This window comes from Athene noctua, chromosome 1 (assembly GCF_965140245.1).
Source record: "Athene noctua chromosome 1, bAthNoc1.hap1.1, whole genome shotgun sequence".
NCBI classification, from domain to species: domain Eukaryota; kingdom Metazoa; phylum Chordata; class Aves; order Strigiformes; family Strigidae; genus Athene; species Athene noctua.
Genome location: NC_134037.1, coordinates 109,483,880 through 109,626,947, shown reverse-complemented (window position 1 = coordinate 109,626,947; position 143,068 = coordinate 109,483,880). Strand labels below are relative to the sequence as shown.

Below are 143,068 nucleotides of genomic sequence, written 5' to 3'. Positions count from 1 at the left end.
TCTTCCAGGAATGATCAAGTCTGCTTAAGTTGAGCATCTATTTCTCTGGTTAAGACTGGGAGGAACTAATAGGAAAGATTAGGTATCTTCATCCTTTTCTGCTGCTCCCGTTTTGGAGGACAAACATTTAATGGTTCAGTATATTTCACACAAAGTAGAACCAAGTATCTGTGTGTTCAATTTCCTGGGTAAGTATATTCTGCTAGAGACTATTATTTAAAATCTGAGTGCTGTTCCCCCCATGTAAGATTAAATTAGTCATGCTCTGATCATGGCTTCTCGGAGGGACCTGGGCAGAGTTCAGAAGACTAAAATAAACTACAGCAGAACTGCAGGTGGGAGAGAGATACCAGTTTCCATAGAGGAGCACTAATGAGCAGCACAAGCAACTAAAATTATGTAATAAGGAAATACTGTGTCTGTGTAGTGAAACACCTCTAAATTTAGGTGCCTGAAAGATTAAGCAGTCCTGAAAAGTAAGCAGGAATGGATTACTATTACTGTGCAGATTTTAGTGGGTTTAGGATATCTGGGTTACAAGCAATGTTTGGACAGACCAAATTCCCTTCTTTGTGCACTTGGACTGACCCCCTTAAGGTCATTGTTCTTGGACATGTTTTCTAGTATGAGTGTGAGATGAGACAGGACCCTTTTGTGTACAGATTGTTTCTTTCAGACTATGTCTGAGGGAGTCGAATTATGATCTGTGACTTGAGAACAAAATCAGTCTATCAGGTAAACTACTGCAAAGCCATCATGCTCTGCCTTAAATGAAATTACTCCTTAGATCAATTTTTTTGCCACTTATGTAATACTTTTTATTTCTCAATAAAAGCTGGTTCAGACAAGATTAAATGTTATGTATTGTAAGACAGCCTTTTCAGAAAGCTGTGAAATAGAACAACATATGCTGCTCCCCTTTCTTGAGATTTGCTTGAATCGTGACGCTGACAGAGGCTGATTTGCCAGCATACATAAATTTTGATCCTGGAGAAAGGTACCCATCTATTTGACAGCTGTGAGGAATGAACTCCTCTATTTACCAACACAAGAACAGTGGAAAAGCATGCTTTTCTCATACTGTTCTACCCCTGACCTGGAGGGACCAATTTTAGAAATTAGTTAAAAGTCCAGAAGTATGAGCTCTTCAGTCCTTGTTTCTCTGCTACTGTTGTTATATATCTTTGTAGGTCTCGGCTGGATGGAAATCAGCAGCTACTGTGACATAGGTCACATCTGAACAGGTGTAAGCTGTAAGCACTGCGGGTTAGCTCAGGGATTTCCAATGGGATCGGGAGTTTCATGCGTGGAATATAAAAAGTATTATATTCGCTTAAACATGGCTGCCTGGGCTCTGGTCCATGTTGAAGGGTTTTGTCCAGCACTTTGCGGGACAGCAGTAGGTCTCCGGTCCGCTCCAAGGCATAGATATCCTCACAGGAGTTTAATAGTTTCAACCAGACCTGCTGAAGATAGATGAAGGATTTCGCGTGAGGAACCCTTTCAAGAGGGAGGGGTTTTATCTATGCCGTCAAGTACTTATTGCAACATGAATGTTCTCTGATGCTGCCAAGTCTTTCTCTCTCTTATGAGCAAGTAGGGAACTTAAATTTTCTGAGACTGTACTCGTTCATTTTGTGAATACTACATTGACATGCAACAGAGTGCTACAAACTGTAACGATGTTCCATAGCCATTAGGAATTAAAATAGGAGAAAAATGGTATTTTTAAGCTTGTTCAGCAAAAGAAGAAATTGCAAAGCTTTGCTTGAAGCATAATGCACCCAACTAATGTTGGCAAGAGTTGGGAATGTAAAAATGAAGATTGTCATAATCAGGAAGGCAACAATGACAGAAGCTTCTTCTCAGGCAATGGAAGCTGATACTAGCAGCATGCAGAGGGACTGAACGTCCTGTTGTAAGTGATCTCAAGGAAGGACTGAGGGAGGGAGGCTGGTTCCTCATTTGCTTTAGCAATTCATCTAACTGTAAAAGAGTTTGTGTGTTATCAGTGCGCTATCAGTTTAAACCACTGCTTGCTAAGATATATTTGATTTCTTCCTGAGATCCATCTACTTCTTTTCTATCTCTCCTCCTGGAGCTGAAAGATTATTTTTTTCTTGGCATAGAGAAATACCTGCTTAAATTCCTTTTAATCTGGAATGGGATTAATATTGCATTTGCTGATCTCCTTGTGAGTTATTCTTGCCCACAGGAAGGGCATACCTGGTACATTAATTTAGAGAGATGAGTCAAGTGCAATGGGGGCTAGGCAGGAAGTATTCTCTGAGCTCTGAAAGGGGTGTTTACAGCAGAGATTATCACATTTCTGAATTTCCCAGGCAAAGAAAGGTAGCAGGTAGATAGATTCTGGGTAGAGGACTATGGTGAGCTCAGGGAGAGAAAACAGCGTAGCTGCTTTTGGTTTTCAAGGTCTGAGGGAAAGGGCAGCCTGCAGTTTTCCACCCTTGAATAAAACTGCCTAATTTAATCTGAACTCTTTTTTTTTTTTTTCCGAGAGATTATAGTTGTCAGTGGTTCTCTCCATCCCAAAGTGATTTTCTGTGCTAAAGGAGGCCTAAGAGAAGGAAACATGCACAGGGCTCTGTGTCATGAATAACTGGCAAAAATCTCACTCCAGCATATGATTCTCCAGGGCTCTATAGGAATGCTGGCTGAGCCAGATGGAATACTTACAAATGACGTGGCTGTAGGGAACTGCCCAGTCATGTCACCAGAGACTGGGAGATTCAATCCCATGACCTCACCCTAAGCATCCTAGTACTTCATCTGCAAGACCAGTACACATCCAAAGTTTGTATTCTCTCTTATGAAACCCTTACTCTAGTTACTTGAGAACTTTTGTCCCTGTGTGCTTACTTGTTGAACAGACTTCTATATTAGATTTTGCTGCATTTAAAAGAGCATTTCTAATGTCCAATTAAACTGGAAAATCCATGCTCAACAGATTTGTTAAGTATGATTCTCCATTTAGTCATTATCTTTAATGAAGTCATAACTTCCTGAGTGGTTCTCGTGTGTCCTTAATTAGCACCTCCATTCTGTATCCACCCCCTCACTGTGGAAATCAAGCTGTAGGTTTCTTCCTGATTCTTGGATCCCTCATAAACCTCAATATGCACTAGCACCTCTCCAGTCCACCAGATCCTTTCCTCCTGCGGTCTCTCTGGCTGTTTTTTAATGCTTTTGTCCCAGAGACAGTGTCCATATCCCTCTAATTTGACTACCAACAGAAAGTGCTGTGGACAGCAGTGTTCCCCAAAGGTACAGGTTGCCTTCTGAGATGGCCCCCTTGCACACAAAGGATTGTGTGAAGCTCTTCTCCGTGAAAAGCTGGGTCCTCCCGAGTTCTACCTTCCTGTGGCACGTTCAGCATGGCCTTTTACTGAGGCCAGGCAGAGCTTATTTCACTCAGCTGCTCATGTGAAACTGGCAGGGTGAAGCATGATGGACCTCACTCCTTTGATTCATGCACTGCTGTATTTATTTTTTTTTTTAGTTAATTGCTTGATTTTTCTGAGACAGATCCCATCTGGCCCTGATGTTTTGTCAGCCTTGTGACATTCTAAAAAATTTTTTAACTATTTTTGGCATGATCTCAACTTCTGACAGTATTTCTGCTTTCTTCCCTAGAAAATGTATGGCTGTTCTTGGCCTCTTCTTCATATTCCCATTCCTTATAAACATTGCGCAGAAACATTGTTTCATCAGTGTCTGCTTCTTCTGTACATAATTTACCCTTATGAGGAGCTGGCCCCTCAAACATGCCATGTTCTCCAGCTATCTATAATTCTTGTTCATCAGAGGAAGCATTTGTGCAATAGCTCTGTCAGTCTCCACTTGATGCTTTGTCATCAGCTTCCCATGCACTTCTGATTTCTTTGTCTCTCATTATAGGTTTCTACTTGCCTGAGGTAGTCTGCCTGGGATTTTAATCCCAAATTGCCTTCTAGCCCATGATAGGGGAATACTTGTGATTGTAAGATTTGTACTAGGCTGTAGATGCCAGGTAATATTCCAGCTGAAACACAATGGAGTTAGTCCTTTGTCTTTCCAAGACAGATGGATCTAATCCGAAAAGCCCTTAAAATCACTTTCAAATGATCTAAGAGTAGAAAACAGGCCTTCATGGGAAGGTCAACAGAAGATTTGATCACTTTCTATAGACAGTTATGCAAAGAGATGTAATCAGAGTGTGGGTAAGGCTTTACAGCCTTGTTGACAAAGGCACAACTAGATGGCTGGTGTGCCACCTAGTTGTGCCTTTCTTAGGGTGATCCATTTGATGACTTGCTCATGAACGGAATGTTAAACTTGCCAAGACTGAACAGAAATTCCAGTTTCTGACTGGCAGGTCCCAAATCTCTTTGCTCCCTTTTGTTAATTAACAAAATTCTCAAGGGTACTTCTGAAGTCATTTGCTGCTGTACCCCAGGCTCCACTCACTCTACAAAATGAATTCACAGTCCTGGTTTTCTCAGCTGGCCAGTTCCTAATCTTTATTCTTTTTTGAGATACTGAGATCATCTTCTCTCTGTCTCCATAATCTATTGTCCATGTGCCTTCTCTTCAGCAGGAAAGTTTTCCAACCTAGCTATTTCTGTGCACATACAAAGGTATCATGACATTACCCACTCACATATTGCGTGGTTCTGGTTGAAGTCTCTCCACGCATATTCATCACTGACCGTAATTTAATGATGAACTAAAAAATGTAGCAAGTTGCAGGCTGTGTGCCTGAAAGATACAGGCAGCAAACTGGCTTCACAATTGTGAGCTATTATGATTCTGCAAAAGTCTGTCACTACTGTCAGGGACAGAAGTGATTTGATAACTCTGTCAGCCTAGCAACATGACAATACTTCAGGAGAGTTTTTAAAACTTCCCCATATTTTCCCATGTCAATAGATTTGTTATCATTTGGAGGTTGCTAGCCTTTCTATAGGCATGAGAAAGACTTCTGCCAGAAATATTGTCAGAGTGAACTTGCTTGCTTTATGAACAGAAAGGGTAAGCAATCTGAACACTGAAATAAAATCATAATTATTAAGATTTGGAGGGACTTCCTGCAGCAGAGCAGGAATCCATCCGGTCCAGCACTCTGCCAGTTTCTGGGACCTCTAATGGCCCACTTTTAGCTTGGCTTTCCAAGGACATTGGAACCTCACTCTTGGTCTCCATGTGCCTTCTAGTCTGTGGCAAGATCTCCTACCTGTTCTGGCCTTAGTGGTCCCTCACAAAAGAGTAGTTTGCATCTGCTATCAATGCTAGTTCCCTAATAACATATTCTCTACTGTAGTGCTTCTTGTATTTCAGAACTTTCTTGGTAGTGCTGGTCAGGGGGAGAAAACATCCTATAAAACCCCTATGGATTTGTTGATACCAAGGTTGCATCAATGGTATCTCAGTAGGAATGGAGAGTAGCAACAGGAGGAATATTGGGATCCGTAGGGGAAATTGTGTGGGCAGGGTCTCCCTCCCTCTCTTCACTTAGTCTCTTAGCAACAGCAGGCCCAATGGGTATGGCACTGCTTGCTGGGTGTGTGCAGTCCCCTTTGTCAGATGAAGATGAGCAGAAAAGATTTAGCACAGAGAAGATGGGGAAATGAGGGGAGGAAGAGTCAATAAGGGCATGAACCATATCACACGGGGAGAGAAATTATGAAAGATGGCTTACTTGATACAGAGCCATCAACAAATAGGTTATATTTTTAGTAGCAATGGGATACCAGCGAGGAAAAGGTGTTTCAGGCTTTCAGAAGGAATCGCATGTGTGCAGCCTTGGGCACCATTTGTATCCCTTCCTGTTGATGATCCCCACCGGCGCTTTTGATGCGCGTAGATATTCTTTAATACTGTCTCTTGGGAGAGAGAGTGTTATGTAGGTACAGCATATCTGCAACTATCACTAATTCTAAATGTAACTGAGAGTACACTGAATTGTGAAGATGCCTGATTATTGGCACCTCTAATTTAGACTGTCCCTAGCAAGTGAACTGTTTACTTCATGGTGTGTTCCTACATATGTTGGCCTGCATAATAGCTACAGGTGGTAAGTCTTCTATAGTTCTCCTTACAGTGAAAGCCACTGTAATATGTGTTCCAATATTAGATTTCAATTGTCCTGTGTTCAGTTGCTGCCATATCCGACTGTGCTGAGAATCAGACAGTGAGAGCGAGCAAACAGAGCTGGTCCCCCTAGCCCACCAGGCAGTAAAAGGAGAAATAAGGGAAAATGAATGTACTGAAAAGAAGAGAAAGGATATACATGCATGAACCTTCAGAAGAAAAGCTTTGGGGGATATCTCTTAATGTCAGTTAGCAACAGTGACCTGTGGTGAGAAGCTGAGGTGTCAAAGGAGGTACTGGAAAAAACTGTTAAAGGTGAAGGAAGTAAAAATCAAACTATATTTGTCAAAAAATTCAGAAAGCATGTAGTCAGTTGGCAGACCTATTAGGGCTATATACACTCCTCTATTAAAATCAGTAACTACTTTTTAAAAGCAGTCAGTTTGATGCCTATACTGACAGGTGCTAGGTGTAATCCTGAGGGCCTTACACCAGGCTGGCTTTCCCTCCAGCAAACAGGAAAATTGGTTTAAATGCTAAATAAAAATAAATCTGTAGGAAGTCTAAAAGAAAATAAGATAGAGAAAAATCAGCAGATCTCTTAAAAAGAGATTTGTCCTGTAATTTTTTATAAATTGATGCTACTTCAAACTGCATTAGCAAAAAATTTGGCTCCATAGTCCTGACATTTGTCTTTTAAGCTTGAAAAATTGAGGGCTTAATCTGAAAAACATTGAGTAGAAGGAGTATTGAGAGCTCACCATGACTTCTGAAGCATGACTGTGCCGTAATGCTCACTTTGAAATCACTGAGTCTGTATTACAGCAGAGAATCTGACCCACAGACTCATCCCTTTCCTGAGAAACATGTTCTGTCTCTCACATCACCCAAGCAAGAAAAAATCTACAAATAGCGCTGAGCTGACAGTTCTACCGGTAGTGCCAGAGACAGGACAGAATCCAGCTCATTCCTCTGTGCTTGCTGTTTCATTAGCAAAGATAAGATTTACAAAAACACGTAGAACAGATAAACTGAGTAAGAATCCCTTCTATAAACTCAGATTTCTGACTTGCTTTTTAAGGTGTTCCCAGCAAACTCTGTTTCCAGGGTCAGAGGAGATGCTGTCAAAACATCCCATGTTTATTGAATTGCTCAGGCGGTGTTGAGAAGGTGAGGCCAGTGTTTTCCACAGCATTGTCATGAGCAAAGAGGAATTACAGCATCATAACTGAGTCTGAGTCAACCGAGCTTGATCTAAGAGAGTATGAAAACTGACCTGCAGCTGATATTTGTATCAAGATGGAAAATCACCTTTCATTTATATTGAACATGTATGAGGTCCAGTTCTGGAATCCATCCTCAGGCAGAAATACCTGGACAGTGAAAAGGACTTTCACTGTAAGGAACACAAAGGTCTCCTGTTGCAGGCTTCTGTACATTGACCCACTCCTGAGTCTGAGCAAAGCTGCATCATTGCCAGGGGGTTGGTTTTCTCATTTGAATGCTCTGAAACAGTTGAAGGCTTTTGCCCAGTGCCATGCTAAATTAGGTCAGAGATTGAATCAGAACTCTGGATCATGACTGTGTACCTAAAAGCTGAATCCAAATATGAACTTTCCATCCAGGGACCACTTCTAGGACAGTTTAATTAATCTAATGTCACAAATGGAACTTCACAGTGTAACAGTTCAGGGGTGTATTTCTTCAATAGCACAGCAAATGCTCTTCACCTTGGCCTTACATCCAGCTAGAAATATCTCAGGAGCCAAGAGGTCTCATCTAGCATGACTCTGAAATGCGAGCAGTTCTTTGCACGTCAGGTATCATCTCTTTGTATACATCAGTGCACAAGCTACACTGTCACTGCCACATTCTGGAGTTTTATTTGCTGCTGTAGTCTTCTCTAAAAGGAGATTTTAAAAGTTTTGCCTTTCAAAATGACCAACACAAGCACTTGAATTTCATTCTCTTTCAAATTCAGCACCACCACTTGACCCTTTCAAGTACAGACACTGAAGCAGTGTTTAATCTAAATGCCATTTCTAAGCAAACACCCACAGAGTTATTAGGCATTTGCTCAACACAGTACATCCAATTTACGTTAAAAGGACCAAGCTGAGACCCATCTGCTTTTTAAACATTATTTGGCACAGTCCCCAAAACCAAGAACAATAATAATTTTTTTTTTAAATAGCGGGTTTTGATTGTCTGTTAAGAGGTTTTGCAAGATAATGTTCATTTATCTCTCTAGCAGTACCTGGCATGACCCAAAACTGTTCCTAATGTGAATGCCTCACTAGGAGAATGCATTTTTACAAGTGCTTTAAAGTACGGTTAGTAATAATGCAGAGGGGATTATGTTGGCTTCTGCAGAATCAGGTTTGCCCTCCTAATGGAAGGGAAAGCTCTGCTCAAAACTTCATCTGGATAGACTTCAGAAATGATGTAGCTTTCTGCTAGCGGGGGGGGGGGGGGGGGGGGTGCGGGGGGGGCAGGGATCTTACACACAAGCTGAATAAATCTTTAAAAATGGTTAGTGTTTTTAAAGCAAAGAAGAACTTGAATAGCTTCAAAATTAAAACGGCCTTGTGACATTTTCCCATCATCCAAAACAATTTTGAAAATATTTGTGTAACAATGGTCTGTTTTTAACATTATTATTAGCTGGGTTTTCATTTTAAAAATGGCCACTTTTAGCTTTAATTTTGGAATAGAAACACCTTTTATCAAAAGTATCCTTACAAAAGCCCCACAAAACCCCAACCCTGTTTAAAGCTTTAGGGTTTGGTTTTCCCCTAGAAAGCAATGAAGTCTACTGAAGAGTCCTGAGGAAAACGCTTGAGGAGTATCTGTGTTTAGGTGAAAACTGTAGAGCTGAATTCAAGTAGTTCAGGATCCATTTCTTTGTTAAAGAAAACAGAACTGCACAACCACAAAACAGTTCATTTTTTACTTGTATACTGAAATGCTATTCCCTTTGGAGCTAATGATGATTTTGCTTTTACTGCAGTGAATCCAGTATTTCAGCTATATTCTTTATTAGAGGTGACAGCCCTATGACAGGCATCTGCAACAGCTTTACAGAAGCAAAAGTCTGTTAATTTTAACTAAACATATTTTTCTTTAATATCTTTCCATTTTGAATGAACCTTCAAAACTAATTCAAACTCAGCCAACACAGGGAGGATCGGACCATGTCACTGAAATGTGTCCAAGTTGTAAGATGTCAAAAGTAAGGAGACATCTTAATTGCAGGCTTTGCAACCCATCCTACCTAAAGGATCTGTATACACAAACACATGCAATTTGTCATTTATCCTTCGGAGAAGGTATTCTCTGAGCAATCCCAGCACACCGCTCCAATAGCTTACTCAGTAAGCTCAAGTGTGGATTTCTCAGCCAGATGATCTAAGGCCAGGGGACCAGCAGCTATTGAATTATTTACTGCAAGAAATGTGATTCAGCTGAAAGGACTGAGAAATTGGTGCATTGGATGGAGTTGAGCCCCAATCCCAAGATTTTGACGCTCAATTGCTGCTGTGATTTTTCAAATCAAACTTCCTTCCCTCCATGTCCTCAGTGTAAACACAGGACAATCCATTTGTTCTCACTGAAACACAGTCACCAGCGTGGGTTCAGTGACTCACAGCCTTTGCATTCACTTATGTCAAGTGTGTTTGTACTTAAGTGTTAGTACTTAATTTATAACAACGTTGTCCCACCTGCTTATGAAATTAATGAACCCAGAGGTAGGAGGGAGGGTGGGCATATTTTAACTATTCCTTAAGGTGGACAGTCTGCTCTTTTCCTTGTATTGTTCTGTGCTATGAACTGTTACATTCCCAATCAGGTAATTTTCAGTCTTTTCTGGATGTGGGTAGTTGTTCTTGTCAGGTACCTGCCATTAGTTATTTTCTTTCAAAGGAATAATGAGGATGTAGTTTGGGGTGGTTTTCCCCAGAAAAGTAACTTAAAAATCCACAAAACTCTTTCAACAGATGCTATAAAGATTAAAACTAATAATCTCCAGCTGGCAGCTTTTAATTATACAGAACTGTCCTAGAAAAAAATCTGTACCATTAAGGTTCAACAAATTATATACCGAGGGCTTCAGCAATCCTAGACCATGAAAATCAACCTTCATTTCCTTAGTAATGACAACAAATCTTGTTGACATCAATGAGTAGGCTAAATTCATCACTCAATCAAAATCACACTATTGGCTTTTGTGCCCCGTCACATCATTTCTCTGCTTGGCCTGCTTCTTGAGACAATTTACTCTTAGTTGTCTTTTCAAATCAGTATTCCCACTTGACACTGCTGTCAGACAGGTTAACATAGCAAACACATTTCCATTTGGGTGCTACAAGACTTTTCACTCAAAGATTAAAATGTGCTCTAGGAATATTAACTAATTAAATCTGAATGCACCCAGATGAAGTCAGTGAGCAGCGCACAGAGATCACTTCACTCCAGACATCTGTTTAATTGATTACGGCAATACTATGAATGCTTTAGGGTAGATAGTAAGGAAACGGTGAGCTCACTCGAAGCCATGTGGGAATTGCATTACAAACATCATGTTTAGTAAAGGAACACCAGTCTTGACAGATGCACTAGACAACAGCCAGTGAGGCTATTTTCCTGTCAGGTACTGTGTGCAACCACAATGGTGAACACACATGTCTGTGGTTTGACACCCTCATGGAGTGCTCAGAGGAAGACAAGCTATCTGTGTTCCCTGTAAGCCTTTATAATCCAAGGAAAGCAGCAGTTCCAGGCTGCTCTCCAAACTCTTTACAGAGCGCTTGGTCGGTGAGCTTTTCTGGTGACTCCTCATTGCAATACCAGTTATACATATTCTTATGGGTTTAATCTGAAAAACTAGAAGAAAATTTGAAAATTTAGAAGCAATAGTAGATCAAGGAGCTAGCAAATAACATACTTCTGAGTATTTTTGCTTTTAATGAGTATTGTTTTTGTTACAAAAAAAGAAGTACATATCGGGAATTTTAAGGATTGAGATAATTGATATTAAACTGACATTTTTGTCAGCAGTAAATTAAAATGTTCTACTGCTTTTTGTAACTGCCAGTTTGTCATACTTTACACAGAAACATCAGAAAGGACATACTTGCTCAGAGTAAAGGTCCATCTGGCTCAGCATCCTGTCCCTGGGCAGTGGCCAAGAAAGGATGCCTAGGGGTGAGTATAAGAACAAGGAAAATCAATAGTGATTCTTCCTCAGAATACATCTCCAGCCTTCAGTTACCAATGACTCAGAAACCTCCAGTCTTACTGTCTCAGTGCATTTTCTAAGACTAACAATCCTATTTGGTATTCAAGGGGAAGAAAGGGGTATTTGACATGGGTGGCTTTGTAGATCCTGAGATGTGTCTGTTGTTAGTGATGCCCATGGAGCATGCAAAGAAGAAAGCTGTTTGGGTTCCTCAGCTAGTCTGTGCAACTCAAGGACAGCAACGGTTCCCATTCATTCTCCATCTTGTCACTTCTCAGTTTATGAGTATTTCTTCATGGTCAAATATGAGCTGCCCCTCTGTTCAGTTACAGGATACATTGCCAACATTCTCTCATTTTTCCCTCACTACCCCTTAGCTCTGCTCTGTTTCTTATTCTCTCATCAGGCAAAGATGGATCATTTATCCTTTGCTGCACACACCTCCAGGCCGGCTGTAATGTGCGATGAGGGAGCACAAGACCAGCTGCCCTCACAGTATTTCCAGCAAGAACAGGAGCAGGTCCCCCAGGAGCTTCTGCACAGGACTGCTGTTCTCCCCAAGGCTGAAAAACCAAAGCCAGGAATTTCAACTGCCTGTGAAATTAGTCCAGGGAAAAGTAGCTGTGTGTTTATGAGTAGACCTCCCAGTACAGAGTTTTCCTGTAAAGCCCTTGACGGCATAAGGTCTATGCAGGAGGTCTGTCTGCTTGATCCACGTCACTACATCCAACAAGATTAGAGGCAACCAAAACCTTGTAGTGCAGGTGAGAAAAGCAAATGCCCAATCAAATATGAAGTAACTCATCTGGAAGGCATATCCCATTGTGTATTTTAAAATTAACAGCCATTTTTCTGTTCCCATAGAAACACTGAGGCGACTTAACAACAATGTGCTGTACAGTTGGCAGACTGGTGAAGCTCTGAATGCAGGCCCCTAAATGAACTAAGACTTGCAGGTGCAATGTTGTTTGACTTTTGAAAGTGAAATTTCAAAGTTAGTACAGCTTACAGATAGAGCGAAGGAACATGGAACTGGAGCGGGAGAATGCATCTAGAAGAAAAATTCTCAGCTGTGGTGTTAATAGGCTGTTAGAATGGAAATAATTTATTACAGAGCTTTCCCTGTTAGTGCCTTGTCATGGCCATAATTAAAGGGGTGTAATGCATATCAGTGGGAGCCCTAGAACAATCTGCTATGTGGCTCATGTTTGATCCAAATTACTGCAATGCTCTTCATTGTGTCAGCAGGACACGGGCAGTTTGAAAATGTGGTTGCTGCTCCAAGGAGGGACATACAGATATATGTGTGCAGAAGCAATGTGTAGGCAGTCCCTGTGCTGAATCTTGCCTTCTCTATACCGCTGGCTGCACACAAGTCAGTACACCCGTAATGGATAGGGACACTATGGATAGACATCTGCTAAGAACTGGACTGAGATCCTCCAGCCTCTTCATATCAGTTGCTGAACAGATGGTGAGCCATCATCGTTGCTATTTCATATTCCAGATTCATGGAGAGGGGCTGTGAGCTGGCAAGTTCTTTTTCTCAGCTTGGGATCAACAGATCTTTAAAAGTCACAACATTAATAATAATAATTTTTTAATTGTTATTATATTAATCTCTAGGGACCCACTAAGATTGGGCCTCTTTGTACTAAGAACATACACAGGAAAGAGGCTAGTAAGAATTCCTAGTCCCAAACAGTTTAAGACCTAACTTTGGCATAATCCTCTGAGCTATACCTAAGAGATCCTGACTTTCTTTGTGCCAGTCCCAACACCCTGTTTTGCTGAAAGGGGCATCATTTGGGTGTGATCAGGTGGATGGAACGTTAATATCCCTGCTCCCAGCTTCTTCTAGCAGTAACTGTTCATCATACACTCCTAATTTCTGTAGTGACCTGATGAAAGTGATTTACTCCTGTTCATTTTACAGCATGTCAAAATAGTATGTGTATACATACAGCTGATTACTGTGTTTGTTGCAGTACAATGGGGATCTCTGATTTAGGCATGATAACTTTTTTAAGCTGCTTTAGTGTGATACCAGACATTCATCTGAAGATAGCATTCATGTCAGATGAGTACAAAAGGCAGTAAAAAAATCTTGGTGAACAAATTATAGTGCCAAAGCTGAGCTAAGAAGCTAAAACCACAAGCATTGTCTCTGTTAGACAGCAAGGTAACAGAAGCTGCAATAAACCATTCTTACATAACGAAGCAATTATGTTTTCTCAGTCTCACAAGTTTTTGAAAACACAGACTTCTCAGGCTTTCCACTGATAACACTTTGAGGCTCTTCAGGGAAAGTATGATAAATAAGCAGTCACTACTTGCAAACATGTGTTTGATCACTGATTTTTTTCCCTGAAGAGATATCTTACATTTTATATCTCTGCTGATACACTCTCCCACCTGAAATGGGTCAAGTAGCTGTCACTGAGGGTATTAGCAAGTCACTGAGGGAAGATCCCTGATGATAGTCAAAAACAACAAAAAAAGTGCCATTGTATGTATGGAGGGAGAAAGAAGCCTGGGTTAATTTTCACAGATAGAAAGAGAACTAAGTAATGAAGCTGTCATAGAGTTTCTCCAAACCATTTTTTATCCTAATCTTCCTGAAATATTAAATTACAAGAGCTGCAGTAGCAGGCTGCCCAGACAAAACTGTGCCATACATACAAATTAAAAATAAATTAAAAATGGCTCTGTACAGGAAAAAAGTAATTCTTCCCATCAAAGCATTGAATGGACTAAGGAGACCATGTCTCTTATGGCTTACACTTAAGAAGAGAAGGCTACCATTTGTCTTGCTAAAGTAATAACAAGTAATATTTGTGGCTGAATTATGCATTACTCTTTGCAAAGAAAGCCAACTAGGACTTTTTAAACCAGTAACATGGAAAAACAAAGATGATCCTTAAATCCAGATTCTAGGTTGAAATGCTGGGGCTTCAATCCCAAGCCCCAAATTAAGGTTGACATATGGGTGGTTCCCACAGCCCTTCACAAAGGGGGGGTGAGTTCACCTTTAGGCTTCCCTCCAGGGTGCGGTGGCCTTGCAGGGAGAGCCATGAGGTAAATGAGCCCCAGGGGTCTGCATTAAGTAAACAAGGGTCAGGTGTCCCACTTATAGATAAAAGCTGGGACCCCTTGCAGGAAGGGGCAGTGTCTGTCTGTGAGGTGGATGCACTTTGCAGAGTTCCCTGTTGGGGAAGGACCTCCTGCATCCCTGGAACTGGGCTCTAGTCAGGTCTGGCTTTTGTAAATGTGGGCTGTGTAGAGATTCAGCATGTGGCTTCCTTAGTCTTATGTGTTTGGCTTGTTGATTCGGTTGTCTCCTGTCCCTTCTATGGGAGACTGTATTTCCCCATTTATTCCACCCATTGTTGGTCATGTGGTGTTGTTAGGGTCAGTGGGATTGATGTTGATTATGTATAATCTGACTGACTTGTTTGTACCCCCAGCGCTCGCCCATGTACTGACCCTTTTGTATCAAATACAATTTGGTTATTGGTTCATCTTTATGCTGGCTGTGTCCTTTATGCTAGGCCTGATAATTGGCAAAACACAGGTACAAATGGGTATGATGTGGAAGGTGTGGGGATCCAGAAATGAAACTACATATGTTAAAATTTGGTAGCTCAAACCCACCTCTGTGATAATAGCAGGGGGCCTGCAGACTCCTCCCACTCAGAATACACCAGGCCTTCACATCCAGGAAACGCCAGGAACATGTGCAGAGTGCCCAAGCACTGCATGCACCATCACCATTTGGGCACATAAGTGTGTGTTTCTGAGAGCATGTTCTCCTGATCTGAATGTGCTCAGGGGGAGCAGAAGGTGCTCACAGTGTTATGTGAGTAGTACTCAGTGGTGTACAAAACTCAAAATCCTTTGGGGCCAAATTCAGAGGTATGTCAAGCACCTGTAGCTCCCTCCACATTCTCTAGAAACTGCAGGAGTCTGCTGGATGGTCAGATTTGGTTCTCTTGTAACAACAATTATTCACAGGTGTCTGGGAGAAATAAAACCTGTAGCAGTTTGTCATTGTTCCAAACAGACAAAAGGACAAAAATACTGAATCCAAATGAAATTGCTGGCAGGATTTCCGAAGATAAATTGCAAAATACCACATACCTAGTTCTTGTGGGGTAAGAATTCTCAGTTCTTTAATGATCACAGATTGCAAGGACCCCCTATGGGCATATTTTGAATGGTAATACCTGTAGTAACTATAGTAACTATAACAACTATCAACAAAGTACCCTGAACACCTAGCTCAACTCCTGCTGTAGAAATGATTCAGGGGTAAGAGGGATGATTCAGAAGGTGAAATATTACTTCATGTAGCACGTGGGTGTTCTAAGGCTTCCATCTAAGGATCGACCTTGTTTAGTTTATGAGCTCTGACAAGATCACAGTCCTTGCTAGTAGACTGTAATACAAAGCACTGCACTAATTCACAGATGTCAGATCTGCCTCCTCAGATAAAATACACTGGTAATATTCAAATTTCTTACCAAAGCCTCAGCCTCCTCAGTGGGTACAATTTAAATAGGCAAAGGGAGAATAAATTCAGGTTACATATTGAAAATGCTGCTGAAAATAGTCCAGGAAAAATAATGTTAGTAAACAGCAATATTAGTACTATGTGAAAGTCTATTAAAATAATCAGACTTACACATATATCACACCTAGTCTCAAAGCACCTCATAAACATTAGTTAAGTTAAATAACCAGCATTTCTGTGATATAGAAGTGTTGCCTCTATTTCTCTGTTTTAAAGAGCTACATCAAACTTCCAAGGAAGAGATCATACATTTAGAAAGCAGCAGAAGACAGGTTGTGACCCTAGTGTCTTGGTGACCTTTGTGCATCTGGAAAAGGTTAGGTCTCCTTTCTGACTCCTATTCTCAAGTGAGGCAAACAGAAAAGTCTCTAGCAGAGCAGCTTCACAGGAAGGCTCAGGCTGGACACAAGCAGTTGAAGTGTGGCTCTTACGCACCCCCAGCCACATTACATGAGCACCACAGAGACTGTGCAGACACAGACATTGATGGGAAATTCCCTTTCCCCCAGGAGAGAAGAAGCCAGGCAGCTCTGGGATCCTGTTTGCAGATGGTGGCAGATTCCAGCTACGTGCCCATTACAGTGTCATCTTGCAGTGTAACCCCCGGTAGGCTACAGTTGTTCCCTGCCAGTGAATGTGTCCCTGAAATAAATGACTTATCTCTAGTGGCTGGATGAGAAGCCTGGCAGGTAGCTGGGGTGGGTTGGCTGCTCCTGCCAAAGAGCTTGCTGTGGAGCCACTGCATTATTTTTTTCAGACACTAGAATCTGGTTATCATCATATTAGGGAGTATCCATGCAAAAGTAGCGTCTTAATCTTACCAAAAAAAAAAAGTTGTCATCAGGTACAAGAAGATAATTTCATGACTGGGGAGATGGACTTGAGAGTGTTGTTAGACATATGTGCAAGCAGCTGGGTTTTTCAGCTGGAAAGGTGCTTGGTGAAGTCAGCCGAGCCCAATTCCTGGCTGAGAGGGAAGGATGGGAACATGTGAATAGCACCTCAGGGTGTTTTCACATCACATGTTGGTTTGAGAGCTGCCAGCTAGGAAAGGGGGTCTTCTTACCCCAACCCATACGTTGTCCTGTGGCTTTCCTTACACCAGCTGTGGAATTTAAACAGCTATAGAGAAATTAAATTCAGGTGGCAAAGCTGTCAGAGAACCCCGATCCACAGAAGAGGAGAAAAAGATTTTCACTGGCTTAGCTTTGGAATCTGATTTACAGTGACAACAGGAAAGTGGTACAGCAGAGCTGGGGAAGGGCTGAGAAAGGACTGGACCAGGTCCAGCTCTGAGCTGTGGCTGGTTCTGAGATAGGCTGTGATTTCAGGTCCCGGATGTGCTAAGTCCCCTTGAGACTCTTTTGTTGTTATTAATACATTTTGCATTTGGAATCTTTTTCTTAATTTCTTTCTCTAATCAAAAATACTTCATTTGACTCAGACTTGCTAATGCTTTGCTGTAACAGAAATGACTGTCAGGTCCTGTGAATAACTACCGCCTTACCTGCAAAGGTCTTTTACTTCCCCTAACAGCCCTCTGGTTAAAGAGAGATGTGCTGGAAATATGCTCTGGAAATTCTTTTTTATGGAGATTGAAGTCTTGGAAACCTGCAGCTCTTAAATGAATGTCCTTTTGTTATGCTGAGATTGCCTACAGAAATGCTAGCAGAAAGTCTTCAACTACCACTGTGTTTGTAGGGTAGGAACAATTTAATTGCAATAATAACAAGGTGATTCTCAAAGAATAAATCATCCCTGCAGCAAGCTATGCCTTAAGTGTAGCTCATTGTTGCAGCAACATCTCCAAATGATTATTTGCCACGGGAGAAGTCAGTTAGCGTGGGCTATGGAGCTCAGTGACCCAGCAGCTGGAACATGCTGGGAATAGTTTTCTTGTTATATTTCCTACCCTGACCTTTTCCTGGGGGTGGGGGAGAAACAGTGCTGTGGAAACTGAGATTTTGTGGTTACTACAACCGAAAGGGCCTTTTCGGAATGAGCTGGGTAATTATTGGGGAAAGGGGAGAGCTTAATTAAATAACTATCATGTATGACTGAGAATGGGACTTGAATTACCTTGCTGATAGACCACCAGCTTGAAGCAGAAGTCACTGCAGCTTTTTGTCTTCCAAGACCTATGGGGTGGCTTTAGCAAAGTCAATGTGAGACTCTTGAATCAGCATAATGACAAACTGGGAAAAGAAAAAGGAGCCCTCACAGCATATAAGTATGGAAATGTTCACCCACCTCATAGATGCTCTGTAGGCAAGTGAAATGAGGCATTCATGTACTTTCATTTTTCTTTTTTTTTTTTTTTTTTTCAGGTGGATATGTAACTAAAATGAAAAATACAAACTGCACTTGAATGCAATTGTAACATACATTTACAGAAAGAGTTATTAACTTCTGGAAAGTATAAGTGAAACCTGTACAAATCAGGACAGATTTCAGTATATAGTTTGGTGTAGTTATACAGTTGGTTTCTTATTAAGGCAAATCTTGCCTGCTACATAAGCCTACCATTTTCTTCCTGTCTACTGTGGAAAACAGTTCTGATATGAATTATGTCATTAATAAGATGACTGCTTAGTTTAAAATGACTAGTTTAAGTGGCAATTCTTGCTTTCTTTTCCACAAATTGAATAAGTAGTCCTCTTGAAGAAAATGGGAGTGAAGAGTGATTTCCTTTTGTGTGTGTGTGTGTGTGACTGTTCTCCTAGTATGATGTTTCCAGGTTGTTTGTCAGCTCTCTGAACTTTGGAGAAGGAGGAGTTGATGCGACTTGGTGATCCAAGGGTAACTGTTCCATTTTGGTTGATCATGGAATTTAGGTGTTTATCGTGAGTCTGGATTCACTTGGATGAGTAAATTTAAAATGTATTGTGCCTGTGCAAAAGTATACTAAGAATTTAATTTTCTAGAACACCAATAAGAGAATGGAGAATGAATGAAACCAAACTAATTCACATTTTCATTCAAGCAAATACCCAGATAATATATTTGATCAAATGACTTAACACTAAACTAAGCATATATCTAAGGACTAATAATCACAGATTCTCCTCTTAGTCTGCCAAGTGCATATAGCACTATATATACTCTGAATAACCAACAGGGACATGTATTACATGTACTAAAATAAAATTGAGTTGCAATCATGCTGCTTCCATCAGCTGCTGCAGCTGCAGCACATTTTACATAAAGGAAGGAAATGTTTTGAAGCTGTTTCCTTTCCTACCGGCACCAAGAGGACCAACTCTTTCTAAAGCACTGAAATAGATCAGCCAGTTCAAATGAACTGAAGCAGGCCTGAAATTAGGTGTTTGGATTCACATCTGACCCTGACCTTGGGCCTGCCTTGATTAAGCAAGCCAATGTAAATTCATTGTTTTATGCTGACTTGCAGAGGAACAGAGTGGAACACTGAGCTTTTAGAGAAGAATGAAGAATGAATCTTAGTGTTTACTTCTTTATAGGAATGAGCAGATATTTTTTTGTAGTTGTGAGTCCTACTTCACTGTGCCTTTAACCTGGTGGGAACCAGATAGCAAAATGCAAAGAAAGGGCTAAGCAGGCACTCGGAAGCGTGCTTGCCTTGCCTTTGGGAGAACAGTGTTCAGGTCCCTGCTCTGCCACTGCTTCAGTGTGTCACCCTGCTCCTGCGTAGGCCTATAGCCACAAAAGTACTTAGGCTGCTGACTCAAGAATGATGGGCTGAGCCTGCTAGGTCAGTGAGGTGCTGATGGGCGCTGGGGTGGGAGAGACCAGCTCTGGCCACAGCAACTGGAGCTTCTTAAGGCAACGTGTTGTAAAACTGCCTCTCCAGCCCCACCTCTGCAACTGCCAGCCTCAGTGGCAGGGCTGGCAGTAGGAACCACGGGTACTTTCCGCCCTCACCAGCTTTTGGACACATTGCAGCAGGGCACCGGTGCCATGAGGGTGTACCAGGGCTGCCAGGCCAAACACAGTTGCTGGCGCTGACCCCGTCAGTGGATGGGCAGGATCTCCTAGGAGAGGCACACAGCTCAGCTGCTGCAGCACAGAGCCCCTTCGCTCCCTGTGCCCATGGTTCCTTAGGGATCCTTGGAATGTGGATAACAAGACCGTCTGCCCTCGCAGAGAAGTTCTGAGGATAAGGGAATTGAAGGTCACAAGAGTACAGAAATTAAGTTAATTGGTGACAGACAATTGCCCAAGATAGCAAAATACAGCTTCCCTTTCTCTCATATCCCCTAATTACACAAAGCATTTGAAAGACCTTTATTATTCTCTGTATTACACTGGAACATAATCTATGATTATTTGTCAGTAGGATGTGACAGAAGAGCCACCATAGCAATGGCCTGATGAAAGAAAGATTGGGGTTTTGGGGGGTTTTATTTTTATTTTGTTAGGGTTTCCATTATTTTGAAAGAAATGAAAAGGCTTTCTCATATTTATTCCTGCTGGATTCCTTCTATGTGGAATTCAGTGCTTCTCCACTCAGACATTAGTTTGATAGATATACTTCAGCTAAACAGAAGGCCAGAAAGAGCTTGGGTTCATTTACTGCCCTAGAGATATTCATCCTCATGAACCATGGTGCTGATACACATGATGAAGCAAAGGTGGAGTCTGCGTCTACGCAGCAGGGACTTCTGCCTCCCCGGTCTTTTGGAAGATGAGACATCTAAAACTCCAACTCAAATGTTAAGAAAATCAGAAAGTGAAAAATTACATCTTAATAAAAAGATTAACTACAGACCCTATAAATAAAGATGTGCAGTCATGCAGCTGCTTCACACATGCACAGTACAACTGTAGGACCATAACTAAGTGTCTGCTTGGGGGTTAGCTGAAAAAAGACTTCAGCATAATAGCTACCATTATTTTTAAACATTTATTTTGTGATAGTGCTCCAAAGTCAAGCAGGTCAAGCCCCGTTGTCTGAGGCACTGTACAAACATGTTGCAGAGAGCTGATAGTCTGAGACGTGAACACAGCAATATAACAGCAGCAGCAGTTCATGTCATGGCTGTATTCTAAGTGATCATCTCTGCTCTTTCACCCCGTAAGAAATGCTGGAGCTGTATGAAGTCTCATGTGGCTGGCCTCTTCTTCCTTAGGCTCCTCTTTGTGTGGCTGGTTATTTTCTACACATCTCATTTAGGGGAGTTTATGCCCACAACATAATACAATGGCTTTATTCAGATACCTTCTTACTTCATTGTCTGAATGATAAGTTAACCCAGAGGTAGGCATTTGACATGAAAATCTTAAATCTGCTCCATGGAAAATTTTTCCAAGTTGGAGGCCACTGAACATATGGCCTTACAAAGCAGAAACAGTCAGGACACATCATTATAAGCAGTGCTCGTTTCCTCAGCAATAAGACACAGTGTGCACAGTGCCTTCTAGTCTCATCATGATTCTTCTGCATGTGTTATTGATTGTCTCTGGCAGTGCATGTGGAAATGAAACAATTTTTCTGTTCCACTTTAAAGAGAAAAAAAAAAGCAAAGCTTTATGCTTTCTTTTTCTCATACTTTGTAAAGACCCTATTTCTAATAAAACAAGACATTCTGCGCTGACAAGTCTTCCATTTACAGCATTTGGCTAAGCTCTGTTACTGTTAGCTGGGGTACTTGTTCTCTTGCCATTTGACTTGGCCAGCTGATAGGATTGCCTCTCGATCACACTGTTTTAATCTTCAGTCTCATTTAATTTTTTTCTTGCTGCTCTGTGCTCTTCAAAATAATTCAAAAGGAAGGATTTCCATCAAGTGTCCAAAGTGTGACCAAATGCTGATTTAGTGATTTTTATTGTCATGGGGTTTTTTGTAGTTCAGATTTCGTTCTGCTTCTCTTCTGCATGATCATAGGTCAAGATATGCAATGGCCCTGATTCATTCCTGTTTACTGCACTAGGAGCGTGTCTGCTAAGTGAATGTGGGCCTTTCTTTACCTATTGCATTTCTTCCTACCTTTTTTTTTTCTCCCATGCACACACTTCCATCCTCTCAATTTCTCTGTATCTCTATTAATTTCTGATTCATTTCTCTGTTTTATGGCCACTCCTGGCATAGGCCCTGGACCCAACAGCAGTTACAGGATTTGGGACCAAAGAAGCCTAGATGAAACCACTTCACCCGAAGCAGCTGTATTTTGTCACACCTGCACTGGTGGCGTGAGAGGGCATTAAAAATATTAAACTGCATCCAGACTGAGAGACCTGGCAGTTTTGTGATTCTCGAAGCTCAGCTGCCTGGGAAGATTTTAGTAGTTGCTCTCAAGCTCTGAGAAAGACTCGAGTCAGCTGAGTATCTAAAAATCAGCACAGAAACTATTTGTACAGCCCTTAATCCATGTGCCAGCCTCAAGGAGGGACGTGTCAGCCCTTTGCAGACCGTGAGGCCTCTTCAGTCCTTCAGAATGTCACAAAGTGGCACCTGGACCCTTTCATAGAGACAAGAGGGTTGGAAAATGTGCTCTCAGATTTAATCTGGGCCAGCAGCTTTAATGGAAATCAATGTTAATTAAAGAAAACTCATTTCTGTTTAGGATGAAACAAATGCTGGTTAAGTTGCAGGATTAATCACTCCAGGGGCAGACTGGCATTTCCCATTCTCTCTTGCTCATGGGTAGAAACCACCCACATGTTTATAACTTCCAGCTCCCTCCTGCTGTGTGATGGCACGAAAGGTGCAGAATTGTCAGTCTCTGGGGACCAACCACATGAAACTGTTTTCTTTGCTCAGTCATTTGCAGAGGGTGTTGGGAGCAGAGGTGTGTGGCTGACTTGCGCCTGGGAAAGCCAGCTGGTATTGTGATGGCTGCTTTAACAATTAGGTAAGAGTGCTATTACCGCTGTCTCTTGGGGAGTAATCCATCAGAGACAGCAAATATCTTTTCACTCGGTGCAAATGATCGTCTCCACGTGCACGGAGCCAGGAATACTTTCCTAGATTGCTGCAGAGGAAGGCAGGGCCTGTGGGAGAAGCTACAACAAACCACAAATATTGATTCTCTTGGGGAGCATAAGGGTGGAGGGGAGAGAAATCAAAGCATCGGAAAGGACTTTTCCTTTCACTCCTGACAGATTAGGGTATGCTCACCTTGATTACAGCATCAGTGTAAAATCTCTGTGTCCAGAAACCCTTCAAGAAGCAATTTTCAAATTTTACCAGAGATGCCACCTTTGAGCCCATCACTCCAGCAAAGCTGATTCCAGCCCTGTTTTCCTCTTGCTCACCTTTTCCCCTTGGGCTCAGATTAAATGTTATTCTCTTCATGCCACAGCCAAAGTGAGCGGGTCTCAGTAGGGGTGAGAGGCAGGAAAGAGGTGAGGGCAGGAGATGGACTTTCCTGAGGCTACTCCAGCCGTGATGGGAATCAATCAACCCTCTCCCACCTATGAGCAGGAATGCCTGAGTGAACAGTGTGGTTATCCACCCAAGAAAAGGACCAGCTGGCAGCTGTGAGGGGTGGAGAGGAGCCCTTTGGGGAAGGAAGATTTGTCAGTATCTGCTGACAAGTGGTGGAAAACAATTTACTAGTGCAGGCCTTTTCAGGTAAAATGAAGTTTGGGGCATTTTGTCAGCTAATGAAAGGAAATGGCCACACTGACAAAGCTTCCACCTGAGGCTGCCCTGTAAGGGACCCTAAAAAAAAAAAAAAAAAAGAAAAACATGAAAAAAAACAAAAGGAGAAAGGAAAGGAGTTTGAGTGTTTTGTTTTTTGGTTTGCACTTTTTAAATTTTGGTTTGATTTTCTTTTTTTTTTTTTTTTTAATTACAAAATCTCTGTTAAGAGTTCAGATGAATAAATGGGTGGATCTGAGGAAGTGGACAGGCATCTGGATCAGAGCAAGTGACTGTGACAGCTTTGAGGAGGTAGCCACAGCTGCTAGGTAGCAAGCATTGGAGGTGCTGCTGGGCCTGAGGGATGAGGCTGTGTCTAGGATGGCTGGGGCTAAGCAGTCAGCCCTAGGCAGAGGTGTCCAATTTTAAGAAATACACACTAAGTTTCTTCTCTGGTGGGAGTAAATGAAGGTATCCCTGGGGTAGAACAACAGTCAGGACTGGAGGAAAAAGTGAGTGAGGCAGTTAATACAAAAACAGGTCTCATAAGAGCACCTTCACTGCAGGACTAGGATTAAAAGGGTTGTTTGCTGTCTTCTGCCCTTCTTTTCCACTGCCTCCTCCAGTACAGCCACCTGCTTTAGACCCTCAGTCTCAGCTCCCCAGTCTGGGAGGGCTCATGATCTGGGCCGCAAGCCAATGTGATGCTGCTCTTCTGTAGAGGGCAAAGAGTAACACTGTTCAAATTTTCCCTTGGAGCGCTTGAACCCTGCCCCCATTAGAGCCTGCTAGAAAAGCTTCAGATGCAAATTCAGGTGTATTCACCAAACAGACTTTTCCCCATCCTGCTGAGATTGTAGTTTAATCAATATACCATAAAACCTGGTCCATCCTATGGCTGCTTTCCGTGGGGCTGGTTTTTGCCAGGAGCAGAACAGCTCTGTATGATAAACTCTGTGGTCCCAGAAGCTTGTTTGTGCCTAGGCTCCCTCTAGGCTGGGAGGGGAAAGAAAATAAAAGCCAGGTGCAGACAAGGCAGACAAGCAAGGACTGCTGATAGAACTGAGCACAGAGGGAAAGCAATGCAATTGAAAGTACTCTAGGGCTTACTTCTGATCCAAAGGATAGTTTGGAACAGAAGAGGTAACACCCCATGGCCTGTCCCTGGCTTCTTATCAAGAAGAGATTGATAACTGTAGGAGTGGTGGTGAGTCATGGGCATCTGAGACCCCCCCCACTTTAGGCTTCATGTCAACTTTCAGGCCGTTCTAATCAGAATCTGATTACAGGTACAAGATTTTTTTTTAGGCTATTCCAGGTATCTCTCAAGTTTTGTTCATCCTTTAAGTGTCCTATTCCAAGTTACACATTTCTTTGGATATTTTTCTACCAGCCCAAACACAAAAGGTTTCTCAACCTGGACAGAAGTGTCAAGATATTTTCTGGATGTCTCACTTGCAGCCTCCTCTGTCTTATAGTGAAGGCAACTTTCCCCTTCATGATACCTACAACGGATGGATAAATTAGACTTGCTTTTGCCCATTTGCTTGCAGCTGTAGAGAGGCTGCAAGATCTCACGCATTTGATATTAACTGAATTATCAAACCAGCTTTTCTGTGCAGTGTAAACTGATATGCTAAGGAAGGGTGTGCCTAGTAGTCAAGCATTTTCTAGATTACCCTTCCATTTACTAAAAGCAAGCGATTGCTCAAAAAAAGCTAGATTTTGTCTTGCTGTGCAAGATGTGCATTCCAACAGCTGCAGGTTTCTCAGAAGTCTTTTCAGAGTTATTCAGGAAAAGGGCATGCAAAATCTGGGCCGGGAGATTTTCTTGGCGGATTTTCAATGTCCATTAATAACAGGTCATCCACTTGCGGGATGGGGGACCAGACAAGATGGAGGGATAAAGGCAGAAGCGCTGAGCTGCTGGAAGGAATGCTGAGCTTTATTGCACTGTGGTGGCTGAGAGGGAGAGGAGTCGAGTTTCCAGACTGACAAGACCACAGCACCAGTAGTGGCACAAAGCACTGAGCAGCTGTTGGAGAGGGACAGCATTTCATCGTATGCATTTCTCTGCCAGTGGCAGCCTGTGGGTGCCTCAACCATAGGATCAGGGCCTGTGACCAGTATCCAACTCCAGGGATGACAGCAGGGAGCTGCCACGGGAGTAACTGTCTTACCCAGGATTGCTGTCTTCTCCCTGGCTTGGCTTCTTGCTCCAGCTTGGCATGGGCTGAGAGGCTTGTCTGAATCATTTTTATGTTCACTTCTCTGCTCCTGAGAGAAATGGGGCACTTGGACCTTTGATTCTCTCACCACCTCCAGCATACGCCCAGCTAGGGGGCATCACTGGTTACCCGTGCCAGGAGCCAGCAGCACATTGCTGCTCCGGAGAGCTGCTGAGTGGTCCTTGGGAGAGGTTTCCTGGCCCATTAACAACACAGAGATACGTCTGGGAATGGCATGGAGAGAAGCTTCCCTCTATCTCCATGTCTCTTTGCACAACAGGAGTGTACTGGGGCCAGCCTGCTGGCTTGTAGCACCCACTCCCTTCAGCTGGGCCCAGTGCTAGCCAGCTGCTGTCATGCCAGAGTCCTGAAGTCTGTGCTTCACTCTTGCACTGGTGTTTGTGTTGGCAGAGGAACCCGGGAAGACTTTTTGATGCCAGAGTGCATGCATGCACTCTGGATGCCACTCCAGACACTCCTCAGGTGACTCCTTTTCTTTTCTGGGTAAGGAGGGCTAGCAGGGCTGCAGCCTGTGTGCCTGCATTCCACCCCTCGCTATCCCCCTTTGCTATGTGCTGTTGACAGGGGCTGGGAGGATGTTTTCCTAATTTTGCAGCATTGAAGTACTAGGAGCAGATGGGCTAAACCTGTAGCTGAGTTTGCTTCCTCCCTTCGCAGCATATTTGGCACAGGGGATGGGGTGCTGGCGGCTCAGTCTCTTGCTGGGCTTCTGTTGGGGCCAGCTCCCAGCAAAGGGTTGGCGCTTGCTGCAGATTTGCAGCTGAGTTTGCAGGGTGGACTCAGCCCCACGGCTCACACCAAGCTGCAGCGTGAGAGTGGGCAGGGTTACACAAATCTGGTTCTGGCTCCTGGGGACATGGGCAGGGACATAGGCAGGGCCTGGGGTACATTGTGTGCTGCCCATGTGCTTGGATTGATGGTCAGCAGTAATGAAGACTTTGCACATCCCTCGAGAGCTGAGGCTGCTGTGCCCAAATGGAAGGAGAGAGGTGAGAAGCTGTGCGAGAGCAGCTATACCACAGGATGCCAGGATGTCCCACTCAGTGTCACTAGAGAAATGGTGCTAAATACATGTTTATCCAATGCTTTTCTGTCTTTCACATGCCACCTGTGAAAGGGCTTCCCTTGCTGTTGTGTTTGCTTCCTTACAGCTGCACAGTGCTGTCACAGTGTAGAAGTATGGCAGAAAATTGTTTTTGACAAGAATAAGCACTGCCCCTGGAAAAAACCCCAGACCTTATATTTATATATTTATTTATTTATATTTTATAAAATAACAGAAATAGGTACTCAAGATTAGTTTCTACGAGACAAACTTTCTGCCTTGCTTAACTCACACTACATAAAGCAGGAGTAAGTCAGTAAGATTTAACAGTGTAGCTATCTAAGCCCTCTCTGGCTACTTCTTTCTTAACCAGGAAAGGCCGGAGGAAACACTAGCAGAAAAATCAGTTTGTTAGAGTGAGATCCCTCCTTTCTCACCCACACCACTGCTCACAGAGAATATAGGCATAAGTAAACCAGCCATGCTACAGCAGCTCAGGTGAGCAACCAGAATTGTGAGGCACCCTGGACAAAATTTCTCACAAGGATAGGCCGAGCCTTTCTACTGACGAGGAGCCTAGTTTTCACAATAACTATCTCAGTTGAATGTCTTAGATGGGAATGAATCCACACAGAGCACCTTACACCAAGCATGTGTCCTCCAAAGTACCTTTCCCCAGCAGTCTTTTCCATGGTGGGTCCTGCACTACCCTGCAAGTGCTTGGCTCACCCTGCCCACAGCCATCCCTGCTCACAACACTTCTCTAGCCCTGTAGCACTGACTCCAGATGCCATTTAGGAAGTGTGTCCTCCAGCTTGTACAAGCCCTCCCTGGACACCATACTGACATTCTTGGTAGGCCAGCCTGGGGGCAGGGGCTACAATGAACACAGAGCTGTTATTCACCAAATTGTACAGTACTAGAGTTAAGGTACACTTGATGAAGCTTGTTGGGGATGGGTTTCATAAAGAAATACTGTGTACCTCTGTAGGCAGCAAGGAGTGAACTTCTCCAGATTTATAACCTGTAGCATCCCTAAGTAACAGCTGTGCATCCTGATGGACTAAGCAGGGAGTCAGCTACAAAAAGTGGCCAGGCTCAGGTGATCTGAGGCAGGGTGGAAGGTCTAGATGCCCATTAAGGTATTTATTTTATTCTTACGGTTGTTCAATGAACAAAAGAAGTAAAACACATTTTTGTTGTTCAACAGCTAGTCTAGATGATATTACATTTCATGACTGTCAGATTCAAGCAGTTTGTTAAAATTAGAGATGACAGATACATGGCCCAGAAGGGATTACTACGGCATGAAGCAGACCAGACTTCCCTCTCTCATTTTGGCATTTGTTTCCCCTCTTTTACACTATTGGTGTTCTCCCCTCTAGGGATAAGGCCGTCAGGCACAACCCTAATGTAAGCAGAGATGAGCAGTAGCCCAAAGCTACCACTTTGTGCCAGACTTGGCCATAGCCACCATGATGACAGTAGTTCCAGGGTGCTGTTCCCTTCCTCCTCTGATGCTTCTGGGCCAGAGAGCTGCCTCAGCACCTTCCCTTCTCTCCATGTCTGTGGGCCAGGACAGAAAAACAAATATTTGAAGGTTGAATTGAAGAGGAAATTGAGGACAAACATCTTCACTGTTCTGTTGAGGAAGATCTGGCTCACAACTTTGACTTCTAGCACCAAGGATTTTTCTAGAGTGCCGAACCAGGATCAGAGCACCATTCTACTAGCCCACTTCTAACACACTTTCTTCCTTCTTGAAGAGAATTTGGTTTTCCTCACTTCCCCTGGCAAGATGTGTATCTCGATATATCATCTCCCATTGCCACAGCCCTTTCCCAGGCTTCTTATCTCTCCTTTGCACTCAAATTGCTGTCACGTACTAATTGCAGTCCCAGTACTTGACACAGTTATTGTCCAGTGGGGTGAAATGAGGCATCAGGCATACCTACAGTCTCTTCCGTGGTGTCTGAAGTGCACATGCTGTCACCTACCTGTAGCTCCTTTGCAGGTTACACAGACCCTAATTGCTGTGTGTCTTTTTTTTTTTTTTTGAAGCAATGTTTCTACCATAATTCTATGGGGTAAGAAACTGATTAAAATGTACCAAACTATATCATCTTTAGTGCTTTGAAATATCCCTGCAGTCGGTGGGTGGCTGTGGGGGAGGGAGTGATTGATGCAAAATGTCCCCTCTCCCCAGGAGATCTTTCTCCCCCACACCCATAATCCTACTACTTCGTACTTATATAATGTTGTCATCTCATATAGCGCATATGCAATTGATTTGTCACCAGAAGGAAGTTCAGCCAGAAGTTGGAGCAAGGGACTGAGAGTCGAGGGGTCCTGACTTCTGCTGCTGGCATGCAGTGGGCTATTGGCTTCAGTTTTCCTCTCTGCAAAAGAGATCCTACTGGTTTTTGCCTTGTCCACTCAGGTGATGTGAAATAAAGTTTATGTTGATAGAAATGTTTTGAGATACCTTGATAGAACATATCAATTTATTAATGGAATCTTCTCTAATCATCAAATTTATTTCAATCAACTGATTAAACTCCCTAGCGAGGGTGCAGTGTGCTGTTGAGCAAGCAAAATAAAACCCCTGACTCTCAGGCAGCTCTGCTAGGTGTGCACAGAGAGGCAGTGCTGGAGTCATAAAGGGTGGCAGGACCAGAGTTCTGCTGGTGCTCTGGGGCCTGGTAGCCTGCAGTATGTGGGATGGGCTTGTAAAGGGTGGGTAACTTCAGGGAGGAGGGATTAGGCAATATGGACAAAACAGGTCCCAGCTGAGGGGAAACACTTGAATGATGCTTAACATGTGTATGTGCATGATGCATGTCTGTTATTTTAGGTGGTGGAGAAAGCTGATCCATCTGTCCCCTGAAACACATGACAGTGCTGGGATACTGCTCTTGGGATCTGTCAGTTGCCTTGTGAAGCATGGGGGAACCACAGCCCCAAACTGAACTGGGGAGACTTTTATTCAGCCACCCCAAACCATAGATGTTCCTGTAATTTTGGCTCAAGGGGGCTAAGGGAGCTGGTCAGCACAACCACGTCTATAAAAAGCTTTGCATCAATGTAGCAGCAAGGGGAGTGTTAAATTAGTGGCACAGTGCCACACGGCTGGGATATGACCAGATAAGGAGAGGCTGTTATCCTGTCAGAGAATGGAAGGGGCTGTAGGGGAGGGAGAGAGAGTGTGTGCAGAGTTGCTGTGAAACAAGTCAGGACTGGAAAGGCAGAGTTAATTTTTGCCTGCTCTACAGTTTAACACCACTGAATTAATCTCTTGAGTTTAAATATTTGGCTCTTTGTATTTCTGTATGAAGAAGCTGTTCTTGAGGCAGCAGCAGGGTTTGTTTGTGGTGCTGCAGTGCCCTGGTTGGGTAGCTGTGGTATTCAGCTAGCAGCAACAAGTATCATTAGGTTTCACTGGTGGTCAATATGTCATTTCAACTAATGTGAGAGGGTTTGCCAGATAAGAGTACATTGGATTTGTTGGGACCAGCACAAGGAATGGAAATATTTCAAGAACTTTTAAAATGAGTAGTCACTGCTGCTAGGCCAGGCTTATCTTCATGGTGTGGAAGAGGGATGTGCCTATGACACCTGAGCTAAGCCTTAGTGCAGGGGTAGATGGGAGTTGTTGGTCCTTGGCTCCCAAACACCTTCTGCTACTGCTCAGCAAACTCAGTTGATATCTTTCTAACTTCCTTCTTGAAATTGATAGGGTTTCTTACTTTGAAATACATGCTATTCATCTGTCCTGTTAAGGTTAACCCATCACTGTTACAAACACAATGTCTCTACAAATTTAGCCTGGTTTTCAGCAGAAATTCCTCTCCAGCAAGGCTCTCTGCTTCATCAGAACCATTCCTCCTCCCAGTCCTACACGCAACGCATGCACTGCCTGTGGTCCTCACGGCAGAAACTCTGGGAGGGCAGCAGAAGCAGCTACACACCAGCCGGCTGCAGTCATGGCACCGTGAGCACATCCTTTTCCCAAAAGCTCCAACACACTTCAAACTGGTTTTTTTGCTCCCATAAAATACAAGTGTTCAGCTGAAACTTGCACTGGATAGAACATGAGAAATTTCTTTCTTGGTTAATGTAGCATGCATGTTTTGTAAATTCTTTCTTTCTTTTCCCCTAAAACTTTACTCTGTAGTTAGATGTTGGATTGTGATGATATCAAATTTACAGATACACCTGGCAGATGCACTGAAGGCAAGAAAACAACAGATTAGGGCATAAAAGAAAAAAGGTAGAATGAAAAAAAAGAAAGAAAGATGGATAGTTCAGTTGTGAAGACCACACTGTTCCTTTGGGCCACTGAGTTATATTGGTCTGACTTTTGCTCTTTGCTATGTCCCACTAAGCAGTTTCCATGTACCTTTGGGAACTGGCACAAACTGGAGGAAACAACTTCCCGCCCTTGCTTCACAGGGAGAATCCAGAGGGTTACACCTTGCTGCCTTGTTGGCCACTATCCTGTACTTCTGAAGGGCAGCAGAACAAAATTAGATCTAATTAAACAGGACAGAGTATAGCCTCTGGGTCTGGTGTGTTTTGATTAGCATGCCTCTTTGGCTGGCACATCCGAACAGCCAAGGTAAACAGACATGCTTCCGCTGACAGCTCCTTGGGTCGGGCTGGCAGGACCCTCTCTCCAGGGACAGTGCTGGCACCTGGGTCACTTATGGTGCTGGGCCCAGTTTGATGCTCTTCAGAGCACAGGAAAATCTTGTATTTCCATGCCAGCTTTTGCTGATTCAAAGAAAAATTTTAAAATATGGAGATACAGTTGTAGGTTAGCAAAAGGCTATTTGACCGTCACACACAAAGTGCTTGTAATGTTTTTCCTTTAAGACTATCAGTGTATCTACACTCTTGTGCAGTGGGTGTATTGTGTGGACACATTCACACCTCTTATGTCCTATTCCAGCTGAACTGTTTTAAATATTCTATGAGCTATGCATTCTTCCTCCGCTTTCCAGATCCATAAATTCAAAGTACAGCTGGGCTAACATGAAATGTTTGACTTAAGAGTAACTGAAACACAGCTACATCATGGATTTGGATTTAAAAACCACTGCACTTGCACTTTTTGCATGAGTTCCGTCATCCTGAGTAGCAGAAACCAGATGTTTTCAAAAGCTTCCTGCTAATGTTGAGTGAAAATCCCGTCCTCCTGCCATTTCAGACATTTCTGCCCAAAAATACAGCAATCTTTTGATTTTAGTTTAGAACTGGAGACATTGTTTAGAAAATTGGATTCATAGCAGGCTACCCTCTAAAATCCAAAGACCTTCCACATATTTATTAAACTGTATTATAACTAAAATGTCCCAAGCCATCAAGCACTAAAACAGCAGTCATTGATATGTCACAGTTGTTTTCCCTTACCAGTGGAGAACACCCAGCCCAGAGAGACCACTGGCTGTCTGGACTTCTCCAGCATATGTGACTTGCTGCTCTTCTTCATTAGCAGTTATCAACAGCAATCAGCAGGTAATTTTTGTGGCTTCAGACCACGAGGCTTGCACACCACAGGAACCAGAAGGTTCCTACCTAATAAGACGTTAACATTTTGTTCATTTCAACCTAGTAGTCAGAGATATGTCCTTAAATTGGACTCAAAATATGCAGAGCTGCAAAGAAGAAACCAGACGTATAAGGTACTTGGTTGATACTGCAGCCACATTTTTAGACCTTGTAGCTTACCTGTTTCTGAGCTGTGGGACCCACAAGTCGTGTCACATGTTGGAGGAAATCCCGTCCAGGACAAGGCAGTCCCACTCACTCTCGCAGCACGCACAGGTGGCAGCTCTCTGCTGAAGTCATACTAAAGCAGTATTTTTACCATGACTTGAAAGAACTGCCAGCTCTTCTGCTGCTGAAAATGGGACTATTTTTAGCAATTAGCTGTATTCAAATGTTCCTTTCATGATTTGCACAGGCAGCAAATGGTTTAGTAGATTACCAGAAAGGATCATATATTCCCTCGGATTTTACTATTTTTAACACAGTTGGAAATCTTCACACTTCACAGTACAAACTGACCCGGAGGCAGGGTTGGGAAGGGGTACAACCTTGGGACATCCTGTTAACATTTGTTTGCCCCCATTCTGAGAACTTGACTATTCATCTGTCTTGCCTAGTTCATTATAGCACTTTGCATTACTATAGCTTCTTTCAGCTCATAATCTCAAAGCCTCCCTTGAAACATCATGGAGGTGGACAAGATACTCAGTAGGTGAGTGTGATCTGTTCCCATCTGGCAAATTTACTGTTGAATGCAATCCTTGATAAAATCCATTTGAGCTTCCTAGCATGTGGCAGGCTGTTTTCCATAAACTATATTTTGTTGTTAATAATAACCAATTAATATCCCCAGGATTCACAAAATTACATCTGAGGGGAGTTCCAGGGAGGCAGGGGCTGCAGTACTGGTTCTAGCCTCAGATTAACACAGCAAACTTTGATATAAGGCTTGGTGCTGCAATATGAGGACTGCAGTGGCAGCCAGAGCCAACTTTCTACTTGCAGTAGTCAAAGCTTTCTCCTGTTCCTATAGGCAAAGACAAAGGAAGGGGCTGATGATAAGTATCTAGCATTTTGCAGGTCAGGCTATTATTTCATTGTCCTTCTCAGAAGACACAAGTGTCTGTCTGTCTGTCTGTCTGTCTGAAGCAGCAGCAGAGCCTACCATAGCCTGTGCTGTGGGTTGGTCAGTGTGTGCTTTGGGGTCTGGGAGAGCGTCTACTGCTGTGACAGTGGTGGTAGAGAGCAGGGTCAGGGTGGCTGGCAGGTGTTTTCCGAACACATGGTCATCCCTTAGAGCTCAGTGTGTCATATTATACGTGGCACTTCGCTAAAATTAACACTGGTTTCTTAAATGGGTCTGGCATCAGCCATCAGGCTGCCCTGGAGTGGCGGGAGATGGCTGTGATCTAGCTGTTACATAGACTGTCATGTAATACGAACAGTGCCTCAGATGGCCCTGATTCTGCAAATATTTGAATCGCTATTGCGCAAAGCATATGCTTACGCTTTGTCTGCAGTCAAGGAGTTTAAGCAGAGACACAAAATTAAACAAGTGTTCAACAGATTTGTTGTAATTGTAAGTCCTCTGTTTGCTTCAGAGGGCCTGGCATGCAGTATTGCAAAGCAATTTTAATGCTTCTTGCTTGATCTGTAAAGCTGGGGAATTATTCAGCTGGGGAAAAATGCAAAACATTGATTGCATGCAATTGGCAGGTTTCCCTGACTTCTGGACAGGAGCAAGCCACAGGCCTGCCAGATTCAGTGTTTCTTTGAATGGAGTGTGCGGGTGCTGGAGGTAGTGGGTGCTGGAGGCACCTTCCCCATCACTCAGAGCCCTTCAGGAAGGACTGGATGGAAAAAGCTCCTTTCAGACATAATATCACCTATGCAATTGGATAGCAGAGCTACACCAAGACAAATCCTTTCTTACATATGGGCAGGGAGGGGAGACAAGGTCTGCCTCTTGACAAGCATCTCTGTGAGTCGAGATTTCCTCTGCAAGCCAATATGGAAACTTTATTGCCTGACATTAAATATTCCTTTTTAAAGCTAGTACAGCTTTAAAGCTGGAAAAAGAAGTCAATTAGAGCTTCTTGCAAAGGAAAGAAAAAAGTATATTAGCTAAAGCAGTGACATTTCCTTTTGATAGAAAGCTGGTGTTTCCAAGAGTCTGAGATAAAGGCTAATAGGCAGTAATCAAAGAACACAGGAACCAGTCCTTACGCAATGTCTCTCCCGTCTGTTCAGCACAAAACCATGTGATCTTTACCATTAAGCAATGGAATTTAGCTTCATCCCACAAAAAAAAATATCTCTTGGAGTACATGAGAATTGTGTCCCGGCCAAAAGCTTTCTCACTGGGCTCACAGGCACATTGCCCCTCAGTCAAGCTATATTCAGATGTAGGGTTTGGTTTAGCCTGCTGTAAAACCAGCCACCACCCATAACTGTAGATGCTAGAGCCTGAGAAGGTAATAGAGCCTGAGCCCCAAACTCAAATTCGTTTCTAAGATGTGGGGAAAGTGCCACTCTGCAGCCCAGCTCCCTATCTTAGTTTGTCCTTCATCTTTCTCTGTCTCTTTCCTCTGTGTTCCTATTATGTTCCTTTTTGTCCTTCTCCTAGTTCCCCACTTACTTATCTGCTGGTATTTTTTTCTGTAGCATCTTATTATTTCACAATTTCATAGAACCACAGAATGGTTTGGGTTGGCAGGGACCTTAAAGATCATCTAGTCCAACCCCCTGCCACGGGCAGGGACACCTTCCACTAGACCAGGTTGCTCAAAGCCCCGTCCAACCTGGCCTTGAACACTGCCAGGGAGGGGGCAGCCACCACTGCTCTGGGCAACCTGTGCCAGTGCCTCACCACCCTCGCAGTGAAGAATTTCTTCCTCATACTGAATTGAAATTTACCTTCTTTCAATTTAAAACTGTTACACCTCATCTTATCACTACATGCCCTTTTAAAAGGTCCTTCCCCATGTTTTCTGCAGGCATTTACGTACTGGAAAGCTGCTATAAGCTGGAGCCTTCTCTCTGGAGCCTTCTCTTCCCCAGGCTGAACAACCCCAACCCTCTCAGCCGGTCCCCATAAGGGAGGTGCTCCAGCCCCCTGATCATCTTCGTGGCCTCCTCTGGATCCGCTCCAACAGGTCCATGTCCTTCTTATGCTGGGGAACCCAGAGCTGGACACAGCACTGCAGGTGGGGTCTCACCAGAGTGGAGCAGATGGGGAGAATCCCCTCCCTCGACCTGCTGGCCACACTTCTCTTGATGCAGCTCAGGATACAAGTGGCTTTCTGGGCTGTGAGTGCATGCTCCTGGCTCACAGTCAGTTTTCCATCCACTAATACCCCCAAGTCCTTCTCTGCAGGGCTGCTCTTAATCCACTCCTTGCCCAGCCTGTACCTGTGCTTGGGATTGTCTCAAGCCATATGCAGGACCTTGCACTTGGCCTTGTTGAATTTCATATTGCCAGTACTAAAACACCTATTTCTAAAAGTCAGAGGTGACAGTTTCTTACTCCGAAAAGCACTGCATCTAATGTAGGAGGAATGCTGTATTAGAACTGAGTTTTCTGGACAAAATTCACTAGATGAAGTAGAATCTCTTGTTTTGGTGTCAGCACTGACCTTTTGATTATGCTTGTAATGTGCAAATAGAAAAAGTGCAGAGCACAGTATCCACAGGTATGGCATCACAGGTGGGGGTCAGGTTCACAAAGGGAAGCTGCTTCTTGTGCTAACTGGCCTCCATACTCCACTTGGATATAAAGAAATGTTTGCAGTGTGACCCAGTGCCCTGTTGCTGGGGGAAGAGCTCAGGCACCAGCTACCTCCTGTCTCACAGACAGTAAGCAGAGACCTGGCAGTGGAAAGCTAATCACCAGCATCCTTAACCCCTTCAGGCCTGACAGACATCTCTTTTTCAGTTACGGGTATTGTATTGGCACTTGTCTTTTCCAGTCAGATCTCTGCTGCTGCCCAGCAAATCAGGACTTGAAAAATTGTTTGGCTGGTTTAGTGCAGCAGTGTGTGCAAAAGAGCCACTTCTCCAGGGCTGTGACTGGATCTTATGATCACACTTATGAAACGTGTGTGTAGATCTTCTTCACTTTGCATATGTAAAGAGGAAGCAGACTTAGAGTCATGTTGTGCTGAAATGCAGAGAGCATAAGGACTTGTAACTGTGCACCAGCCACTTTGACTTGAAGTGGGACTACTGGTGAAGCCAAACCTTTGGTGGGAAAGGATCCACACCCAGCAAGACTCGTCAGATGTGAGAAACCAGAGAGAAATGCCCTGCCAGAGTCTTTCCTTGGCAGTCCATCTGCTGCACTTGTGCAGTGCCTGGGGGATGGCCGGCTATGGAGCCTCACAGCATATCTTCTGCTCCAAGATCTCTGCCCACACTCTGAATGCTGGGGAGGGGGAGGCCGATATGTGTGTGCGGATAGCTACTTTGAACAAGCAAACACCAAGAGGTTTATTCCTTTGGCTGCTTCGCTCATCCTAATGAGCCTCAGTATCCTGTGCTGTAAAACTGTGTATTACAAAATATTTTCAGTGCAGAGTCTACCTCATAAAATTGAGCCAGCCAGCAGGATGCACTGGCTTTCTGTGAGGGTACTAGGGTTTTTCTCCTTGTGGAGCAGGTGCAGAAATCTGAGCCCAGAAAAGGCAGGAGCCAGGCAAGGGCTCAGGACTACTTCTCTGTGCTGCCAACTGTGAGCAGAGTGGGGTGACCCCATGGTTTTTGAGGTTGCCTGTTAAGGGACAGCCCCCATCTCATGAATTTGTAGAGCAGGACTGTGTCCCATTCAGTAAGCATGTGAATAGCCAGAGCACTGTCCTGCCTGGGGTTAAGGTCTGGGGCAATAGAGCCCACAAAAAAGGGTAGGACTTCAGCCCCCACTGCCTTCTGACTCAAAGCCTCTTGGAGCCATCATGAGGCTGCAGTCCTGGAGCCTCCCCTGCTCAGAAAGGTCGGGTTAAATTCCTGGCTACAGCCACAGCTGCAGGCTACAGTAGGAATTCTTAAGCCTCATATGGTTGGTCTTCCTACTATGAAGGTCCAAGGAGCTCAAGAGGGCAGAAACATACTTTCTCCAAGGGTGGGGATTATTTGTAGCTTCTTAAAAACAGAGGCTTCTTCTGTTTGTAAAGCAAGATAAAGAAACTGCATTCAATGGGCTTTCTTCCTCACCCATGCATGAGATGTCCAAACAAACATTTGGAAACCTCTGGAGTTGGATCAGGCAGTCCAGATCCTTCAGGCAACACTGCTTTGGTTGTGAGTTCAGGCAATTTCTGGTTTGAATACCCAATGGATTTTTTTTCTAATCTTCTTTATAGGAAACACTAATTAGCCTCAATCAAGAATAAAGAATCTGATGCTTCATCCAATGGCACTGCATGTTCCTTGATTGAAAAGAGACAAGCTGGTGTTTGTGTCTTTCCTCCATGACAAAGAAAATCTTGAGTGGGATTCAAAAACCGGTGTGAAAACACTTTGCTGAGAAAGTCACTGGAAGTCAGAAAGCCATCCAGAACAGCTGAGGCCACCAGGGAGGGAACTGAAATGGTGAATTCAGCCTCCCTTCAGAAAGCAGCCACAATATCACCATTGTGTGTGTGTTTTCTGGTTTTAACTATAAAACAGGATGGGGTGAAGCACTTTGCACAAATCTTCATCAGACTCCACTACAATGCATATTCTGAGCTTGAAAACAGAGACATCCGTGCTTGCATTCACTGAATGTGCTGGACGTTTTGCTATGTACTTTAGTGTAAAGATCTCATACTCATTCCCTTTCTTAAAAACTGATCTTACAAAATGATGAACAGCCTCAAATTCCATTAAGCTCAATGCATGTGCTCAGCTACTGGCAGGATTTAGTCCCTGTGCTTGTACATAGTTCATGACTCTTTCTCCTTGGTGACATGTCAAAGACAAATTACCCCATTGGTTCTCCACCAGGAATACAAGAATTACTGCTCCTTTAAAGAAGATGTGGAAATTATTACTTTTTTCCATGTACTGCTAACAGGCTTCATAACAGGGTCAGAGATTGGGTAAGTGGAAAGGGACTACTGCTGGCCCCTGTTCAAATCAAGTCCAGCAAGAGTGGGTTGCTCAGAGCCTCATCCAGCTGAGTTTTTAATCTCTCCAAGAATGGAGATCCCACAGCTTCTCTGGACACTGTTCCAGTGCTTCATCACACTCATGATAATCCTTTTTTCCTGCTATCAAAATCATAATCTCTTGTGTTTCAAATTGTCTGTATTGCCTTTCATCCTTCTGCTGTACACCTCTCCGAAGGGTCTGGGTCCATTTTCTCTAAACATTCCCAATTAACAGAATTTGAGCCACATAAGAAAAAAAGATGGCTAGAGTTGCAGAATGCATATCCAGACTGAGACTTCATATACTACAACTCCAGGGGAATTAGTCTGAGCTACTGGTTCGGATGACCTTTAAGTGAGCAACAAAAATGTACAAAAGTCATGTTTGATCTGAGAGTCAAACGTCGCTCAGAGTTTTGCACAGATCAAGGAATTCAGACGAGATGTGTCACTAAGAAGAGCCAATGGGAAACTCCTCTCCAAACAAGTTTCCAAATAAATTGTCCAATTTTCTTTTGAAAAAGCCTGTGAGTGACCCAACTGTGGTGGTCATATCTGAGATGGCCTTTTGTCCTTCCAGGTGGATTTGATATGTGATGTTAAGTGCTGCTCCCCTTAGGAACGCAGATCCCCTTAAAAACTGGTTGGTGTAATGAGTCAAAACCAAAGACAGTAAAAGGCTGCAATTCTGTCAATGTGTTCAGGCTTCAAGGTCAGGTCTGAATTTGCCTCACTGCATTGATCACCTGACAGCAACGGCAGCAATGTGGGATCATAAGAGCAACATCTGTGAAAGAGGAAGCCTTAAAGAACTGTGAGTAAGAGGTCTATTGGAAACTGTACTCTCAAGTATCTGAAGAGCTGTAGTAAGTCTCTTCTGTTGAAGCTCATGCTTTTTGGTACCAATGTCACCTCAATAGATAACTGTGTAATACAAAATTATGAAGAAAATATATGTTGGGTGTCAGACTTAAGAGCCCAACAGATACATCAGGTGTATGTTTAACTCTAGACAGGCATATAAGACCCGTGCACAGGAGTGAGTTCAGAAACATTGCTGAATCAGAACTAGGGAGGGCAGAAAGCTTGGCGAGCTCATCTTTCTTATAAATCAGTGGCGTTTGAAAACTAGAGGATACATCAGTCTAAAGGTCTTCATTTTCCTTACAGGAACTAAAAAACCACATGCCACTCACCACACTGGCACTGGAGAAAAATTCAGTGCCTGTTTCAGCAGCAGGGCTACAGTTCCTCAACATGTTTCAGTGATGATACCATGGCAGCCTCAGTGTGGCCAGGAGAACTGCTGATATACAGAAATGGCATTGGCTGCTTCACCATGGCACTGCCATCATCTGCCCTCGCATGACTTCTCTGCTCCTGTGTGCCAGATGCTGCAGACTGGCTGTGACCAGCACAACTCACACCAAACTTCCTCAGAGCAGCTCCAGGCTCAGTTTGTGTATCCAAGTTGTGCAGGTAGGAGCAACCTTGCAGGGCTGCTTCGCAGCAGGATCCTCCCTGGCCAGGATGCTCTGACAACTGAGGTGTCAGGCTGCCAAAATAGAGATGCAGCATGAAAGCTGGTGTAAACCAAAGTGCTGCTATACTTTTTTTTTTTTTTCTTTTTTTCCTGAGAAGCATACTTTGTCATGTACTGGCCTATTTTGATTCCTGGGGATGTGAATAGAAATATGACGCATTATAACTAATTAAGACTAGTTGCAGAACGATTAAACTAAACAGTGTTTTCCTTTGGGAGAACCATGAGTGTTTCATGCCCTAGATAATTGATTTCCATATGCTTTCCCTTGGCTAGGAAATGCAAGTTTCTTGCTACACGTTCCCTGCTGGTTTTGGTCACTGAATTCTTGATGTCAGAGAAGGAGATAATGAAAGTTATCATATCCCATTCACTCCTACAGAGTCTTGGTTCAGTGGGGGGTCTGAGCATTACTTCCCATCAGCATTAATGATAATGGGTCTCACTTAATGAGCAGCCACTGAGATAAGCATGCACCTGACAACAAATTAGCAACTACAGATGCAACCCTGGGAAGAGGAAGACCATAGGACTCCAGGATCTCTCCCAGAGGTCATTGATTTGTTGGTCCTTTAATGAAACAGAGGATTATTGGCACTGGTCCCTGCAAGTAGCTGATTCTGTTAAAGAGACATTGTAAAGGAGGGAGGACCATGTTTTCCAAAAGCAGTTCGTGAAATGTAACTGTAGACCATGGGATCAGGCTGACACAGCAGAGGGGACATGACCTGAGGAGGCTGAGAATAGCAATGAGTCCTCTGCCAAAGCTGCCTCTGGGGCAGGCGGGAATAACTCCCTTATTCAGACAGAGCAAAAGCAGGAATAAGGCAAAGTACATGTAAACAAGATCTGGTGAGCAAACTTGGAGCTTTCCACTTTGAGAAATGCCAAAGCCAGTTTCTCTGCAGCAGCAGTCACTACCAGTGCCTCAGGGCAGGCAAGAGTTGCTCGTCCTCTGCATCACCCTCCACAGCACTGGACCATAGCCAGTGAGTGGTGTTGCAGGAAGTCAGGGCCATGTAAGCTCCCCATAGGTAATCGGAAGTTGTTTGTATCCAAAATTAGCTGGCAGCGGCTGAACATGTGCTAAGCCTTATAAAGTGGGCACCTGGTCTCAGCTCACCTGCAGAAGCGACATGTCCACTTCTCAGCACCAATGGCACATCCAGCTCTGGCTGCCCACGGCCTCAGCAAAGAGGTGGACTGGTTCCCCTCCTACCCCTACCAACAGGTCAGGGTGCCCAGGAATAAGATGCATTGGTGGTAAAACTGGCCTTGTACTGCCCTCATGCAGTTTTTCTCTGGGTGAAGAGAGGACTTCAGTTTCCAGGGCTGCTGATCCTCTGTAAAGCTCCCTTAGTAGCTGAAGAGATTGCTGCATCTTTACTGAAAATTAACATCTTCCTCAGAAATAAATGTGTTGCCTTTGGCTGGACTGATGTATTTATCAAGCAGTCACTTTCATCATTGTTTTCTTTGATTTATGCCATATATTATTACTGTCCTGTATGCTTTAGCTCTCTGGTGTGCTTTATGTATACTTTGTCTACAAACACAGTGCAAACAAAGTTAATCTGATTGTACCTGGTTTGCTCTAATTAGAGCAACACTGAAGTGTGGATACTCAGTATTGACATTGTTCTCTGAGATCAGGAGAGCAGACATCAGAACTCCTGGGTTCTTCTTCCAGCCTTCCCTCTCTATGCAATCACTACAGAGTAAACTGTGTAAATGGATTCTCTAGAATTAGAACCCTGAATAAATGCAAGACACATAAATTAGTGGAGGAATATTTTGCAGATCTGTGAATAGAGCAGATGCCCTTAAAAAAGTTCATTTTTATTAGGACAAAGAAACCAATTATCCTTTAAGGAATCCCCTAACAGTTATTAGTCAAAAAGGAAGACTAAGATTCCCTATCAGGAATATACAATTTAAAAGAAGACTGTCAAGATAAAATCCATACCTGGATGACACGATCATACCAGTGGCATGAACTTGTGTGATTGTAAAAGTCAGAGCTGAGAAATGCTTCAGAAAGCATACTTGGTCAGATAGATGGTCAATGCTCCTCATTGTGGCATTTTATACAAGCAGTTCACAGTTTTCTGAAACCAGATTATTACAGAGGAGCTAGACTGGCTTTTTACCAAGTTATTACCCAGGCAGAAGTATTTAGCTCTTGTAAAGAAGTGTAAGCAGTGCTGAGCTCTTAGTTAAACCTGGGGTCCTATAGACAGGAAGCATCTTGCAGCTTTTTGGAAACCAAGATAAAAGAGCATACAAAGTTTCTGGGACCGGACACCGTTGTGTCTGAAGGCAACTGAAAATGAGAGGGAGTCTGTAAGGAAAGTGATGAGGACAGGTGTCCCCGGTGTAATAGGAAACCTCTTCATCAAGAGGCAAGGGAGATGAATTATGGTGTAGTGTAGCCTCCACTGTCACCACTCATTTGTTGCACTTAATGAATTGCTGGAATTAGTCGTATAATGGGTACGCAAAGACCTGAAAAAGCATCCTGCTGCTCACTTGGGAAGAACTGCAGAGCATCTGAGCAAATGCATGTCTGGCCTTTGCCAGTGTGGGTACAAGCAAAGCTGTCTGTCTTCAGCTGGGCTGGGAAAGCAAGGTCTCAACTGTTTGTGTGCCTCAAAATCAGATGGGATTTAGATTTTGGATAAATTATAGGGAGACTAGCTGGGTCAGTAGCCTGACATGTTTCAACTCCACGTGCAGCTTCACTGCTTTTTAACAGAATGCAGGATGCTATCAGAAATCACCATTTCAGAGATGGATTTGTTTTGGAGGTGGGTGATATCTGTGGAAGGGGCCTATAGATCTACGCAGCCCGAATCTACCACAAAGAATGCACAAGACAGTGGATATGTCATTTTCTTCCGTAACCCATCAGCGCAGTGCTACTCAGAGCGTCATTGGCTACTCTGTCCCTTTAGCCCTCTGGCTCTTCTTTTTGGTTTTCTTTAGTTGCTTTCAAGAACCCAAACTGGGAGCCATATTTAAACTCTCTAGTTGATAATTTGTGCTGCCCTGTTGTGGTTTAGGCCCAGCCATCAACAAAGCATCATGCAGCCCTTCACTCACGCCTTCCCCCCCAGTGCTGGGAAGGAGAAAAGGAAGCAAAAGGCTCAGCAATTGACACGAGGACAGGGAGGGGTGTCTCACCCATTATGGTCATGGGCAAAAACCAGACTCATTAGGGGAAGAAAAAGAACATCACTTTAATTCAAAACACTAATGACAACAACATTTAACATACAGAATAGGACAGTGAGAAGTGTTACCATATCTTAGAAACACCTCCTCCCACCCATCCCTTCTTCCCAGGCTCAGTTTTGTTCTCAATATCTCTACCTCCTCCCTCCAGCAGTGCAGGGGCAGGGGATGGGGGTTGCAATCAGCTCTGCTGCTTCTTCCTGCAAGGGGGAGGGTGCATTCTGCATTTTTCATTATTATGCATCTTCTGCATTCTTCCCCCTGCTCCACATGGCATCCCACTCATGGGAGACAGTCCTTCACAAACTTTCTCCCTCATGAGTCCTCACCACGGGATGCATTCTTCTTGAGATGCTCCAGCGTGGGTCACCCCCTCATGCTGCAGTTCTCCCAGTGCTGAACTACAACAGCGATGGCTTCCTCTTCCTGCAGAGTCCTGTGGGTCCTCCACAGGCCACAGGTGAATCTCTGCTCCACCGGTAACCTCCACTGGTGACTGCAGCAGGGCGGGCAGCCCTGTTGTCTCACAGAGCGATACAGGGGGACTCTCTGCTCAGGTGCACCCCCCCTTCCTTCCTCCTCTGTCCTTCCACTGACCTTGGTGTTTGCATAGGTGTCCTTCTCCTAACTCCTCCTCGTAAGTCCCAACCCCCTCTCAGATTCCCCTTCTTAAATACATTATCACAGAGGTGCAGCCACCATCACTTGGCCTTGGACAGAGCTGGGTCTGATTTGGAGCCAGGGGAACTTCTGAGAATCTTTTCACAGGGGCCACTGCTGTAGCCCCCTCCCCTGCTACCAAAAACCCCACCACATAAACCCAGCACAGGTCCAATATGTATTTTGGCAGCTGTGCTGGGCCAGAGGATACCCAGACTGCTGGCACAGGTAGAGCAGGTATCTGCCACCCCAGGGGGGCAGTTCTCTACCATGGCACTGGAGTAGCGTGGTGGTCTAGTCAGGAGTCACAGCTTGGTTTACAGCCTATGTGGAGACAAGATGGTTTTGATATTAGATCTTCAGATGGGGAAACTGCCAGCCTTAACGAAACTCCTTCTTCATAATGCTGTAGCTTGGGACTGGCACATACAGATCTCAGATCATGAATTTTCCAACTGTCTCTCACAGTTCCTGCTCTTGAACATTTCCAGTGTTGCAGCTGGTGCTTCATTCCTTTGGCAGCAAAGGTTTTTAATGAGTGGAATCCATGCAGGTAGGATGCTTAACAGCCACACTGCACCACATGGGGAAAGATGGTGCTTGGGAACTCAGGTGGGGGAACAAGCTTCTGGGCAGCATCCACATAAAAAAGTAGCAAGGTAGCCCAAGAAGGAGTTTGCCATGATTTTTCATTAACTCTGCCCGAGGCTGACCATATGGCTGTGGGATTACCCCAGGATTTGGGAGACCTGCGATCTGCTTTTTGCTTGGATGTGATTTCTTATTCTCGTTGCAGGTAACAGAAACCAAGAATGGACCACAGCTGCCCATTTGGCGAGTGCTCATCCATCTCCAACTCACTGGACTGAGAGTTTCAAAGGAAGGCCCCACAGTGAGACTGAGGATCATCTCTTCCCTGTGTAATGTCTCCTCATGACTATCATTAATTAGGTTTTATGCTTAATCTCCAAAACTCAGTGTTTTATGTCCCTTTTAACATTTGCAGTTAGGAGAACTCTAAATAATTTCTTTCAGCATTACTTTGCTACAACATCTGCCTTTGGCTATATACTCTGTGGTTTAATTAACCTGCCATGAGAACAAATTTCCTTTTACCCTTTTTTAATTTCCCACTCCCTAATTTCATCAAATAGTCATTTGTGTCTCAGTTGCCACATGGGGACTGTAAAACAGGGATAATGGCACAGTCCTTCCTATACGGGGAGAATGTCAGAGTGAATAACCTCAGAGCCTGGCAAGCACCCAGATACTAACTATGGCAAGTACTGTGGCTGCACTCAGCTCTCTGCCACTGACTTCAGACTATGATCTTCTCTAGACTCAGGACGTGTAAGTCACAGCATTGTTACATTACCACTGAATTTACTGACAGAAGGCTGCTCAGTTAAGCTCCCAATCAGTCTGAAATGCTGCTTCTCCTCTATCACCCCTCCTTCCTTTCGTCTTCCCACATCTATTTTCCCAGGCATCTGGAAAGCTGAAAAACCAGGTTTATTTAAAGAAGCTTTCTAAAGAATAGAGGAACCATCAAAACTGCTTCCCAGAGAGCTCTGTGCTGGTCTATAACGCAAAATTGCTCAGGAGGTCTGAGAAAGAAGTCAGCTCTGGGTGCCAAAACTTCACCTCTGCCCTATGGGAACACTCTAAATTCAGTTTAAGAGATTGCATATGTTAATTATCATGCAGGAAAGAGGAGCCATGGGAGATTATTAAGATATTCAGAACATTTTTTAGAACCCCCAGACAGGAAGATAAGCCTTCTGATTTATTCAGTGGAAAGAAAAGACAGTATGATGCTCAGTTAGATGTGGGGTGCATGATCTTGCATCCCTTTCCCAGTGGTGTAGTGTTGCTGATGTCAGTGGGGTGATCACTAGCATAAGTAAGGAGGGTACAGCTGAGCCATGGCAGTCATTGCCCATAGCCTACTGCCTAAATGCAAACAGGGCCATACCAGCCATACTGATTGTGTGCAGTGGCATGAAAGAAGTGGATCATCAATATAGACAGGATAACCTAGCACTGAACGGGGTTTTGTTACAAAACTCTCAAGCTGTCCAATATCAAAAGGCAGATAATATAAAGTCTCCCCCAGCAACAAATCCAGACTTGAGCAAAACCGGTTCTGACTCCCCTACAGGCTATAAGCACTAATGTTCCCTATATATGTCCAACATTTTCTCACTCTTTATGAGATGCTCAGTAGGGTGGAAATGTTGTAGGAAGGCATTTCAAGCACGTGTCAGAAATGGAGCCCAAAGCAACAAAGTCTGGAAGATTTAGTGCTCAGGGTACTGTCAGCACAATGTGAGGGGAAGCATTTGGTCCTGTGACACTGAAGAGATATCTTATGGCTTCCTAGTACTGGGAGTTTGACCTGCTTCCCCCTGGCTCTCAGAGGAATCTAATGCAAGGTGGCCCAGAAAGGAAAAGGCAATTCTCTGTGGTGCCCTGAAGTCACAAGACAGGCACCACCTGAATGCTTGGCATTGAGTTTCACATCATGAGTTAATCAAAACTGTCAGAGCTGGGGTTTCTTGGGTTGTTCTTTTTTTTCTCTGCTGTTTTTTTGGGTTTTGCCTCTAAAGGTCAGGAATTGCTGGGGGCATCATAAAGGTGAGATTCCTATGTAATCACATGACTCCAGAAACAGAGGCTTTAAGAAGAATACCAAATATCCTGACATTTATGATGCACCCTGCAAATCAGACCCTCTGATAAGGTCCCCTTCCTCACCTATGCTCCTGTCCACAGTGTGGCCAGCTATGGGGACCCATGTGTGATATGGGTTTTTCCTGGTAAGCACCAGCAGCCAGTCTGGCATCTCAGCGTCAGTATTTGGAGATAAACAAAACCTATCTCTAAGGATATTTTGTGCTGTAACCCGGGATTTCTGCTCTGGTGACAGAGAGCTAAAACAAACCATTGGTCTCACATGTCTGTGCAGCACTTGTCATCCAACAGGATCCCAAAAGTCAGGAGTCCACTGAGATGGCAATATTATTAGAAAGGGATGTAGACAAGCCTGCATGGGATCATAAAAATCTTTCATTTTTTAACTGCCCCTGTTCCTGCTGCAGCCTCTAGTAAAACCCAGCAGTCAAATACTGGGGCTTTTGAAACATCGGATTTACTCAAAGGGATGGTCCCCCAGGAAACTGGCCTTGAAGATTACATTTTTCACAGCTGCCACCAGAACATTCTCTGATTTGTAACAAAATCTAGCATCATTGGCACGGTTTGTATTCCTGAGGGCCCTGTGTGAGCACCAACTCACTGGTCCCCCACTGCTCTGGGAGAGGGGATGTGTTGTGATCCACATGTCACACTTGGGAAACAGACACAGAGCAAGGCAGGTCCGATGAGATCAATAGATTTATGAAAGGGATTAACATGATTTGGCAACTCCAGCGCCACAAATCAGGCTGACAGTTTGTCTACAGAGGAAACTACATTGCAATAAAAAGAATCATAACAATGTAATTCCGTTTGTGTAGATATCCCTGTTTCAAAGCAAGACTTACAGTGGTTATAACCATACAAACTCCTGTACATATTCTCAAAGTAAGACTGAAAAGGTAAAGCACCCAGAGCTTTGAACTTAATCCTTCTATGCAGTGTTTGAGCCCATTTGTACAGAAGAACCACCTACCCCTTTTAAAAAAGAAAATCCACTAAACCCCATTTATTTAGTGGTTTGCATTCACAACCAAAAAAAAAAAAAATGTGGCTAAACTTCGAACATCCATTTGTTACTGCCATTCTTTGCTTCTTTTCATGTTTGCATGCCTGTGAATGTCTGTGTATGGTTCTGTAGACTACTTCATGATATCTTACAGATCCCCTGCTGGTCTCTAGGCTGCAGGCTGTGGAGCAGAGCTTTGGTATTTAGACAGGGCTGCTTTTCCTTAGAAGTGGAAATGGCCCCAGCCGGAGGAAACACTAACAAGAAGCCATTTCTCTTTTGCTCGAGCCCTATAAATAAATACCATATAAACAAAAGAGTATTTTCAGAGAAACTGGACAAATTCTTGGAAGAAAAATTCCCCCCAGGCTGATAGCATGCAAGAAATCCCTGAGCCACAAATCTCAGGAGGCTGGGAAATATCTGGGAGAGCAAGTACTGCTTGCTTGGCCTTTCTTATGTCAGCTCCTGTCAGACCGTCACAGGGAGAGGCAGGATCCAAGTTAAACAAGCCACTGACTTGACTCTTGCGAGTCAACCCTTATTTGTAATTTGCTTTTCTCTTGGAAAACCTTGGACAGAGCCGGGTGGCAGTAGGTTTGCTGAAATGGGTGAATACAACTCCACACTTCACTGCTAGTCACCTTCAAACTGGGCAAAGCCCCTAGCAGATGTGCCCGGCAGTGGCAGTGTGGGGAGCAATCGCCTCTGGCCGCTGGTCAGGCCCTCTAGATGAGCTCTCCTGGGACTTTCAATTGTCTCCAGTGTGGGAGTAAAAGCGCTGATCTGCCTCTGAACCACTAGCGTCTGGTTCAAGAACTCCTGTAAGACGTAATTAGAAAAGCGAAGACGCTGCTGTATTGAGCATCTGCATCTGACTGTGTGTATGCAGCACCATCTAGTGCTGTAGAGAATTTATAATTTTTTTCCCCTGCTTCTCCAGACCTGTAGTGCCGTATTCAGGGTACACCCTTTCACCGCTGCTGGACTGTTGGAGAGTGAACGCTGTGTACGCTCATAGCAAACGTGTGACAGCCAGGGAGAGCGGGAGCGCAAGATGAAAGGCGCGTTAACACCTCAGGCCTTACAGGTTTGCCGTGCGCAACTTTGACTGATACCCGCGAGGTCTCTGAGGCCCACCCGGGACGGAACATCCCACTTTAGTTGAACCCTAATTCCAGACTCACTGTAAAACTAATGACAAGGACTCAGCAAAAGGTTGGAATGACTTCAGTGATCTTCCTTTCTCCAGTGAAGGTACAGAGCCAATGCCCTCTGCTGATACTAGAGGACATGACCTCCTGTAAGCGAGAAAAAGCCAAAATTTAACTTATCGAGTAACTCTTTTTGCTTTCTTCAGCACCCATACCGTTACCCCCAGGGACTCCCCCACGGGGAGTGAAACCTCCCGGCCAGGCCCTGGCCAAGGGACGGCTGCTAAGCCCAGGCTCTCCCGAGGCCCGGGCAGCCCGCTTGCCGCAGGGAGCTCTACCCGGGCGGGGCGGTCACTTCAGGCAGCGGCACCAGCCTGTCCCTGTCCAGACACAAGCCCCCCGCTTCCCTCCCCCTGCGGGGCTCCTCCCTGCAGGCTGCCCAGAGACTGGGGGTGCCGGGCAGAACGCTGGGCGCCGCCCGTCCTCAAAGGGGCGACTTGCGCCCCCCGCGCAGCCCCCGCCGCACTCCGCACGCCAGGGAGGGCGGCCGGACACGCCGCCTCCGCGCTGGGGGGCCGGGCCGGGCGGGCGGCGGCTTTGCCCGGTGTTCGCTACAGGCCCCCTCCTCAGCCTTGGGAGCTGGCGGCTCCCTGCAGCTGTGCCGGATAAACTGCCGGGCCCGGGGCGCCCGGAGTGGCGGGGCGGCGCCGGGAGAAGCCGGTCACCGTGGTGCGCCCCGGTGCTTTTAACCGGGCTGGCTTCTCGCGGGGGCTGCCTTGGGGAAGGGGACACCCAGGGAACCGGCCGCCCCGCCCCGCGCGGGCGCCTCGGCCCAGCCAGGCCGCTCCCGGCGGCGGGAGGCGGAGGGGCCGCGGGGGCCGAGCGGCCCCGCCGCCACGTGACCGCCGCCGCCTCCCACCCCCCATTGATACACTGTGGCAAACCGGAACGTTCCAGGCGCCGCCAGGCATGCCAAATCGCTGCCCGAGCGGCAGATCGGGCCGGGCCGCTGAGGCGGCGGTGGGCGCTCGGCGCTCGGCTAGCGCTCCCGCCGGCGGGCGCGGTGGGGGTGGAGCGCGGGACGGCGGGTGCGCGGCGCGGGGCGGCTCCGTGGCGGCGGGAGCGGCAGCGGCGATGGCGGAGCCGGCGGAGAAGCTGTACCGGGCGGAGTACGCCAAGAGCGGCCGCGCCTCCTGCAAGAAGTGCGGCGAGAGCATCGCCAAGGACTCGCTGCGCCTGGCCCTCATGGTGCAGGTACCGCGTGGCGGGGCCTGGGCCGGCAGCGGGGCGGGCTGGTCGCTCGGCTCCGCTCCGCGCCTGCCGCGGCGGACCGGAGCCCTTCGGTCGAGCTTCTCTCCGCTGCCACGGTGGCGAGCGCAGTCTATTTTTAGTGTGGGCGCCTTCGCCCGCCGCTCCCTGCGGTCCCCGCAGCCCTGCCCGCCGCCCCCGGGCTGGGGGCTGCGCCCCGCGGGGGCCGGCGCTGTCGGCAGCCTGGGCTGCGAAGGCGCCTGGAGGTGAAGCGGCGCAAAGTTCAGCGTTAAGTGCCTTAGCGGGGGATTGCAGAGGCGGAGGGGTCGGCTCGGGGGCGCTCACAGAGGCTCTTTGTTGTCACCCGGCAAGCGCGGAGGGGGGGAGCGGGAGGTGGGCGGAGGAGGGAGGCGAGCTCAGCCGCTCGACTTCCCCGTGCCCCGGGAAGAGTCTGTCACCCGCGGTGTTTTGCGTGGGGTCGGGGAAATCTCCGCTTGGTGCGCGCTTTGCATACGGAAGGGAAAATCTGGGACCCGGAACGTGGTGGAGGGCGTGGGTGTCCTCCCCTCCTTTCCCCTTCCAGCCCGGATTGCTGCAGGGCTGGCGGTCAGGCTTGTGCTGCCAGCAGCAGGGAGGGGTTCTAGAGCTGGCTGGCACCTTGCGGACGTGAAACGGCGAGCTGGAGCGCAGTTAGCGAACTGAACGCGGAGGCATGTTTTGCTGCCGGCTGTTCTCAAATTATTTGCCTTTTGGGGAAGAGACTTGCTCGGCTTCTTTTCTAAAGGAAGGGAAGGGCCCCGGCTGGTGTTGGAGGGCCAGGAATTTGTGGGGGCTCGCTCGGGCAGAGCGAGGAGCTGCCTTCCCAGGCTTGAGCCTCGGCCTGTCTCTGGCGAGGGAGAGGAGCAGGCGCCCGCAGCCTTCGGGGGGTGCAGGTGGGCAGCGGGCCGAGTTCGGGGCGGGGAGGTGCTGCTGCGTCTTGTGAAAGATGAGCAGATGCGCAGAGGTGTAGTTACGGAAGGCGGGCGAGGGCGCCGGGGATGAGCTCTGGAGCCTCTGTTGTGTGTCCCGGCGGGTTCCGCCCCCGGCCCGCCGCCGGGAGCCGCTTCTGCCCCTGCGAGAGGCGGCGCCTGGAGACCGGGCGAGGAAGGGCCCCGTCGCCGTTCGCCTGGGCTGCCGAGGGGGGGGTTGTGCTGCCGAGGCAGGGCAGGCAGCTCCCCCCGGGTTGGAGGTAGGAGCTGGTTCCCCAGAGGGGAAATATCTGCCTCTGGTTTTGTTCCCCAGAGCTTCCGTCGCCTGGGAGGGATGTTTCAGCGTGCGGTGCCGAGCTGCAGCGTTCGCTCGCACGTGTTCCTGCTGCCTTTTTCTTTTGTTTCTCCTGCTGCCCTCCGTCGCCCACCCGAGGTGTCTGCTCTGCTCCGCTCCCCCTCCCCTGCTCCGGCTGCTTCTCCTCCGGTTCCCTCACGTTGGTTATTCCTCCCTTTAAGCTGATTGCGAGGCGGGTTGGCCTCCCTCAGCACGGGGGCCTGTGGGACCGCAGCGTCCCTTGGTTCAGGGAGTGTGTTTGGTTTTTAGGGTTGGGTTTATTGAACTGTCTCCTGGAGACAGCTGGGACCATGGCATCCCTCACCGAGCTGCTGCCTTTTAGCCAGCCATCTGCCCAAAACTGCTGGTCTTGCACCAATCACTTGGATTGATTTTTTTTTTTTGCCCCCCCCCAACCTCTTGAATTTGCTTGATTTTTCCTGCAAAAAGTTCCTTCTCCCCACTGCCAGTTTTTGTGCCAGCAAATCACTTTTCACACCCTGCTGCTGAGCATTCTCCCCCAAAAAGGACCTGAATTTCACCAGAGCACCTGTCTCACTTGTTTCCTCTTGGGGAAATCCCCTGCAGAGCCTCGGTGCACTGAGATCTTCTGCAAATTATGCAGAAGAAATTAGAGGGAGGCCCAGACCAAGTCGTTAGCTGGATGCCATTTCTGCTATAACCGTCCTTTTGTTTTGGTTCTTTAAGTGAAGAGTTCCGAATGATGGTGTCATGTTTCGTGTTTGACACAGGGTGGACACCCAGGCCATGCAGGACCAGCATGGCTTTGGCTTTTGTTTCTGGGTGGAACTGAGTGGTTTCTGTTATCTGCATGTGCTATGTGAAAGCAAATCCGTCTCTCCTTTTTCCACGGTTTGTTTAGGAAACTGTGGTCTAGAGATAGGTGAGCTGAGAGAAGTTGTGTAAACAAGGTCTAGCTCGCCTGGAGGTTTCATTTCTCTCCCACACAGAGAAGTCCTGCTCAAGATGCACAACACCACGTAGTGAAGATCCACTCACTGCTTTCATGGTTGTCTTAAAGATTGAGCCAGCTCTGCCCTCTTCCACACACCTCAGTGCTTTGTGCCCACAGATCCTTTGTGTTAGGGACAGAGCCATGAGGAGTCCTCCAGGAATACTCCACAAACACAAGCCCAGAGCTCAGGGGTGACCAACTTTCAGTGCCAGAGCTGCCTGTGACTTTCAGACACATTGAGAACAAGGCTGGGGTGGCTGCTATGTGGCTGTGGTGCTGTGAGAGTAACTGAATCTGCATCGCAGCCTGTGGGAAGAGTCCAGCTGGAAGTATAAATGTCCTCTTAAAGTTTTGGTTGATGGTTGTAATTGGGGCTCCCAGCTCACCTAGTCCCACGCTGTGGTCTTCGAAGCCTTTTCCTCCTCCTTCCTGATCATGCATGAAACTCTCTGCTGTTTTCAGTTTGGAGATCTCCATCCTGTTGGTGAGTGATACGTAGAACGCTTTCCTAGGTTGTTAATTCTGTATCATCAGTAATAATAATTATACAACACTGAATATTATTAGTACAGCAGTTGTCCGTGTGGGGTACTTGGAGCCAAACCACTATACGGTTATTTTGTCTGATGGGTAACCGAAATGATGCCAGGTTAGTACTTAATGTGTCTGAGTCATAAGCAAGCAAAGCACTTCCATGATGAGGCTGGTGTGAGGCAGGGCATTCTGGAGCTGCGCTTCAGAGAGGACTTGGGTGATGCTTCTGTTCTGATTTGGGCTCTGGTGTTTCCCTTAAATTTTGCCTCTGCCTCTTGCAGCCCCCTCAGGAATTTCTTCAGACCACAGTCCTTAGAGTTGCCCCTCCTGGGCGTGGACAGTTTGTGTGAGAAGTGCCTCTCAAAGGGATTGTGTGTTGCACTCGGAGGTCTGGCAGATTGAGGCCTGCAGCCTCTTCTGCTACAACCTCCTTTGAGACTGCTACAGCACATGAGCTGCATGCTGTAACACGTCTTACCTTTTTGGCAACCTCTGTTTTGCTTTACTCGTGCCTACAGATGATCTGTTTCTCATAGAGCAGAAACCTCTCCTTGTCTGCCCAGGGTTGGTATAGCCATGCAGAGGCTATGACCTTTCTCTTTCGAGTAAAACAGATGGGCTAAGCAACAGGGTGATGAACTGGTTAAGCTAGGTAAATGGTCCTTGCACATCTATCCCCTTTGGGACCTCTCTCCAGCAGCTTGTCTGTCCGGCTTGTCTGTCGTACTAGATTTTCTTCTTAGACTTTGGCCTAAATAGTATTCATGTTTAATTTAAAAAAAAGTCGAAAAAAATCACTTCTGTTTACCCAGATGCTCCTTTTATCTTGTTTATTTTCCGTTGATTCTGTCTGAGTTGCTTCATCTTGGCCTAATGTGCTTTCTTCCAAGTCGCCCATGTTCGATGGCAAAGTCCCTCACTGGCACCACTATAGCTGTTTCTGGAAGCGGGCTCGAATCGTGTCCCATGCGGACATTGACGGCTTCCCTGAGCTCCGGTGGGAAGATCAGGAGAAAATCAAGAAAGCCATTGAAACTGGAGGCCCTGGAGGAGGTAAGCAGAGGTCTCCTGGTGTTTGGAGGTTCAGCTGGAACCACGCTCCCTCTTCTCAAGCTGTTATTGTGGTTATTTGATTGCTGTGTCCTTTCAGCAAGTGGTGTCGGAAGAACTGTTGTGGCATCTCTGCACTCTAGGGCTAGGACACTGGCAGTGTGATACAGCATGTTAAATCAACAAGGGAGAAAGCCAAGTCAGTTAGCAGATGTATTGCCAAGTATTTCTTGTAAACGAGATTGGTGTATTTTGCTTTCAGTTCTTTAATATTAAAATAAATGCTGTTGTAGTACGTTGTTTTAATGATACCTTCACTGGTTATGGTGGTGTATGGCCATGGTGGCTCTTTGAAATTGTTACACCATGAACAGTCAAGGGAGCAAGTGAGAAGGGTCTAAGTACAGACCAGTCTAAACTCATTGCATTTCTGTGTAAATCAAGGATGCTGGGCAGTTTTAGATTGATGTCTGCCCATTGAAATGTAGTATACAAAAAATAAAAGCAAACTAGCAGTTGGGAAGAGGAGTTCTGCTTTAAGGCAGAGCTATTTGTGACTCCTGTTACAGTCAGTTCTTCAGTAAGATCTCACTTTATGAAAGAAGTAAAAAGGGTCTGCTCTGTGCACCTTTTGAAAATGTTTTAAAATCATTAACTAAGCAATCCTGTACATTTGCTATTTGGCTGTTTTAAAGAAGTCTTTCTATTTTGAAAGTGCTTTTGAGCATGGACTTCTTAGCTTGCTCTGTAGTCAAATTCTTGACAGGTGAGTTGCTGGAACACAGAGGTTTATTAATCCAGACGTCTAACAATCTGGGACAAAGAATAAGAAAATAAAGGAATGCCTTTTAAAGCCCAACTTTGTTTTTGCTTTGTTCTCCAGGAAAAGGAGGGGAACAGGAAGGAGGTGGCAAGGCTGAGAAGAGCCTAAATGACTTTGCGGCAGAATATGCCAAGTCTAACAGAAGTACTTGCAAAGGCTGTGAACAGAAAATAGAAAAGGTAAAAAGCTTTTCTTAGTTCTCCATCTCTTGTCTTTTCTCCCACCAGTACCAATTTGAACAGTGACTTTTGTAATTGCTTCCTGTCTGTCCTGCATACGAAAAGCACTTGCAGAGCTGCATTTCTGTCTGAGGAGCAGCTGTGTCCTGGGCAGCTGACAGTAAAGGCATTCCTCGGGCATTGTAGCCTGGGCTTCAAATCTTCTGACTCTTCCTTTCACTTAGGTCTTGGAGCAGGTTGGAACACTGCTTGCTGGCTGTGGCAAGAGAGCCACTGCTAACTATAGCCTTTCCTGCCTGTTGCGGCAGTGCAGAGGTGTTGGCCTCTTCTCCCTCCTCAGCCAGACCAGCTCTGTTTGTGTGAAGTGTATCCTTATTAACTCCACGAAAGCAGACAAAACCAGCGATGCAGCTAATGCAGCCCTGTAGATGAACATGCCTTGGTGCACTGCTTTTAAAGACAGATGACAAAATGAATCTGTGAGCCTCTAATCGATATGAATAGACCTGCCAGTTGGGTAAGGTTGACAAGGGCCAAACACCAGTGCTGGTGTGCTTGTATCTGAAAAATAATTTGCAGAAGATGAGGTGAGATCATATTAGCACTGATGCTTGAGTGGTAGGGACATAAATTAATTTATTAACTCTAATATTAACATTATAATTAATATTAATACATTAATTTATAGAGTTGCCTGCATGAGGTTTAGTCATATGGGTTTTGCTTGTTCAAGCTTATTAGGAGTGGGAGTAAAGGCTACAGGATTACCCATTTTGAGTGGCTTTTGAACAGAAAGCCACCTTAAAAAGATGGGGGGGGGGTTCAACCTAGAAAAAGTACTGAAGAAAGCAGAGGAGCTGTAGTGAAAGGGCTTGAACAAAAGTTGCAGGCTTTGATAGAGGAGCCGTTGCTATTTTAGAGGCTTTTTAGGAAGCACCGTGTTGGTAACATTAACATCCTGCTTCTTCCAGAATGGCCTAACTATTGCGCTTGTGTTGCTTTAATCTACCTCAGGGCCAGATCCGGATTTCCAAGAAGATGGTGCATCCTGAAAAGCCACAGCTGGGAATGATAGATAACTGGTACCACCCGGACTGCTTTGTGAGCCGCCGAGCAGAGCTGGGCTTCCTCCCCGCCTATGGGGCCACCCAGCTCCTGGGCTTCAGCATCTTGAAAGCTGAAGATAAAGAAACTCTGAAGAAGCAGCTCCCGGCTACCAAGACTGAAGGGTATGTAAGAAATTGCATTGTCTAGAGGAGACGTTGCTTGCCTTCAAATACATCCATGATAAATGTTTTGTGACATTGTTGTCTCTGTTAAGAGAATATTGGTTGTAGGAGGATTTGGTCCTTCTGTGACCTTAGACAGATGACAACAAACAAATTCCCTGTCCCTGGGAGCGTGCAGTCCTCTTGCCCCCTGTGATTGCCTTGAGAAAATGCAGAGACCAGCAGCTGTGATTTGGAGGACTGATGTAGGGCTTTCAGCCATAAAATAATGCGTGCTTAATACAAATGGATACTGGGCTCTGCACCTCCTTGTGTGATGCTGTTATCAGTAATGGTTTCTCTGCCTTAACCACTTTTTAGAGAATTGATTTGACATCTCTTATCTATGAGCTACTGATCTGTGACAGACACTGAATCTGATAATAGTGTTTATTGGCCCTGTTACACTTGGATGCTTTTGTTTGCGAAGTCTTTTATGGTACATCTGAAATTTCACTGACTTGCATTGAAATTTCTAGTGGGGGCTTTTGACAGAACTTGCACTGACAGAGAAATGCTTCCAGGTGACTTGCTAGCTTTGGTCAGTCTTTCTCTGTTAATGAAGGCTTTTGTTGTTTTTGAGGTGACTTCGCCTAGAGTCATGCTTCATAACACAAGCCAGTGTTGCATTGTTCCCATGGAGGAAGGAACATAAGGTGTTTCTGGGTCCTGCAGAGCGGAGCGATCTTGTAAAACATCAGCCTTTTCTGTGTACCTTCTAGATGGAATTCAGCTTTACTTTTGCAAGGATTCACCATGAAACTGTCCAGTGAGATTGATGTCATGTTCTGAGAAGCTACAGCCATGTCAAGTCTGTGCAGTTTTTGTCAGTATTGGTCCTCCAGATACGTGGTGGCTGGGTGTGGGGTACTGTTCAGAGCCTTGCGTATATGTGAAGGTCAACCTCGGCCATAGGTAACAGAGCAGAGCGTGCATAAACTGATCTGCGTGCTGCTAAGAGGCTGCAATTTCCACACTTTAGTCTTGGTTGGCAAACAGTTGTTCCAGAAGCATTCCGCAGTGTGGGTGCTGTGGGGAGGGTCCTGCAGTGCCATGGGTGTGGGTACTCCTGCTGGAGCCTTGTCCGGTTCTGCACTGTTCACCTTGCTTGGCTGAACAACTGGAGGCTGAGACGAGCTGTCTGTATCTGCCCAGCAGCCTGCTGTCTTTTCATACAGGCATTTTACCTCTGTGTGTATTGCAGGATGTAAGCAGTACAGTGTTCTAATGCACTTGCAGCTTTTCAAGTAGTCCTTTGCTTTTTGTGCCAAGGTGCGTCTTGTGCTTTGTCCTAGAACAGTGTGTTAGTTTAATAAAGTTATTTTTTGTAGTTTTCTCCCATGTCTTCAGCAAAGCTCTAGAGATTTGACTAAGTGTTTCTCTTGTCTGCCCTGGCTCTGCTTTTCTGGGCTGCTTCTGGGATGCTATGCAAAATATGAAGGCTTTGTGAAGATAGGCCACAGAGTAGTTTGCCAAGTCACTGTGTAAATAAAAGCCTAGAATTGCAGTGGAAAAAAGCTTAGATCGGTGATGTAGGGTAATGTGAACCAAGACGTCATGCCAGAAAAGCAGCAGGATGTCTAATCTTTCCTGCTTTCTAAGCACTTCATGAACAAGCCCCTCAACTGTGAAGGTGCTGGCTGGCTCTTACGCTCCACTACCTTTCTTCTGCTGTTTGGACTGTGTGCTTGAGCCAAGGGTATTAAGGGTCATTGAAAAAAGAATTCTGTCAAACAAACTGAATGAGCGAGAGTGTAAATAAACAGAATGAGTGGAGAGGCATGGTGTGCTTCCTACCTGGTGATTTTTCTGCCAAGAAAGCACAAAAGTTCTGGAGAAGCTTTAATGAGATGCAGTTACCTCCGATAATTCATCTTGTGGATTCAATCAGATAACAGAAATTAACAACAGAAATTACAGCATCTCACAGAAATGATGTTGCAGATCTGCTGTAGGTGAGATTCTCAAATGGATCTTTAAAGATATTTCTCGCTGTGCTGTGTCCAGATTATATGTTGACTCAGATGTCTCTGCAATTCAGATGTGACGCATCCAAATTTATGTGGTGCTTCTGCATGTCTAGCCCGTACTCTGAGGAGAAGCTCAGATTGGGACTGCTCCGTCAGCCCTTTCTGTAAGGGCGGCAGTATGACGTGTCTGCTGCAGATCAGAGAAGTGAGGTGCCGAGCAGGGCTACCAAGAACAGGTTGGAAAATCCCTTCCCTCTGAAGGGCAAAATGGGAAGGTTTCCTGCGAGGATCCTGGCTCCTTTCCTTGGTCAGCTCCGGGTGAGCCATGCTGACCCTCCCCTGGGCTATGGGCTGTCGTCCTCAAGCTCCAGCACTTTGCAGGCCTGGTGAAGGAGAATCTTGTGTCCTTGCCAGCAGCTTCTCTGTGGAAAGAGTGCTTATACACTGATGTGGGAAATGCATTAGCAGCTTGCAATCTCCCTTTGACTGTGCTGCTTCAGTAGTATGTGTTACACCCTCCTGCTCTGAGCTGTAAGACTTTCTGTATTTTCTGCGTGTCTCGTTTGGGTAGAATTGCTGCCCAGGACAGGAGCAGTGTCATTTTGGAGATGTCATGCAGCACTGGATTAACTGCGGAGGTTGCCTGAGGCACAGGCTAAGTACTCAGGTCAGCAACAATTTGGCAGTGCTTTACTGGGAGGAAAAAAGGGGAGTTCTTGTTCCTGCCTGCCTGGGCTGCTTGCTTTATCCGGGGTTACTGTGACTGTCCTTTCCACCCTCTGTTTTCACTGTAGGGAGGGGAACATGAAAAATAGAGAGTAGATGGTAAGGAAGGTCCAGGCTAGAGCGGGACAGTTTGCCTTCCTCTTTATCTTAAAAGTTGGAATAAATCTTGTAGTTGTGTATCCTCCTTGAAGCTGAGAAGTGATTTGTGGTCTCCGGTAAGTACCAGTCCTACTATGCAAGCTGTTGGGCCATACCAGTTGAATGTGGGAAGACTGTCTCTTCCCCAGCAGGAGAAAGGGTGGACGCAGTAGCACCAGCTGCTGTTAGCAACAGTGTTTGGTCCCAGAGATGGAAGATAAAATTAATGTGTGTGTCAGTGAACATGTATTTTGTCGATTGTTTTAAAATTTGCTGTCTTGGGAGATGAGTTCAGCATGGGCATTCACTTCTCCAGGCTGTGTAAAATGACAATTAGTGTTTGCTTTAATTCTTGGGCATAGCCAGGGACAGAAGTTAGAAGGTGGTAACAGACAGCTTTATGCCCCTCTGCAGTCAGGATGATCCCTCCTGCTCTGTGGCTTGTTCAGGTGGCTGGAACAGGTACAGTAATCACCCTGTCCAGCAGAGCAACCTGCTGTCCCCTTGAGGAGAAGCTGCCAAAAGCATGAGTCCCTGCTGGAATTTGGATGCTTTCCCTGGGTAACAGGGCCTCTCAGCAGGGTGATTGCCTTCTAGCGGTTGGTGTGCTGGCTTTCCTCCTTTTGGAGACTGGGAGACAAATTAAAGCATAGGTGTGAGCGCTGGCTTGCTGGACGCAGCGTGACTGTCAGCCTGCCGAGGGAGAGGCACTGCAGGCACACAGCGTTTGGGCACCCACCCGAAGTACTTACCTTATTAAGCCATCTGGCTTGGGAAGGTGCAGCGGAGTGCTTTGCACTCAAACTGATATGTTTTTCCAAGGTTTTTATGTACCTGTGACTCTGTTTAAAACTCACAGAAGTCGTTATCCTCATGGCAGGGCTCAGTGGACACTCTGATCTTGCCCCTTGCAGGGGCTGCCTCTGGGGAGGAGAGGGGACTTGCTTGGCCTGGGGACTTTTGAAGGTACGTCTGTGTGTGCTGTAACCGGTCCTGCCACACTGGTTCCTGCTTGCCTGATTTAGAAAACAGCATGGAATTTTTCCTCAAGAAATGCAAGCAGTTGCTGGTAGCACAGTGTGGCTGTTGGTCCCTCTGAGACAATTGTGCCTTCCAGCATAGCCCCAGCTCGACTGATGGGACCTTGCAAGGGGAACAGAAAGATGACCTCTTCTGCAAAACCAGCCCCTTAAAGACTTTCAAAGTGCTTTGAATCATGGTTTGGTCTGGGGTGCTAATGACGGACTAGGGGTAGCCATTGCAAACAAAATGAGAACTTGGCCTATTTTAAAGCCAGGACAGTTACAAGAACTTGCAGATCTCTCATGCCTGTGTCTCTGGGAGAAGAGTACCTTTTGACATCCTTCTGCAGCTTTTATAGCTAATAAGCTGTCATACAGGCTTAGTCTTAACAGTAGCAAAGTACTAGAAAGTGAAATGTTTAAAATTGTAGGAAAGCAATCAAGAATGTCAACTTTATGGCTTAACCATCAGCCACAGCTTATAAAGTTAAGACAGATGCTCTCTTAAAAAACCTGGCTGATGTTTCATAACCATAGCAGCTCTGTTAAAATGAAGTGTGAGATTCAAGCTGCGTTCATGCTCTGCCTCAAGTTGCAGGCCCATCCTGCCTCAAGTGGGACAAAATTTCCCTTTGTTTACTCCTCACAAGGAGAGCACACACTGATTTGATTCATTTATATTGATGTATTTTGAAGCAGGCAGACCAAGGGGATGACAGGAGTCTGGAAACGTAATCTTCCTCTCAGGTCTCTTGTCATCCTGAAGTCTGCCAAAATCCCCTGATTTTCACTTGGCTGCTTCCTTCAAGTCTTTCTCAAGCAGTGCTTTCTGTAACTTCTCCCTGCACAGCTCTAAAGGCCCCAGCTAACAACAGTAAGTTTCCTCACACACAACTGCACGGTAGTATATCATGAAACTGCTATCAGCCTGGGAGCACTTTGCAAGTAGAAACTTCCTCCTGTCTGATTTCAGAGACCTGACTTAATTCCAGTCTGAAGAGAAACTAGCTGGGAGATCTTAGTTTCCCAGTGTGTTAGCTTATTAAAGTTATCATGTTTTCTGTTCTTTATTTCTATATGGACTATCTAAACTGAAAAATCAAGATGTTGGTTCAGCTGAAAGACATTATAGTCTTTTAAGCTGCATTGCTACACCTCCTTAGATTTGGAGAGGTATGCTTATATTCAGTGATTCTTAGGTATGCCTTTGGTGTAACTAATACAGGTGTAGATGAATATGCCTGAAACGTTGCAGTATTTCGTGTGCTCTTCTGCCAGACCATACAGTTACACTTGGAGCTTTTTCCCAGGGTACCTGACCTGATTGAGGTGGCTTGCATTGCAGAGCCAAGTACATGTCTACAATCTAGCACTGAGGAATTTGAAAAATGGGTTTGACTGCCAAAACTAAGGATATTCAAGCCTCTGCGGATATCAGCAGTCTGTAAACTGAGCTCTGGTAACTGTTGGACAGGCTTTTAAATAACTTCCTTTCATATGTATGTGTTTTGTTTTTCTCTATTAGGAAGAGAAAAGGAGAAGAGGTAGATGGAAATGTGACTTCGAAAAAGAAACAAAAAAAAGAAAAAGAGAAAGAATCAAAGCAGGAAAAACAGCTGAAGGTGAGTTTTAGCTGATTGTATCCTAAAAACTGCTTTGTTAGAAGAGTGCAGTATCAGGCACTAACTGAAGAGCTGTGGAACCTAGAGAGGAGCTGTACCTGGTGCCCAGACCAAGCGGAGTTGCAGCACAGCCAGTTCCTCATGTCCTGGCACAGGAGATGCCCTGTCACTTAGGCTTTGCTGACAGCAATTCACCCTGCCGATTTCTCCTGAAAGACAGGAAGGACCTTCTCCAGAACTTGTGCTTATTGGATTTAAATAGATTAGGTTTAAATGCCTTCTCTCTCAGGGAGGCTGGTTCTGGGGTCCTTCCTGTGTCATCTGGTTCTGGTGGCTGAAGCTCTGAGCCCGAGTGCTGTTGCAGAAATGCTTGGAAACCGATAAATGGCTCATTACAAAAATTAAGCAGAGGTAAAGTGCGGAACTAGATTAATGAGAAATCGTATCTCTTCCACCCTCTGGGGACTTGTGTTCAGTTCTCGGATACAAAGTGTGATAGATCACAGCTTTCTACCTTTCAACTTCTGTGGGAGGAATTCCCAATAGAGCATCAGGAATTTTCTGTTTAAAGTTTGGTATGAATACTTTCTAATAAAAAAAGAATAATAAGCTGCTTATGCTGCCATTGAAGTTTTAATGAAGCTGTAGAAAAATGGTGTGCCTGCCTTTGAAGAAAAGTTTTCTTTTTTGTTGTGTGGCGATACCTCAGTTTTCAACAGAACTTAGCTGAGATGTTATCAAGGCAATTAGTTGGTCAGGGTTAACTTACTGATTTTTTTTTGTTTGTTTGTTTTTAACACTGAAAATTAAACCATTTAACACAGTGAATCAGTTCTTCCAGGCTAGGCTGCATTTTTTTACTGTAGCCAGTGACTAACATCCAGAAAGTATCTGAAATATTTTAGGATGCTTCTTTGCTGTCCAACCATTTCACCTTTTGTAGAAAGGCCCAAAAGAAATGTGCATGCTCCTCCATGCTACTGCAGGTGACTGATCTGGTAGAAATTCCTCTTATGCTTAAGTGGCTTAGAAGAACATTGCCTGGTCAGCATTTCTGATTTTTGTTTTAATGCGAGGCCCAAATGTCGCCACATCCCTGCTGTTGTCAGTGTCATCTAGTTAGGTGATATTTGTAAAGGCTGCTGAGAGCTTGCTAAGAGTAGAAGTGTGATAGAAACAGGGGTTCCACACTACCTAAAAGCTAGCTGACTTGTTAGTATTGCTTGTACCTTCTTGTGTGGGATAGTGCTGTAAAGGTTACTCCATGACCTTTCTTCACATGTATGTGATGGGGAAGACTTGGGTTTATACAGAATCCATAGGGATGTCCTTCTGCATATAATCTTGAGAAGAAAGAGTATTTGCTGAAGCCATGATGTGTTCATGTATTCATACCGAAATCTGAAGCATGTAGCTTTAAATATCTGTTCTAGTTTTTTTGGGTAAAATGTGTGACTCCCTTTTGATAAAGCTACTACTGGTTCTTGGTGCTCTTCATCTCACAGTCTGCTTTTAAGATACCATGGGCTTGATAAAAACCTTGTCCACATACTGCAGTTTCAGGAACGTTCTTAGGAAGCAATCGATTGCAAGTAGCTAAGCTGCTGGGTTTTGTCAACAGGAACAGACAGAGCTGATCTGGGGCATCAAGGATGAGCTGAGGAAAGTCTGCTCCACTAACGACCTGAAAGAGCTGCTGATTGCCAACAAGCAGGAAGTTCCCTCAGGGGAGAATGCCGTGAGTTGGTCTGTAGTTGCTTTGCATGTCTGCTGGGTCTTTTGGTTGGTGAAGCTGACCCGAACCAGTATTGCTGCAAGGTCCACAAGTCTGAAGCATGTTCCCAACGTAACACTTCAGAAATAAATTCATTGCAAAGCCCAGTCCTGCTGTCCCAGGACTCTGAGGATAGTGCTGTTAGCTTGCTTGTGAAGGGCTGTTGGGTGGTGTGTGATGCTGAATTCAGCACCTTTGTCTCAGTGATGTGCCTTTATCCTGATACGCCCAAACTGGTCCATGTGGGGTTTTTTGTTGCTGGCTCTTCAAGAGCAAGTTAGTTATGGCACTTCACATTGCTTCCTTCAACTGTTAAATTATGCAAAAAGAAGCGAAAACTGCACAAATCCTTTCCTGATGTCTTTTCTAAAAACAGTCAGTTTTCAGTCTGTGTAACTTGTGAAAGTCTTCTCTCTTTCGGAGCCACGCATCACTTTAAGTATTTGTATTTATTAAGGCTATTTGTAAGGAGTGTGGGCTGGGATGTGGGAAGTGTCTAGACTCAAAATGGTCAAGAAATACTCTCTAGGCAGGAAAATCGGTACTTGTCTGAGCCTACATTCCCACCTACCTACTCGTGTGCTCAGATGCAGTAGCTTGGCTACTCCTCGGCTGTTCCGGCACGGCTGCCTGGTCAGGTGCTGTGTGGTAGGTATGCTCTCCTGAATGCCAAATCCAGGCAGGAGAGACTGCGAACCATGGGTGTGAGCAGATACGGTGTGACTGGGAAAACTTTGTGTCATGTCTTTAAGGTGTCATAAATCAATTGGTGCTGGTAAGAGTCTTGATTTATGTGCAGTGTATGCATGACAAGTGCTGGAAACGTCTACGTCTGCGTGCCAGCAGCCTGACAGTTACTTTCTTGTGCAGCCCAGTGTAATGTAGCATGTGGGCTTCCAACCTCCTTCTGCCGTGACCTGTTTTGCATTCTTTGTTGCTTTAGATTTTGGACCGAGTAGCAGATGGGATGGCATTTGGAGCTCTGCTTCCCTGTGAGGAGTGTAAGGGACAGTTTGTGTTCAAGAGTGATGCATATTACTGTTCAGGGGATATTACAGCCTGGACTAAGTGTGTTGCTAAAACGCAGACTCCCAACAGGAAAGACTGGGTGATCCCAAAGGTGGGTGTTTCCTACAAATCTGATGATCTGAAGCTCATTTCTTAACTGATGTTACCTCTTACAAGGAGATTGAATAAGCAGCAGTGTTGGATGCCAGAGAGCAGAGTGTGCTGCGGTGCTGTGACAGTGGGGAAGTCCTGTCACAGCTATGTCCCTCCCGGGGCAGGCAAGTAATGCATAACTAAATCATATTTTTTCCAGTAACACTTAAGTTGAAACATGTTACTGATTTGATTTGAAACTCATCATTTACCCTCATCTAGCTTTGTTTTCCCAGTCAGTAAAGTGGTTATTTGCCTGCCTTTGTTTATTGAGACCCGAATGTCTCAGAAATCCTTTCCAAGACCTGCAGAAATGCCAAAATCTGGCCAGTGCTCAATTTAGCCTTTAAATCTAACAAAAATATTTGTTGGTTTTAAACTCTGCTTATGCTTCCATCCCACAGGAGTTTCGGGAAATTCCTTACCTGAAAAAATTTAAGTGTAAGAAGCAGGACAGGGTATTCCCTCCAGATGCTGCAACTGTGAATTCTGTGCCTCCTCCCTCTGCATCTGCTCCTTTGACAGAGACGGTGTCTGCACCCAGAGGTAAGCAGCTGGCTGGACGTAAGTCAGTGGAGTTCAGGATGGTGTGTAATGCTCTTCCCAGCCAGAAAACATGTCACCCTGAACAGGCATGGTGTTCTCCTGCCCCCAGTCAGGCAGAGCTCTCCTGGTAAAAAAGCAGCATAGCAGAGTCTCACATGCTTCATCTTCTTAGTGTAGGTAAACCCTGATATGGTGGGTTGTCTGGAGACATGGGCTTGAGGTCCTGGTTGTTTTCTAACAAATCATTTTTGGTATTTGTTGATAGCGAGGAAATAGTGTTGCAATGGATTGGGAACTTAAAGACCTGTGTTGCAAAATGTGTCTCAAGGGAGACAGACCTGCTGTGAAATGCCTTCTTGCTTGGTTTCTTGGGGAATATCCAGGGACCTCCATAATGCCAGATATTCCACATTGTCTTAGATTTTAGGGCAGGAGGGTTTTTTGGTTTTGTTTTTTAAATCCTCCATTGGGATTTGGCTTTACCATTGACTCCCCTTATGCAAAATAGATGTGCTGTCTACAGCCCACAGATTGGCAAAAGGTTGGACTCCAGGAATTCCCTGTAGGCTGTTGGAATGAGTTGCATGCTTTGGTGATATAGCCTGTCTACTAAGAGCTATGCTGATGTCTGTCTTATTCAGCCTTTTTTAGCCCTAGCCATGGTTTTGGAAGCAGGGGATTATTGTGACTTTGTGAAAAGGGTGGGAGTAATTCTGTCCAGCTAACTTTAACCAGATCATGTTATTTTAGCAATGAAGACCAAGTAACCCAGGTCTTGGTTCTGATTGGCAAGTTGATTCCAGCCCCTGCGTGCCCTGAAAATAAACTCAAAACATTGACCAGAATTAAAGCCAGGTTACTTTGTTTGCCAGCAGCCTAATTAATCTGAGTTGCAGGGAGAAGAGGAACCAAAACCCTCAGTTGGTCAACCAGAGTTAATAGCATTTATCTTTAGCAGTGCAGATATGCTCTTAGATACTTGCCATGTCCTGGACCCACCTGCATTGCAAGGTGTTAACACAATGATGTGATGGAGCCTCAGATCATTAACAGTTTGCTCCTGACTTGTTACGGGGTTTGCATAATACAACCTTGTACTGTCGATAAGATCAAGAGACTCGACCGTACTGTAATGTAGGAACACTGTTGCTTGGGAGACAATCCTCTTTCTCAAGCCCCTCAAAAACAGATTCCTTTTTGAAGAGGCAGGAGCTTTCATGTTTTTCTCTTATGCTGTCCAGGCATCAAAAGAACAGGGAAGCTTAGCAGAGTCTTTAGTAGCACAATGCTGAAGCAGGCTGATATGGGGGGGGGGGGGTATTTAAAAAAACAAAAGACAGGCAGGCAAATATTGTGTCTACATATCAATCTTCTGTCTTCCATCCCTTCTGTTTGTTGGTGGGTGCTGAGCTTTGTTGCCTTTCTTAGGTGAAGGGGAGCTTCCTCCCACTTGCTTAGCGCAGGTGAGACCTGTGTCGACCCTTGTCTCCCTGCCAGCTGGGCTGAATGTACAGAGTGTGGGGGATGCTGTCCCGTTGTGCTCGTTATTTGTCTGGCAGGCTCTGTGCCTGTTCTTAACATGCTGTGTTATTTCTGAACCTTTAGACAAACCTCTGACCAACATGAAGATCCTGGTTCTTGGAAAGCTGTCAAAGAACAAGGAGGAGGTGAAAGGCATTGTGGAGGACCTGGGAGGAAAGATGACAACAACAGCTAACAAGGCCACCCTGTGCATCAGCACACAGAGTGAGCAGCCGTGCCTTGGTTACTAGTAGCACTGGTAACAGCTGAGCAGATTACAGAGGACATATATCCTCAGAGCTGTCTGGGGATCAGTGTTTGGATTAGGGCGAGTATTTCGTGTGTGCACGTGGCTTTCGTGTGCTTTAGAAAAGTAAAGACAGATGTGTGCTATTTGAGTTTTACTTAACCTAGCAGGTTGTGCCATAAGACTCTGTCAGGTCTGCAGCAGCTGGAGCTCAGGGCTGTATGCAGACCATGGCGGTGTGCAGGCCACCCTTGTTGGGATAACAGGTGCTGGGGCTGTGTCTGTGCTGGCCTTGGAGAAGCCACAGAGCTACCTGTGGGTGCCTGAGGGCAGCTGTTTGCTGGCAACTTAGGATCTACTCTTTCTCCCTGTTGGAATTGAGGTGCAAACTGGCTGCTGAGGTAGGACATCTGCTCCCACCTGCCAGGAGGTCGAAGAGGGACTTGTACAGCCCCAGCTTTGGGAGGGGAAGGGCTTTACCAGCCAGGTAAAACAGGACTCTTCCTGCTCTAGCCCAAGCTGCAGCTTTGAGCCAAAGCGGATTTTGCTCTCCAAAGACCGTGGTGGAACTGTGTTTCACAAAGTGTTAGAGAGCCCTAAATCATGGCCAGAGGGAAGGGTTAAAGTCTGAAACCTCACTGATGTGGCTTTTTTTCTTCATTTCCCACCCTGCCTCTGCAGAGGATGTGGAGAAGATGAGTAAGAAGATGGAAGAAGTGAAGGAGGCCAAAGTCCGTGTGGTCTCAGAGGAGTTTCTTCAGGATGTGAAATCCTCCAGCAAGGACTTCCAGGACCTTGTGTCTCTCCATGCACTTTCGCCTTGGGGTGCAGAGGTGAAAATGGAGCACGAGGAAATGGCCGTTGATGGGAAATGCAGCAAGCCCCCAAGTATGAAGAGTGCTGGGAAGGTCAAAGAAGAACAAGGTGAAGAACAAAGCAGTTGTTTCTCCACAGACCTGTTCAGTGCTGTGCATGCACAAAGCACACCAGAGTATATTCTATCCTTGCCCTTTCCTTGAGTTCTCTGCCCTTTTTCTCATAATAAATTTAAATAATGAGACATCAGGGCGGAACTAGCTTTAAGTAAACATGAAGCTGTCTCCTGAGCTGGCTCTTGTTTCCCCTAGTCAGCTTCTGTGCCAGTTTGGGTCAGTGTTGCAGCTCCAAGGAGGTGCTGGGTGACAGACACTACTGTGACCTTTAGGGGTGTTAGCATGTGGGAATACTGGGGTCCAGAGCGATGGGTCTTTATTCTACTTGGTTTAGAACATAACACTCTTTTAACGGAGGAGGAAAAATATTCAACACCAGTGGCATTCCTTGCCAGCGCCATAGAGAGCTTGCATTATTAATGCTGGACAGTGAACAAAACCATTGGATCTTCTCGCCTATCTTAAGAACCTGTTCTTCTCCATGTCCTCCAAGTGTAGGTTTCTGTCATACTGTTGCATATGTTATTGCCAGACTATCTCACAGCAGTAGAATCTCCAGGGGACCTGAATGCCCCCCACACCCTGTGAGGTTTTTAAATCCTGCTTAAACACAATCACAAATGTGACTCCTACCTGATGTGCCGGTGAAAAAAATTACCTGTCCCACCCCTTGGGGCCAGAAGAGAGGAGATGAATGTGAGGAGATCTTATTTTTCATTTAATTGATGGGGTGGGGGCTGTGAATTGGCTGCTAAAGCCAGGAAAAAAACGCCATTGAAGTCATTGTGCTCGTTTACTGGGAATCTGATTTGAAGTCTCCTTAGGGTGATAATTATGCAAATTGAGAATTTAAATGTTGATTCAAGTCAGACTGTGTTGCCTGCCTAGGAAAAAATTAACTCTTTCTCCCTGCAGGACCTAGCAAGTCTGAAAAGAAAATGAAGCTAACAGTTAAGGGTGGAGCGGCAGTAGATCCTGATTCTGGTGAGTGATAATAATGGCTGCGCCTGCGCCACACAGTCTTCAGGATGCTTGATCATCAGCAAAATGTTTTTCTGTGAAAGGATAAGGGTTCCATAAAAGGAATGTTTAGTTTTAAACCCATTTTTTTTTCTTGCTATCAAAGGAAAGATTTTGATTGATATCCAGAACTGGGTATTCCAGGATTTTCTAGTTCAGCTTTCAGAAGGACCACTTAAACTAAGGCATGCCCCTTGTTCAGCTTCAGGAGCATCTATCAGTGGGGTGATTAAAGACCCAGCCAGCAGAGGCCACAGGTCTGGCATGAGCATCTGCCCCTGGACTCTTTGTGGGGCAGCTAATGCTGCTGTCCAAACTTACAGTGTGCAGACATTGTTCTGAGAATTCATATTTCATCCAAGGCCAACCTTTGGTTTTTCAGTCTGTTTACTAATGTGAACACCTGCAGAGCTGTACCTCTCTTGAGAATTCCTCCAGTCAGTCATGTAGTGTTAAATACTAGATTTTTAGATGTTCCTTTGTCAAAAGTTACAATTTTTTTCTCTCTAGTTAGAATTGAGCATCACTCCAGTGTATCTAAAGGTGCACGCTCACAATTTATTAAAAAGAAAATATGCTTCCAGTAGTTTTGAATGAGCATGTGGTCACTGTTCTTGCGGGATTTCTAAGATTCACACTACTTCATCAAATGTTTGTGTGAGCGCAAATGTAGGAAGGAGACCTAAAATGGTAATGTCCTCTGTGTTCTAATTTGTTACTTCTCTGTAGGTTTGGAGGATTCTGCTCACGTCTTTGAAAAAGGTGGAAAGATTTTCAGTGCAACCCTAGGCCTAGTAGATATTGTGAAAGGAACAAATTCCTATTATAAACTGCAGCTGCTAGAGGATGACAGAGAGAACAGGTGAGTTTAGTTTTCCCTGGAAATACTTGCATTCACTTTTTTCCAATGTTGGATTTTTGGCATCTGCAAAAGCAAAGTATGAGTAAAATGTCTTCGTGAGGAGATGTGGCTAAGTATGTTTAGTTTAAAAAAAAAACACCAAAACACAACAACCAAAACCGCCAAAAAAAACCCCAAAGCTACAAAACAACTGAAGAGCAAATCACCCGTGAAGAGATCTCTGCTCTGTGTAGAGACCTTTCTTTGTGGTGTTGACAAAACTTAAGTTGGGAGGTGAGTAAGTTTGTGGAATTGCACCTGATCTCATGTTCATTCCTGCATCCTGGGATGAATGAGGCATGTGCAGTTGGTTTCTTTAGGACTGGATTAATTGGCTCAGTGTTCTGAGGGGCAGTGTTCTGTGACAGCTGCCCTGGAAAATAAACAGAATTGGTGGAGGTTCCTCTGTTCTAACATTAGGACCCCACACTTAGTAATGTTGGGAATCTTTTGCATATTCTCCAACTTACTCTTGTCTTCTAATAGCACAGCTCTAACCTTGGGAAACAAAACCAGATTCTGGCTATTCTACTGCAGTGTAGTCATGGATAGAGTGCCCTGAAGCTTAACAAAATGAATTGAATGCATGATCAGGGGTCAATCGTGTTTTTAGCTTTGCAGTCTCATTAGAAGTATGGCAGAGCTGTCCAGTGGTTGCATTACTGAATAGATAAAGAAATTCTTTTAAAGTTAAACTTCCCCCTCCCCTGCCCCAGGCATGTAAGGGATGCACAGAAATCCAGGGGTGCTAATGGCTGTCAGCAACGACCCTGGTTCAGCTCTGGATTTATTGCACTTTGCCGTGTTCATAATAAGCTTTTGTTGCTGGCTCTTGTATGTGGGGTTTGTAACTGGATCTGTGATTCAGTACACAGAGGGATCTCGGTGCCTACATTTTGTGCCTGACAAATTGGAAAGGTTGATTGATTGTATCCCTATAAATACAATGGCAGCTCACCCAAGGTGATGCCAGTAATACAAATACTGAAATTACTTGATTTCTCTAAAAATCCAAGCTGTAGGATTTTGAGTCACAGGCTTAAAGATGCATGGTGTTTGTTTTTCAAATATATGACTCCAAATAGTCTGAAGACTTGTGTTTGTGAAATATTGACTGAAGAAATATCATCTCTGTTTCTGCTGTGTGCTAATTTGTCTTCAGGGTTGGAAGTCTTGTGTGTTAACACTGGCCATTTTTTTAAGGTTGTTTGTTTTTTTTTTCCACACCAGTCCTTGGGCATATGCTCTTTAGTGGCTCTTTTGTTGCTCTCCTGCAGTTGCTGATAGGGAATGTCTTCCATAAAATTAATGGTATGAAAATGGTTGATTCGCATGTAGTCGCATGGTTGTTGAAGGATCAGTTTCATTTGGACTGTGATCTAGAGCCAGAGTATCTTATGTCTGTTCTTTTCTCATGTTTCACTTCTCCAGATACTGGGTATTCAGATCTTGGGGTCGCGTGGGCACTGTAATTGGGAGTAACAAGCTAGAGCAGATGCCATCAAAAGAAGATGCTGTTGAACACTTCCTGAATTTGTATGAAGAGAAAACTGGCAATTCTTGGCATTCAAAGAACTTCACTAAATATCCAAAAAAATTCTACCCTCTGGAAATAGATTATGGACAGGTAACTCTGAAATGTCTCTGTACCAGGTGGAGCACTGCTCAACTGCTTTACTATAGCTGTTCTGTTCAGTGCTCACTGTTGGATCACTTACACTTAACAAACCTGAGGAATGAAGTGCAGGTGCAACTGTTACCTCTTCTCTGCTACAGAAATAGAGCTGTAGATCAATGAGTGTCGTGCATTAAAATAGACGTGTTGGGAAACTAAGTAGTTTTCCTTTGTCAAGTCTGAAGTCCCTTTAGTGCTCATTCCTGTTTACTCTGTAATTTTAAGGATGTTAATTGAACTTAATTCAGCAGTCATTTCACATACATCCTGTCTGAAAACACCATTTTCTTTTATTTAAAATAGGTACTTCTCATCTGTGTTCTGCATCCAAAATTCTCCCAAATGGTGAAGCAACTCCTATGCAGCATTCTGCTTAGTGCACACATTGAGCAGGCTGAGAGAGAAATTATTCACTGCCAGGGAGATCTGGCTATTTAGACAGCTAAGCTAAATAAGAATTCTCTTCCTTCTGCCCAGCGGGGGTTTGTATGTTTATTTAAAGGCATACCCATAACTTAAAACTATTTTCAGATTAAATAGTTGAATGCTGTTAATAGCTGTAAAGATACCAGGGAACATATTTTCAAGCCATTGCATTATTCTGTGGCCAAATTACGGGGTGTCATCTTTCAATGTGAAGCACTTGATGCATAGCTTTATTTCTGGAAATTTGAATATTGCAGCAAAGTGTCTGTTACGCTGCAACGTACAGTGATATTCTGAAGCATCTGGCAGATGCCTTATTGGTGCAGTGTTCTATCCATGAAAGCATCCAGATAGAATTGTGGCTAATTGATGAATCCTGTGCTAATCTGTGACAGTTTTTATTACAGAAAAACTTAATGAAACTAGTTACTACATTTCTATTTTTGTCATAAAAGCAACAAAAAGTCATTTTTTTCACATCAAGGTGTCTATGCAGCAGCAAGCTTGCAGAAGAAGTAATTAATACTGTTGCTGGAAGTTCCTATTCCTTCAATTCTACTTATATTTTACAATGCTACCTCTTGAAAGAATGTCTGCCAAAGTACTGAATAGGTGGATTTTTAAACCCACTTTGTTCCAAAATGTTAGAGCAATGTCCCACGCTCCCCATGAACTTCAGGCTAGTCATAGCATGCATGCACTAAACTGGTTTTGAGTTGTTACCATGGCAGCCAGCCTGTTACTTTTATCCTTTGTGATTTTGCTAATTCTGATACTATTTTTGCTTTTCAGGATGAAGAAGCTGTCAGGAAACTGACAGTGGGTGCTGGGACCAAGTCAAAACTTGCAAAGCCAATTCAAGACCTTATTAAGATGATCTTTGATGTGGAGAGCATGAAGAAAGCGATGGTGGAATTTGAGGTGACCACACACGCTCATGTTCTTGCTTCTAACCCTCCTTTCTCTCTTTACATCATACTTATACAACCAGAAGCAAGTTCTTTGCAATCCAGGGTGCATCGTACTTCCCAGAAGTCAGCATGAGTTTTAAAATAAGGGCAACAGTCTGACCAGAATTTGCCAAGCACTGGAAATAGTAACTTAGTTACCATGCATGCAGTTTTTAAAGCATTCATGCATTCTTTGTTCTTCAGTGGGGAATATCTGTATCAACATCTTCAATTTAACAAGCCTATGACAAATTCATTTGCCAGTCCTGGGATTGGTAATTTTTATAAATTTTGTTTTGTTTTGTTTTTTCCAGTGACACATGCATTGTGACCACTGTTTGCTGAATGCTTTTAAAATACTAACACAGGCGATTTCCTGGTGATGGGAGGCAGGAGTCACTAGTTTTTTCTTGTGTGTGTGTTCTTGTGTGAGCAGCGAACCACGTTTTGGGGGTCAAGCAGGAGTGGGCAGCACTGCCACTACTTTAGGTGGCAAATGAACATGCAGCTCAGACTTGAGAAATGCTACCAGCTGATACATGCACTAATGAAGTGCCTTGACAAAGTCCAGATCCCTGTCTGAACACGGCCAAACTTGAGACTGATTTTTTTTTTTAATTGTTTTATTTCTCATTTGTTCTAATGATACCCTATTCTTATCCATTATTCTTGTTCCATGCTTCTAACAAGCTTTCAGAGAGCATTCTGATAGTATGACCTGTCTCTCCTTGGCCTACAGTTTCACTGGTGTTCAGAGATCCTGCAGTTTGTTTTAACACGGCCGTTCAAACTGGGTTAATTCTAAATAACAAATTTCAGTTTTCTTCAGCCAGCTTAGTTATCATGCTCTAAGACTTCATATTTAAGCAGATGCTGTTTGCTATCTTATCAGGATTTTGTGTCAGCTTCACAGAACAGTCTTTGCACCATTTCGTACAGCTTACCTGAAAGTTTTCAGATTGCTTGCCCAACATTTTGTAGTACCTTGGGTTAATTGTGTGCTCCTGTATCCTCAGTGGTTCTTTACATCAAAGTCTTCTAAAATATTAATAATTTGTTATAATTGGAACTGGCTAAAGACTCTGAACTGATTATCTGATGTAATTTGGTTTTGTAGAACTCTGTTAGAACTATGTTAATCCACACCATCTGCAGATCTATAGGAGACCTGGGAGTCCAGATGGGCCTGTCTTACTATTAGATTTATCTTCCTGTACTGTTTCTGCCAAACAGCTGCTTTCCGTTAGAGGAAATAATGTTTTTCCTAGTTAGAGGTTTTTGCGCATCCTCTGAAAACAGCTGCTTGGTTCCTTTAATCAGCCTGATCTCAAGTATTTCATTCCATCCAGGCACTCTCACTCTGCCAAAACTGTAGCAAATTCTTAGTATTTCTGTTACATGACAACAGATTTATCTAATGCGTTTCTCTTCCTGCTTCTAATTTAGCTTTTGAGAGTTTTACCTCACCAAGCATACAGGAGTTTATTACAGTTATCCATGTCATTGCCTTACATTACATGGCTAGTTTAGAGGGCTGAGTCTGCTCTAGTGCTGTGTCCTCTCTTGCCTGGGTGGAAGGCAAACATCTCCCTTGCCTCTCATGACAATCTTGGCGCACATGTCTGATGTGGAGTCAAATCTTCATGTTACCCTCAGTGCATATGGCAGTAATTGCAGTGCTCCTGTTTTAGACCCAACCCCTTGGCTGCTGTGCTCTTTTGATGCATCTGATGATAAAGCTTTGGATGCAGTTTAGCTTTATATTAGCTCTGCAGGGCACTGTTCACCTCCCATGACTCACAGGAGACACAAATTCCAGCCCTTTGGCTGTATGTGGGCTCTGTAAGAGATAGATTACTCAGTCACATTGTTGAGGGATGTGTTAGTTTATAGGTGTTAGTGTTTATGTCTTAGTGCTTATATGTGTTAGTTTATAGGTTTATGTAATTTATAGTTAGTATAGGTGTCTGCAGCTATTCTGCACACCCAAGATAAATGGCCAGTTTTACATGTCCTTCATGATTTTTCACCTAATAATTAGATAATATGGATGGATGGTACTCAACAAGAAAGTATTGGCCCCAAAAGTGTGGGAGCTACAAATCTATTGCAAGTTGATTTCATTAGGTTATTAATCTTGGCTTTGTGACTCTCATGTCACCAAGACATGATCAGTTTTGAAGCCTGTCTTCTCTCTTGCAGTCCATCTTGCTTTTTTTAGTGTTTGGCTTTATGTATGCTGAGCTGCAGCTAAAGGTGAAAGGTCTCCTAAGCCCAGTAGGTGGAAGTCTCCATACAGAATCACTTCAGGCCTCTCACATCAGTCTCTAGCTTGGAAGAACCTTCTGAGTTCAGCTTGCAGAGAAGATTTTCTTAAAGCTGGGTTTCCTAGCTCCACTGTAAATAAATAATGTGGAACTTATCCAGACAGAATGTGATATACATGGTTTCACAGGATCTTCTGTCCTTGAGCTGAATCTTAAACTCATCGAGTTAAGTAAAAACTAGTTTGACCTGCAGGGTGTATGGTGAGTACTCTCAAGTCCAGAGGGTGCACATATGATGTTTGTAAAAGACTCCTTTGGACGTGACTTTTGCCAAATGTTTTTGTGTTCAGAGGGTCCTTAACTATGCAAGGATTTAATGCAAATCTGAAACTCTCCCAGTACACAAACAAAAGCAACATATAAATTAAATCAGACACGGAGGTGAGCAGTTCCAGTGCTGGCATGACCCACAGAGGAGCACTCCAGAGTGGTGCACAGGGAGCCCTTCCCCAAACTGGGGGAGAGCTGCCTGTGGCTGTGCCACAGTGGCTGGCAGGACCTGGAAAGGCCAGGAGCAGCAGTGGCCAAGCCCCTGCCATGTATAAAAGAAGCCCTTAGGCAGCATGAGCAACCACAGTGTGGTGCGGCAGTTTGTGTGGAAGGGCGTGCAGGAATGGTGCTGCAGCTCTGCCGGCTCAACCAGGGAGCAGTGGTATCCACCTGGCTGAAAGGCATGGCCTCTTGAGCTCTGCACCTGCCCAGCCAGAGCTGCAGTGGGAACACGCTTACAGCCTGGTGCCAGGCTGCAGGCTGGGCCCTGCTTTCACGGCAGCACTGCTGTGGGGTGTCCTCGGGGAGAGGAGCTCCTCTGCTGAGTGGCAGAGCTCCAGGAGGGGGTGAGTAGGTTGAGGAGTGTCAGGGAGTGGGAGGGACACTACTGGAATGATACCCTGCCTTCCCGGGAAAAGGTCCAACAGGCAGACAGGATGTGTGATACAGAGGATTCCCTACCCTCTCTCAGCCTGGCTGAACACAGTGACATAAGGGATAGGGGGCAATGCCAACAAGTTCCTGCCTGGTGCAGCAGGCGCCTCTCCTCTGACTGCCCCACCTTCCCAGGTGCCCCTGTGTAATAGGTGCGAGGCTCTGCAAGTGGAACTGAACAATAACAGGGACAATAGTTCATCTAGCATGGAAGTGTTGGCAAGGTTAAGTTGGCCTGTGTCCTGTGTCAAAACTGTCCAGGTGGCCAAGAAGGCCAGGAGCATCCTGCCTTGCATCAGAAAACAGCAGGACTAGGGAAGTGATCGTTCCCCTGTACTTGGCACTGGTGAGGCCACAGCTCAGACACTGTGTTCAGCTTTGGACCCCTCACCACAGGAAAGATACAGGTGCTGGAGCACATCCAAAGAAGGGCAACAAAGCTGGTAAAGGATCTAGAGCACAAGTCTTTTGAGGAGCAGCTGAGGGAACTGGGATTGTTTAGCCTGGACAAAAAAGCAGGCTATTAGACCTTATCTCTTCCTACAACTACCTGAAAGGAGATTGTAGCAAGGTGGGTGTGGGTCTCTTCTCCCAAGTAACAAGCAGTAGGACAAGAAGAAACAGTCTCAAGTTGCACCAGGGAAGGTTTAGATTGGATTTCATGAAAAATTTCTTCACTGAAAGGGTTGTCAAACACTGGATCAGGTTGTCCAGGGAAGTGGTTGAGTCACCCACCATCTCTGGAGGTATTTAAAAGACACGTAGACTAGATGGGGTGCTTAGGGACATGGTTTAGTAGTGGACTTGGCAGTGTTAAGTTAGTGGTGGACTCGGTGATCTTAAAGGTCTTTTCCAACCTAAACAGTTCTATAATGAATATGAAGCATCTTATAACCTCTTTGCATTTGACCCTTGATAACTGTAGCGTAAAGTTGGAAGAAGGTGTCTAGGTTGTACCCAGAGGCGCAGATGATCTTTACAAACAAGAATTATTTCATTTGGTTTGCTGCTTTGCCACCCTCAAATCTGTGGTTTCTGAAGTGACTGAGGAATCCATCTGATACCAGGTCAATATTAGACTTCTAGCCAGACACTTAGTACCCTATTTTTGTGTTGCCCTAGCATGCATGCAAAGTTTCCTCTTGCAGTATTCCTTTGTTTATAGGATGTCTTCTCAGTAGCATGCACTGCCCTTCTGACATCATTCCTCAATCCTCATTCCTCTACAGAGATCAGTACCAAGTCTGAAATGCTTCCATTCTTTGTGTGGCCAGTCCTACCAGGATGGAGGGATTTGTTCCCTAGAAACCAGAGAGAGAATGTTGCAATGGTTTCAGTGTAATGAAATCCTGTTTTAATTGTTTAAATATTCATCAGATTGACCTGCAGAAGATGCCATTGGGAAAATTGAGCAAGCGACAGATCCAGAGCGCATACTCCATCCTTAACGAGGTTCAGCAGGTGAGCATGAAAGACATGTTAGCGCAAGAGGGGAATTCAGAAGTTTTTCTGGGCTTGGAGTGGGATGAATGCTGAGTTGTGTGTATAAAGATCTGTGTTCTCTCTCACTGGAGAAGAGGATGTGGCTTCCACAGGTAACTAGTAGTTAGTTCTCTTCACTGTTGTACCAGTTTGGGCAGTACTTGTATCTTCCATGCTTTTGTAGCACAAACTTAAGACTGAGCCAGATGGAAATGGCAGTCAAGCAAATGAAGTTGGTGTCTTGATCTAATAGTGAGCTGGTGTTTCCACCCCAGAGAAATCAGTTTGAGGATGAGAATAAAGGTTGACATGGGAAAGGGTCTGGCTTGATGACATTACTGTATTTACACATCATGATCTGAACCATTCCAAGAATCACTACATAGTACTGCCTGAACAGCTTGCAAAAGTGTTGACCACCATAACCCATTTTTTGTCATGGGCTCCCTGGCAAAGCATAGATAGTTTTGCTTCAGTTGTTAGAGTAGACCAGATCCTTGCCAAGGACATGCACCCCTTCCATATCCAGAAGCCTTTATTTTGCAATCCAGAAACACAATCCTCATTAGATTTTTATTGTATCCGAAATTCTGTGTATTTCTGTGCAGGTACTGTAATTTACTACATGCAGAAGAATTAAATGGAATCGCCCTTTTTAGTTCTATGAGACCTTCAGCATTAACACTACTTGTATAGCTGCTGCTGTGTATTAGTCCTCAGGTATCTTGTGTGTGTCTATTCCTATGCAGACTTAACCTTAGTAATTTTCTTTGGTGCTTGTTGTCTTGTTTAGGCAGTTTCTGACAGTGGTTCAGAATCACAGATCTTGGACCTGTCCAACCGCTTCTATACTCTGATTCCTCATGACTTTGGGATGAAGAAACCACCTGTCCTAAATAACTTGGAATACATTCAGGTATTGACTGGACACAGTATGTTGTTTGCAGGTGACAGGTCTGATATCAGACATCTAACACATAGAACTTGTGAGGTTTTAAGACTCATCCTTTCATGAGGTTAAGCTTGTTTTTCTTCAGAATATCTTCTTGTTTGTTTATGTGCATATATATGTGTATACATATACAAATATATGTGTTATATATTATGGTCTATGTATTTGTGCGTCTATATGTTTTAATATATTTAAGTGTGTGTGTGTATATATATGTATGTATCTTTTTTTAAAAAAGACTGAGGTATTGTGTTATTAGACGGTAGTGTGTGGCCAGTGATTCACATACACTTTTGTGATTGGGACTATTCTAGGGTTGTTCTGAACATGTCAAGGACACAAGTAAGATAATCTCTTCATATTCTTCAGGCTAAAGTGCAGATGTTGGACAACTTGCATGATATTGAGGTTGCTTACAGCCTTCTCAGAGGTGGAAATGAAGATGGAGATAAAGACCCAATTGACATCAATTATGAAAAACTTCGAACGGATATTAAGGTAAAGGAAATAAAAGGAATTGAGTGACTGAATACAAGCTGATATCCTGTTAGTTTGGAGTATAACAAGTCAGATGGACTCAGCCCTTGGCAACCTTCTCCAGCTGACTCTGCTTTGAGTAGAGGAATTGGAAGTCATCTCAATTTCCAGAGGTGCTTTCCCATCTCAGACATTCTGTGACTGAGTGCTGTCTTTATACCTGTACATGTTCTCTAGCTGGGAATAAATTTCCACCGAAATGATAAAGGAGGCTTAAACTGGGCAGTTGCAAGCATAGGGTAGATGGCATCATGTTATAAGAAACCTGCTAGTTTGTATGCTAAAGAGACTTTTCTTGTTTGCCTCTTTGCAGGTTGTTGACAAAGATTCAGAAGAAGCCAAGATTATTAAACAATATGTGAAAAATACTCATGCTGCTACTCACAACGCATATGATCTCAAAGTCGTGGATGTAAGCTGGGCAGTAATGGGATTCTAGTTTGTGAAGATGGACTCTTCTAAGTTGACTTGTTCACGGTTTCCTTTTATTTTTGAGTAGCTTATCTAGCTTCCATTGTTGAAGGGATGGTTTGATAGACCAATTGCTAATTAATAGAATAGCAAAAGTCTAGGCAGAGATGAGTCTAAGCTTACTGAGGTGTCCTTGGACTGTGTTTTTATTTTAATTTAATTGACCTCAAAAAGGAGGTGGAGGAGTAACCATCTTCTAAAATTGAGCCTTAGTTCGTTGAATGATTTTCTAGAAAGCTGTGGTTTCATGAAAATACAGAAGGGAAGGTGGAGAAGTAATCAATAACAAACACTGTGTGATCAGTGCTACCTTTCTTTTGCTAGCATGACATAGCAAGCTGCAAATACTAAAAACCATCTAGATGAATTTTCGTAGCAGATTAGTGTATATTCCAGACTGGGTGATTTTTTTTCATTTTCATCTGATTGAAGGTAACGATTTATTTCCTTGGTTGTTCTTTTTCTCCTATCTCTCTTTGAATTGAAGATCTTCAGGATTGAGCGTGAAGGAGAGAGTCAGCGTTACAAGCCATTTAAGCAGCTTCATAATCGCCAGCTGCTGTGGCACGGTTCCCGCACCACCAACTTTGCTGGTATCCTCTCTCAGGGTCTCCGGATCGCTCCCCCTGAAGCACCTGTGGTATGTTAAACAACTTCTCTGGCTGCCTGCATCCCTGTGCCCAGAGATGGCCATCATCAGAGACAACCTAAATAGGAGAATTTCTGTGTGGGGAGGGCCCAGTGTTCCCTCTCAGCATGCAGACAACGTTGTGTATCCGGAGTGGGTTACTGACTGGTGTCCACAAGAGCATGAGTTGCAGCTTTGCTCTCCTGGGAGCCCAGCCAGGTGGATTGAATGCTGCCTTTGTGTTATTGTCCCTTTTTTTTTTTTTTTTTCCCCTTGCTTGCAGACTGGCTACATGTTTGGGAAGGGCATCTATTTTGCAGACATGGTATCCAAGAGTGCCAACTACTGTCACACATCTCAAGCTGATCCCATAGGCTTAATACTACTGGGAGAAGTTGCCCTTGGAAATATGTAAGTAACTGATGAAGAGTATTTGCTGAACATGCTTAACATATTGTGGTAGAAAGTGATGCTAAAATTGAAAGCCTTCTTTTCAGTGTGAAGAATGAGTACATGGTATTTCTTAAGAAACAAGTTTTCTTTTTTCTTAAAATGAGAGCTATTGGGGGGGGAATACCTGTGTTGCGGGTCTAGAATGTTGTACTAAATGCCAATATCATTAACATTGGTAAATGAGACAAAGAAGGAAGGCTGTTTGGTTCCAGAAGGCTAGAGTCTAAATTAACTCTATATATTAACTCACCATAAGCTGAAGCCTGAAAAAAAAATTGCTTTTCACTAAGATAATTTAAGACAAATGTCAAATTGTGTGTTTTTTATGCTGTCCAGGTATGAGCTAAAGAATGCTTCTCACATAACAAAATTGCCGAAGGGAAAACACAGTGTGAAAGGTAAGCGTTAGTAGTTGTCATTAGTAATGTGTTATTGATGGCAAACTCACATTGTGGCTCTGCTTAGCAAAGAGAACTATAGTAATTTCATAGCTGTACTTCCTTTAAGAGTTTGCATAATGTTGCCCTGTAGTTGTATCTGCACGTGTGTATGTGGTGTTTTGAGAGTTAGAACACTTGAAATGTGGAGACTGAAGTTAACGTGTTCACTGAAGCTCAGGAGGAAACTTTTATTTGATATTACACAAGAGAAAATGTAAGGTGTGTTGTTCAACTTCTTACTTGCTTTCATCATAGCGATACTATGTATTTTAGAAGAAAGATGAGAGGTTTGATAGATCAGAAGAGTAATTGTTTAGCTTTCAAAGTGCCTTAGAAGCTTGGAGAGAAGGGAAAAGCTAAGAATAAAGGTTCAGATGGAGCAGCTGTTCTCATTACACTTCTATCTGGAAAAAGTATCAGTATATTGCACTGAAAAAGAAGATGAGAGAAAAGACTTAGTGCTCTAATTCAAGCAAAAGAAATGGTAATCATCTTCTGTAACGAGATGGGAGAGTGGAGAACAGTAACATTCAGTAATGAGTGGCTTTTCTTAAACTATTCATTTTGAGAGGCTTAAAAATCAGTTGCCTAAAATAGAATAAAATGTGATTTAGCATCTTTTTCAATACATACTACTCTATTATGGATGTCAAATCCCATTTTATTGAAGAGTTCAAAGATGATAAGAATTGGTTTGTTATACTTCTCTGAAAATGCTGCAATGTGCATGTTTTCCTTAATGGACCTAGGATGTGAGAGCCGTAAGTCTGGTCTGTTTTAGCTTTGATCATACAGATTAGACAATTAACAGCCACAAGTCTCAAATTCTCACTCTTAGGGTAACAGAGTACAGCTACCATTAAGTATGGGCATGTTGAATTGAATATACAGACTGTATTCTTTGTGTTCTTTTTAAGCTACTTTTGCACTTGGTCAGCATTTTAAAATATATGTGAAGTAATATTTGGCTGGCTGAGTCATTTTATTTATATGCAAGTCTGTGTTTGCCTTCTAGATTTGTAACAAATGTCTTTTCCCTTCCTAGGCTTGGGCAAAACTGCACCTGATCCCACAGCCACTACCACCCTTGGTGGTGTAGAGGTTCCCTTAGGGAATGGGATCTCAACAGGAATTAATGATACTTGTCTTCTGTATAATGAGTATCCTTTGCTGTTATGTTGGCTGTATGCTGTGTTTGAGTGTTGCTGAGTTTAGGACCTTGCTAACGTTGGTCAGGAGTTTTGGCACACTGTTTTGTTTCTTTTAGATTTGCTTTGGAGTACTCACAGACAACTTAGAGTCTCTTGTCCAAGGGAGATGATTTCATAGTTGTCACATTTAGAATGTCATTCTGAAAAAAAAAAAAAGGAAACAATGCATGTAGCAAATAGCTGTTGCCCTGACAGGACTCAATACCTGAAGGCATTGGAGTGCCCAGGCAACACTGCTCAGTGGTGCCTTGCCCAGAGACGTGTCAGGACAAAGAGAGGGGAATGCAGCCTGTGGGTTCACATCACTCCGGTCGTGTTTCTTCCTCATGGTGCTGTGGCTGGCCAGATTGGCCAGGAGGAGGTGGGGGAGCCAGCTCTGTGGCTTGGTGGACTCTCTCATCACAGAGAAGTGTTGTGTTCCCTAGGCCTTTTGCAAGTATTGAGGTAAACCTCAGATGCCCATCAGACATGTAGCCATTAAGCCTCTTTCTAGGCAGAAGTGCCCCCAAATGAACGTGTGCTCAACATTCACCAAGAGGTCATAAGAATAAGTGATATCTAAGGTCCCAGATCAATCTCTTCACTGCCAGTGAAGCAAGTAACCCATTAATACAAGTTCTGGGTTGTGTAGAAACTGTCTTCTCTCTTGGTAAGCTGTTGCTCTTACAAGCAGTCTTGGCAACAGAACTCATGGCAATACTGGTTTTATCTTGAGTTTTCTTAAATACAGCATCTGTCTTGGTCAGATGATAAACAGTAATAGGGTTAATAATAGCTGATTGAGGTAATAACGATGTGCGTTCCTTTTGTTTTACACTGTTTAATGGAGATGCTTTTCATCTAAAATTTGGGTTAGAGGTAAGTTTGGGCCTAAAGCATTGAGTAACAAATAGGCGAGCTGGGAATGTCTTTTGAAAAAATAAAATGATGCCGTGTGGTCAAGCACTGTCAACCATTGTAGAACTCTTCTCTGTGATTCCAACTTGGGGGTTTTTTTAGTGGGAAATTAAGAGGGCATTAATGACTTTGTGGTGAAAGGTAGCAATAGAGCTGCAATTACAATTGTAGATACCAAGTCTGTAACTACAGATGTCATCTAGCCTACATCACTGTTTATATAGCAAGAGTGATGACGTGTGTATGGCTCTGGCTGACAAAAACTAATATTCAAGAGCTGCAGCCTTGTATCTAAGTCAGTTCACCTGCCTGTCACTCAGGATTCCTCCTGCACCATCGTTAATTCTTCATATGACTGTTAGTTGCTTGTTTCAAACTGTTGTGCAAAACATTTTCAGATTCAAAGAAAAGTCAAATTTAAAGATTTGTGGTTTGAGCTGTTAGAACTGTTTAATCACACAGATGTCTGTGTGGTAACTTAAGTTCAAAGGTGAAGTTTGACTGTGTTTTGAGGTTTTTCTGTGGTACTGTTACCAACAACTATAATTATTCCTTAACATTCTTCCCAGATATATTGTGTATGATGTTGCTCAGGTAAATCTGAAGTACCTGCTGAAACTGAAATTCAACTATAAGACATCACTCTGGTGAACAGTATTTAGGAGCCCTGTTAGAGTTATACTGTAGTTACACTATAGCGTTGACTTCTGACATGCTTATGCATTGAGTTCTCTTACCAAGATATCAAGAGCTAAACTGCAGAAGAGGTTACTAAATCCTATTTAGTACGACACTTAGTGGAAGTTTTATATAAAAATGTGTGGTAACACATGGACCTCAATTCTGATCATTACAAGTACCTGGTTTTGTTTTATACCACTTCTAATTTCAAGGCTTTCAAGTATTTCTTTTAATTGACCAAACTGACAAAAAAAAAAAAATCAAGCTTGTGTTTTAAGCCAAACAGAACTGGGCAGTAGCAGGAGAAGGAACTTGAGGATGTTTGTGATATTTGCTCTGTTAAGCTTCCCCTTGTTTAAGATACCCTTTTTCAGTTTTCATTTGAATAAATGATAAATGTGCATTTATTTTGAGGTAAAAAATAAAAGCTAATTTCATACTAACAGCTTTATGTTTCAAAACTTCCAAATTGTTTTGGTTTTGAGTCATGATTTAAATGTATTTGGTAGAATGTTCTTAAACATGGTATCTCTCTGATGATCAAATGCCAAATAGTGAAATCTGTAGTCACGTTTCAGGAAGTCATGGGGAAATGAAAATTTGGACTTTCCACTGAGACTTCATCTGTCAACAGTTGGTGTGGTAAACATGGAAAATGAACTTGTGGCTGTTTGAATTTAGTATTAGCCCCAATAAACCTCCTTTAAATATCTACCTTCAACGTGATGTAAGTTGGTTGTTGTAGACTGAAGTCCTAACAAAGCCGTAAGTTGACTTTGGGCTCAAGCTTCACTCATCATGACCTGGAATGAGATCTGTTCCCACTCTGTGGGTAGTCTTTGAATTCCCTGTCTTGAAACATCAATATAAACTAATAATTTCCATGTTTGGTGATGTTTTTTACTTCTTCCTTTTAGCAAGTCATTAAGCAATATGGAAATACTTGACTATATAGCAACACCAGTTCTCTTCAGAAATTACTGAGCTATTAGAGCAAGTTGGCTAATCTGCATAGTCAGCTCTGCATGGGAACCGTGTTCACCATCTCCTCTGCTATGACAGTTCCCTTCCCAAGAAGGGACAGTTCAAGCTCATTCTGACAATTGCAGCTTTAGTCTTTGACCTGCACAGAGAAAAAAAGATCCATTTCCTAAAACGTTGTGGTGTTCCAGTGCCTTTTGGAAGAGGAGCTCCAAGACAAAATTGCTTATGGTGCAGTTGCTTCCAGGACCTGTGAGGAGGGGAGGATGAGGAGTGCTAGATGGGAAACAGCAGATGCTGTTGGGGAGAGAAGGAAATGTCAAGGCACAAATCATATGTCTTGAGGACAGTTGAAAACAAGAGAATCAATTGAGGCTGATGCTCATGGAAGTGAAGAGAGTGTTCCTTGTCTTCTGGTTCTTCAGTAGCTTAACCAGTGGCTAGTCATTGTTTCACTTCCAACAGAAACGTTTGGTCAGCCACTTACGTATAATTTTGCCAGTCTCTGAAAGAGAACATGAGAAATAGTTCAGTTTGGTTGAGGGTTTTTTTTATTTTCTAAAAAAAAAATCTTACCATTCAGTTTGGGACCAAGAATTAAAGTCAATGCTTTTGATGTTCCTTCTGTCACCTGTACCAGAGGTAGTTCCCTTTTGCTGTAAGACCTCTTGTCCTGCTGTAAGCGCTGTGTAGCGCAAGGAGTGTTTTACGATGTGTCTAGTGCTCAGTTATAATTGCAACACAAGGTACATCCCATGCTATCTCTGACATCACAAATACAGCAGTAAAAGATAGTGGGTACAGGGGCTTCTGAAGAGACAACAGGTGCCCTTTGGGGACCATAGGAGAGCCCTGGTGTGACTGTCCTGCAGTGGAATTGAATGTTAATTCAGGGTGCTGCTTCTGGTGCCAGCTTGTCGGATTGCAAAGCAGCCCTGTTTCTGAAAGCAAGTGGTGTTGCTGCTGTGACCCAGTGTACAGACAGCCTTTCCCTGGGGCCAGGCTGAGAAGACCTGCACGGTGACAACCACTGAAGGCATTGCTTTTGGAGTATGTGCACGAAGCAGAGCTGGATGAACAAGTAGTCCTATTTCTGTCAAAGCTACTTGAAAGGAACGAGTTGTCAAGACATTAGGTCCCCTGACATCCTATGCTTTTTTCAGAAGAGGGATGTTGAGGAATCACTTGTGATCTAAATGTTAAACTACAAAAAGCAGCAATTTATAAATATTTAACCATTTTATCTTTATTCAGTGTGGCTGGAGGCTCTGTTGTACAATGGTTCACAAATGTTAAGATAGTCTATGCAGTTTATATGAATTGGGTAAACTGAAGGAAGCAAGCCTAGGCTTACTGATTGGCAGTCAGTGTAAATTGTTTGTGATTTGCCCGAGTTCAGCAAGAAGGAGGTGGCTAAGAAAAAAAAAAAAAAACAGCACAGATCACCCAACCTGGTACTTTAGGCATAAACCAATCTAAATCAGTTGGTACAGCTTTTAATGAAATCCCCCCCTGCTTCTGTTTCTAATCGGAGGAAAGGAAGATTTAAAGAAAAAAAAAAATTTATGTATGAAAAAGACCTCTCAGCACATCAAACTTTCTCAATACCATAGAGTTGTACACATGTTCTTAAATGAGTCACGCAGTCTTTGTAGCTACTGAGGTCTTTGCTTCAGCTTTCTTTCTGGAAAGCTGTTCTGGACCTCCCTCTATGAGTTCTGGGGACATAATTTTCTGCTGAAGTGTTTTCGTGGTCAATTTATATCCCACTTAGTATTTTGCTTGAATTGCTTTTATATATGTGGTGAGGCCTCTAACTTAGTCCATCATACTCTCACTCCTTCTGTTATGCCCATGAAAAAAGTTTCCATTGTTGTGGAGTACATGCATATGACCAAGAGCTTGTGTGTCCTTTTACTTTCAAATAAATGCCAGGCTATTTCCCCAGATATTATTGTTTTAGAGATGCAGTGGCGCCGATGAGAAGATAGGCAGATCCCAGACAAGGTGATTTGCTGGTTTTCATTCATTCCAGTTTGAAGGCCCCTCGGTGGGCATTGCTGGTTGCTTTTACAGAGATACACAAGTATGGTCTGAAGGCAAGAAGGAGGAATGGCTTACTAACAGCTGAAAGGGGAAATTACTGCTTCCCCCACCCCCTTGTTACAAATTTTAATTTCATAACTGATTAATGCAGCAGGACTCAGACTTCAGAGGAACGTGCTTCAGTGACTGAAGAGCACACTCTTCTGCCAGCTGTCTGTGCTTTTTTTCCTACTACCAGGGCCTGCCTAGAGGAGGTAAGAAAATGACACCCTAGCCATCTCCTGTCCCCAGGACATGGCACTACCTACACCGTGCTGACAAGACTCTGAATGCGTTGATTAGTAGGTAGTGTAACCCATGTCTTAATGTCATCTGCAGTAATTAAGAAGGAATGGGAGCGCGGAAGTGCTTTCTGCGGCATTTCGGCGCACACCAGTAAGAGCAGTTGCCTGACGTGACCCTCTGGGAAAGCGAATGGCATGAGTGAAGCCAGTTTAAAGGTTTCCCTCCATCTGTGCAGGCAGGTGAGTCAGCAGTAGCTGATGGCAGGTTGTTAGGAATGAGCGCAGATGTGTTCTTGGTCACTGTGTCTGTCTTATAAAATAGTAGTGTTGCTTCCACATCACCCAAGTGCAAACTGCAAATTTGCCAGAATGGTAAAAGAACACACTGAAAACATTGTGTATTTATCCACATACTGTCTAGTAGCACTGTCTATGGCTTTGTCAAACAGCGCTGCATTTCTGTGACTTGGAAACAGCATGCACAGGAGAGATGAAAAACCAGAATATTAGAGATAACTGCAGCATTCATAAAAGGCCAATATGTAAAAGGTCCTTTATAGCAGGAATCCTTATGATAGTGTTGATTGTTAACCTTTCAGCACAGTGAATGGTAATAGCTTCTGCTAAACATTTTCCAAATGCAGCTGTTGGAATGAAATGAAGGAATATCCAGCATCATGCTGTTGGGAGATGAATTCTACCTTCTGACCTGGTAATTTTTAAGATGATAGACAGGAGGTGTTGGGGGTGGGGGGAAATCTCTCTTAGCTTTTTCACCTGTTTTCTATCACAATGCACAAAGAAGCCCTGAAAGGCATTGGATTTTTTGGTTTATTTTTTCCTCTTTCATTTTCCTTCTAGAAATTCAGGCTCTAAGGACTGTTGCAAAATGTGATTGTGTTGTAGAAAACTTTTCTTCCCTTTCCTGAAAATCCCTTGTCTCGTTGAAAGCTGTGTCATCAGGGTGGTGCTGGGCAACGGCTGCTTTCAGCACAGTGGGACCTGATGACAAGGTTTACAAAGCACAGCAGTAAAAATCTCATTGATGATCAGTGTCTTCTGTCAGCTGTGGAAGTCTCAGTGTCACCACTCTTAGTCAAGCATTAACATATAACCCTTGGAACCAAGGGGAGCCAAGCTGAAATGCAGAAAAAGTGTTAGTGTCACTAAGATATTGTTTACCTGAGTCTGGATGGTCTGGTCCACATCACAGCACTTAATGTTGTGTAGTTTTTGCCTTTGAAATAGCACATTACTATTTTGTTGCTTTTTGTTCTAAGGGTTTTTTTAGTGTTATGCCTATGCTGCTTTGCATCTCTCTACTGTAGTTGCTTTGGCTTGTGCTGTGCAGTATGGAAAGCTCTCACTGAAATGTTTTGGGCCCTTTGGGGACTAAGGGGAAGGAAGGCTGTTTTAACACCACTTCAAAATGACCTGGAAAAGGGGGTGGAAATGCATGCTGGGCTTTGTCTTTTCTTTTTATTTTTTTTCTGTTTTGTTTTGTTTTAAACTCTGCTACAGTGTACATAGAAAGCCCCAGGGAATTTCTAAAGGATTTTGCTAGTTTGTTTCTTCTTTTAGAAACTCACTTTTTTCCTCTTAAGCACAAGGGCGGCATCGATTTCTTTTTTTTTTTTTTTTTTTTCAATTTTTAAAAAATTGTTTAGTAATATAACCTATATCTTCTCAATGTGCTGGAGTGCCTAGTCATCTGAGTTCATCAGAAAATTAAGAACACAAATTAACTCTTCTGTGTCTCGTGATACAAATTTTCTGTGTTTTACAGAATCCTTAGTTTCACCTAGATGCTTTTACAGAGATGCAGACAAACAGGCATAGCATCCATTTTGCATCACACCAAGGTGTTGTTGGCAATATGTTTAAGATGGGACACTGACTTAGCCTTCACTAAGATAAGCTGTTCATTTATTTTGAATTTCAGTTTGCATTTTCATATATTTAAAAAAAAAACATAATTTTGTTTGGTGTAAGTAGCAGTAGGTACTGTTGTCAAAGCCCAACACGGGTAGAGTCTGACCCCTAAGCATCTAAGGTGCTTGTGCTTTAGTGTTATCTCCACGCTTAGATTTCTTGATGCAGAAGCTTTAAAATTCACTGTGGTGCAGAGACCTCAGGGGACTACACAAGGAAACCATCTCCACTGCTTGCAGAAAGCTTTCAGCTGTCATAGTTGGGAACTGCATCAGAGAGCAGGCCCAGGCAAGGAGTTTGTTAGGCAACAACCCTCTGCTGTCAGTGGTTTGTTGGCTCTGGCCCTGGGTGAGAACAAGTGAGACCTTGACCTTCAGGAGCGTGCCGCACACCACGACTGCAGGGCCAGGGCTGGTCATGCTGGGTTTTTTATTCTTACCGCTTACTCCTCCTGCAGCCTCACCTTTGCACTCATTTTGGTTAGGCTGGGGACAGCTAACCGTGAAAAGCAGAGACAAGGAAAATGAGTACAGTTTAGCGAGATGCTGCTTAATGAAGGAAGAGGGATAGACAGGGCTTGTTCAAAGACACCAAGTTAGCATGGCTCTGCGGGGTGGCCCTTTGGACCCAGGCACCAGCCGCCCCTTCCCCTCCCTCATCCCGCCGGGACCAGGAGGCCCGCGCGGGGCGTGTACGGTTTGTGTCCCGGGCACTGTCCCCGTCTCCTTCGCAGGGGAGCGAGCCGGGGCACGGCCCCTCCTCTCCCCGGGCGGCCCGCCGGCCCTTCCTTCCCCGCGCCCCTTCCCGTCCCCGCCGCCGGCGGCGGCTCCTCGGGGCGGCGAACGCCCGCCGCTCCCCCCGCCCTCCCGCGCACGCGCCCCGCCCGCGAGCGCCGTCCCCGCGCGGCAGCGCCGCCTCGCGCAAGGCCCCGTCTCCTCCCCCAGAATGCACCGCGCCAGGCAGCCTTTGAAAAAGCGGCGCGGCTCGTTCAAGATGGCGGAGCTCGATCAGCTGCCTGACGAGAGTGAGTAGCGACCCGTGCCCCTGCCGCCGCCGCCCTCCCGGCACCGTCGCCCCCCCGCCCCAGCCTCTCCCCCCCTCCTCCGCCGGCGGGACACCCGCGCCGCGCCCCGCCGCCGGCCCGCCTCCCTCCCTCTCGTCGTGGGCGCTGTGCGGGGCCGGAACCCGAGCCTCCTCCCTGGCAACCGGGCCGGCCCGGCCCCCCCCACCCCCCGGCCGCCGCCGCCCCTCGCGGGCGAGGCTCCGGCCCAGCTGGTGGCGCGGGGAGGGCAACGGGCGAGGAGCTCCCTCCCGAGGCTGCGACCCCCGTTGCCCTCGGGGGTGCCGGGGCTGGGCCCCCCCGCCCCGCCCGGGCGAGGCGGCGGGGCTGGCCGGGCGTCACCTGCCGGGCGGGCGGGCTGCGGGGCGGGGGCGCGGGCACCGGGAGCCGGGCGGGGAGCGGAGGGCGTGAGTGTGCGGGGCGCACCTGACAGCCTGCCCTGCCGGGGGGGCGAGGGCAGTGCGGGGGAAGGAGCGTCCTGCCCCGGGGAAGGGGTGACTAGCCCAGTGCTCCTGTCCCTGCTGTCGCCCTGGGGGGGAAGGAGGACTTGTGTTTTCATAGCGTGCGCTGTGTACAGCGGGAGCACCGCTGAGGGTCTTGGGGGGTTAGGGCATGCACATTGCATCTAGGGGGCACTGATAAATGCAGAGGGAAGAGCTCAGACCCTGTATTGTGTGCCAGTAGATGAAAGCTAGTTGTATAGGAAGACAGTATGAAAATGCGTGCTTGTGTACATACAGACCTATACACCTACAAAGGGTTTGTGTGGATGTCATTTTCAGTGTACGAGAGGATTAGATAAAAACTTAGGTGTGGATGAGAAGGATACACGTGTTGCTGTATATAGGGATTCTCGCATAAGATACTTGAGTGTTATAGAAGAGGAAATGATTCAATGTAAAATGTGTCTACACGCCATCTTGATAGGTCTTCTTACAAACTGTAAATACATGCCAAGACAAAACTAAGGCATTTAGTAGTTTCAGTAAATGTGCATGCAATGGCATAGACTTACGTTTATGGTGATGCTGTTTTGTGCATCGCCATGCAAGTTCATGAACATACCAACTATTTCTATATCAGAAGATTCTCAAAAAGAGGTGACTTGGAGTTGAAATCTTGCTTCTGACTACTCTGTGCCAGTCTTTGTTACAACTCCAACAACTGTCAGGAGAAAAATTGGTTAATAGCCCTACGTGTCCAGTGTCATTATGTTAACTGAACAGATTTACAAAGGATCATCTTAAATTAAGGGTAGAACTGACACTCTCAATTCGGTACAGCTCATGTATGCAGTACTGCATTCAGGTCTGATTAACATAAGTCGTGGACCAAACGAGACAACTATAATTACTAATTATTAGTAGTTTATTGCTTATTGAATCAACTTTTCATCTTCACTGGAACGGGCGGTGTTTAAGTTACTGTTCCTCCTTTTGCCTTGCCCATCTTCCAGAGAAAACACCGTGTATTTCAAGAAGTTAACGTGAAGTATGAAAAATAAATTTTTTATCCCTGCCACCTTTATATTGCCTATAGTGGCATCAGGAAGATTTGACAGGTCTGTTGTTTCACCTGTAACACACCAGAGTAGAGTGTGGCACAGTTTCACTTAGGATTGGGTTATACTTCAGACTCTTGCCAGCAGTGTCTGTTATGGTATCCGCTTGGAAGGTGAAGCAGACACACAGTGCATGTATCTGTGAAGGCTTCTGCTGTGCTGACCTCATCCTGAAGCTTTGTTTTTACCTAAGTTTGGTGCAAGTAGGGGATGTTTTGGTTTTTCGTCAAATAGGGAGCTTCATGTTTTCTGTAGTGTTGGTGAACTGCTAGAAATGTGAAGGCTTTAAAGAGTATTTGCCTTGTGCTTCCATTCCTATTCTTTCCAATTTTGGTAAACTGGGTGTTTTCAAATCACACTATCTCTGCACATAGTTTTTCCATTTCCAGTCCTATGCTTAAAATGAAGATGTAAACTTAGTCCTGACTGACTTTAGACTGACTTCATGCAGCTTTCAGTTTGCAACTTAATTTGTAAGGGATAATACCAGTAAGCATTGCAAAAATGTTTTTGGAATCTTCCATAGCGATGTAAAAATAAGTTCCTAAAAATGTTAGAATAGTTCATAACTAACAGACTTTCAGGTTTATGTATCATACCTGAGAATTTTCTCCAGCGTAGCTTACATTAAAGTAGTAGACCGTAGCTGAGTTTTCACGTAAAAAGAATTGTAAGTAAACATGGCATACTCAGTGACAAGAAGACTGAAATTTTGCACTGTGGTAAGAACTATACAGTTTCACGTTCAACTCTGAAAACTGATTAAGTGGAATTTGTCCCGGAGTATTCAGATAGCACCTACTTGTCCTCCGGAGAGTTCTGTAACACAGCTGGGCAGCAAATATTCCTTAATCCAGGAGAGAGGTGCACATAGCTGTGTCTCATAATATGTGCTTATTTTATCTGCTAAAGTTACTATTGTTCTTTTCTAAAGCTGGCATTCTGTCCTTTTGAAACAGCTAAGAGAGTTCACACTGACAACGTAAAAAATGAAGAAGATGGCAGTGTGTAAGTTTATATGCGTTTTTCGTAGTTGAGGCCTTTTAGGGGAGAGGGGTATAGTAACCTTGGATGCAGCAAAGTGCTATGAACAAAGAACAATTCTGTGGCAAATACTCTAGTTGAAAAATTCCAGAATATTAAAAGTCCCAATTGCAGAATTACTTCCAATACTAATAATTGGATTTATATTTTGGAGACAAAATTTGTTTCTGCTGACTCTTGGGTTGATGCCTGATAAGTGACTAATTTTAGTCAATGCATTTTTTCGCCCCTCTTATCTCCTGGTAATTTTGCAGCAGAGGTAAATGGTGGGCAGTTCTACTGCTGCAAACCAGATGGCTACTTCTCCCTGTCTCAGAAGAGGAAAACAGTTGATTGTATTGGAGCATACATAATGCTGCCCTGTCTCTTGTTGCTAGTAATGGCAGTTTTATTTGTGGATTACTTGGTTATAAAGTACACGCAGTGAAGCTGGGATGAGACTTCGATAAAACAGACAACACGTGCAAATGTGGCTGGAAGACTGTCCTAGTCCTGGCAGGGGCAGAGCTCTGCAGGCAAGAGCGCAGGCAGAGCTGCGTCTTGGTGCTTTCTTTAGCACAAGCGAGTCTGAATGAGGAGGACACCTGGAATCATCTCTGTACACTCTCACAAGTGAGAGTGAGATGCCATTTTTGATAGAAGTGAAGGCATGCTTAGCTAACTCCATGATCATCAGCACGGGGCCACCACCAGGAGTAAACAAACCACTGAGCTACTGCGGAGTGCAGTGCTTCTGTGTTGTGTGTAGGCGAACACCAACAAGTGGCAGGTGAATCGGAGAAAGAAGCCAGGCTGTAGCAGGGAGTGTTAGCCTTTTACAGTGCAAATACCAAAACCAGTAGTATATTGCCAAATAGCATATATCAGTGGACGTCGCTGGTGCTGTTTCTAGGGGCTTGTGTTTTAGGACAGGCAAAAGGAGAGAAGGGGGACAGGGACCTTTCTGCATGGCCTTTTATCCTGTGGGTGGAGGCTGCAGCATAAGGGTGGCACTTAATTGCAGAAATCGTTGCCTTTACCCCCAGCACAGCCTTACGCTGTGGTTCACAGCCACCCTGCCCCTGTGTAGCCAGTAGCTCTGCTCTGGCACTTTCCTAGATAGCTGGAGGGGGGATGTGACACACCTCTTGCCACTTTTGTTTTATAGTCCCAAGGGGCCATGTGTCTAGCACCACAGTGCCCTGGTCTTTTGAGGCAAAAAATCAGCAGAACTATATGAGATCACAGCATCTGGGAGGGGGCTCAAGATTAGTTTTATGGCTGGTAAATAGTATCCACAACTAATAATTTTGGGATTGTTTGTGCTGCATACCTTTTGAAATTGTATGTTACCATGGTATCAGCATGTTGTCCATCACGAGAATGCAGAGTTTCAAAAAGAGGGCTTTGGTATTGTGGTTATTATCTGTAAAAGTCCTGTAAAAGGGTTCACATGGCTGAAAACCTGACTTCCATCCAGTAGTTAAATTAGGATTTGGAAATACACAAATGTCAGTTTATCAGTAGGCTCATAACATGGGGGGAATACTGATTCATGCTTGAAGCAAAAAATTATTGTTTATTTATTTGCCTTTTCAACCAGACCAAAGTTTTTGAGGAGATTAAAAGCTACCCAAAGCCACTTTTTGCTCTTATGTATGCTTTTTAACTTTCTAAGATTTCCTGAATAAGCTATCCTTTTAGTGGCCAATCAATTTGAGATTCCTCTGCTGAAACAGCTTGTGCTGTGCTGTGTAGATGGATGATTTCTTGGACGGTTAATGACTCAATCTATAATAAAGGCTTGTGTTTTCCCCTTCTTGTCCATGAGTTTCCTGTTGCACCATTTTTAGTGTCGGCGATGTAGTTTAATTATATAGGTTTTTCAGGTAGTCATGCAACCAATGTTAAAATAACCGCTCACCTCTGCGGAATTTAGACAAAATAGCATAATGATCTGGAGAGGAAGGGTTTTACATTATATAACTGCTTATCTGGATCCTAGAATTTTTTTGTATTGGTTTAGATATGCCCCTTTGTGCCCACACATTAGGAAAATCAGTAGCTATGGAACATCCCTGTGGTTACTTGTAGCCTTTATTTTGAAAATTGTAACCAGCTGTTAGGAATTCATTATAAAAGAAATCTGAAAACACTTTCACAAATGCAATGTGCTCATCTGTGTTCCTGTTGAAAATTTAAGATCGGGTGTTGAGAAGCTGTTTTTAAATTGCTTTTCTTCATGTTAGTCCTGAAAATATACATCAGGACATCCACAACTGCCCACACTGAATTGCAATTATACTCTACCTCTTTTGTTCAGTTATGGTATTTTCAGATGAGGGGAAGCAATAGATGCTTGTTTTTAAACTTAAACCCAAATTTAATTTTTGAAAAGGAAAAATTTTTGCACCTTTTTCCCGTGCCTCAAAGCCTACCTCCCCATCAGAAATACTTTTTGGAGGGAAAACTATCAGAGTTCCTTTTTGAGTCTGTTCATACTGCTTGCAGAGCGGTTAGAGGAGGTGTATTAGGTTCTCCTCGTGGTAATCTTCTGTACGTGCTTCCTGGCAGCCACGCCGGGAGAGTGGCGATTCAGGACTAGGGGAGCTGTCCGTCTGCCAGACCCCATGCCGGCAGCCACTGGAGCCGGTCGGGTTTCTAGCAAGCCTAGCATGGAAGCATCAGGGTCCTTATCGTGTTAGACTTGGTGGACTTGAGTTTATTTTAATGTTAATTTTTTTTTAAATTCGATTTTACATGGACTTCCTGAAAATCACTTCTTACATGTGTTATAAAATACATAAATACGTTTATTCCTGAGTCTGAGTTACTAATGAGCTTCCTGTTATTATACTATTACATGTCTGATAATCTAGCAGACAGGTTATTTTTACCGCACATCTGTGGTGCACATATTTTTTTAGGGCCAGAAAAGGCCATTATAATCATCTTGCATTCTTCATTAAGCATGCTAGGATACTTGTGTTTGGAATTTCTGTGCATCAGTTCCATGCCTCCTTTTTATATACAGTTTTCTCTTTAAAAATAGACGTAAATTTGGTTTGAAGATTTTGAATGATAGGGAGCTCGACATGCCACTTCTTAGTACAGTTACATAAAATCAGTTAAACTTTGCATTCATTGCTAACCTGAACTTATCCAATGTCATTTTCTGACAAAGAGATCTAAATATGCCTTTCCATGTAAAAAAAAGGCTGCAGAAATGTTTACTCTCTGAATTATCTTCCTTTGTAGATACTTGTGATCAGTGCAGATCTTGACCTTCTTTGGTAAGAACAAGATTGGAGTGTCTTGACTTTCTCGCAATAAGGCATGTTTTTAGATCTTCAAATCTTTCTTCTAGCTCCATTCTGAATCCTTTCCTAATTTTTCAAACTTAATCAAGTGTGAACACTGTGTTCAGGTAATTAATTTGCTAACAACATACACAAAGCAATACTCAATAGGATACAGAGACAAGACTAAGCCAGTCGTACCGTTTGCACTGGAATAGTATGCCAGTGTAGGATCCTGAAAGCAAGTCTTCTGACTCCTGAGCTGCTGCTGTGGTGAGCTGGCTGTGCTTCCTCCCTCAGTTGAGGTTTTTTTACTCTCAATATTAAGAAAGTCCACCTTCATGATCCTCTGAACCTGCAGGAAGTGGAAGTAATAATTTTGGTTGTAATACCCTAAATGACGCATAGGCCTTATTTCTTCCTTTCCACCCATTTGTTTTTAAGTGTTTGGTGTTTGTAGAAATGAAATCTGTGTCATTGTCATAATAGGTATTTACATTCAAGTATGTGTGCGTATTCTACTTTAGTCTCTATGTCTATAATTAAAATGCTGGTTAAAAAGATTGCCTATGATTACATATTTGTTATTCAGAACAGGAGTGTACAAAATTACCGGCATTTAATGTGAGACTGGGATATTATAAATCTAGTAATTATTTTAACTAAAATTTTGGATAGTTTTAATAAACCTAATCTATCCCAAATCACTTTTCAATATTTATAGTTTCTGTAATGCTTTTATCTGTATTAAATATTGGTTGTTTTTTATTGTAATATATTTTTGCTTAGAAGATCATCCTAGTTTCTGGTTTGGGGGCCCTGGTAGTATGTACAGTACTACCAAACTAAATGGAAAAAGTAGAGAGATGGACCGTATTCCTTGAAGTCTGGTGTTGTTGCAGGTAGCACCTAAAATTGATATAGAAGAACTTGACAAGAAAACCCGTGTATCATATTGTTGCCTTTAAGGTAAAATTAATCTTATGGACATCTCCACTGTCATTTTGATATTCTACATGTGTTCTAATGCTTTAAGCAACAGAAATGTTGGTGTTGATAATTGTCTGCAACTTGATAGATTAAAATAGTTTAGTTTAACTTTGAACTTTCCTAGATCAGGAATTTCTTACTTGGACACTTGTATTCCTAAATAAAGAAGCCCTTTTCTAGTTACATTACCTTAGTTGCAGGTTCAGTGAAAACAAATGAGCAGCCTTATTCTAGCATGCATGTGTTGAAGATTAAGTATCCCATGCGGAAAAGACCTTGGTGACTAATGCTGGTTTGGAGTGGTAATCTTATAAAGCTAGAAGGCAGTGCAGTAACGTTCTGCTGTCTATCACTTCTCTACCTGTTGTTTCTGATGCTAGTCATCTAATGCCCTGCTCTGCTGACCCATCATCAGTCTCACAGGTGAAGCATCCTAGTTTGATGGTTAGCAAAGGCTCTCAGGCCCTTCAGCATAGAGATTGACACCACCCCCATATAAAGCTTTGCTGCCTCTTGCCAAATTGTTTCATTTCCATTGTTGCCATACTCAGCCTTGATTGAATTGACTGAACTTGATACATATGAGCAAGATGGCGAGAAAAAGAGGAAAATGATCGGATGTTTAGTCTTACAGATGAAGTGCCTGAAATTGTTCAGAATAGCAATCCATTCTGAAAAGCCAGCATCTCCTGATGACCCCGCTTCTGCCTCTCCATCCCCAAAGACATGTACTTTCACCATGTTCTTAAACTGCCTGTACTTATTACTCCCTGCACACGTTTCCCACTAATCCTTATGTTAATTTGGGGGTGACACTAGTTCTTCACTGTTGTTACTGTTCCTGTTCAGGACAGCATTCTTGGTTGATAGCAGGGTACCCATGTATTTATGCAAGCACGGTGTACAGTATCTGATTATTAATATAGCTTTAATCCTGTGATACCTTTAATGTACAGCTTCGTTACAAGAGCTGAATTCACTATGAATCAAATCATCATAGAAGCATGTTCGTGTACCAGTTGCTGTTAGGTCTCCAACTCAACAAAGGTGATGTGTCAGAAAAGAAATGTGCAACAAAGGCAACAGTGTAGCCTGGGTTTGTCACCTTGTTTTTGATGTGTAATCCCATATGGGTTAGCTGTTTTAGATTTGAACAGCTTGGGAGATACAGGGGTGGAGGTCCTCTAAACCACCAGTGAGTCAAAACTAATTTCATATCTTAAACATTTTTAAATTTTTTTGAAAAAAATAGAAACTTTCTTTCCTTTTTTTTTTTAATTGGACGCTTTTTAACACGTGACATAATAAGATGGCAGCAAAATAATATGATGAAAAAATAAGGAATATAGGGGTTTTTTTTGCCATTGCTGAACCTGCATTCTCTTCAACAGTCCACCCCAAACCAAAGTGCTCTGTTCCCCTGGAAAGGGACAGTAATTAATTTTTTGGCTCTGTAATATTCCCTGGAATGTATCCTCTTAGAGGCAAGGTTCTCTGGGACTATGAAGTTAGCGGCGTTGGGACCTAGATACAGGGCAGCCACAAGACAAGGAATTTCCAGGAGTCAGCAGTATTCTTGGAACAGCAGTGCCAAAGAGAAGCTGAAGGAGGGAGCAGGGAAAGTGAGCGGGAGAAGAGGATGCAATGCAAGAAGGAGTGGTTGCAACACTGGAACATAACTCAAAAGATGAAGCTGATTTGAGAGAAAAGCATGAATCTGGAAGTATCATCATGCAGAAATATCTTTCCTCCCTGGTATTGTAGTTGCTTCAAACAGCTTGTTCTTAGAGACATTTGAACATTCCAGAGCATGAAGGCCATAGTCAGGCCCAGTTTTGTCCTTCCTGACCCAGAAGCACTGCAGAGGTCTGCAGATGCACTGGAAGGGGAGCACTGAAATGTTAATGGATGTGTTACACAATTTGAACAGTTCTAGCAAACTAAGGATTCTGTCTGCATTTAAAATATCTGAATCTGCTGCCTTTCTGAATAAGGAGCTTCCACCAGGGAGAAACTATCCATCTCCCTACTTGTGATCCAAGCTTAGAGAGCATAAACTACTGCTTTCGTGAAAATTTTTGGCATTGAAGAATATTGAATTGGTACAAAATTTTTTTTTTTAAGTGTTCATTACAGTTTCCTTGTCAGTTGTATAATATATTTGCAACTGCATCAGACAAGCAGCTGCATGGAAGTATGTAGTTTGGATATAAAGCTTGTTCAGAATTCGTTGTGTTAAAAGTGCTTGACATCTGAAGCTGTTTGGGAGATATGAAACTAAAGGAAATAACAAAATATGAATATGCTTTCAAGATTTATTGGGTAATAAACATACAGTGCTATACTTAGTGCCATGGAGGGTGCACTGGGTTCACTCATTCAGCTGTGAAAGTATTAAGTTCTACTTTCTGTCTAAGAATTAATTAAGAATGAGTAGATTCTGCATAGATTGTATGGTTTGAAATATCTTATGATTTATATGGACTTTTTGATATATTGCAGGTTCTTCAGCAAAAGCACTTGTGAGCTTGAAAGGTAAGAAATTAATGTGTTACTTACTTGCACCCAATCTGACTTTTGGGTATACTTAGTTTCTGACTTCAAAAAGTTCTGGAAAATAACACTGAAGAAGGATTTTTGTTGAAATATGTTTGAGTTTATTGTGGATATTTGTTAGTTCTATAGACTAATAATCCTTGGTGGTTGAAACTACATATGTTGTGGTGTATTTAGACACTGGTTTTCCTGGGTGAAATTCCTGAAATGCGTTTTTTCTTCCTAAACTGCCTAGATGTCAGGTTTGATGAGAAGATTGAGGTAATCTTTCCTCTCTTGAGGATGAGATAGGAGAAGGATTCTTAGCGAGACCTGTACATGTGAAAAAATTTACATTAGGAAGGAATTTCACAATCTCATTGTGTTTTCTGTCAGCAACTTTTGGGCTAAATCAAAAATCTGTTTCTTACATATTTTTCTTTGAAATTGTCTTCATCAACACTCATACAAATTTTGAATACTTGTAATCTGCCCAACAATAAAAGTTTCTTTATATATTACCAGGCTTCTGTTACACAAGGAAGAAGACATGGTCTGTTGAATATGTTGTAATTAATATGGGTTTGTTTCAGTAAAATTTGATTCACTTTTTTGTGTGCACCTACTTAATAATTTTTTAGAACCAGAAGGAGGCCAGGTTTCATAGAACTTTACCTTCTCCAGGTTTCAGTTACAGCCACAATAGAGCTGTCTAGATGTGCATGTCAACTTGGCAGTGGAAGTAACTGATTCCAGCAAAGGAGGTTTCAAGAAATCTAAATGTTGTCAGGAGTAAAAAATGTTTTGTTCATGTTTCTCCTTGTACTCAAAACCTTTTTCAGGTTTTTTTTTAGTTGGTGTTCAGAACAATTTAGTAAAACTATTGACATCTAAAGTCCATTTGTAGGTGAATCCAAAGAAGATGCTGCAAATAACAAAAATATGTTAGTAGTTGATGATGTTATACTAGCTTTTAGATAGTAGTTATGTTAAAACATAGATATATTTATATTAATGACATGATTTCTTCACAACAGAGGGAAGTTTATCCAGTTCGTGGAATGAAAAGTATAATTCTCTGCAGAAAACACCCATTTGGAAAAGCAAGAATGCTGGTTCTGCAGTGGAAATGGTAAGAAGCAATAAAAAGACAACTTCAGGATCGGTAAAATACCATAAAGTGAATCAGATTTTGGGATCAAAAAATTTGGCAGAGTTATAGTTTCATAATTTCCAAATATTAAACTATGTCCTTCACAAGCAGTCTACACAGTTTGAGTATGAGATGAAAATATATTTTATAAATCAATAATCAAATTTAATTGCTGACCTTGTTCAAGATAGCTTGTAATAATTTTCTCCCTTTTTTATAAAGCAAGTGCTATGTGAAATGTTTGTACTGTATCTACCACCTTGAACTTAGGCATCACCATTTCTGATCAACCATTTGTTTTATCTCATGAAATATCTCACTTCTAATTATGGCTGAGAACTGATACATAAAGGAAGGGAAAATGTCATAATGCACTTCCATCATTGTGCCTTCTGGGGGGCAGATTTTAATAAAAATAAAAGAATGTCAGTGAAATGTCATGTAGTATTCTGAGAGGTCTCATAGGAGGCCTTACATTAAAGAACAATGGGATGAGAGGGGATGAAACCTAATGAGCCTGCAGCCTCCAAGGACATGTGTCTGGCGTTAGGGTTGACCATTTCCCCCTCTCTTTTTGAAATATTCCACTGTTGTTTCTTTCCCTATTGTATCATATTCAAGTTCTTCTTGACTACTTTCAACCTCCTCTACCTTACGGAATGATGTGATTTTGATTTGGTCTTACCACCAGCTATATTGCACCCAGTGCCTTGTTTTGTCTACATCTGTAATGTTGTGTGCTCTTTTTACTACAACCTGGAGAGCATATGAAATACTGTCTCAGTTGCTAGGCAGATCTTTCTCCCATATTCTTCTGGTGCCGCCGCCTTCTACAGTAATTGCAACCAACTTGCCAACTATCATCTGTTTTTTATTCAAATCATTATTTTTTGTGAACTGTTTGTTTATTGGAACAGAAACACTATGTTTGAAAACTATTGCGCTTGCCTGCTCTGCACATAATCAAAATATCTGAGCAGCATCCAGTAGTGCATTAAGCAATGTGACTGATATCTCTCATATGTAGCTTTTCTGTAATCTTCTCCCTGTAGAGAGAAACTTAGCAGAGAAGGTATTTATTTTGGTAGGATTCATGCAGATATATATACACACACATGTTGCTGTGTGTTTATACTAGAGAACATAAGATCTACAAAATGCAGTTCCAGACAGTGACCAGAACTTTGTGACGGTCCCTGGTTCCTGTAGTTCATGTCACAGTTTTCAGCTGTTCCCCAGGAATGCTTGTCTTCTCACAGAAACAAGTCTTACCAGTAACTTAGAAGACTGCATGTGCTAAAGAACTGAAGTCACTAGCCATTAACATTTGTATGAAAACTTTGTCACTCTTTAGGTATACTGGCTGTAGGTATTAAAAATAAGGAGTCAAACTTTGAATGTAGCTCAGTATTCTGTAGAAAGCTAGGAGAAAGATCAGAGGATAGTCTGATGTGTTAGCAGTGGCCCACGTTGCTGAGATGTGATATAGTTGTCTGTACTAATTTGAGTTTCCTGAACCCTGGAAGTTTCACAGATACGTTGTACCGTTGGTTGAAAAATCTTTCTAAAAATGCCCGACCTATTTGGCTAACATGGATGATACCTCTTTGTGACACTTGTTAGTTTATTCTCGTGTGAGGCACTGGCAATCCAGGATGATGAACACTCTTACCATTTTGGATAGCTCCTTGGAATAGAATTTGGCAGCTTCTGTTGAGGGTTGTAAAACAGTTCTCTTATGTAGATCATAGCCTTAGCATAAGGTTGAAGGAGCTCAAGTTTTGTCTAAATTGTTTTAGCATTTGTGCTCCTGTATTTGCACGTGCTTTTCATCTGGTATAGTGTCATAAAACCAAGAAGAACTATATAGACGTTTAGGAGCCAGCGTCTCAAATGTCAAGACTAAAATATAATTGCAAATATTCAGTAGGAACCTGCTCTTCATCCTGTGGGCAGAATGCTATGATTAAAAAGTCCTAGAGATCTGCAGTGTAAGTTTTTATTGTTGAAACAGGATTGTGGATTTGTTTTCTTGCTCAGAAATTGGAACAGTTCTGACCTTTCTTTTTTAGGGTGATGATTTGTCAAGGATGGCAGAGATGTTATAAAAGAACATAAAGATGTTGTAATTGAAATTTAAGATTGTTCTTAAGATTTAGTGAATTGGAAGATGTGAAGAAAAGCATTCGATGTATCTAGGTGAAGAGAGAAAAACAACATAAACTAATTACTGTGTTAATAGAATGTGGGCACCATTTGGTTACCTTGCCAGTATATACTTCCTCTGTTGAGTGTGTGACTCTCTCCTGGTTTGTAACGTCTACAAGGAATAGACGTTTTCTTCTGTGTGCTGAATGTGCTTCGGTGTCTAGCACATACAGGGCACTAATGTACTTAAATATACTTGTGTAGTTATATTTATTAAATATATGTAATTTAGAGTAAGAAAGGCACATTTCCCTGGGAAAGCTCCATCTGTTCTCATGGCATGGGTCAGACAGATTTTTTTTTGCTATGACTAATTAACTTTATAGAGAATATCTCTTTTCAGACAGATACTTTAATCAGTCATAAACTTATTAAATGTCTTTCTAAGTGTAATTGCTTATTAGTGAAGTTTTATTTCACTTTTCTGTTTATGACTCCTATTAGGGCTTATCTTTGTCATCAGTATGCTTCACATTGTGAGTGTTATAGATTTCATACCCATATCAATCTGTAGCGCTTTCATCATCTGTACTGAAAGAAGTGAAATCTGCATTTGTTCTGCCTTTACTCATCACCTTTGTAAACAGCTTGAAGTACAAGGAACGCTACAGGGTGCAGTCTTGGGGTTCTGCAAAGGAGACACATTTCAGTTGTGGCTGGCTCCTGTGCTGGGCCACAAAGTCTTCATGGAAGGAAACGCTGCTTGCTCTCAGCACTAAAAGACAGTCATAGGTTATTCTTTTGTCCTCACTGAAAGCACAAGTTTTTTGTCATAGGGTAAAATATTGGAGAATAACTAAGTGGAATTATTTTTTTCATGACACGCATTGCAGTATGGTTTCTTGTTTTCAGTCAGCCTTCTCTTTGAGCTCTAACATCTTAGCACACAAGTAAATTTGAGTTAGCATAAATTCTAAATTCTTCGCTTTTCTGATATTTTCACATAACTTATTCAAGCTTTAGACTTTCTTTAGACTTCAACTTCTTAGCATTTTGCAGTGTAGGCACTTTCAATGAGTTAAAAAAAACAACAAACACACACCACTTTATTAGACTCATAAGAATTCCTTGCAAAAAAATTATATCCAGCTAATGTTTGTACTGAGAACATACCAAAACACTGTTTGAATAAACTTTTTTTGACCCAAAATTCAGAACAAACTGTTTAACAGATGTGCTTATAACCAAAGCAAGGACTATTTTAAGCTTTGGTACACAAGTGTTTAGACACCTAACTCCTCTGGAAACAAGTGGGAGTTAGGTTCTAAATACTTCCGTGGAACTGGGCCAGCAGTATAGTAATGGGTTATAGTTAGCATTGGAAAGCCTGGAATCTTAAATTCCTTCTTCTCTCAGCCCTTAGATCTCTAACTGCTAGGAGGCACTATTTATTGTGTACCGTGTGCCTTAAAATCAATAGGTGGCAAGAGATTAGTCATTCCATTTCTCACTGTGAATTCTGTGCATGAACAGAGAAATTAGATATTTTTTTTTCTTGTAATTCATTCTTAATTTTGATACATGCAGCCCTTCAGAAATTCAAAACGGAGTCGACTCTTCTGTGAAGAAGATGACAGACAAATAAACACAAGGTCACCCAAAAGAAATCAGAAGGTTGCGATGGTTCCACAGGTACCTACATGTATGCAGATATTTTTACCAAAAAGGGGAACAAGCCTATCTGTGTTAGTTGAAAACTAGAATACATTTGCTTTTCCAGTTGCATTATCAGTTTATGAATATTCTTGTGAGGAAAGCTGTTGTTAGGAGTAAGCCACAATTCAAAACAGATTTATATTTTTCTTACAATTGGGTTCCTCAATTTTTTTATGGGAGTACCTGTTCTTTTTGATCCTGGACATAAGCATACAGAGCTAGAAAGGATTCCAGACTAACTGCCCATCTTGCTCCCACAATCATATCCTGTAGTCTGCATAAATGTATTCAGCTTCAGTTAAAAACTGACTAGGTTTCTTGCACTAACTACATCATTTAGAAGGCTGTCGTAAACTTAATGTATTCCAACAGTTAGGAACTTGCTCTGGATATGTACCCTAGATGTATTCATGGCCATCTATACCTTCTTAATCCTGTAACAATAACATCCTCCAGTTCCAACAGTTTGTTTTTCTGCTCCTCCACTTGACTGTCTACTCCTTGATATAGCATGAAAGAGCAGCTGTAGTTTCTCTCAGCTTTTATTTGCTATGTTAGACAGGGCAACATCTCTTAGTCTCAAAGAATTGGCTCTCTAGTACCTTTGTCATCCAAATCACTTCTCTGTACCATCACATTATGAGCCTGAATTTGTCACACTGAAAAAGTACTATTTGAATACTGTTCTTACTTGCCTTCTGAACTGTACTGTGCAGTGTCAAATAGGGAAGACTTGGCAGTTGCCATTTCGCTGAGTCCATTTTGTCAGAGGTGAGGACCATGACGTTTCTCTCTATATGTTGCCATGATTTCTTAACAGTAGAAAGGCCTGGATAATGTTCTAAGCCTGGTTGGTTTGTAATTCAATGTCTGGTTCAGGAGGTCCAAGTGATTACCAGATAAATATTTGTGAGGGACTGCAGCTGCTGTAGCTCATGGATCTTGCTGTCCTGCTAGGCTTTGTTTCCTGGAGTTCCAGTGGGAGAAAGAGGGAACCTGTATCTAGGAGGTAGTGGTTAGGCGCAGCAGGAGCCAGCAAGGTGCCTACCTTATGCTTTATCACATTATTGCTGCTGCTAAAGGTCAAAATACTTCTGAGTGTCTGGGGAAGGGTAACAACTGATTATGGCATGGGGACCCAGTTAAACTAATATTCTCAAAAAGCTGTTATTCTTCACAAATAAGTTTTTCTTTCTGTTAGTTAAGACAGCCATCTCTAAAGAAAAATTAGAGAATTATTTTTCTACAGTCTTGTTTAAACGCAGTTCTATGTATTATGCATACTATCTAAGACAGTGTCTTTTCTGCAGTTTATGAAATAGCTTTCAAATGTACTTAAAACTTGATTGCTTATGTCCATGCTAGTTTCTCTTGTGATTTTTCTAAAAAGAAGGCACTCTGCTCGAAGCTTTGGCTGTATTACATTCCTGTGCTAGTTTTATCCTCAGTTTAAGAAGAGTTAGCAAGAATAGAAGCACTAGTGCAAACGAGGCAGTTGGTATTGCTGGCATCTGAGCTACAATATCACGTATGCTCACTCGAGACAATGTTCAGTGGTGCCTCAAACTTTTGAAGTCTGCGTGTACTTTAGTGCCATGCTATTGTTACTAATAATGTAGTTTGTATTGGAAAATGTTTCTGTTAGAAGACCTTTGTGTAAAGATAATTTGTTGTATTGATCCTGCTAAAGTTTGCCATCTGTTCTGTTTGATTGCATTGCTGATATAATGCAGTAAGGACTATTATAGATTTGCAACAAAAAAATTGTCGTGAAACAGTATGTGTGATTAAAATGTAACAATTATTAATGTGCAAACTTCTATCAAGAAAATATAGTTTAATGATTTGAATATTTACGAATGTTAGACTGTGTTTAACTGTTTCCTTTATTTTACTACATAGAAGTTTAATACAACAATGCCAACACCAGACAAGAAAGCATCACAGAAGATTGGTTTACGGCTTCGTAACCTGCTCAAACTTCCCAAAGCTCACAAGTGGTGCATATACGAATGGTTCTATTCCAACATAGATAAGTATGTCTGGTTTATATAATTATCTCTTGTTAGTATAGAAACAAGTCATTTTCTGAAATTGAGATGGAAATTTCCCTATGTTGGTTAGAAACTCCAAAGATTATTGTTGAATTATTAGTTACTGAAAATTATTTCATTGGGTTTTTTTCCTCTATCTTTTTTTATAATGAGCAACCTGCTTGGGTAGTTCCTTGGGTGGTCGTCGTCTTCTACGGAAAGCCTTCCTTCATGGAAATAATTTTCTTTTTATTACCTCTGCTTCTGCCAGATACAAGATTTTATTCATAATATTTTTAACATCTTAAGCATAAAGTTATTGGAACACTTGGACTTTTCTGAACCCTTTTTTTCAACCCTCACAGCGTTACACATGGGGGATGGGAAGGAGACTGCTTTCATAAGGTGTTGCTTCCCTAAAAGGTGTAAATGCTGATTTTGTATATTTCTTCCACATCATCCTGGTTTTATTGTGAATGCTAACAGAGCTCCAGGTTGTGACTACTCAGCTGTTGTCTCGGTATCGACATCCTTGGATCTCTTAATCTCCTAGACTTGTTTCTGCAATTTGTGCCTCAGAGTCTTTGGCACTTGTTCTACCAGTAGCAAGGTGGTGTGAATTGTTTAAAAGAACCATTTTAATTTAGTCCCTAACCATGAAAAACTAAAAATTCTAAAAATGTAAAAATCATTATTGATAAATGGAATCTTAAAATCTACATGATTGACCAATAGCTGAAACACTAGTATTTATTATTCTAAAAAATGGCTTCCGAGTTAAGAAGCATTCTTTTCCAGAATTTATTCATAACAAAATAATTCCTGTTTTTCCTTCCTATTTTAATCACAATCACTGTGGCTGTTTTCCTTAACTGAGAAGGCAGTCATAGCAACAGAAAAACATTTTAGGATATGTTCATCACAAGTAGAAAAATTACATGTCCATTTTAGTTAGTTTTAAATTCATCATCTGTAGGATTTAATTCCTTCGAAAGAAGTAGTCTTTACAGGCTTTTTTTTTCCCTTATTTGAAAAACAAAAACAAAGAACCCAAACCCTACTTATTTTTAGTAGTAATTTTAATATGTGACATTTGTAATTACAGTTTTTACAACAGTCCAAGAACTTTTAGTTTACTCTCAAATAATTGTATGTGGAAGTTTAGGTCAATTAGTAGACTAGACTTTGAGTTTAGCAGGTAATTCTGAAACCCTCTTTGATACTTATCAATGTAAGCTTGTAATGCTAGTAAGATAGGATCGTGTTAAGATACTATAACATAGTTTACAAAGAAACTGCATATCTTTGGAAGAAAAACTTTGATGTATGTTGTTTTGAGTGATGTGATCTAGACTTAATGAGAAGCTTAAAGTTTAAAGCATAGAGCTAACTGTTGACTGAGAAAATATGGCTCACTGTACAAGTCTCAAAATATTTTATTTGCATTGTCTCATCTGAAATTGAAATCATCAGTTTAACCACCATGTCTACTATAAGTTTTGGAAATATTTTCACTTCTACAACTATCATCTATGGTTATTAGATTATTGAAGCTGTTTCAGTTGGATTCTCTCTACACTGCTGCAGAGGACTGTTTTCTGTAAAATCCCATTGACTTCTGACATGCAGAGACTTCTGAAGAACTACTTTTTACTATTAGTGATCATAGGCCCTCAGAACCAGATGCAGCTGTAGGTTGCTTATACCATTTCCCAGAACTTCCAATCTTGTGGATGCTGTGGGTTTAGTTTGCCTGCTTAGGGACACGTAATAGTAAAACCAATCAAATAGAGATTCTCTTTCTCAAAAAAACCCCCGAAGCAGTTGTTCTTTACACAGATATCTTACATTAGCAACAGTAAATCTGGACAAAATAAAACTTTTGTACACCTCACTGATCATTCTTTGTGGTTTCCTTTTCACTTCATGCTGCAGCTGCAGATCCTTCTACTGTAGAAATATCCTCTTCCGTTCTTGCCCGAGCCTCCTTACCCCCATGCACCTTTCCTCTCTCCCACCACCCCACAAACTCACTTGAAAATGGTGTTGATTCCAGGAACCTCTTTGTTCTGTGCTTGGGGATATTCCTCTCTAAATTCCAGCACCCTGCAGAGAGTGGAAAAAAGTGGCTTTATCTTGGATGCAGTTATTCTTTTGTTCTCACCAGGTGAGATCTATTTCAGTTGCACACAGTCTTTAATGATTAACCTGCTATTAGACGGGCATATCATTGCTACTGCCTTGTCTCTTCACCTCAAGAAGGATGTGGTACTACAAAGTAAAAGGCAGTTGTAAAACACAGAGATACAAACAGGTCATAGCATCAAAGAGAAATTCATATGTTGTGTAGACAGGTTCTCTGAACTGTCACTTCTATAATACTGATCCTCTGCTTCATCATGGAGTCATGGTATGATACAATAAAAGTCTCACCTGTATAGCTGTAGAGAATGACAAGTTGGCTCAATTTCCTGTATTTTGGAACCCTCTGTTGAGAATCTGGGTTATAACTGAATGAATTTATGAGAAAGGTACTGTCTGTCTATTTCTCAGTATTACATTATCCCTTACTTTATTCTCAGTACCTCACCATATCTTTATGGTTTCCTTCAGTGTGTTGCAGTATCCTCTTGACACTGCATCGGCTTTGCTGAAGCTTCATTTGGTACCTTTATATACAGTACAAAGCAGGATGAATACATACGTTTCCCTGCAGTAACAACAGAAAGGAACATTTTTAAACATCACTGGTAGTAAGGCTCAAATAGAACAATAGTTCTGGAAACTTTCTGGCTCTGTTTTCAGTTGAATTTTTTTTCAGGTTAAATTTGCCCTTTGAATAGGAGTGTCTTGTTTATATGACTAATTTATACTTTTTGTTTTCAATGTATTTCTTATGCTGAATGGTTTTTGGACTCTCACAACGAAAGTTTACTAAGTGTAGTTAACAGAGGACCAATTATGTTTCAACAGACCACTATTTGAAGGAGATAATGACTTCTGTGTATGCCTGAAAGAATCTTTTCCAAATTTGAAAACCAGAAAATTGACAAGAGTAGAGTGGGGGAAAATCAGACGATTAATGGGAAAACCACGGAGGTAAATTTTTTTTTTTTTTTCTTTCTCTTCAACTAATAACAACATGTAGTTTTGATGTTGGAATTGTTCCATCTAAAATAATTTTGCATGCAGGTAGTAAAGCAAAATAATAGCTGAGAGTAGAAAAACATTTTGCCAAAAAGGTGTTCTTTCAGCACACACCCTGCTCCCCCACAAACACTGTTCCTTATATGTGTGTGTCCAGTCCATGGAGTTGTCATGGACCTAGTCTTGAAATACTCTCTTCCCACCCTAGAGAAGTGAGTGTCCATGCTAGGTTAGGCTGAGATTATTATTGTGTCTTCTGTGCTGCAGTGCTTCCTGACATGGGAGACAGGCCAGTTTTTCACTAAGTTTTTTTTTTCTGGCTATAACTAGCTCTTCCTGGGGAAAAGTAGTGTACATTTTAATCTCTCTTTTTTTTTTTTTTTTTTTTTTTTTTTTAAACCATTTTATAGATCCTTAACTTTTCCTGGCTTGGCTGCCAAAACAGAGAGAAAAGAAAGTCACCCATAAAATATTGTACATTGTAGAGAAGCAGCCAGAATTTAATGAAGGGCCTGTTTTTTCTCTAATTCAGAATTCTTCATTCCTAAACCCACTGATTCAGTTCAGCCTTGTCACAGAACCTATACATTTTAGCCTAGAGAAGAGAAGGCTCAGGAAGGATCTCATCTCTGTGTGTAAATATCTGAAGAGAAGGCATAGAGAAGACAAGGCCAGGCTTTTTTCAGTGTTGTCTGGAGATAGGACAAGAGGCAATGGGCACAAGCTGAAACACAGGAGATTGTCTTAACATAAGGTAACACTTGTTTTTACTGTAAGGGTGACTGAGTGCTGGCACAGGTTGACCAGAGAGGTGGTAGAATCTCTATCCTTTGAGATACTTAAAAACCATCTGGACATGGTCCTGGGCAGCTCCCTGTAGGTGACTCTGCGGGAGGTGTTGGAGCAGATGACCTCCAGAGGTCCCTCACAAACAACCATGCTGTCATTGTGTAAGGTCAGGAGAAAAACGTGTAAGTTATGTTGCAGAAATGAAAGACTGGTTTATTTATGAAAATACAAACACTAAAGCACTGAATCCATTTCATATATCACTGTACTGAGTCAGATTATGTTTTGTCTGATGGATGCTATTTCATCTCCTGTACCTATAAACAACTTTACCTAACTAAAAATTGCCAGTCAAGGGAAGGCAGCAGAGCCAGTTCCTTTTGGAAAGGTGTTCATATCATTTGAGCTTAACTGAGATAGCTTTTCATTCTTCTATCATCATGTTTCCCACTGAGAAGGAAATGGTGTATTTGAAGGTTAAATCATCACTTACTCGTATGACTTTTGCCAAAAGTGGGTACAACTGTGAAAGATCAGCTTGTCTTATTCAGTCTGTTGGACTGTTGATAAAACTTCCTTTGGAGGTGGTGGGGTGACGTGGGGCAGGGCAGAGGAAGTGTTGGTTTTGGTTTGGGTTATTTTTTTAGAAAGAGAGACTCATGCCTAAGGAACCACAGGTCTAAATGGGCAAGATGTTTTATCTGAGTTCTGAAGTACAAGTATTTGACTGGATATAGAGTCTTGTTTTGTTAAGCAAAACTTTACAAGTTCTTGCCTTTTTATCAACATAAGCATTCCTGTTTGCTTTTAATTTCTTCAATAATTTTCATGTACCTCTAGAGCAAAAGTTTTTTAACATTGCTATTCTGTTAGCAATTTCTTCTGTCTGTCATCATATGCAAGTGAGCTAAATATCATGTCAGTACTAATATCTCCCCATGAGGGAAGAAAAAAAATAAAGACATTTTGCATCCACAGTGTTGATGGCAGAGGGTAATAGTGTCTCTGTGTGATAGCTGTGCACATGGTTGTCGTCTCTTTTTAAATTTTGTTTTAAATATATTGTAACATTTTCTTATGTCTGCTGCTACTTTAAATGTCCTATCACACCATCAACAGTGTGGTTGATTGGCACAACACTATTCTTCATGGGAGCCTGCAAAGCTTGTAAGATTCCAGTAGACTGTGGGGAAAGATATGCTTCAAGAAAAGGAAGAGGAGAGGTAATAGTTAGTCTTGTGTACTCTATAAACTTTAAATGGAGTTGTGAAATAGCAATGGATATGAACTAAGCACAGATATGCTTGTCCTGCGACTATGGTGATGCTTCCTCTGTTAGTTCAGATTCTCATGACCAAGGTAGAAACTGAGAAGAATGTTCAACCTCTTAAAAAGTCTCTGCAGGAAACTAATGAGGTTGCAATGTGATCTGTACCATAGTTTTAATCTTCCTTTTTTCATAGGAATGGCATGAAGATGGGATAACCTTTATTAAATACATTTGGGGGACATGGGGTTGGCAATTTCCTTTAACAGAAGCCAGAAATATGTTGCAAATAATTTCTACATCCATGACCTCCAGCATTTGGAACAGAGACTTTTTAAGAACATCTGAGCTAGCAGTAAAACAATAGTTGCTGTTGTAGGGACCTTCCAAGGTCAGTGATTAGTATATCAGCATTTGAATTTGTATTTCTAAGAGCATGGGTCAAAGAACATCAGGTGATGTCTGATGTTCCTGATGCAAGACCCTGGACACAGTTAGGACTATCATTAATGTCTGTCTTCTTTCTTTCTTTTTTTTTTTTGTCTTGCTGTGATTAGTCACTCTGTTCTCAATGGAATTGAAAAGCTCTGACCTGCATTTTGCTACTTCATATTCACAGCCTGTGACAAGCATTATTTCACACTTGTTCCTCCCCAGTAGTAAATATGAAGCAAATAGCATCTCTAAATGAGAATATCCAAATAAGCTTTGCATGAGTCTCCCAGCCATCATCACTCTCTCTGCCATATCACTTTCCAGATATTTTGAATTCCTAATGAGGATCATTAGGCAATACAGAAATCCAGGTAAACACATTCTGCTCTTCAGTAGTAAACCGGTGAGTGGTACACACACCTACAGTTGCTCAATCTACAATATGGTTTCTAGACTGCACAAAGACTAGTGATGTCTTTTGCAGGGATAGTGATTGGAAAGTCTAGTAAAGGAACCATCAGTGCAGTGCATTATCGCACCTACATCACAGCTTCAGTTCAATCCTGTTGTTCTTTTTATTTTTTTTTTTTTAGCCTTTGCTTAGGACTAAGATCTCATTGTGTTAACACTGTACACACTGGACAAAACAGATAGTCTATACCCCATATAACTTAGAAACCATGTGTAAGATAAAGGGCAAATGATGTATGTATAGACAAACAAGCATGAAATTGCTGATTGGTGTGGAAAAAAAGTGGTCTCAGCGTGGTCTCAGCATCCTGACAGCTTAATTCTTATGATCTTCTCATACACACTGCATGGAAGAGAAATTTTGGAAAATGGTGAAACGACTCTGTGGAACTCTCTTGAGTGAGGGGTATACAGAAGAAAACATAAGAATGTGTATTTTGGCATATAGTAAGAGAGCAGTAGAAGCAGACTTGGAAATAGGAGCTGAGTGCTCAGTATTGAGTGAGAGATAAATAACTGAGAAAGATCTTGAAGGGATTTAAAACAATATAATTTGCGGTGTAGAATGGGAAACCAGCAGAGTTGTTGTCATTGTCTTCTGAAATAACCTTGTAAAATAGAACATTTATTGATCAGTAATCAATATATAACTGTATGAGTTCCACAGAAAATGTTTAAATTGCATTTGACTGCAGTAAAGCAATTAACAAAGGCAATAAATTATTTGATAAATAACTGCTTCTGCAATTAAGCAGAGCTACAATAGCATCTGTACTCCTTATTTAAAAGACTTGATTCGTTGGCACATGAATGATAAATCTTTTTTTTTTTTAATAAGGAGAGATACGGTCAAGTCCTTAATGTCTTTATGCTTTCAGAATCTCCCTCATGCATCATACCTATTCAGTAGGTTAAAAGTGAAAATGAAAAACCAAGTAAGGGCCTTAGGACTAAGTCTTCCATCTTTTAGATTACATTTTAAGGTACATACACCCCAAAACAGAGAGGGGGCTGCTAAAGATTTTCTGATTTTACACAATAGTCCAAGTTCAGACAAATTTGTTCTTTTACTATCTTCTGTCTCAGAACAATTCATCTACATAATAGAGATGTGGCTGAGTTGTACTCTGCACAGTTGCAAGGAGATGAGACGTAGAAGTGTGCTTTTATGTTCTGGATCTGGTGCCCTTTCCTACTAACTTAGTTGAATTGAGCTAATGAGCACATGTGAAAGAGATCTACTACGTATCAGTAAGCAATGGCAGCCAGGGACATCACGGCAAGTCCTCCTTCCATGCACTGAACTGTTAGTCAGACTGAGTAGACTGAATGTGCGACCTGCTTTAGCTTTGTTGTGACACCAGGTGGATCCCTATAAGCGGAAAAAGTTGTGCTCTTCTGATATACTGATGTAACAGCTAACATTTCTGGCTGTCATTTTTAAATAAACTGTTATTTTGGGAGTGATAATTCTGTGGAGTAAGATTGTCTAAATCCGTTCAACAAAACATTTTCTCTTGAACACTTCACCCCAAGCTTTTTCATTTTTTTTCTCAATGATTTGTAAACTATGCCTATTTATTTCATATGTCTTCACATATGTATATTTTCAGTGCTGAATTTAAGTATAGTTTTACCTAATTGTATTATAGGTGTTCCTCTGCCTTCTTTGAGGAAGAGAGATCAGCGTTAAAACAGAAACGACAGAAAATAAGACTTTTGCAGCAGCGGAAAGTTGCAGATATTTCACAGTTCAAAGATCTTCCAGAAGAAATTCCATTACCGCTTGTAATAGGAACAAAAGTTACAGGTAATTTCTTATAAATAAACAAAAAATCTGTCATTAAATCTGTCAGGAGATATTGGGTATTAAACAGTGTTTTATTTAGACATAAGTGTGTAGTGCAAAGGATTAGATTTGGGAAATACTTGACTTGCAAACATAAATTTGACAAAAATTTGGGTAGCATTTCTATTGCATACAATTCTATTTCTGAGTTTACTTTTTTTTTTCTGCATTTAATCTGTGGGTTTTAAGTACACACATGAAGGGTTACTTGCAAAAGATGTATAGTTTATTTTTCTCAATGGTATCAGAACATTGTAACGTTTGAGTTTTTGGTGTCTTATTTTTTTAAGCACGTTTGCGTGGTGTTCATGATGGACTATTCACTGGACAAATAGATGCTGTAGACACTCTTAATGCTACATACAGAGTGACTTTTGACAGGGCGGGTCTTGGAACACACACAGTCCCAGATTATGAAGTTCTTGTAAGTATTAATGACACACATTCTTAAAATAGCTATAATAATAAAATAAAATTTTAAAATCTACAATTGTATGCTTTAATCAAAAAGAATAAAATTCAAAATATTACATCCAGGTGGTATTGTCATAAAATAGAAACAAGAATAACAGATGCATGTGAAATACCAGGGGAATGAGCTTCTACTGTTTATGGTTTTATAGAACAGGCTAACCCTCTGTGATAAAAACATAATGGCTCAGGCTGGAATAATTTACTAGACCTACTATTGTAGGTTGTTATAATAGCCTGAGTTTTAAATTAAGAAATCTAACAAGTAAAGTACGATCCCAAAGAAAATTCTGCTGTGGGATCGTAGCAGAATTTGCAGAGAATTTTTAAGAAAACCTGGCCCTTTGTAATTTGCCAAAGTCTGGAAAGGCCTGTGGTTGACTGACCCTCATTTTGAAACTTCTTATGGTAATGAAGCTACCTCTGGGGATGTTGCTTTGATCAAACAGTTTGGGATTATTTCCTAGCTCATAGGCGTTTGTACCACTTTATGAGCTCCAGAAATTGTTCCTGCCAAACAGCCTGACCTAGACTGCAAGCTTTTCAGAGGACCTCATGTTGTTTTATATCTTGGGTAGTGTTGAATCTACTAACGGTCCATAATTTGTCTAGTCTCTGTCATGATCTGCGTTTGGAGCTTCTGCTGAACTCCTGTTCAGTCATGATTTCTCTACAACTTGCCAATAGAGTTTTTGGAAATATTCTTGCAGGTTTTATTTGATGTGATGCCATAACACTTTGAAAAATTCCACCAATGGAATATGATTTTGAACCTCCTGCTAGCCCAAAAGCAATATGTTAATCTTTAAACACTGTTGGGCTGGGGCATGGATGGGCATGGATAGTCCAGATTCCAGAAATAAATTATGTTTTCCACAAGGTGTGTAACATTAATTAATCTGACATCTGAAGTATATCCTTTTCCTGTCTTGCAGAGTAATGAGCCTCATGAAACCATGCCAATCGCTGCCTTTGGACAGAAACAACGGCCTTCAAGGTTCTTTATGACCCCTCCCCGATTGCATTATACACCTTCACTCCAGTCTCCAATTACAGTAAGTTACTTCTTTCATATAATATTAATCACGGAAATATTTTCTGATACATGTTGAAGCTCTTACCTTAAAGAGTTTTTGAGATTAATTTTCTGAGGTTATTCAGCAAGATAAAAGTTTTAGCCAATACCTCTAAAAATAAGCTATTAAATTAATTGCTCTTTCTTGTATAGGACAGTGACCCTTTATTAGGACAATCTTCATGGAAAAGCAAAATTTCAGGCACAGATAGTGAAACACTAGGAGGTTTTCCAGTAGAATTCCTCATTCAAGTGGTAAGTGTTGACTGCAACTCTTAATTTTGTTGTGTTTTGTTCTGTAATTCTTCTGCAGTTAAATGACCTTCTGTTGATTTATGACCAATGTGGTGATATGCACATTAACTTTTGAAAAGATGTTAATAATATTTGTTTTTATTCCCCCGCCCCTTCTTAATTTTCTCACTGGTTCATAAGCTTTGAAATATGCTGTTCTTCAGACCACAGGGAGGGGCTTAGGTCTCCAAGAGTGTGTCTTATTTTTCCCAGTTGTATCACTTGGTCTAAAAAAATACATTATTTCTACCTGCAAACTTTGTACTGTGTTAAGACTTTTAAAATTTTATTTAAAATATACTTGCATTACCCAAAGAACATTTGCCCATGTGCATTATCAAATATTGTATTTTATGTTATGTAATGCCCTAGCCTCTTGGAGAAGAAAGGAAACACTCTTTGCCCCAAAAGCAAGCTTACATGTTATAGATAAGAAAACTCTTTTTTTATCTTCATCTTTATGAAAGAATTCCTTAGTGGTTTTTGTATAGCGGCTCAGAAGAGCACAGACAAGTAATGTAAGGAAGCTGAGATTCATTGAATATCAAAACTCGCGGAAGCAAGTTACATTCTTCCATCATGCTGAAGAGTAATTGCCGCGTTGGTTTTTAAGACGTGTGATTGAATTCTTAACAATGAAAGCTATCTTGAACATGCTAAAGGAGGTTGGAATGATCTGCATTTAAAATATTAAGAACTGAGAAATAATATTGCTAAAAGCTTCTCAGATTTTAAAGTGTATGTAATTGGTCAAAAGAATCAAGTTGTGTCTGTAGCTCATGTGACACTAATATTTTGGCTGTTCAACATAATGACTTTTGACAGAATGATCTGTTAACCTTTTTAGGGGAAACACTGTACAAAGCTAATTTTGAAAAAGGTGGCTTGGCATCTAGCTTAGCTAAGAAAATTTAAAACAGATGTAGTTGCTGTAAGATTAATTACGTTAAAAATTGAAATACACAAAAGGTACTGTTTTTGTTTATGCTGCTAAACTGTAACTGCAGCTATCCTACTTGAGTCACTGAGTATGATCAGTGAAACTGGGTAACTAAGGTGTATTGAGCTTTACAAATATTTAGTGTGCCAAGTTGATCTGTTTATTACATTGCTTCTGTATTTTAAATCTGAAAATGTGTGATTTCTCAGTCACGTTTGGTGGTATATTATTACTCGTTATATGGTAATCTGAGTTTTAAAAGCATAGGCCTCTTGCTTGCATTACAAATGGTGGCATTTTACAAAAATACTGCATTAATATGTATTTTTTGCTTGAAGATTGTCAAGTTTTTGAACAAAACCAAACCACAGATTTTTGGCATTTTTTTATGTGAGCAACTTAATAATTTATCCAGGCTTTTGATAAAGAATTGCAAGGTTTAAAACATCTGTTGAAGGACTGGGCATTATTTTTAAGCCTAGCATCTTAAGCATTATAAGCATCAACTTTTTTATTAGAAGTTTAAGGATGGTACTGAAATTTGGTGTTGTGGAATACATGACCCTAGTGAGTACTGATTACTGATTGCACTGCATTCACCAGTCCAGATGTATTTTTATGTTAAAAGTGACCATTAAAGATGTTCTAGTCTTTCTTATACACTGGTACAGTAAAAAGGTCAAAGCCCTCATTCTGATTTCATGGTGATTTGGGAAGTAAATGATCAGAAAATGTTTGATTCGGAGAAAACTTTCTGGAGAACTATTTCCAGGCAATTATTTATGATACCATGAGTAAACAGTTTTATGGGAAAACATTATTTTGGACAAAGCAGAAAAAATACAGCACACCTTGAATTAGGTTTCAATCCAGACCATTGATTCTCTTTTACAGGTTTGAAATTAATTTGTAACAAAAGGAAGCATAGCCAAGATTATGTGCAGACACCGACAAATAAATGTTAGCGATATTGTCTTTATGTATAATTTGCAATTGTAAGCAAACACTTGGATTTGTAACAACTAATCATAGTTATACACTTGAGTCTTAGTTTTTCTAAATCTTTATATTAATTTCTATGAGTTTACATTCTGACATCAGACTGCTATTCTTTCTGATTTTTACTGTGGACATGGAATCATAGCATGGTTTGGGTTGGAAAGGACCTTGAGGTCATCTAGTTCCAACCCCCTGCCATGGGCAGGGACACCTACTAGACCAGGTTGCCCAAAGCCCCGTCCAACCTGGCCTTGAACACTGCCAGGGAGGGGGCAGCCACCACTGCTCTAGGCAACCTGTTCTAGTGTCTCACTGCCTTCACAGTAAGGAATTTATTCCTTATATCTAATCTAAATCTACCCTCTTCTAGTTTAAAAATGATACCACTCATCACTACACTCCCTGATAAAGTGTCCTCCCCAGCTTTCCTGTAGCCCCCTTTAAGCACTGGAAGGCCACTATAATGTCTCTCTGCAGCCTTCTCTCCTCCAGGCTGAACAACTCCAACTCTCTCGGCCTTTCTTAAGAGAGGTCTTCCATCTCTCTGATCATCTTTGTGGCTTCCTCTGGACCCACTCCAACAGCTCCATGCCCTTCTTATGTTGGTGGCCCCAGAGCTGGACACAGCACTGCAGGTGGGGTCTCACCAGAGTGGAGCAGATGGGGACAATCCCCTCCCTCACCCTTCTGGCCACACTTCTCTTGATGCAGCCCAGGACACGGTTGGCTTTCTGGGCTGTGAGCACACATTGCTGGCTCATAGTCAGTTTTCCATCCAACACCCCCAAGTCCTTCTCCACAGGGCTGTTCTCATTCCACGCATCGCCCAGCCTGGATTTGTGCTTGGGGTACACATACATATTAGGAGAAGAATGGCTTGAAAATTAACATTATGATAATAAGAATAAAGTTAACACTAAACAAGTAATAAATTTTAAAATAAAAGTTTTTCATGCTTACATTCAATATGTAATGTATCCTTAAATATTTCATAGATTATACTGCAGGTCAAAATCACAGATTACATTCTTACATTCTCATCATTATTAAAATTTGGAGGATGTTTTTTCAAGTGCTCAAGTACAGCTTTCTCCCCCCACCCCTTGTTTTGTTTTGGGGAAAAAAAAAATAGGTTGGGAAGGGAACAATCCTGGACAAACCAGATTGTTTGCAGGGTTGCTGCATGTCCAGGAGAGGGAGTATGTTAATGCAGCATGTTCAGAAAAGTGAATTGATGTCTTCCTGATTGTTGTAGAAATAGGGGTGATCTTCTCAATCTAAATCCAGGAGGAAAAATCTGAAAATGGATACTGGATTTTTGACTGTTTTCTGCTTATGAAAATTTTGAAAATATTACATAGTAAGTTGTTTCACTTTGAAATGCTTGTGTTATTATAAATACTCTTTTGACTGAAAAATCTAAAGTACAAACCTAAACATACTGGTTGGGTTGTTTCTTAATCTCTTTTGATGTGGAAAGGCATTGTACTAAAAACCCATTTCCAGTTTAATGAGACTGTTAGGCAAGAATTTCTCAAGGAAAAGAGGGATGAACTGAGTTAAAATGAAAATGGAACTCTATTTAATAAAATGTACCAATGAGAGAAAGTTGGTAGACATCATAGATACAGTGAAAAGTCATTTTCTTGTAGAAAGAATCAGATTATCTTGATCACTGGAGTATATCTGGGAATAGGATGAGTATAATATAAAATTCAAGCTCATGAACTGGAGAATTAGGGCCCTGCATCCTCAAATATCATCTGAGGTGATCTTCAAGGTCTCTTCCAACCTAGATGATTCCATGATACTGTGAAATATGTCTGGACATCAAAGTAGAAGTTAAGCAGCAAAAACCTTGCAAGTTTTGGGGACAAATAACATTCTGCATTAAGTTGGGGACTCACCAGCTTCATGAAGGGGAAGGACTTAGACATGTTAAGCAGTTGCTGGATGGTGACAACAGCAGAGCTTGACGAGTAAGTTTTTGGCAGCAGTGGCAGATGGTGTACAGTGCTTTCCTTCCTCCCAGGTGTTTTTTTGCCAACACGAGGATTTGTGTGGAGTGTTAGAAACTAGATCAGAGAGATAACCCAGCTCACAAGTTAACAATTTAAAAACTTTTTTTCCTTGCCTTTTCTGAATTTGTTGTTTTGTCATTATTGGTTCCCTGATTAGGTTCTTCATGTAGCTGCAAAAATGCAAGTGCTGGCTCAGCGTGGTCACTGGGGGATAGCACAAGGACAGAAATGAGCAGCTAGAATTGGAAGAGTGATAACCTATGCAGTATTGCCTCTGTGCATCTAACCATGGCTTGCCATCTGCTCGTAAAATGCATCTGGCAAAGTATTTGTGGTAGAAAGATTTAAGTATTGATACTGGTTTACAGGTCTAGTTTACAGGTCTCTCGTCTGGAATACTGGTACAGGCTTCCTGTTGCTCACGTTTAGGAAAAAATGAATGGAAATAAGATATAGAAAGGTCCACAAAAGTTTAGGAGATCAAGAGCCTTTTATGGGAGAGGAGACTAGAAAGGCTTGGGTTTTGATTAGTCTGGTGAAAGAACGGTGGAGATGAGATGCTTTTACTGTCTCTGAATAAACAGGGATAAATACAAGGAGGGAGAGCCTATATTTAGCTGAAAAACAGCCTTGGCAGAACAAATTACTGTGAACAAGAATGCATTTAACATAGAAATTCAAAGAATGTTCATATTTGGCTGAAAGAAATCCAGGAACAATCTTCCATTAGGATTTGTGAGGGCAAGAAACCTGGATGTGTTAAGACTGAATTTGAAAATCAACAAAGGGAACTATATATAATCAGATATATGTTGAACTAGGAGTTCCTATTTCTCCCAGTCCCATGTTCTGTTACTAGGATGCAGTTAACCCCTTTGAAATTTCTAAAACCTGAAATCTTGGCTCTGTTTACATCAGTAATAAAACTGTTGCTGGTTGTAGTGGAGCTAGGATTTCTCTGGAGGCCCTGGAGACTATGAATAGTTTTAGGAGTGATGTGTGTATTGAGAGCACTCCCAGTGATTTCCACTTCAGCCTGCTAGGTCCCAAGGGCACCAGAAACAAGGTATTCCCATCATGAAAGAGGGAAATGGAAAGCCCAGAGTTGTTCTGTATAAAATAGATCCAATCTCTATACCAGGTTTTACTGCAGGAGTGTGCACAAAGGGCTGGTGCTCGGTCAAGGGCACAGCTGAGAACAAGCTGAGAACTGTGTGAAAAAAGGTATGGCAAGGTGAGTGATATTAATTGTAGTACATGATGATAACACCCTTTGCTTCCCTTCAGGCTGCAAAAAAAGAAGTCTTTTGATTCTTCAGCCTCTAGCTGCTATAAATTATATTAGTCTTCCTATAGGGAATTTCAGCTGATGGATTTTATCCTTCTCCAATCTAGGGCACTTGAAAATGCTTTAAAAATCTCTGGGAAATCCATCGTTTAATTAATTTTTCTTTCAGCATCTTAGCTTGATGAACAACTGAGAAATGTATTTTAAAATTATGTGAAAGAAACACACATTTTATTATCTTGAATTTCTATGGCATTTCAAAACTAAGGACCTATTCATTCTAAAAATAGTTCCTTTGTTTTAGACCAGGTTATCGAAAATCCTTATGATCAAGAAGGAACACATCAAACAATTGAGAGAGATGAATACAGAAGCAGAAAAGCTGGTGAGAATGTTCTCTTTTCAGTTCTTAAAACAGGATATGCTTTAACAGCTAATGCAAATAGATACAATTAAAACTAGAGTCTAGATAAAATTCTATATTTTATCGCTTTTCTATAATGTGAATTTTTCTTTTTTTAAAGACAAGTCAGAGGTCAGTTGTTTCAAATATTCTCTTTTGAAAGCATGCTGTGGAAACTGATTAATAACATCAGGATAGTGTATGTCAGTTGACATGTAAAGTAAGGAAATACTGTGTACTTTGAGAATCTTGGGTACAAGTTCATATGGTAAGACATTATAATTTTATTTTGCAGATGGTAGGTACTTATTTATTTAGCTTTCTGGCTAAAACAATAACTCAGTTCATAGATTTTCTATGTAAAGCTCTGAGTATCCTTGACCAGCATTTAAAATTACAGTACCAGAGCAGCTACAGCATAATTAACAGCAGCAGAATAGTTTTTCTTGTAGGCTTTATCTAATAATCAGTCAGTAAATCAAAATGATAAGAATGCCTTTTCTACCACCCATGGCTATCAATCAACATGAAATTGGAAAGCTAACAGTCTCAACCTTTTGCTAGCACCCATTCAGTTTTCTCTACAATGTACAGACAGAAGGCTAAAGGTTTGTGCAGAGGAAGAGGAGTCCTTTTTATTTCTTGGGGCCAAAAAGCTGGGGTTTTTTTCATGTAAAATATTTGAATGTTGAAGGACTTGATTTATTGTGGTAAGATTTCCCTCTTTGTCCCTTCAATGATCATGTGCACATGTGTATTCTGTTATTCTGTTTCCTACTGCCCCATCCCTATGTCTCTGTAATTTTCTTTTTTTGTGCTGTGATGCTGCTCTTCAAAACCTTATCGTTTCAGTTGCTACATTACTTTTTCCTGTGCATCAAATGTTTTGTCTTTTGATTTTGCATATTAATAATTAAAATAGATGCAAAAAGAAAAACATACCGCTGCAATCTGTAATTGTGATACTGACAAATTACCAGCTCTTTTTAAAGCAAACTAAAAACCTGTTTGTTTTTACTGAGATATTAGTACTTTTGCATAGATAAGGAAATCCATAGGAATGACAGTATCCTGCCTCTGACAAGAATCTAGATATTAACATGTCACTCAGCTACTAAGTTATAAATTAACTGTATTATTATTTTCCTTGATATTCTTATTCCACAAAATTGAAAGAGCAAAAAAGCATCAGGGAAGAGTGAGATCTAGAAATAAATGTTAAATTTGATATATTTTAGCTCAGTTATAGCCTAGATAAGGACTTTGAGATTCTTTTGAAAGTCTTCCTTTGCGCTGTTTCCTTTGTTAACCAGCAATCATAAAGCAACCTCTGTTACTATTCAAGGCTGTCCCGATAAAAATAGAGGATGTGATACATTTCTATTGGGCCATATTCTTAGGCTGTCTTTTAATCCTCTTTGTCCCTTGGCAATCCCATCTGCATTTGTGCTGCTGAGTGTATGTTGTTTCTCCTTTAAAATGTATTTTCTCTGAACAAGGATCTTTTTCTGGTACCAATCCACTTGAACATCAATAACGTACCTGAACGTGAATAAAACAGAGTCCTTTGAGTTCATTCAAGTACAGTTTAATTGTCAGACTTCAATTGTAATTCATACAGATGTGATTTGATAATTGTTAGAGTAGCACCACTGTTTGGTTTAAAGCAATCCTTTTATGGAGACATTTTAAACAATATAGAAATAAACAGAAATTACCAAAATCAGAACTGGTACTGAATGTAGTTCATTATTATCTGGCAGTAATAATAAATTTACATGAGGTAGGAGATGCCTTCAGAGGAACTATTAATACATACAACTGTATATTTCCTGTTTTATTTTTCTGAAAGGACAGCTTATTAATAGTTATGCATCTTGACATCACTATACAAGTCTTGAATGTAGGCTTATAAACAAGTTACCAAGTACATAAAAGAGTAAACGTTTTTCTGATAACCATTTGGATAAAGAAATTAAATAAAAAGGATGGCTAGTTCATTTTTTGACATGACCTGTGATAAAGACAGGGTAAAGGTGATGCTGGTCATTCCAGAGAAGCACATAGATGTGCTTCCAGTGACACAGAGATGTTATCTGTTTCCATCTTCTGAAAGCTGTCCACCTTTTGTCCGCCAGTTCAGGTGTTTGCCAGTGTTTCCAGATCTTGGATTGCTCTTGGGTCAGAAATAGTGCTGGTGCTGAGAAATATTTCCCTTCGTCTTTCCTCTCTGATGGGGAATTCACAATTGTCTGTGGCTTTCACAACTAACCTGGAGCTGTACAGTCTGCTCTCAGCGGGGGCTAGTCACTGCTGAAAGTCTGAACATTACAATGTTTTCCATATGTTCCAGAGCTGCATCAAATTTGTGCTGGTTTCAAATTTGCTCTTAGGTGAATTCTGAAGTTACGGTGTTAAAGCCCCATGTATTTGGTATTCACATTTGTAAATCCCTAGAGATCATTTCAGTGATAAAGTTTAATGGAGAACTTTGAACTGAACTGATAACTGAAACTTTGATGTTGAGCTTTTGGCCAGGATCCTCCTGATGAAGGCTCTTGACTTTGCATGTTGCTTTATCTCGTGGTTTAAAATCTATAGCTACAGATTTGATTGTTGAGGTACCTGTACCTCAGACTTGTGGCTGAGAAGCAGTGGAAATACATCCACCTTACCGTGCAAGAAACCATTTGTGAAGGAAATTTTATAATATAGTGCATGTTTTGCTTCAGTTTCACAGATATCATCTAAACAGTGTCAAGACACATTCTGAAAACTATATAAGACAAAAGTACTGTATTCTGTTTTGGGTGGGTTTTTTGTGGAAAGTTGTGCTTACCCAAATACTTATGTTACCAAATATAAGCTCTAGTAACTTTCTTTTCTGGCAGAATTGTTAGCTGTAACAGAAGGCTTATAGCACTGGGTCCTCCTCAAGTGACCACTAACTTAGTAGAGAACTGTGCTTCCCATCCTGCAGCAGAGGTGGTTGTGGCCATATTGTGCTATACTGTCCTCCTGCTGACAGGAGGACATACAGTTAGAGAGAAGCCATACCCAACTGCAGGAGAAATAAACAGGTTGGACCACAGTTATCTTCTCTAGCATTTATCACCACAGATTGTCATAGCACTTTATGAAGGGAGTAAAAGCACGGTAGTTACTATACACGGTTGTCACTTGGAGTTTTAAATGGTGATTCTACATTCCAGTCTTTGGTATGTTAACATTTTTCTGTTAAACACTGGGATTTCAAATACTTCAGTATTATTTTCAAGTGAAAATTCCTTTTGATGCGTTCAAAAGATATAAACATACAGCGTTGCCTTAACTTCAATATGCTTTGTCTTTTTCACAGAAATCCTATTCTATGCCAATAGGCATTGAGTTTCAGAGGAGATATGCAACTATTGTTCTAGATCTAGAACAACTAAACAAAGACTTAAATAAAGTTTTGCATAAAGTTCAACAGTATTGTTATGAGGTAAGATTTTGCTGGAATCTGTATGTACTTGGTTTTGCTTAACCAAAGTACAAAAAACATTTAGAATTTCCTGGGAATAGAGCGTGGGGGGGAGGTATCACTTTGAAATGAAGCTAGTAATAGCTGGATTGGATTCCTCTCTCTCTCTCCTTCTCAGCCTTTGTCTGTCTGTCTCTCTTTCTTTAACCAGAATGCAGACACTTTTGCTGATGCCAGTGGCCAGTTTTGAAATAGACATACATGTACATAAATGCAGAAAAAATACTGCGTACTATATACTTATGAGCTCTCTGTGAAACCATTTGTCACTTCACACATACACCAAGGGCAAAGGAGATCTTTATTCTTAATTTCTCTTCATTTTATCTGTACAGCTTGCTCCTGACCAGGGCCTCCAGCCTGCAGACCAACCGACAGATCTGAGGCGTAGGTGTGAAGAGGAGGCTCAGGAGATCGTCAGGCAAGCAAATTCCTCGACAACAGGACAGCTTTGTGTTGAGAGTGAAAATTTAACTGATCTAATCTCTAGACTGACAGCAATATTACTGCAAATTAAGGTAATATGTTTGCAAAAAATAGTTTTTCCCATAAAATACTTAGTGTTAAAGCTCTGTCAGTTTCTTTGTGCCGAACTGTGAGAACATTCTTTGTTTTCTTCTCCTACAGTGTCTAGCAGAAGGAGGTGATCTGAATTCCTTTGAATTTAAATCACTAACAGATTCATTAAATGACATTAAGAATTCAATAGACTCCTCAAATATCAGGTATTACTTTTTGAATATTTAATTCTTAATTACATATTTTGTGCCAGCAAGCAATTCTTACTGTATTTCAGAGGTGAACATTGATTATAATTAAGGGGTTTAATCTGGTAACTTATAGGAATGGTTCCATTTAAAAGGGGGCTTCTTAAAGGGGAGTGTGAAATTAGCAGTTTTCTGTTTGAACCCATCAGTGAAGTAACCTGATTTAAACAAAAAAAGAGTGCTAATTTGATGCAGCAACTAAACTTTCTTGCTCATCAGTCATTTATGACAACTAGTAAGTTATTTTAGAGTGTTTACAGACTTTGAAATCCCACTAGTAAATACACTATAAATTCTTTAAACCACAGAACAGTATGATTTCAGTATGTGCATAGTTACTCACTCTTGACTGTAAATATGAAAAGCTGGCATATGAGACAATTACAACTTCTGACCAGCTTCCATTAGCAATATTTTAAACGAAGAAACAGAAGAACAGCCATATTGTGCCAGTTCAAAGGCCCATCTAGTCTAGATGGGCCATTTTTCAACAGTTGTCACAACCAGGTGCCTGAGGAAGCATTATAAAAATAGCAAGAATGTGGTGATACTTGTCTGAAGCATGCTGCAGCCTCCAGCAATCTGTGACCAGAATTTTTTTTTATAATTATAATGCTGCTAAATTACATAATTTAGAAAAGATACCTAAACATTAAGTATATCCTTATACCCTCCATACTTGTATTGCTGCATAACCATGCGAGGCTGCACATATTTTTTTTTTATTCACAAAGATAGTAGGATGGCCATTTGATTTAAAATAACTGCCGAGAAATGCCATTTTATAGCACTTTTCATTAGTAAAAACAAAAATAAACCCCAAATATCAGTGAAATTTCTCTATAACCAACATTGCAAATTGCATGTTGGAATGGATTCAACTAAAGGCTGATGTACACTGCGAAGAAGGTGATGTTTCCATTTCACCGTACTTTTGGGGGGCATTTTAGCATCTCTTCATATTATTTTTATTTCATTAACTCTGCTCATGTTAAAGTCTTCTTTAAAGAACCCAAATTAGTAACTCCTAATTTCATGCAGCTGTTTGTGCAAATGCCATTTTCACGTATGTCTCTATCAAGTTGCATTAGTATGTGCTGCTCTCTGATTCATCTGAATTTTTGTATTGGCTCTGTTCGTACCTTGACTTTCACTGTAGAAATATTCAGACACAATTTTTAAATATGGGGGTTAACGCTTTTTTTTCTTCTTCTTTTCTTCCTGTAGTTGTTTTCAGAATAACGTTGAGATCCATGTTGCACATATTCAGAGTGGTCTGAGCCAGATGGGAAATTTACATGCTTTTGCAGCTAATAACACCAACAGAGACTGAAAATTTTCTTTCAAGTGTACAGCAATTAGTTCTGGAAAATCCTCTTCCTTTATATAGGCTTCACCAAATATCCTAACTGCCAGAAGATAAGGGAAAAGAAAACCTCTCAGAAAGGACCCTTTAAAATATATTATATCTGCTTCTTTGGAAAACCAGCATTACTGGCCAGCATTACATTAGATTTCTCCATTTGTTATTCACATACAGTAGTTTTGCTAACTGGTAATCTCTTAGTAATTGCATTTATTATAATAAACTTGAAAACATACTTTCATATAATTTGAACTTAGTTTTTGAAAGTTCAGATGAATTCTGCACACCTCTTGCTGTTGGCTCTCCTGGTATGTTAGAAGTGATGAAGAGGAAATGGCTCAGATGAGTAGCTCCACGGCAGGTCTTTGTTATGTAAAGCTCCGCTCCTCTGTAGGGACTGAGAGTTGCCACTTCAGCCTTCAGGTAGTGTGGTGGCAGCGGTGGCTGAGTGTTCCTGATCTAAATAAGCAGCAGCAGCAGCAGCAGCATACGGACAGCAAACAGAAGCTGTAAACTTGAGGACGTTGGGCAGGTCTATCGATCAGTCAGTGTCTTGTTGGAACTTTTAATTTATCATAAGTTATAGAAGGAGTCTAATGAAGGAAAATAAAAATGTAACTGGTAACTTTCCAGAAAGAGATTGGTTATGGCTTTTTCCCTTCACAGGGAGCAAAAGAAGTGCTCTAGTGGGTATTTTATATAAATGACTGGTTAAACACATCATTTTTTCAAATTTTTGTTTGTTTTGCACAAGTTTTAAATTAGATTACTGGTTATCCAACAATACCCAACATATATAAATATGAATTTTTTATAATTAAATATAACCAGTGAGGTAAACTGCAAAAAATAAAAAGTGACAACCTGCCTATGAGTACCTTTTGGAATGTTAATCTTGTAAAAAGTGTGTATTGGTTTGTTTAAATAGTCTTGTAAAGCTTCTGTGTAATGGTTTCCAGATATGAATTTTCAGAGATAGCTGTAGAGAGTTTTTGATTCTTTTAGATGCCTCATTAAATGAGGTCTTTTATATGTTAATGTATAAAGAATATGTAAACAGGATTATTTTCAATTTTAAAATTTTGTATAGTTTAAAGATGCTTCTGTATTCTGTGTTGGTATTGTGCCACTGCAAAACTTTAGTGCAGAGTTTATATTTAGCTAAACTTGTTCTGTTAATTAAGAGAAATGCATAAATCTTTTATTCTCAATGAAATTTGTAACTGAATAAATTGACCTATGAGAGTTGATATATTTCACAAAAATGCAAACTTTTTTGCAGATGGTCTCAGGTCATTTTTTAAGAGAATTGCTGAAAATGAAATCTTATGGGGACAAGGTGAGTAGCTGTTTTAAAAGGTATTTGGGAACTTTACAAGGGATATTACAAAACAACGCTAAACACTCATTTTACTGAGTTACCCACGGAAATTTGCCTCTCATTGCGGAATAGAACATTGTAGTGGTCCCTGCAATTGCTTTTGCAATTACATTGCTCGTTAGTTTGTGGTGTTACCGTCTGTTTGGTAAAGAAGACAGAAAGGTCCTCTCCCACCACCTTTCCATTTAAACAGAGAAAGGTGCCAAAACCTGACTTAAGGCATGTGGGTTTAGCCTGACAGTTACTAACGTGATCTACAGCTGACTCGGGCGAAAGTAGCCGTCCCCTCGCTGTTTACTTACACCCCATCCCTGTCATCTGCTGCTCACAAACCTGCTGTGCAGCTAAGGAACAGTTCACCTTTCTTGCCGAGTTTTCCGCCTGTGTTGCACGCTGACCTCGCTCGCTGCAGGGGCGAGGGCCGCCGGCACCAGCACAAGGAAACGCTGGACTGCATGAACCCCCGTACCCCCTTCTTGCCCTGTCAGGACTCCGCTCGCAGACAGAGCGAGCACCCCAAACTGAGGGGGAGAGGAGCTGCAGACAGTAGGTGCCGTGCCCAGGAACGGTATTGGGCTAAGAGGATTTGGGAACCAGCTTTTCGTGACAAACTCACTTCTTCCTGGATGCAGAATACAATGTAATAACCACCACACTTCAATCTTAACTCTGATTCTGTAAGCATGATGGTTTTCACGTGTGGGTTCTTAAATGTGCTCTTTCCAACGTGTTTTGTGTTGAAGTGGGTTTTTTAATCATTGCAGGGTAATGTAACCTCATAGAAGGATACATAAGTTGTGGTAAGTATCCACATACTTTCACATGTCATTTGGCCAACACCCCCAGGCAATGTGAATATCCTCACTGCTCCTCTTCAGGAGGCTGCATTTCCCCTCAATTAGCAGTATGTTGGGTCAAAGTTAACGTTGTTGAGTTTTGGTGAAGTACGGTAACAAATCTGACTGCTTCTGCTGAATGTGGCCTAAGCATAGTAGGAATCTTAAGAACTCACTACAACTACTCTAACTTGAGTCTGCAGGAGCAGAACAAGTTTGTTTGGTTTCTTACAGTCAGTAAACTTGAATTCACCCTCCATCCCCAAGAAGTTACTGTCTCATTTTCTGTCTCCTGCTGTCAGTACATCTCTTCTGGGGTCTTCCCTGCTGCTTCAGTACCCAAGTCCACTTGGTGCTCCTCCACCATGGGAGTCTTACAACTTGCTCTGCAAGGCTGTAGGCAGGAAGAATTGGCCTTATCCTCAAAATCCATACATAGCAATATATCCTTCCTTAATAAATTGGCTGAATTGCTGGAGAGGCTTCCATTACCACTAATTTTGGTGTTCTCAGCATTCTGTGCAGAGCCATCCAGCCCACTACTCATCCTGTAAACAGCTTCTGTGTAGTCCCTGGTATTCAAATTCAAAGCTAAAGCGCCTTTACAGTGTTCACAAAACTCTCCTACTTTTCCGTAGTTTAACATTAACCTCGGCTTAAGCGGCAGAGTTGAGGCTTTTGTCTAAGGCAATGATTTGAGGCTTTGGGTTTTGTATTACCGAGGCCACAAATTTGCATTTTCGTTCAGGGATGGGGGTGATGGTTTAGAGTAGATCTAGAAGCAAATACTGACCGAGATGGTGGTGTAAGGCAGTTTTTGTAACCTGTGCTTCAGGCCCCTTAGGTCTCTTACTCCCACCTGAACCGCAGCCGAGGCGCTCCAGGCCCTGGGAAGAGAACCTGCAGCCGGGATTTCTACCACTCTGTTCTCTATCCTGCGCAGGCCAAAGAAGGAAACCCATCCCTGCCCCAAGCACACGCACAAGTAGAGCAACAAGTGTAAACCTTTATTTTTTTTTTCCCCCTCAGTCAAAAAATCCCAACAGACAATCCCACTCTTCTACTTTTCTAAGACAGCCCCCATCCCCAAAACACAGTGGATTTGGTTAGCTTTTTTGGCTAAAGAAGGTTAAATAGACGTACAAAACATGCTGAATTTTAAATACGGTGTAAAAAGATGCCCTCAGCTGATGGAGCTGACCCGTACCTTTCTTAAATAAATATGTGAAATCAGTTACTACCGGATAAAGTGCAACAGTCGCAGAGCAGGGGTGAGGTAGGGGTACGTGGCTGCTCCCCGCCTGAGCCGCGTCCCCCCAGGACCGGTGTGGCGGGGGCGAACGTCGCCCCGAGGCCGGGGGACGCAGTTTTCATGCCGGGGCCGGGTCCCGGCCGGGCGGCGCTCAGAGGGCTCGCAGGGCGCCGAGGGCGTTCTCTTCCCACTCCGAGCCCGACTCCGAGTAGCCGCTTGTGTCCTCGGCGTCGGAGACGGGCGAGTACTGCCCGCAGAAGGCGCGGCCCGGCGGGCAGGGGCCCGGCGGCGGCCCCCCCACGGGGGCGGCCCCGGTGCCGCCGTGCTGGCCGGGCGCGAAGGCCTCGAAGCCGGCGCCGGGGGGGAAGGCGGCGGCCGGCGGCCACTGGTAGGGGGCCGAGCCGTCCTTGGTCGGGGCGACCTGGGCCAGGCCGGGGAGGGCGCAGCGGGGCCGCTCCGGAGCGCGCAGGGCGGCGAAGCGGGGCGGCCGCGGGTAGCCCGGCGGCGGCTCGGCGGGGCCGGGCCGGGGCGGTCCCCGCTGGCGGCGGGACTTGGCGCGTCGGTTCTGGAACCAAACCTGGGGAGAGAGGGCGGCGGTGAGGGCGGCCCCGGGGCGGGGCGGGCCCGGCGGGGCGCGGCGCGGGGCGGCCGGCGCCCCTCACCTGGATGCGGGACTCGGGGATCTGCGTGGCGTCGGCCAGCTTCTCCCGCAGGAAGATGTCGGGGTACATGGTGTCCTGGAAGACCAGCTCCAGCGTCTCCAGCTGCGCCGCCGTGAAGCTGGTCCGCTTCCGACGCTGCGAGGCCGCCGGCGCCCCCTCCGCCGGCTCCGCCGCTCCCCCGGCCCGGCCCGCCGCCGGCAGCGCCCTGAGGGCGGGCGAGGCCGGGCTGGGCCCGCCGCCCCCCGCCCACCTCCCCGCGGGGAAGGCGGGCGGCTCCGCCGGGGGCTCCCCGAAGCGCAGCGCGGCCATGGCGGCGGGCCAGGAGGGGCCCCGGGCTGGCCCGGCGCCCTTTATAGCCGGGGAGGGGGCTCGGCGGGGGCGGGGGGTCGGCGGGAGGCGGCACAGCCCCGCGGGGAGGGGGGCCGCGGAGGTCCGGGCACCCCGCCGAGCCCCCGGGCCGGCCGGTGGGGTGCCCGCCCTGGGCGTCCCCTGCCCTGCTCAGCCCGCGGGGCGCGGCGGGGGCCGGGGCACCGCGCCCCACCCCACGCGTGCCCGACGGGGCGGGCGGCTCCCCTCGGCCCCCTGCGCGGAACCCGGGCGGCGAAAGGGGGAGCGGAGCGGGGGGCTCGCGTCCGCCGTCCGCGGGCAAAGCAGCGGGGCGGCGGGAGGCTGCACCCCGGGCGGGCCCGGGCTGTTTCTGATACAACGTCGGGACCGATACAGGGTTTGCTCCCTCCTGCTACGGCCGCGGAGGTGCGTGTTTTCCAGCCGCCGGCCACTTCGGCGTGAGGGATCCCGCACGGGACGAGACTCAGAGTAAAAAACAAAAGTTCTCTCTCCCCGTGGCCGCGGCTGCTCTGTCGGCAGCGCTTGGCCGCCACCTGTGCGGCTGGCCTACGGCCTCCTGCGGCGCCCGCTGCTGCAGAAACATCTTTTTTTAAGATGCAAGTTAAACGCACCTGGAGGGCCCCAGCAGCTCAGACGGGGCAGAGACAGAGGCTGGTGTCATCGCCTTTTCCACCCACTTGCTAATGCCTCCGCGCTCTCGCTCGCCCAGCCCAGGCGCTGCTGCGAGAACTGTTTCCCAGCTGGAGAGGGACTCACGCCGACACCTTGCCCGTGCCGGCCTCGCCAGGGTTCTTCAACAAGGGTTTGCCCACGTTTTGCTTTGCGGGGCCGTCTCCCACGGAAAGCGACTTCGCACGAAAGAACAGCGTTTGGGTTGTTAAAAGCCGTTTTTGAAAGGTTGATTCCTAAAGCGTTTGTACCTTTGTGCTTTCATGCGTGCCGTGAGCCGGGTGCTTTCGTTAATGAAGTTTCTAGGTCGTTTGTTCCTGAAATCATGGCCGGTAGTCTGCGGACAGCAGTCAGAAACATGAGACTTGTGCAGAGTTCTCAATTAGCAGGGTAACGAGAGGGCACGGCGGTAAGGAAGGGCACCGGTGAGTGCTGATCCAGAAAGCATGGACAGCATTATTTTAGGTTCTCAGTAAAAGACTTGGAGAGGGTTGAATTACTCCGCAGATACTGTGCAGCTTTAGAAGATGCCACAGGTGGCACCATAAGGGAGTTACTCCATATTACATTTACATGATTAATTTTTTACTCTATTTTGCATCAAATAACATTTGCTGAAAAGTGTAAGCAGAGCTTTCTTTCCTGTGTAATGCGGAGTAGAGATGTGACATCCTTTAGGTTTCTGAATGGTTTAATCCTGCTTTGAATTATGCCTTTATAGGGATATTGACTTCAGTTTCTAGGATTTGGTTTAGGTGGATTAAGTACGCCAGACAGAGAGAGCAGCTTTTTCAAGGAAATGTGGTTTTTCACACATGTACATGTGTTTTTCTTTCAGCAGCCCAGGTTCCAAGTAGCTGCTGGCCACCACAGGCCCCCCACTGTTCACCCCCATCCTGCTGCTTTCCCTTTGGCTGAGTGGGTTGCTAAGCCTTGTGTGAGTCCACTGTGTGATCGGGGAACTAATCCAAGTTAAATTAACTGTACAATAACAGCAGGTTTGTTGGGTTTTTTTAATCCAGCTCCGGTATTCCCCACCCGTGGGCACCAGCAGCCCCTGGGACAGCCCTACGAGCGAGAGGGCACTGCCAGATGGAGCAGGAGGGAAACGAGGGGATTCCGCCTGGGGGTACTTCTAGGACTGCCGCCTCCTGGATCTGATGCTGAGCTAGAAGAGGACAAAACTCAGACAGGCTGCCCAGGAGTGTGGTGGGTTTTAGTGTCAGACCTCCCATTAAGACAACTACTTTATCAATGTATATTGAATATGTACTCAGGAAAGAGACAGTGCTGGGAGTTAATAGACCTATTCCCAACTCATAAATCTGGAAATGGGCCGACTCTTTGATCTCTGACTGCTGTGACATCCTTCAGGCCAAAAGCCCTCTCAGTTCCCTTGCACTTTACGGTACCAGCAGTGTTCCAAAAGCGATCTTGTAACAGCAGCTAACACACTTCCCCTGTGAGGAAATCAATGGATATGTTTCCCAGGACTAAAAGTTTTCATTAAGAGACACAGGTATCACATTTATAGACCATTAAAAAAAGTCCACTTTGTTACAGTGGAAGAAGAATAACTTCTACATCCTAAACTTTGTTGCAGTAGATCTTGTAGATGAGTGTGGTTTGACCGCTGGTTCTGTGATAGGGACTGGGGAGGCTGTGCTTTGCAGTGCCGTGAAAACAGGGTAGGTGCGCCTCTGCTGCTGGGAGTGGATCGTGTGGGCAAAATGGTCGGTGACCTTAATGCAGCCCAGACTGACGCACACGGGCTCCAGGGTGTGGGGTTCGCACCCAGTCACTGAACTACCCGTCTGCAGACGGTTTCATTTTCCGGCAGCCGTTCCCGCAGTTTACCCGTGCGAGGCTGAGGCCGCTGTAGGCAGGGGCCTGGCAGTGCAGCTGCCTGTGCATCTTGGGTGCTGACTTTGGTTTGCTTCCACTCTCTCTGCCTCAGTTTCCTTTTCTGGGTTGGCCGGCTCATACCAGCGTGTTGATAGACCTTGGGGATGAATCCTCTTCTGCGTACCAGCGGTATGTGCTGGACATGAAAGCAGGGCAATTCTGGGGCAAGACTGGAGCCCAGGAATGGTATATTCCCTTTCTCATGGCTCAGAGCATTACACGCTGACTTCCTCTGTGGGATCCTGGCGGCCACCCTTCTGTATTGGCTTGGCTTGAAAGGGATCGAGATTGAACAAAGGCAAGGGGGACGGGGCTCTAATTGTAGACAGGGCTCTAATTGTAAAGGAGTGCACTGTTAGGTGGAGATCAGCGTAGGAGGCTTTTGCCTCCTCCTAGGCAAGGAGGACGACATGAAAGACAGCTCTTTGCTTTCTTCTGCCAGTTCTCTCCCCTCCCAACATTGGCACACCTCTCCGCAGCTCCCACAGAGTGTCATCCCACCGATGCACTAAAAGCGATGCCTGTGAGGTACTGCAGCGTGCCTCCTGCAGCAAGGAAAAAACACTGGGTCTGGGTTTGGCAGAGTCTCCTTTCCCCAACCAGAAGCTTTACATCCCACTCTGCCCCTTGCAGTCTGATGAGGAGGTTTCCAATGCCTTGTAGGTGCCAGCATCTGCATGGGGTTATACCTGGGTAGGGGCTGGAAGCATTTAGGAAGACTGATCAGACTTTTGTCCCTTCCCTGTTCTGCATACTTCCTTTTATTTGTGTCCCATCTAGGCAGAAAAGGGAATTTTACTTCTTCCCTGGAGGTGCAGAAGCTATGACATCAGTGCAGAAGTGGCTTGCTTTTTGAAATTAAGACAGCTAAAATGGAGGTCGCTATCTTTAAGGGAAGAGCAGACTACCTTGTGTAGATAACAGAGATTACAGCCTGCTTCAGAGGCTGATTACGTTGATCTTCACCATATTTGTCAAGAGAGAAACTCCTTATGCTGTTGTCTGTGCTGGAAGTAGCTCTGCACTGAGGTACCTGTGCCGAGGGGACTCTCGCAATATGAAATGTGCCTGTACCTGCAATGAGAACACAGTTTTAAGCTTCAGGTGGAGAACGTGCTATTGTGTCACCACTGACAGCTCCAAGCATCCAGCAAGGATAAGGCAGGCTCTGAGACACTGAGATTTTGGAGAAGACAGAAGAGATAGGGCCAGTGCAGGGTTTGCTGGCCTGCTGGCTTTTCAGCCTTTTGCATATCAAGCTGGGGAGGTTCTCTCGGGCTGTTGAGGGCCACAAAGTCATCTTTTAAACGTGCAGATTAAGATCCTGCCTTACGTGACTTGAAGAGCTGGGGCTTGGGAAGCATCCCAGAACACATGGCAAGAGTAGGCGGCAGTGTGACATTCAGTCGTGTCTTTGCTGCCAAAACAAACACGCCCCTTTAGAGAAGTAACACACGCGAGCAGTTTTGCTGCTCCGACCTGGAGGGGATGAGCCACGGTGGGGTTTGCTATGCAGTGGTTTGTAACCATGAGTACAGGTTTTGCTGTGTTCGAACTCTTCTGGCTTGTCACATCACTTTGTTCCTTCTAGGACTCTGCAGGGAGACAGCTCCTGCACAGTATTTTTTCATTCCAACAAAGCTTATTTTTTTTTCTTTTTGGTGGATGTCTTTATCATGAATTCTCTGGTGTCTAAGCTCAAGATAGAAGCTTTTAGTAGTGCAAATTTAGTGGTCTCTTGTCTCCCTGACTAAACTTGCAAAGACTTGATATCGTGGAGATCTCAATTTCTACATCAGTTTTAACTGAAGCTGGCCAACAGGCTTAAAAGCTTGCTTGCATTAGGAGACTGACCGAAAAAGGAACAGTGGTCACACAAACCTGATTTCATTAACTTAGAGAAAGTTTAAGAAAAAACAAACATATTTTTGCTGTTAAGACTTAGCTTAAATTTAAGCTATATTGAAGAAGCAATGACTGTACGACTATCTCACAAATAAAATTAATTGTAGACCAGACACATTTTTATGGTTACATGCATAACTACATTTGATCCAGAGCTTCTGCTGGCATGAAAATGCTGTATAATTTCCAGCTTCTCTAGCAGGACTCTGATAACAAAAATCATTAATGCACACTAGGCTTAGGTTTTGAGAGTTTTTTCATTCTGCTTAAGAGGAAATCTTTAGATGAATGCTTAATTTCCCTCTCATTGCTTCTAGTCACAGTGACAAAGCTCTTTACAGCTTCTGACTGCTTTGAGAGGTTTATCAGGTCTTCCCAATGTACGTACTCCCAGATCTATATCTTGAGGCACATCCAGGCTTTTAGGTAGAGTTCTGGGATCTCACAGTCATGACATGTTTTTAATTTAAAATTGTCATTTCATAGTGTTTGTGTTTTTAGCCCTTGTGTCTGTAACAAGGAAAAGCTTGAGAAGGCGGGCTGTGTACAGTCCTCACTTTGGCATAGTTTGCAGATGTCTTGAAATGTATTCTTGAGAGACCTGGGCTGCCTGTCCCTCTTGGATGTCTGGCTGTGTCTGTGAGTGCTCCTCCTCACCAGAGCCCCGGCAGGGTGCTGAGGGGGTCCTCACTGCCTCACCCTGCACATCAGCCCCTGCTCCTAGGGGAGTCCCAGAGCAGATCCCAGCCTCTCTGAAGACAGGGACCAGCACTCTACAGAGAAGAAGGGTTTTGCCTTCCTGGTCAACCCAGGAAATGTATTGGATGTCGAGGGCTCCGTCTGCCTGTCGGAAGGACGGACAATGGCACGCTGACACTTAGGGCTGTTCCGTTCCCATTGCACATGTGTGGCAGCTGTGATCAGTACGGTGACTTGTTTGTGAAGCGCTGCAGGCTGAGAGGATGTCGCTAGTTCATTCACAGCTTCGTCTCTGGTCTCTTGTGTGGTGCCAGGCAAAATGCTGACTTCTGTGCCACGGCTTCACCGGCTCTGAAACCGAAATAGCTGTGTTTGCCTCTGATCCACAGGCTTGCCTCCACCTGTGGGACACTGAGGTGGATCCAGTGCCTTACTGCAAGGTCAGAAGCGTGACTCAGCCACACTCCAGCCTGTCCCGGTTGGTGCGTGGGCACTGGGGCTGGGAAGTGAAAGTGAGAGGAGCAGGGCTGTCCCCGTTGTGCAGCTGACGGCGTCACCCGTGGTGGTGCAGCCACCATATTCAGAATATTGATCTGTGGCCAGTGGGCTGAGCTGAACCCTTTTCAGGGCTTTTGTACCTACAGGTAAGAAATATGTGTTGGAGCCCAACTGGAACAATGTCAGAGCCTGGTGACATCAATCCCCAACACAGGACACTGCTCGTGCAGCCCAGCCCAGCTGCAGTGCCACCAGTTATTTCAGATCACAAAGTAAGGGCCAGTCTTGCCCAACAGCTGCATGCACAGATCATCCACAGGGTTAAAATAAACGTGATGTGACAAGCGGTTGTGTTCTCTCTGAAAGATGGCAGTCTTGCTTGGCTAGGATCTGATTACATGTATATATGCATGATGTATTTTCCTTTGAAAATTAAACCGCTGTGTCTCTCTGGTTTTGGAAACAAGGAACTAATAGTATCTTGTGACTTTAGCCCTGTGCTTAGGAGGGGGATGTGACTTGGTGGGTTAAGCCATTTCCTGAGAGGTGTGAGACTGACTTCAAGACCTGGTGGTGCCATTCGTGTATTCTGTTCCGAGGAGTTGATAAGAGCTTCAGACACACAGCCTTGAAGAAAGCGGCTGTGGGGGAGGCGTAAGAACCTAGCAAATGCATATGAAAAGATCAAGGGGCTGCATTTGCTAAATGCCAACAAGAACAGATTTGGGGTGAGATGCCCAGGTTTAGAGGGGACCTAGACATAGCAAAGGGACAAGAGCAGAGTATGTCTGGTGGCTGGAAGCTGGCTCCCTACCTTTGGAGGGAGGGGAAGATCAAGGATTTGGGAGTGGGAGGGAGGTAAGAGCAGATGGTGGGGGTGGGAAGAGGGAAAGGAAAGGGCAATAGGGAGGAAGCTGCCTGGAGACAGCTGGCTGGCTGGACGGGCAGGGGATATTCAGGGTTGAGTTTAGACACTGTTAAACCTCAGCCCACCTTTGAGTTTTGAGATACCCTGAGAATGGCAGCATGCATGTACCTGACTCTCACTCTAGCTTCTGCATGGGTGTGCAGTCCCTCAAAGATTGCTGTGGCAGCAAGCCCTAGGCTGAAACAATTCCTTGGTGCGATTTATCTCTGTGCCCTCTCTGATTTTATAGCAGGTGGTACAGTGAGAGAACCTAAAGCCTCTGTTTAATAGAGCTCATGTTGTTGCTTTGCTTACTTGCATGCTCTGAACAAGATCATATCCCATTCTTAGAGATATTTTCCTTAATGAAGAATTTTATAACAATTGTCGATGCAGGTGGTTGTATATATAAAATTACTGGGTTATCTGAACTCCCAGTAACGTTTAATTCATTCACTGTACAAGCAAAGGAAAAATCCTCAATTTCTGCAGATGAACACCAAAAAAAGCCACAAAGAAAGAAAAAGATAAGAACTGAAGAGCTAAGGAGAAAGACAGGACCCTGTTTACCTCCTTTTCATACAGCACCTACTTAGGAGAGGCAGCCTTCCAGGGTACAGCCAGGATACCCACACAGAGCAGGGCTGGCAGGGGAAGGCGGGATGATACATAGCAGAGAGGCTACATCCTCTTTTAATAGCACTGAATAACAGAAAGAAAAGCTCCAAACAGGTTCTTCTAAGTTTTTTCAGGCTCCTTGGCCTTAGCAAGCAGTGTTAAGGCATTGTTTTGTACATTTTCTTGGCAGACTCCTAAACCCTTACCATCATCCCCTGCACGTGGTGAGGTCTTCCTTCTATCCCAACTTAGCAAATGACAGTCACAAGATTATCTGTTTCTGTCATGCAGTGTTTGGTATCTGTGCATGAGCTGCTGAAAATAACAGATTATTATGAGCAATTTTTTCTTTTTTTTTTTTTTTTTTTTTTGTTAAAGCTTATTTCTGATGGTTATTGAGAAAAGGATCCAAATGTGAAGTAAATTTTGCTCCAAAGGTTCAAAACCAGAAGGCCATATATAGAACCAGAACTCTCCCGGTAGGGTCAGATACCTGTTACAATACAAACACAGATCCGCTATCTTTCTCTGCCCCTGGCTGCTCTGGTGCTATTAAACCCCACAAGTCTTCCTTCTCTGAGTGGTACTGACTGGAGATTTCTTCAGCTGACCTCCCTGTGCTTCCCTGCTGCTGCTCAGGCACATGCCATTCATTCTACATGTTTCGTATCTTCTTTTCTGGTTAGTTTTGGAGACAAGGAACTGTTGGTCTGTCATGTATCGTGGCATTTGTAACAAAACCACTTTGGTTTGCTCTAGCATTTTTTTCTGGGGTGTTTCAAAGATATTCAGGCCTCTGTAGGGTTTGAAAGATTTTCAGCTTTAACATGTAGATGGAAGGTGGGAAGTTCCACCTGAGCTGGGGATTTGAAGTTGATCATTAAATCGGTGGGTTTGGGTGATCATAGCCGGGGAGTGCAGGAGTTACTCTGCCATTTGATGAAGTGATTCTCTTCCATGCATGAATTGACTCATATTTCTTTGCTATTTAAAATCACACCAAAGAAAAGAAAAAGGAAGAAAATACCACGCAGTGAACCCAGTAGGCATTATTTCTGTGGGTTATCCTGATTTTTGTAAGCCCACAGCAGAGTCTTCTGGTGTCTGACTCACACAGAAGCTCCATGCATTTGCATAGAAAAGTATCTCCATCTTCCTCCCCCACTATCCCATCCTCCTGCTTCAACCATCCCAGATAAGCTGTCTGATACCATCCCGCATGTTGCCTCACTCCCCTCTGCAAACACACTCTCTAGGGCACGTCCCTGCCCTCCACCCAGGACTGGTGCCCCCAGGCTGCCCTGCTCAGGCAGCTCTTGCCCCAGACCTTCAAAGTGCCTCTTGTTCCCTCGCCCCATTTTAAGTGACAGCTGGTTTTCTTCCCCTATTATTCAAGCTCAGCTCCCCTGCTTTTATTTCTGGCAGGGTTATTTTTCTATTTGACTTTGGCCCTGTTTGTCAAGGGCACACCCTTGTCACCTCCTTAGTCTAATCCTTTCCTTTGTTGTCTAAAGGTCTTCCTCTCTTTCCTTTTATTGGTACTTTTATCTCTTTCTCCATTATCTTTTAGTCCCTCTGATTCCTTCCCCTCTCTTTTGCATTTGACCAAGCTTGTCTTACACATATTACTTGGGGGATTTAAGACTTTTCTCCTTGACAGCTTTTCTTCCACGCCCCCTGGAAGTTTCTCCGTGCAGCTGGACACATGCCAAAGAGCAAATACATTTATTACTCCAAATGAGACAACTGCAATCCCAGATCAAGAGTGACTCCAGGCGGCAGTGATCGCAGCAGCTCCCTACTGCCATCTTAGCCATCCCCCGGATCTTTATGAGACCATGTTTTTCCTCTTTTGCTGTCATGTCTTCACATCTGGGAAGCTGTCTTAAGGTCTTTGAGGTAAGAGAAGGTATAAAGGAGTGACAAGAGTTTGCTGCGAGGCTGAGCGATCAAAAGCAGCAGCGTCATAGTGTAGGTTTCTCTCTTTTGCCACCACCCTCGGGCTCACTGTCAATGCCTGAAGTGTGACTGTAGACAAAGTCTTTATGACGGTGGCTGGAAATTGCAAAACTGGGCACAATAGCACGTCAATCACCTGGATGTTTTACATCATGTGTGTCTTGGTCAGTGCCAGCATAACAGCGTTCACGGATTTCTAACATTTCAAAAAGGCTGTATTTCTCTCAAATCTTGCCAGGGTATAAAAAGTTGGCGTCTTCCAAGGGCAGAAGTGAGAAAGAGTTTCCTTTGATTAATGTCTCTTGGTTGAACTGTCCTTCCTCTGTGTTTTGTATTTCTTATAAGATAAGGCAGCAGGAGTCCTGGCATGTACAGAGCAGTCCAGGGGAAACAGGGAACCTGCTGACACTGAAAATCCTGACAGACTGAAGACTGATCCTCCCTGCCCACAGAGCTTCATTTTGTGTCTCTTCAGACAAATGGTGAGCCTTCCACTGGCTGCATGGAGCAGGCTCCTGCTTGAGGGACCAGGATGATTTGTAGTCGTGACATGTGAGAATCACACAGGTGCCCACACAAGCAAACCCCTGTGTCTTGCACTCTTTCCTCGTCCTAACAAAGTGTCCAGAATGTGTGTGAGCACTGACCTCCTTCGGCTCAAACAGGTCTTTGCATTTCAGCTTTCCACAGCAGCAAGTTGCCATTAACAGTGTATAGCCAAGTCTGGGCTGTCCAAACAAATCCATCCAATGCCGCTGTAACTTGCCTGCGGGACGGTTGCCGATGGGAAGGTGCATGGCACGCTGGCAGACACACACTCGGTTGTTCCTAGAAGATCCCTGTTCCAGAGCAGGATCGGTGCCTGCTTCCTCCTCTCCAGGCCTTTATCTAATCTTGCAGCAATGCAGCTTCACCAGACTCCTTTGGCTAACCCAAGTGGAAAAGCTGGTTTCAGATGTGAATTTTACTTAGGACCATGTGAAATGCGTATGCACAAAGAGCTTTTCTCTGTCCACGTTTCCCAGGGTCAGTTTTCAAACTCTTGCCAGTATTTTCAGCAGATGCAGAAACTGTGGACGACATCACACAGTAGGAAAGACTTACTTCTTTCTTCACACCAAAAGGAGAGCCACTCCTGTGAAATCCTCTGTGGTTCTAGATTGCTGGTTTTCTCTGTGGAGGCATGTAGAAATCATGAATCATGAAAAAAAGGAGTCACCAAGTGCTCTTTGGAGCACTTGTAGAACAGCCATCATTTAGATAATTGCAAATTTTTTTGCTGGGTGAAGTTTGGGCCATTTGGGAATTGACCACTGAGTATGGTATGAATAGGAAGGGGAAAGCTAAGTGGAAAATACCTTTGCTAGCAGTGCCTCCGCTGGGCGCAACAGAAATAAGCAAAGGATATACCTGCTTTGGCTGGCACTATTTTGGTGAGGAAATGCTTCCATTAGATCTATTTATTGGTGGACTACATTAGCAAAATACTCCTAGTGTGGCTGTTGCTATATAGCAAAGTGTTATTTTTCCACCTCCTTACTGAATAAAATAAGCAGTGCTTGTTAAAACAGAGATTTTGCTGTTAGAACTGTGTTTTTATTACATCGCAGAAGAGCGGAGGACTGGTAACATTGTGCGGATGCTGTAGGGCACCGCTCTCTGTTGCCCTGCATGAAGTACACAGGCTATGTGTGCCTTGGTGAGGAGACGCTGTGACACTCCACGCTGGTCCCCTCGTGTAGTGCCGCAGGGGAGCACAGCCTAAAGAAGGCAGCAGCAACTTTGGGGTGAGGCTGCAGAGGACTCTGTGGTTGCCG

General features: G+C 43.2%; 3 protein-coding genes across 7 annotated transcripts; 2 read left to right on the top strand and 1 right to left on the bottom strand.

Annotated features, from left to right (window-relative positions):
• The first annotated feature begins 49,803 nt into the window (after window positions 1-49,803).
• On the top strand, window positions 49,804-84,608 carry PARP1 (poly(ADP-ribose) polymerase 1). Of its 2 annotated transcripts, none has more exons than XM_074897319.1 (23): window positions 49,804-49,986; window positions 53,683-53,845; window positions 54,732-54,844; window positions 55,859-56,073; window positions 61,494-61,590; window positions 63,212-63,328; window positions 64,308-64,484; window positions 64,930-65,071; window positions 66,677-66,817; window positions 67,521-67,763; window positions 68,687-68,755; window positions 69,521-69,653; window positions 71,124-71,319; window positions 72,586-72,714; window positions 77,372-77,455; window positions 78,270-78,392; window positions 78,798-78,926; window positions 79,279-79,377; window positions 79,924-80,076; window positions 80,348-80,475; window positions 80,854-80,915; window positions 82,003-82,117; window positions 83,635-84,608. In XM_074897319.1, exons 1-23 carry the CDS (start codon window positions 49,867-49,869, stop codon window positions 83,714-83,716), a joined length of 3,030 nt encoding a protein of 1,009 aa, XP_074753420.1. In that variant the 5' UTR covers window positions 49,804-49,866; the 3' UTR covers window positions 83,717-84,608. The 2 variants fall into 2 exon arrangements, with proteins under 2 accessions (XP_074753420.1, XP_074753419.1); XM_074897318.1 differs by having other exon boundaries at window positions 54,726-54,844; window positions 83,635-84,607.
• A 5,326-nt stretch (window positions 84,609-89,934) lies between these two features.
• LIN9 (lin-9 DREAM MuvB core complex component) lies at window positions 89,935-128,876 on the top strand. 4 transcript variants are annotated; one of them, XM_074926411.1, is made up of 15 exons: window positions 89,935-90,013; window positions 99,425-99,457; window positions 100,495-100,589; window positions 104,346-104,450; window positions 106,377-106,510; window positions 109,481-109,606; window positions 114,269-114,426; window positions 114,756-114,889; window positions 115,872-115,991; window positions 116,165-116,266; window positions 121,858-121,938; window positions 125,315-125,440; window positions 125,815-125,997; window positions 126,107-126,204; window positions 127,474-128,876. In XM_074926411.1, exons 1-15 carry the CDS (start codon window positions 89,935-89,937, stop codon window positions 127,577-127,579), a joined length of 1,680 nt encoding a protein of 559 aa, XP_074782512.1. In that variant the 3' UTR covers window positions 127,580-128,876. The 4 variants fall into 4 exon arrangements, with proteins under 4 accessions (XP_074782512.1, XP_074782532.1, XP_074782539.1 ...); XM_074926431.1 differs by lacking the exon at window positions 104,346-104,450; XM_074926438.1 differs by lacking the exon at window positions 116,165-116,266.
• Window positions 128,877-131,120: 2,244 nt separating this feature from the next.
• On the bottom strand, window positions 131,121-132,052 carry MIXL1 (Mix paired-like homeobox). Its single transcript, XM_074926407.1, has 2 exons — window positions 131,744-132,052; window positions 131,121-131,658 (listed from the first exon to the last, which is right to left on the bottom strand). The coding sequence occupies exons 1-2, from the start codon at window positions 132,050-132,052 to the stop codon at window positions 131,233-131,235; spliced, it is 735 nt and encodes a 244-aa protein (XP_074782508.1). The 3' UTR covers window positions 131,121-131,232.
• Between the last annotated feature and the right edge of the window lie 11,016 nt (window positions 132,053-143,068).

Bases quoted from the DNA above. Each gene is read 5' to 3' on its own strand.
- PARP1 (XM_074897318.1), top strand. From the start codon at position 49,867: ATGGCGGAGCCGGCGGAGAAGCTGTACCGGGCGGAGTACGCCAAGAGC. The intron at 63,329-64,307 runs GTGAGTTGGTCT...TTGTTGCTTTAG, and splicing joins TTCCCTCAGGGGAGAATGCC to ATTTTGGACCGAGTAGCAGA. The intron at 80,476-80,853 runs GTAAGTAACTGA...TATGCTGTCCAG, and splicing joins GAAGTTGCCCTTGGAAATAT to GTATGAGCTAAAGAATGCTT.
- LIN9 (XM_074926411.1), top strand. From the start codon at position 89,935: ATGCACCGCGCCAGGCAGCCTTTGAAAAAGCGGCGCGGCTCGTTCAAG. The intron at 100,590-104,345 runs GTAAGAAGCAAT...TGATACATGCAG, and splicing joins CTGGTTCTGCAGTGGAAATG to CCCTTCAGAAATTCAAAACG. The intron at 114,427-114,755 runs GTAATTTCTTAT...TATTTTTTTAAG, and splicing joins AATAGGAACAAAAGTTACAG to CACGTTTGCGTGGTGTTCAT.
- MIXL1 (XM_074926407.1), bottom strand. From the start codon at position 132,052: ATGGCCGCGCTGCGCTTCGGGGAGCCCCCGGCGGAGCCGCCCGCCTTC. The intron at 131,659-131,743 runs GTGAGGGGCGCC...CTCTCTCCCCAG, and splicing joins TCCCCGAGTCCCGCATCCAG to GTTTGGTTCCAGAACCGACG.